General features: G+C 44.8%; 2 protein-coding genes and 2 non-coding genes across 4 annotated transcripts in view; 2 read left to right on the top strand and 2 right to left on the bottom strand.

The window, feature by feature from the left end:
- The first annotated feature begins 38,796 nt into the window (after window positions 1–38,796).
- Window positions 38,797–38,868, top strand: trnae-cuc (transfer RNA glutamic acid (anticodon CUC)). The gene has a single exon. It is a non-coding gene; the product is annotated as a tRNA-Glu (tRNA).
- An 8,274-nt stretch (window positions 38,869–47,142) lies between these two features.
- Window positions 47,143–47,215, top strand: trnav-uac (transfer RNA valine (anticodon UAC)). The gene has a single exon. It is a non-coding gene; the product is annotated as a tRNA-Val (tRNA).
- Window positions 47,216–66,172: 18,957 nt separating this feature from the next.
- On the bottom strand, window positions 66,173–102,533 carry LOC140724376 (NLR family member X1-like). Its single transcript, XM_073038822.1, has 10 exons — window positions 102,443–102,533; window positions 87,211–87,379; window positions 84,837–84,919; window positions 79,931–80,097; window positions 69,886–70,057; window positions 69,722–69,787; window positions 68,110–68,374; window positions 66,805–66,891; window positions 66,482–66,649; window positions 66,173–66,317 (listed from the first exon to the last, which is right to left on the bottom strand). The coding sequence occupies exons 3-10, from the start codon at window positions 84,844–84,846 to the stop codon at window positions 66,230–66,232; spliced, it is 1,023 nt and encodes a 340-aa protein (XP_072894923.1). The 5' UTR covers window positions 84,847–84,919; window positions 87,211–87,379; window positions 102,443–102,533; the 3' UTR covers window positions 66,173–66,229.
- A 31,756-nt stretch (window positions 102,534–134,289) lies between these two features.
- LOC140724378 (uncharacterized) overlaps window positions 134,290–144,179 on the bottom strand; it is a 24,693-nt gene continuing 14,803 nt past the window's right edge. Inside the window, exons 6-10 of the mRNA XM_073038824.1 lie at window positions 143,042–143,447; window positions 141,692–141,793; window positions 140,647–140,733; window positions 140,321–140,491; window positions 134,290–134,401 (exon numbers count right to left, since the gene is read on the bottom strand). Coding sequence (XP_072894925.1) covers window positions 134,290–134,401; window positions 140,321–140,491; window positions 140,647–140,733; window positions 141,692–141,793; window positions 143,042–143,447 — 878 coding nt within the window. The remainder of the gene's footprint in view (window positions 134,402–140,320; window positions 140,492–140,646; window positions 140,734–141,691; window positions 141,794–143,041; window positions 143,448–144,179) is intronic.

The following is a 144,179-nucleotide window of genomic DNA, read 5'->3' as shown; positions in this document are numbered from 1 at the left end:
AAAAAAAAGAAAATTGATGGGCAGCCGAAGAAAACGTGTGTGTGTGTGTGTGTGTGTGTGTGTGTGTGTGTGTATGTGTGTGTGTGTTTGTGTGTGTGTGAGTGTGTACGTGTGTGTGTATGAGTGTGTGTGAGTGTGTGTGTATGTGTGTGTGTTTGTGTGTGTGTGTCTGTGTGTGTGAGTGTGTATCTGTGTGTGTGTGTCTGTGTGTGTGAGTGTGTATGTGTGTGTGTGCGTGAGTGAGTGTGTGTGTGTGTGTATGTGTGTGTGTCTGTGTGAGTGTACTTCTTGTAATTTTTATGTATAAAATTTCTTACCCGTACTGTGGATTTTGAAAGTGTAAAGTGACGGAAAAGCCGCTGTTAATCCACCTGAGGAACAGTTAGATGCTGAAATACTGTGGTGTAGGAATATAATGGGCTGATAAATCTGTCATTCACTGTCCCGTGGGTTACGGGCACAACCATCAACACGTTTTTTTCTGGTGAGTATACCGACATGAGTTAACAAAATACCTTCTGCCGTGTATAGATTCCATTCCAATTTCATGTCATGGTTTAACATAAGAATACCCGTGACTTTGGCATTACCTCCTCAATGCCTTTGAATAAATAAATGCAGCACCACCAAATAAGGTCACACCATCGCATAAAACCATGTTAGAAACCATTATTAGCGCTCTCTCTCTCTCTCTCTCTCTCTCTCTCTCTCTCTCTCTCTCTCTCTCTCTCTCTCTCTCTCTCTCTCTCTCTCTCTCTCTCTCACTCACTCTCTCTCACGCGCACACATTCACACACGCACAGATACTATCCCTCTCACATACACATATAAACAAGCACAGAAACATAAACCCAGAACGTTCCCTCTCTCTCACACACACACAAACCTAAATGCAGACACGCTCCCTCTCTCTCTCCCCATCCCCAACACACAGGCAAGTAAACGCCCGTGCATGTATGAAATCCTTTGCCGATCTCACTGCCCATGACTTTCCCTTCCCACTCCAGACGCGTTAAAGAATGCACTGTGTGGTTGAGTCAGCATGAAAAAATAAACAGAAGCGACACTGAAACAGCCGCAGGGGAGTCTCAAGATGGCGCTCATGGAGTAAACCGCATCTAGGCTTTGCTCCAAACCTTTTACGTTTTTTTTAACCTACAAACACCCCTTAAACTTATTTTAAAGGGGTCTAAACATATAGAATTTTCTTAAAAACTATTTGAATTACTCTTAACCCGCTGAAATGTCTAGAGCAAAAGAACCGAAACAGACGAAAGAACCGTTAACTTTAGAAGTTGTTGTGAAGTTTATAGACGCTAGATTTGATGAATTGGAGAAAAAATTACTTGGAAGATTTGCACAGTATGACAATCGTTTGAGATCACTCGAAGAAAAGTTCCTGACCTTTTCACGGGAATCAAATGAACAACAAGCAAGCATTTTGGCTCTTGAAGAAGCTGCTCGTAAGAAGGATCGTATAATCGAAAAAATGCAAGAAGAGCAAACTTCGACGACCCAACAGATGGATCGCTATAAAGCTAAAATTACTGATTTGGAAAATCGTTCTCGAAGACAAAATCTTCGGTTAATTGGAATCCCGGAAAAATTTGAAAGCGGTGATCTGACCGTTTTCTTCTCCAAATTTCTAGTGGATGTCCTGGATAACCCCCCATTAATCGATCGGGCTCACAGAGTCTCTAGATATCGGGCAGATTCAAGTCTGAAACCACGGCACATAATTCTCAGGATCCATTATCCTCACATCAAAGAACGACTGATTCGTGCGGCTCGTAAAAAAGGTATGATAACCTATCAAAATTTTAATTTTCGCATTCTGGAGGACTATAGCCCCGAAGTACTACGGGCTAGGCTGGCTTTCAGATCGGTTATGTCGAATTTTCACCAGAAAGGCTACAAGCAAGCGTTGCTGTTTCCAGCACACCTGAGAGTCACCCTTCAAGATGGATCTTTTCGGCTGTTTAAATCGCCAGCGGATGCTCAAGGTTTCCTGGAACAATGACATTTGATCGGGCTGATCAATGTAATCTAGCCTATAGATTTGGATCTGGTATAGATTGACGTTTGGGTTCTTTTTTGATACGGTTCATATATATTTCTTATATACGATTAAAGCTCTCTTTTTTCTACCGGGTTTATTCCGATTTCATATTTTTATATATTACTAACCGATTAATGTTGAAGATGACCTATTAGGGTTATTTTTTTTTCTTTTTTTTAATCGATATACGCTCTTTTTTTTATATTTTTAGCATTTGAATATTAAGATTTGGAAGAATAAAATGGCGTTTCTTCTTCCCGACAGACTCCAGTGTCTGTAGCGTCATAACTGTTTTGATCTGTTCGAAAGTGTTAAATCTTCATTTATTGTTTTAATTTTTTTAACCCTTTTGATAATATACATTTATAACACTAATTTTATATTTTAATTTTTCCTATATCAACCCTTTTTTTATAATGTGGGTTGTTTGTATTTTTTTTAACTTTGTTACGTCTGAGTTGCCGTCTTGAGACAAGGGGGTAATTTTAGTATTAGATCGCTCGCTTGCCTCTGTTTGGCTTTTTTCCTGGGGTTTTGAGGGTGGTGGGAGGGAGATTTTTCTTTTTTTTCTTTTTTCTGCTTGCTTTTTGCTTAGTTTTACTTCATGGGCTTATATGAAACTACTAAAATGGCTGCGGTGCTGTGACTTCCGGCTTCCCTTTGAACTTACTTTCCCCTTCCGAGTTCATGAGTTCACTTTTCTTTTAAACCTATATGTTAACTGTAATATATATTGTCAATATGGATAAGACTATTAACTTTGTTTCTTGGAATACTAATGGTTTAAATCATCCGATTAAACGGAAAAAAGTATTCAAAGTATTCCATAGAATGAATGCGAATGTTATTTTTGTACAAGAGACTCATGTTAGGAAGGTGGATAGTCAGAGGTTGTTTAGGTTTTGGAAGGGTCAACAGTATCACTCAAATTCGCAAGCTAAAGTGAGAGGTGTTTCTATTTTTATAGACTCATCAACTGCTTTTATACATTATGAAACAATTTCAGACCCGCAAGGTAGATTTTTGCTTATTACTGGGTTGCTTTTTAATCAAAAAGTTGTTTTAGTTAATGTTTATGCTCCAAATACTGACTGTCCTGAATTTTTTAAATGTTTATTTACATCCTTTCCTAATTTGAATCAATACAGATTGATAATGGGCGGGGATTTCAATTGTTGTTTAAACCCTTTGATGGATAGATCCAAACCCATTCAAACTTTTCCGAACAAATCGGCTTCTCTTATTAATTCTTTTATGATTGATTCAGCTATCTGTGAAATCTGGCGTTTTCTACACCCTAATGATAAAGAGTTCTCATACTTTTCCCATGTGCATCATAATTACTCAAGGATTGACTACTTTTTCATTGATCAGCACTTCCTTACAGATGTCATGGATTGCAAATACGACTCTATTGTTATATCTGATCATGCACCTTTGAAGTTATCTATTAAGGTGACGGATTCACATATTAGTACTAAAAGTTGGAGGTTTAATTCTGTTTTACTGCAGGACTCTGACTTTATTAACTTTATTAAACAGCAAATTGATTTGTTTTTCTCAATAAATTCCACAGCAGACATCTCTAGTGGAACTCTCTGGGATACTTTTAAGGCATATATTCGTGGACAGATTATTTCATATTCTGCCGGAGTTAGGAAACGAACTAACTCTAAAATATCAACATTAGTTGATAAAATTAAGGCAATTGATAAGATTTATGCATTGACCCCTAGTAAAGAACTTTATAAAGAAAGGGTGGAACTTCAAATGGAGCATAGTTTATTGTTAACCTCTTCGATTGAAAGTCAGTTAATTAAATCGAAAGCTCAATTTTATACATATGGAGATAAGTCTGGTAAATTACTAGCTAACCAATTGAAAATTGTTTCGGATAAGCGACAAATTACTAAGATTCGTAAACAAGATGGTACTCTGACGATTGATCACAAAGAGATAAATACAGCCTTTCAAGATTTTTATAATTCTTTATATCAATCAGAATGTACTAAAGACTCTTCTATAATGAGTGAATTTTTAAGGAAATTGAATATTCCAAAAGTAACTGCTGAGGATAGTGTAATTTTGGATACACCTATTACGGAGTCTGAAATAGAAAAGGCCATTTTCTTAATGAACTCTGGTAAAGCTTCGGGCCCAGATGGTTTTTCTGCAGAATTTTTTAAATCCTTTTCTTCTATACTTTCTCCTTGGCTTTGTAAAATTTTTAAAGATGCATTAAGTATAGGTAAACTACCACAATCTTTTTATGAAGCTTCTATTTCTTTAATTCTTAAAAAAGATAAAGATCCCACTGAATGTGCATCTTATCGGCCTATATCTTTGCTGAATATGGACTTTAAGATTTTTAGTAAAATCCTGGCTGTTAGATTAGAAAATATATTGCCTCGGATTATTTCTGAGGATCAGACTGGATTTATTAAAAATCGTTATTCATCTTTTAATATTAGAAAATTAATTAATATTGCTTATACTTCTTCATCTAAAATCCCAGAATGTGTCATCTCCTTAGATGCCGAAAAAGCATTTGATAGAGTCGAATGGTCATATTTATTTAATACTTTGCAACATTTTAATTTTAGTTCAAAATTTATATCATGGATTAAATTAATATATCAGAAACCTTTAGCTTCGGTTTTCACTAATAATCAAAGATCCCCTTTTTTTCAACTATTTCGGGGTACAAGGCAAGGTTGTCCTTTAAGCCCTTTATTATTTGACATTGCTTTGGAACCCTTGGCTATAGCTATTCGTGAATCACCCAATATTTTAGGTATTACCCGCGGGGAGACGATGTATAAGGTATCATTATATGCCGATGATTTGTTATTATATATATCTGATCCTGAAAGATCTATTCCTGCTATTTCTTCTTTGCTTGCTCAATTTAGTAACTTCTCTGGGTATAAATTGAATTTTAATAAGAGTGAACTTTTTCCATTAAATATGCATACTCCAATTTATAATCGGGTACCATATAGAATTGTTACAGACTATTTTACTTATTTAGGTATTAAAATTACTAAAAAACAAAGATTTATTTAAAACTAATTTTTTGCCTTTAATAGATCAAATTAAGCAACTTGCTAATAGGTGGTCCCCACTATCTATGTCTTTGGTAGGTAGAATTAATGCCATTAAGATGATGATACTACCTAAATTTTTATACCTATTTCAAGCATTACCAATTTTTATTCCTAAATCTTTTTTTGATACAGTTGATTCTAAAATATCGTCGTATTTGTGGCAGAACAAAAATCCTAGGTTAGCTAAAAAATATTTACAGAAGCCTAAGAAGGAGGGCGGTTTGGCTCTACCAAACTTAAGATTTTACTATTGGGCAGTTAATATACGGTATTTGATATTTTGGACACAAGAATCGACTATAGTTGCTGGCCCACAATGGGTAAATTTGGAATGTAAATCTGTGCAAGATTTCTCATTGATTTCAATCTTAGGATCTTCACTTCCCTTTTCGTTATTTAAAATGAATAAACAGATAACTAATCCTATAGTCAAGTATACATTACGAATCTGGTTTCAATTTCGTAAATTTTTTGGTTTGAATAAGTTTATACTGTCAAGCCCTATAACAGCTAATTACTTTTTTCGACCATCTTCCATAGATCAAGCCTTTTATTTATGGAAAACAAAAGGTATAACATGTTTTCGTGATCTGTTTTTGGATGATAACATTATGTCCTTCGAACAATTATCTAATAAATATAATTTATCTAAAACCCATTTTTTTAGATATCTACAAATTAGAAATTTTTTATATAATGAACTAAAGTCTTTTTCGAAAGAATGTCCATTGGACATTACAGAAAGAATTTTAGCTCTTAATCCTTGTCAAAAGGGTCTTGTTGCTATCATTTATAATATGATTATGAATCTACAACCAGATATATCTGAAAAAATTAAGAAGGAATGGCAGGAAGAACTGCATTGCCCTATTTCTACTGAGCAATGGGAAAAAATTTTATTATTGGTAAACTCATCCTCTATATGTGCTAAACATACTCTAATACAATTTAAGGTCGTACACAGAGCTCATATGTCTAAAGATAAACTTGCTCGATTTTACTCGTATGTTAATCCAACCTGTGATAGATGTCATTCTGATATAGCTTCATTGACTCATATGTTTTGGTCCTGTCCTTGCTTGCATAACTATTGGAAAGATATTTTTAATATTATTTCAAGAGTTTTAAATATTAATCTCCAACCACACCCTTTTACTGCAATTTTTGGCCTACCAATGATGGATAATAAGTGTTTATCCGCTTCATTCCAACGAATGATTGCATTTATTACACTAATGGCTAGAAGATCCATTTTACTGAATTGGAAAGAAGCCAATCCTCCAACAGTATCTCAGTGGTTTTCCCAAACTATTTCCTGTTTAAGTTTAGAAAAAATTAGAAGTGTGGTTTTCGATCCTTCAGTTAAATTTGAGGAAACTTGGAGACCATTTATTCAGCATTTTCATATGAATTATACGGTCTGATCCTGAACCTTATTGTCACTATCCTGAATTGTGTGGATGGAGGTTGGGAGTCATAGGCACTACTGTATATATATAACATTATGCGATTGCCCATGTTGGTTAGTTTTTTTTTCTATTTAGTTGTTGTTTTTTTTTGTTTTGGGGGGGGTTTTCTTAATCATTTATATTATTATATGAGTTTGAGAGATTCTATGTATGGATCAATATATATTTGAATGTTTATCAATCTATTATGTACTCTCAAATGTCTTGTAACAATATTTTTCTTCTGTTTTTTTTCAAAAAACTAATAAAAAGATTTGAAAAGAAAAGAAAGAAACAGCCGCAGGACCATGTTGTAGAAACTAAGGATACTCATAGCAGAATGACACACAAACAGTAAACTGAGAGAGCAGAGAGCTATAGCCCAGGCTGCCAGAGAGCAAAGGATTCATGATTCAGTAGGTCTCTAGCTGAAAATGAAGAGATGGTTGATAAGTAGTTCACATAAAATGTAGAATTAGTGAGATAGAACGACAGCAGTGCAAAGACAATCAACAAAGGGGAGACATTCAGATGGATAATATAAGGATGTGTGTTTCATTTTCTCCTGCTTATCGCCGGTATAAAGTGAAAAGGGTGCTTCATTCTGTACCCACCTGTCTCGGGTGCAATGTGAGAATGGGGGGCGGATTCATTTTGTGGGTAACAGTCCATACTATACACTGGGAGTGTGGGGTTCTGTAGGTGTCACTCTCTGGTTCGGTGTCAGTATGTGAATTTTATTCTGTACAGGCCAGTCTCTGTTACAGTGTGAGAGTGTGGGTTTCATTCTGTATCTGTTAGTCTGTGCTACAGTGTGAGAGTGTGGGTTTCATTCTGTATCTGTCAGTCTCTGCTACAGTGTGAGAGTGTGGGTTTCATTCTGTATCTGTCAGTCGCTGCTACAGTGTGAGAGTGTGGGTTTCATTTTGTATCTGTCAGTCTCTGTTACAGTGTGAGAGTGTGGGTTTCATTCTGTATCTGTCAGTCTCTGCTACAGTGTGAGCGTGTGGGTTTCATTCTGTATCGGTCAGTCTCTGTTACAGTGTGAGAGAGTGGGTTTCAGTCTGTATCTGTCAATCTCTGTAAAAAGTGTGAGAGTGTGGGTTTCATTCGGTATCTGTCAGTCTCTGCTACAGTGTGAGAGGGTGGGTTTCATTCGGTATCTGTCAGTCTCTGCTACAGTGTGAGAGTGTGGGTTTCATTCTGTATCTGTCAGTCTCTGTTACAGTGTGAGAGTGTGGGTTTCATTCAGTATCGGTCAGTCTCTGCAACAGTGTGAGAGAGTGGGTTTCATTCAGTATCTGTCAGTCTCTGCTACAGTGTGAGAGTGTGCGTTTCATTCTGTATCTGTTAGTCTGTGCTACAGTGTGAGAGTGTGGGTTTCATTCTGTATCTGTCAGTCCCTATTACAGTGTGAGAGTGTGGGTTTCATTCTCTATCTGTCAGTCTCTGTTACAGTGTGAGAGTGTGGGTTTCATTCTGTATCTGTCAGTCTCTGTTACAGTGTGAGAGTGTGGGTTTCATTCTGTATCTGTCTGTCTCTGTTACATTGTGAGAGTGTGGGGTTCATTCTGTATCTGTCAGTCTCTGCTACAGTGTGAGAGTGGGGGTTTCATTCTCTATCTGTCAGTCTCTGTTACAGTGTGAGAGTGTGGGTTTCATTCTGTATCTGTCAGTCTCTGTTACAGTGTGAGAGTGCGGGTTTCATTCTGTATCTGTCAGTCTGTGCTACAGTGTGAGAGTGTGGGTTTCATTCTGTATCTGTCAGTCTCTGTTACAGTGTGAGAGTGTGGGTTTCATTCTGTATCTGTCAGTCTCTGTTACAGTGTGAGAGAGTGGGTTTCATTCTGTATCTGTCAGTCTCTACTATCATGTAAGTGTGGGGTTCGTTCTGTATCTGTCTGCTCCAGCGTTACCGGTGTTGTCTCAGTCCCGTACCTGTGAATATCTGACTCAGTGTGAGCCGGTGGGTTTTTTTCTCCTTCTTTCCCACCGTTCCACCAATCTAGTGAATACTCTTAAAATATAATCTGTATTCACTGAGCTATTCTTAGAACAAGAGTCTTCTACAGTTGGATTATGTTAAAATTATGAGGGACTGTGAACTGATGAATAATGACGGTTGTGTTGAGCAGCACATTCAGCGTCATAGGGTCATATGACAAACAGACCACTCGGCCCGGCATAATTCTGCATGCTATTCACTGCTAAACCACGCAGCGCCAATTGAGCAGCGTCTGATCCGTAAACCTCTGTGGTTCGGCAACACAACTTCTGAAACGTTGAATGAAAAAAAATATATATATATGAATTTATTTTAAATAAATAAGTGCGTAATTAATTTCATAAATTGATCGAAATAAAACCCACTAAGGCAGCTTGTTTCATGTACTAGCATTATTTATATGAATATATTTCCCTCAGCAATTCTAAATTGCTGCCTTCACCGTGTATCTCGGCACTCTTACATTTGCAGATTCCGTCACATATTCCTCAATGTGAACCGGAGCGTGAATTTATTCGAGTTATGTCCCACTCATAAATAATATAAGAATAATTTCGATTTCCTTATGACAGTTTCGGACTCGTCTGCAATATGCCATGCATTTTGATTGAGAAAATTGTAACTACGTTGTTCGGTGCAGCACTGAGAGAGTTTGCCAGTAGGAAATCGAGGGAAGCTCAGGTCTGACATTTGGAATCATGTAAAGGTCCGCATTGCAGCAGGAGGTTGATTGATGAACTCTGAGAATTTGCTGTCACTACTACGTCACTGCACAGCCGGGAACGTCCCGCTCGTCAGGGACATGGCTGGCGGGAGATCTTGTTCCGGTGATGCAATACACCGTGGCCTATGTTACCCACGTCAGTGCAGAAGAACGAGATGAAAGTGGGTGAATGGACAGAAGATGATGAACAGACTGATATTACAATGTGAACACATCACCTGGACATGTTGGGATCATGGAACAGCAGAGAACAGGAACAAGCCCTGTGACTCACTACTCCTGCGCTGAACACGATACCGAAGGAGACTAAACTCGGATGACTGTACATGACCCGTCTCCCTTCATTCACTGGATGCTCATGTGCTTTGACTGAATATTTACCGTTATGGGAATCTAGAGGTTATATCCCATTAGAAGGCAAACCTTTGTCATCAGCTCCCTTGTTGAAGTAAATATTTGAGAAGTCAAGAGAAAACACTGATCGATTAAAAAGGTGGAGGTTCACTTAAAGGCATCCCCAGAAAGGAGCAGGAAGGCTGGTGAGTTATTCATAACTGAAATCAACTTGGGTGATGAAAGTGAGTGCAAATGTATGGGTAGGGATGACAGCAAAACCAGCAAACTCTACACATATAGACTTAGTCACGACACCGCAACAGGATCAGGACTGAGCAAAGGTACAAACAGGAGAGGATTCTGAAGAGTTTGGAAAATTCGATTGGATACAGGCACAAATCTGGATTATACTTGATAGTGGTAAATTTGAGGAGCGGGATTGTGAAAGAAACCAGATGATGTAATTGCACCGTGACATTTGTGGGCATCAAGGATCAGATAGAACTATGGAACAGTTGAAGAATCTGTGTTGGTTGCCAAAACGGCGAGGAGATGTATATTATTGTAAGAATTTTTTTGATTTGTGCCAAGTGAGAACCCAGATAAATCGGCTAAGAAAGCCGTTTCAGGATACGCTCCATAGAGGAACCATGTGTTAATTTACTGGTTAATTCTGTTCGATCTTCACCTCCACCCTCTGGAGGACTGAATTATGTCTTGGAGATAGTGGATGCGTTCACTAAATGGAGAGAGTCTTTCCCAACTAGATAATGAAAACCGCTGATGTTACAGCCAGGATTTTGTTGGACAGAGTTTCTACCCGTTGGGGATTGCAAAGCGCTCTAGAATCAGTCATGGTCCCCGCTATATCCACATGTGAGACTGTTTGGGGTAAAACGCAAGTTGGTATCCCTTATCGACCACAATAGAGTGCATTTGCTGAACGGATGAACAGAGCTTTAAAGACAATGTTATCTAAAATGAAATGGTTAGAATCCCTCTTTTGACTAGATTTGTTACACACCGTGTATGATGTTATTGGAAAAGACAAATGCAAGCAGCAATTAATTGGCTCTATTAAGGAGGTTCATTATGATGCCGCCCATTATAAGGGACGGAATTAACAGCAAAGCAAAGCTGATTTCGAGGGGTGAACAAAACAGCGGGTGTCTGAAATTGGACAGAGGGTTAGGAACTCACTACATCAGCCAAGGCCCTTTAAAGCTTCGCGATTTGCAGGGACATATGATGTCTCTGACAAAGCAAGTCCATCGGTATATTGAATCCAGACCGCTCCAAACAAGTTGGGGTGATATATTAACCAACACAAACCCATTGGAGCTAGTCAAAGTCCTCTAGTAGCTGAGTTCCAGAAAACATATTGTCAATGGGATGTCCTGGACAAGATGAGATGATCCTCTTGGATTTACATTTCAGGCAATCGACTGTGATGTAGATGAAGGAGTTGGGTAACCACTTCCGGATTGCCCCCGGAGGATGAGGATAATTCACATATTTACACTTGCCCGAGCGAAGTCGGAGTCAACGAAAGAGAGAAACAGATGGGAGAACGGGTTTGTTGCGTGGTCTTCAGGAAATAAAGTGGGGATAATTGATCTGATATGAATGGATTTTAACATGGCGTTAAGGTTAGCCATGATAGGACCATTCATAACGTCAGAATGTTTGATATCCAGGGAAAGTTGGCTGGTGGATTCGGGAATGACGCCCACAGAAGGCAGAAGATAGTTGTGGATGAAGCGTTTTCTCCCTGGATTTTGGTGACAGGACACAGGACAGCGCCGAAAAGTTACAGACGCAGTTCAACCCGGAAAGTTACGGAGTGATTCACTTTGCAAGGATGAATCTGAAGGCAGAGGTGATACTTTCTCGAGTCAACCGAGGGCCGCACATTAGTAAGAGTTCCACAATGGAAACAGAGTGATGAGGCTCTCTCCAATAAGCCGAGGGCCGCGCATCGGTACGAGAGCCACAATCGGCACGGAGCGGTGCACTGCAGGAGCAGAAGGAAGTGTGATTGACAGGTGAGCTTGAACACATCCGCTGTTCTGCACATACTTACAGTGACGCTCGAAAAGCAATATACCTGACAGTAAATCAGGAGAAAGAAAATACAACTCCCTGGCAAATAATAAAACAGCCTGGGAATCTACGGATTTTGATCACAGGTGTCTGGAATATCGTTGTGAATCTTTTTCAGTGTTTGCAGAAATACTTGCAGTGTATTTTATTTTAACATATGTCAGCTGTCACTGTGATTCCTATCACTCAAACCGCCCCGAATGACTGAAACGAACGAACGAAAAGAAAGAGCGAATGTTCCCCTTTAATAAAGAAGTGTTTTCCATTTCACCCGCCTGAACAAACTCCTTCCCTCAATTTCAGAAGCGATGCTCCGTCAAATGTTACAAAATAAATCGACTTCAAGATGAATGCCCAGTTTAAAAGCAACACATATTTTAAAAATATCCTATCTAAATAGCTGAAGCCAGGTATCATGGAAAATAACATGAAAAATTCACATCATATTTTGCTTTAAAGTAAATAGATTGCAATATCCCTTGAGGAGTCAAGTAAATGACACGGGAACAGTGAATAAAAATAGTTTAACGTAAGTGTTAGTGCAGTTGGTTGTCACTAGTCCCTGACGTGATACGCACGCTAATTGCCTCAGTGGAATTGCTCTCACCTCAATAAAAGTCTGCTAAACCGATCACCAGTCCATCTGAGCAGCTGAAACGCCCCGCACAACTGAACGCTGCTTCTGACGGAATATGGAATATTCGACGATTTACTACATTGCGGCCATTTTCTATCCCACACTTGTAGCGGTTGGTGTCCCCGGTAAGATGCCGGAGCTGGTCACTTTATGTATGGTGCCGTCGTCTTGCCGTTACTCTGCTGCGGTGTCCGCACTGTTACTGAGCACAGATGCTGCCGTCGGCTGAAACGTGTTTCCGGAATGGAGGATTCAGGCATCTAATGGTTTTATTTCCATTTTCCATATCTCGATCGCAGTGTTTTCTTCTTTTGTCAATTAAGTTGGTGCCAATATCGTCACTGTTTCATAATTTCACCTCGCTAGGCTTTCTGAAGTGATGCCGGTCTTTGCTTTTCTAGGTCCGAGTCTCTATGAGTGCAGACACTTCCACCTTATGACAATGTGGCAGCTTGTTTAAATGACGGTCCAGTCAATTTTCGACAAGTAGATGTGTTCTTACATAAGTCAGTAAATGATAAATTGTGTTTTGTATCTTTTGATTCCACTCTCTCACCGCTGCAAACAATCCCTTCAAATGTTTCTCCCCTAATAATGGGAATGGTGTTGTTTACAATCTTCCATTCACCGGTCCGTGAGTCGTTGAACTCGGATGCCTCGCTTTAAACTGTGGGAAGGTCGCCAATCCACTGACACTCACATCCGTCATTGTCCTCCAGCCGGAGTTCAGCGACGGGTACCACACGCACTGGAGTTCCACTTTCCACTTCCAAACAGACCATACTCTGCATAGCATCGGTAAAATGGGGACATTCAGGGAACTGACCATATTTCTACTATGTTTCCAAATTTCTTGCAGTTAATTTAACGGCGATTTTGATCCTATCTCGTGGAAAATGCGGACTCTCCAAATGCATCACCCGTTACCTGGTTGGAATGGCAACAGCGGATCTGATGGTGGTTATTGTTGCTGTTTTAGTGGAACAGACCAACAATATCTACATTTATTCTAGATTCCTGCTTATCACTCCTGTATGCGCTCTGACACTTGTATTTAAGGTTGTGACGCAGGACTGTTCTGTTTGGTTCACGGTCAGTTTTACCTTCGATCGCTTCATCGCAATATGTTGCCGAAAGTTGCGGGAGCGATATTGCACCGAGAGAACAGCAACGGTTGTTATCGTGATAGTGGTTATAGTGAGCTGCGGGAAATGCGTCCCGTATTACTTTGCCCTTGAACCTTACGTCATCATTGACAACACGCCGTGGCGTTGCATCCGCACACATGAATACGCTACTTCACCCGTGTGGAGAGGGTACACATTACTGGACAGTATTTTAACTCCATTGATACCAATCGGCTTAATCCTGGTGTTTAACGGGTTAACCGTAAGGCATATCGTTGTGGCAAATAGAGTCCGCAGAAAGCTTCGGCACAACAGCGACAATCAGAAAGATGCCGAGGTGGAAAAACGCAGAAAATCGATGATTTTGCTGTTTTCTATATCAGCTAATTTCATATTATTTTGGATGCCCTCTGTAGCCCATTCCCTGAAATGGCAAACACAAAATTATTTTTACCAGGACAGATATTTGAGTTCCCCGGTATACATCCTCCAACAACTTGGGTTCATGTTGCAATTTCTCAGCATTTGTACCAATACTTGTATCTATACACTGACACAGAGGAAATTCAGAGAAGAGCTGAGGAATGGAATGAAGTATGTGTTTACATTAAATGGCCATCTGTGTAGATAACGCCTGCGTCTAATGTCAATTCAGCGGAGTTTTCAAATAAAGTCCTTTTACAATGAACAGATTTGGCAAATTTGTCATAAATTCATCCGGAATTCATCCTGGTCTTCCGGAAATTGCAAAATTAGTGGAAGATTGTTTGCCTCATACAGTTCAGGTAGGTAGCAATACAAACGCTCAATTCTGCTGGCGTGATTGTTACATTGGTTAAAGTATGTTCCAAACTATCACAGACACTCGACTGTCACTAGGACAGAGATTGCTTCAGGGCTTTCTGGGTTTTACATGTTTCAAAATGGACAGAGTTGAGTAACAGATTGTAAAGGGAGTGCGATGGGAAACCAGGGATAGTATCGCAGCTGCAGAAAGGGAGGACAACGTGGAGCGTTCGTTTGTTAATAGACTGGGAGACGAACACTGTTTCTGTTCTCCCTTTTGAAATGGGCGCAATCTCCCCATTCGGAGTATTCTGTACAGCCGCCCACAAGATTAACAAAAAAGAGCGCAACGGGAACAGTGAGGAACCGACCGGAAAGCGGAAACTGGACATGAGCCATGTTATTGGCACAGGCGACTGCAACTTCCCTAATATTCTTTGGCACCTACCCAAGGTAAAATGTTTAGAAATGGCATAAATTCTCAGTTGTGTTCAGGAAAGATTCATGTCTCTATAGAGGGGTGTCAAACTCATTTTAGGTCACGGGCCGGATTGAGGAAAATGCAGCTTCATGCGGGCCGGATCAGTCGGACGCGTGCGAACGCAGCTTTCGTTGCCTCCGTTTTTTCAGGCTGTTCTCATGTGTCTCAGTCTCTGCTATAACTACAAAGTGTTTCACTTTACAAATTCTGTTTCTTATGAAGAAGACTGCCGAATAAACACTAAAAACCCTGAAAACGTGGTACCGGAATAAACTCAGCATTAGCCATATCATACGCCATAGGCGCTTCGATTACTGGGGCCAGCTTTAATAGTAATTAGATATTATCTCGCGGGCCAAAGATAATTCAAACGCGGGCCGGATTTGGCCCGCGGGTCTTGAGTTGGACATATATGCTCTATAAGAAGAAAGGCTGACTGGCGAACTTTCCATACCAGATCTGATATTAGAAAAGGAAACGGGTCGTGACAGATCTTTCCGCGGGTCCGCTTTTCAGAACAACAGGGAGAACTTCCCGACATGTACCTTGCACAGAGTTAGGACCAGGGAGCATGGGATCTATTTAATTGGGGGTCAGCGATTTGTGGTGCTGCCTGACAGGAGCTTAGGATCGTACATTGGGAAATGATGTACTCGGGGTATTGCGCAACAGATATGTGGGGATTGTTTACGGAGCACTTACACAGGGTTCAGTATAGGCTTGTCTCAGTGACACAGGGAAAGGATGACAGTGTAAAGTAACCCTGGGAGACAAGAAAGTTGGAACAACACGTCAAGAGGAAGAAAGAACGATACTAACAGAAAAGGAAGAAAGGATCAGGGCAGGCTATAGCGAGTCACAATGTAGACAGGAAGGAATTTAACAATGGACTTAAAAGACTTATAGGGCGATTTGAGAAATCCTTGACGAGTTACACTGTGAAGAACAGGAGGAGACTGGGGAGAGGTAAAAGAGGAAAACTTGTGTCTGGAGTCCAAGGAGGCGGTGAAGCTCCTCACTGAATACATTGATCAATCTGAACACAGCGGCAAAAGGCAGGTATGCCAGAACATGCCGACGCAGAGAAAGAGGATGCGCTGCAAACTTGGAAAAAATTATGATAGATGTTTCCCGATGCCGGAAGGGATATAGTCCAGGTAATTTTGGAAGGCGATCTCGGATATTGCTGCGCTTTTGGACAGGATATTTGTGTCTTCGCTGGCCACGGAAGTAGAAATAGATGATTGGAGGGTGGAAATTGTTGATCATTTGTTGACGAAAGATAATAGTGATAGTTTTTGGAATTATAGACCAGGGAGTCTTACATCGGTAGTAGGTAAAGGACTGTAGAGGATTATTGAAGAAGGAACTTGTGAGTATTTAGAGAAACGTAGTCTGGCTACGGAGAGAAAACATGGCATGTTGCCTTAATGAGTCAGATTGAATTATTTGAAAGTGAAAATAAAACAAACAGAAGAATCCGAACAGTCGATGTGGGTGCCTTAATTCTGGTCAGGAGTTTGATCAGTTCCCCATAGTGGACTCATTCAGAAAGTCGGGAGACATGGGATCGAGGGAAACCTGGCTACGTTGATTCAGTATTGGCTTCCTAACAGAAGGCAGATGATGCAGTAGACAGAGTGAATTCTGGTTGGAAGACAGAGCGCAGCCGTGTTCCTCAAGCAGAGTCGAAATTCTGCTGCACTTTACAACTCTATTGCGAGTCTGCAGTTACCAGTGCTCTCAGAAATGGGGCTGAGGAAATAATCGATTTAATCGGATCACACGGCAGCACCTGAATAATTAATGGAATTAGGGCTGACGACGTCAGCAAATCGCTGAGTGATTGACTGCATCAGCGCGTTTTCTAATCTGCACTGTCATTTACATATTACAGGGAAAATGATACAATGACTTCAAAGCATCTTTTCCAATGGAGTCCTACAACTAGAAAGCAGAATTTCAAAGTATTCAGCAGCAGCTACAGGTGCTCACTAAAAGAACCAGCCGTCCAAAATGGCAATCCGAATTCCCAATTCAAATACACACCAATTTATCCAAATGCCAATTTACCTCTGAATTGTTGTTTTATCATATCGGGTGTACATACGCTCATACTTCGATCCATTTAACCCTGAATCCACATGGCCGGTGTGGAATGCGTATCTCCCCCTGAAATCAATAATAAATGAAACACACAAAACTACACAAACTAAAACCGCAGCGAAGGCAAAGCAAATAATCAGGCTCACACTTGTCTCCCTTCAAAACCATCGCAGGCAATTGGAGAATACAGAATAACCATCCAAATTACTTCTGTGTTGCACGGACAGAAGGATCGAACAGTACCAACGACTTTGTAGATTGGTCGGTGCTGTGTGACACTGAAGTTCTAACCCAGATACACAGTCAGACAGCCATAGGGAACCACTGCACAGAAACGGGGTCTCCAGCCCGTCTGGTCAGTGAGGAATTATTTAAACTGCCTACTGCCATCGACCTCACCCGGACCGTGCCCATCCATATCCCTCTCATCCGTGTACTTCTCCAATCATCTCTTAAACATTGGCATCGGAATCTCAATTACCATTTGTGTTGGCAGCTCTGTCTACACTCTGACCACCCTCTGAAAGAAGAGGTTTCCCCTCATGTTTCACTTAAACATTTCACATTTCACACTCACCCATGATCGTCAGTTGTATTCTCGCCCGATATCAGTGGAGAAGGCCCGCTTGCATTTACACTCTCTATAAGCCTCATAATGTTGTATACCTCAATCAAATCTCCCCTCAGTCTTCTACCCGCTCGGGAATAAACTGCTAACATGTGTAATCTTTCCTTTTTATTAAAAACATTCATGCCGTCCCGGCAATAGCCGTGTATTTTTTCTGCATTATTTTAATAATATGTTCATCTTTCTTGCACACAATATTCCAAATTAGGTCCCAATAAAGCCTTAAACAACAGCAAGGTAACGTTCCAACTCCTGCACTCAGTACTTTGGTCTAGGAAGGCCAATGTGCGAAAAGCTGTTTTTACGACCCTGTCTAACTGTGCCGCAACTTTCATTGAATTATGGACCTGCATTCCCAGATTCGTTTGTTCTATCGTACTCCTCAGTGCCCTATTTCTCATTGTGTCAGACCAACCCTGGCTGGTCCGCCCAAAAGGCAACATCTAACACTTGTCTGTGTTAAATCCGATCTGCCATTTGCAGCCCATTGTTCCAGCTGGTCCAGATCCTGCTTCATGCTCCGGTACTCTTCCCGGCTGTCGACTACACCCGTAATGTTGTTGACATTTGCAAATTATACGTCGTTAAAGTTCACAACATTATTATCCAGATCGTTGATATAGATAACAAATAACAACGGGCACAGCCACGATCCCTGGGACACTCCACTCATCACAGGTCCCCAGTCAGAGAGACAACCATCCATTACCACACTCTAGCTTCCGCAGCATAGCCAATGGCGAATCCAATTTACTACCTCATCATGAAAGCCAAACGACTGAACCTTCTCGAGCATCCTCCCCTACGAAACCTTGAGAAATTCCTTGCTGAAGTTCCTGTTAGACGGCATCCACGGCCTTGCCTTCCACACCATTCCTGGTAACTACTTCGTAAAGCTCTGTGAGATTGGTTAGACAAGACCTACTACGCACTGGCCCATACTGACTATCGCTAATGTTCCTGTTTGTCCAGATACTTCACTTCATACCCTATGACCAGAGTAGTCTGAACACCGAGGACAATTCATCATTACATAATACTTGGCGAGTCCCTTCGAGCAAAGTTATCGAGATCATCCAGCGGTCGGTACTGACATTTATGGCCTATTGTTTTTTTTTAAAAAATTCTCCTGCACTTTATTATCCAACGCATTGAGAGTAGTCTGGAAAAGCAAGGCGTCAAAGCTGTAAATAATTAATCGACTTACTTGACAATAGGAAGAAACGGTATGCTCAATCCAGCACAGAACATAAAATATTACAGCACGATACACGAGGATCTGATAGGCTTTCAATTAATGTAAATTGGATCTAACACACGACCCCGCATCTGAATCTGAATCAAAGGTTTCAAAAGTACATTTAAAGAATCAGAACCAGATTTAATAACACAGACATACGTCATGAAATTGTTAACTTTACGGTAGCAGAACAATAAAATACAGGATAAATAAATATAGAGAAAATAAAACTGAGAAACAGGTGGCAGCGGGGAGAAAATCTGTTCCTGAAACGCTGAGCCTGAGCTTTCCGGCTTCTGTATCTCCTTCCCGATGGTACCACTGTGTAGAGGGCACGTCCTGTTAGTGGGCAATGTTAATGATGGGCGCCACTGTGACAGGAATCATCCCTTGTAACAATGATCAATGAGATACAGAGAATTTGTATTTACCAACACGTATCTTTTATTATTTCTGCTAAAACCACGTAGATTTACACACTACCTACCTGTGTGCACCCTACTGGAAACCCTGACACTCCATGAACAGTCAATGAAGGGAAAAGGTATTACCCGGGAAAAGAGTCTACGCTGGCAAGACATTCCATAGAAACATAGAAAACATAGAAAATCTACAGCACGATACGGGGCCTTCGGCCTACAAAGTTGTGCCGAAGATGTCCCCACCTTAGAAATGACGAGGCTTACCTAGAGCCCTCAATTTCCTAACCTCCATGTACCTATCCAAAAGTCCGTTAAAAAGACCCAATCGTATCCGCCTCCACCACTGTTACCGGCAGCCTATTCCACGCACTCACCCCTCTCTGAGTAAAAAAAAAAATAACCCCAGACTTCTCCGATGTACCGACTCCCCAGCACCTTCAACCTGTGTCCTCTTGTGGCAACCATTTCAGCCCTGGGAAAAAGCCTCTGACTATCCACACGGTCAATGCCTCTCATCATCTTCCGATCCTCATGTTACCGATCTCCACGTGTCCGTGTGGTCATACTTTTCGGCAATGGTTGGTCTCTGGCCGCTGAGGAGTTATCACCCCTGCATATCTGAAGCTCCGGAATCTTATATTGTTCCTCATCAATTGAACCACTGGATCTCCAAACCATTGGCTCAAGGTCAACTGACCTAGCTGGGTCACTTGGTTACTGATCATTGTACAGAGCTGCGACCAACATATTTCACGTGGCTCTGCCCACCCCAGCCTTGTGTATTCGTATCTTTGCACCCTGACTGGTCCAAACCAGTTAAATGAGGCAACCCAGACAGAGTCTAACGAGACTACAGATTGCTTCTTTGATATGTCTGGCATTTCACATAACAAGTAGCTGCTCCTCTGAGCATGGTCTCAGGTTTATTGCTCTGAATAGATTGTCCCAGAGTCAAGAAACAGTTCAGAGCCCACGCCCTTCACATAACAAATGGCGACTTGTTTGAGAATGGTCTCAGGTTTAGCAGATCATTACCTGAAGCTTCCTGTGTCCACATTCAGTTCCTCTAATTAAATTATTAGACAATAGACAATAGACAATAGGTGCAGAAGTAGACCATTTGGCCCTTTGAGCCTGCACCGCCATTTTGAGATCATGGCTGATCATCTACTATCAAAACCCGGTTCCTTCCTTGCCCCCATATCCCTTGATTCCCCTATCCATAAGATACCTATCTAGCCCCTTCTTGAAAGCATCCAGAAAATTGGCCTCCACTGCCTTCCGACGCAGTGCATTCCAGACCCCCACAAATCTCTGGGAGAAGAAGTTTTTCCTTAACTCTGTCCTAAATGACCTACCCCTTATTCTCAAACCATGCCCTCTGGTACTGGACTCTCCCAGCATCTGGAACATATTTCCTGCCTCTATCTTGTCCAATCCCTTCATAATCTTATATGTTTCAATCAGATCCACTCTCAATCTCCTTAATTCCAGCGTGTACAAGCCCAGTTTCTCTAACCTCTGTGCGTTAGATAGTCCGGACATCCCAGGAATTAACCTTGGGAATCTACGCTGCACTTCCTCTACAGCCAGGATGTCCTTCCTTAACCCTGGAGACCAAAACTGTACACAATACTCCAGGTGTGGTCTCACCAGTGCCCTGTACAAATGCCAGAGGATTTCCTTGCTCTTATACTCAATTCCCTTTGTAATAAATGCCAACATTCCATTAGCCATCTTCACTGCCTGCTGCACTTGCTCATTCACCTTCAGTGACTGATGAACAAGGACTCTTAGATCTCTTTGTATTTCTCCCTTACGTAACTTTACACCGTTCAGATAATAGTCTGTCTTCCAGTTCTTACTCCCAAAGTGGATAACCTCACACTTATTCACATTACCCGTCATCTGCCAAGTATCTGTCCACTCACCCAGCCTATCCAAGTCACCCTGAATTTTCCTAACATCCTCATCACATGTCACACTGCCACCCAGCTTAGTATCATCAGCAAACTTGCTGATGTTATTCTCAATGCCTTCATCTAAATCGTTGCCGTAAATCGTAAACAGCTGTGGTCCCAATACCAAGCCCTGTGGCACCCCACGAGTTACCTCCTGCCATTCCGAGAAACACCCACTCCCCGCTACCCTTTGCTTTCTATCTGCCAACCAGTTTTCTATCCATGACAATGTCTTCCCCCCAATGCCATGAGCTTTGATTTTACCCATCAATCTCCTATGTGGGACCTTATAAAATGCCTTCTGAAAATCGAGGTACACTGCATCCACGGGATCTCCCTTATCTAACTTCGTGGTTACATCCTCGAAAAATTCCAATAGATTAGTCAAGCATGATTTACCCTTGGTAAATCCATGCTGGCTCGGCCCAATCCTATCACTGCTATCTAAATATGCCACTATTTCATTTTTAATACTGGACTCTAGCATCTTCTCCACTACTGATGTTAGGCTGACAGGTCGATAGTTCTCTGTTTTCTCCCTCCATCCTTAGCCATTCTCCATTCCTCGGGAACTGATCCTGAATCTAAGGAACATTGGAAAATAATTACCAATGCATCCTCAATTTCCAGGGCCACCTTCTTTAGTACCCTAGGATGTAGACCATCTGGACCTGGGAAATTGTCAGCCTTCAGTCCCATCAGTCTACTCATCACCGTTTTCTTCCTAATGTCAATCTGTTTCATTTCCTCTGTTACCCGATGTCCTTGGCCCATCCATACATCTGGGAGATTGTTTGTGTCTTCCTTAGTGAAGACAGATCTAAAGTACTTATTAAATTCTTCTGCCATTTCTCTGTTTCCCATAACAATTTCACCCAATTCATTCTTCAAGGGCCCAACTTTGTTCTTAATTATCTTCTTTCTCTTCACATACCTAAAAAAGCGTTTGCTATCTTCCTTTATATTCCTGGCTAGCTTGCGTTCGTACCTCATTTTTTCTCCCCGTATTGCCTTTCTAGTTAAGTTCTGCTGTTCCTTAAAAATTTCCCAATCATCTGTCCTCCCACTCACCTAAGTTCTGTCATACTTCCTTTTTTTTAATGCTATGCAATCTCTGACTTCCTTTGTCAAGCACTGTGGCCCCTTTCCCCCCTTTGAATCCTTCCTTCTCCGGGGGATGAACTTGTGCATTATTCCCAAGAATACCTGCCATTGCTATCCCACTGTCTTTTCTGCTAGGATATCCGTCCAGTTAACTTTGGCCAGCTCCTCCCTCATGGCTCCATAGTCTCCTTTGTTAAACTGCAACACTGACACCTCCGAGCTGCCCTTATCCTTCTCAAATTGCAGATAAAAACTATTCTAATGAAAGATCAGTTCATAGTCCACAAAATGGGACGAAACAGGGAGAACTGGTTTGTCTGCTTCCCCTGTCCTTAATCAGACTGTAGTTTCTTCTGGCCGACAGTGTTTTATGAGCCATTCAATCTGACACGACGGTATCTTTCTCGGATCTGCTGTCGTCTGAATGCACCAGGGTGGATGGTGGAGGTTTTGCTGAGATGCCGAGTGCTGTAGGGGTCGAAGGGGTTTACAGAAATGCGGTGTGATGTAGGGGTTGGAACGGTTTTGCTACGGGCTGCGTAACGGGTTAATAGAACCAGCAGAAATGGAACAGACCTGGAGTCTGGTATTGTTACAAATAAAACACTACTTATTAGTATCTACGTAATATTGTATTATAAAACCAGATAAATCAAACAGGTTAGCAGAGTTTATGCATATATAAATGTGTAAATGTAAAACCCCAAACTCCTTCAAGCTTACATAGTAAATGATGCAGTCTTATGATGGTATAGTTATCGACTGTGAGCACACAAAAGGATACCTTGTTTACCTGGTAAAGCTTTCAACCCAGTCAAGGGTTAAACACACCGATAACATTCCACCGGTCACTCCATTTCCACACTGCGAGTAAAACCCACCCTTTCGTGGGCAGTGAAAGCTCATCCAGTGTCTATTTCTTCTGTATTTCTGTCCGTGTCTTCCGTGTGTCTGTGTGTCTGTCAGAAAATCCAGCTGACCTTGTATATAATTCTCTAACATGCTGAACGCCAGCTGTACATTATAGAGCCGCGCCCTTCCGTAACCATGGAGACTCACGAGCTGTTCTGTGCTCTCTCTCTCTGATTTAATGTACACCCACTCCCTCTCTTTTTCAAGGCACATTCCATATTAAATAATGCTTAGGATCTCGTCAAATCTCTCGCTTGTTGGGAAAAAAGTTTGCTCAAGGAGCAAAATTCTTGTCTAACTGTAGATTACAGAATATAAAACAATACATATCTGACTAGAATACATATCTGCTACATGTAGCTGACTAGAGAAGCGTATAAAAATACTAGTTTCTATTTCATTCTTAAACTTAACAGCCAGACAATCAATCCAACATGTTATTGTCTTTACCTTTCACATACTTAGTTATAAAACCAAATCCTGTTACCTTCAAAATGGCGTTTGATCACCCATTTTCTCTTTTCCACTTCACCTCAGAACAATTAACCATCACGTGATCAGATCCAGCAGCGGTTTCAAGGACGGCCTGAACTTTATCTTGCACAGGTGCTAACTCCTCACTCATGTTTTCTAAACCAAGTCCATTCGTTTAATTTCCAAATAACTCCTTTATTCCAAACAAGACATTAATTCTGTCTCCAAGATCTTTAGTTCTGTATGTTTCCATAAGAACATCTGCAGATGGCCTCTCTTGGACAAAACAGCACTTCCCTTTGTTTTGAGAAGTCTCCGAACCCTGACTCTCCAATTCACAAACTTGAACAACATTACCAAGTTGTTTATCTTTAAGTTCCAAAATATAGTTAAACAAATCAACGTGTACTGTCTCAGCACCTGAGATAGCTGTTTCTGCCAACAAGGTCAAAGATACCAATCCAGACGTCACAGGTACTTTATTCAAAAGTCCAGAGACAGCAACCTTCTCAATATCTTCAATAACATTCACCTCACCAGTTTTCATCTCATCACCAACTTTTAGAACACTGTCTAACTCAAGTGATCGAGAATCCTCAATTTCCGCTGGTACCAAGGCTAACCCATTATTCACAGATCCAAGACTATCTGACACAAAAGGACTGCATTCTGTTTCAACCGAGTCAGACACCTCAGACCTTAACTGAGTTTCAACACAAAGTTCAGTATCCTGTGAATTCACAGGTGCTTCAACAACCTGAACACAGGCAATCGGGCCATCTGCCTCTTCTACGCTTTAATTACTAGTGCCGATTTCAAATTCCAGTTCACCATGATTATTCCAGCTACTCTCTTGGAAGCTCTTATTCAGGAAAAACTTAACCTCATAGGTTAAAGCAAACTCGTCTTCTGACTTAGCAGACCCTGAAAGGGTCTCAGCCACTTTCTCATCCTCCCTCTTTAATTTTTATAACCGAAGCTGAACCGAAGCCTCAGTAGGTTTACTTTCAACAACATTTCCCAACATCCTCTTCAAACGTCCCCTTGGATATATAATACTCCGCTATTAACTCCTGTATTATCGACTTCCTCATTCTAGTGCTCACCTTAAGTTTTTATGAGTAATTTGCAACAGCGCATCCCTCAAGCATCAACTAATGATTCAGGGGATGATCCAACGTAACAAAATGAAACCCGTATTGTGTCGGAGCGTTTTGAAAATAATGTTCGTGCAACATTACGCTGAGTGAACCTGAGTACCTGACTGCAGACCGCAGTCCCTACACTGTATTCCATCTGCCACTTCATTGTCTGTTCTTCAAACCGGTCTGAGTCCTTCTGCAGACACCCACTTTGCTCTAAGCTGCCTATCCGGCACCTACCTTCGTAGCAACTTCAAAGTCGGTCACCAAGCCACTGTCATCCAAATCGTTAACTTTAACATGAACAGACGCAATCTCATTACCGACTCCAGGGGAACGCCATTGGTTACCGGTAGCAAACAGAATAGGCTCGCATTGTTCTAACTCTTTGTCTCATGCCAGTGAACCAATCTTCGATTCGTGCCAGTAGCTTTCCTGTAATACCATGAGTTGTGATCTTGTTTGGCAGGCTCATGTGCAGCAAGTCGTTAAAACCATCTGGAAATCCAAGAGAACAACATCCATCGCCTCACCGCCTCAACATTTCAGAAAAGTTCGGATGAGTATATGGATAGGAGGGAATGGATGACTCTTGTCCCGTTAGAAGTTGCTGGAACTAGGCAGATTGATGGCTTGGCACAGCCTAGACTGGCCGAATGGCATTTTCCTGTGTTGTAATGTTCCATGACTCTAATGCCTTCACAAACTCTTCAACTACCTCTTTCTGGACAATGGGGTGTACATCATCTGGTCCAGGAGTCATATCTACCTCCAGGCGTGCCAGCTTCCAAAGCACATTTTCTCATTAGTAATGGCATCTACACTCACTTCTGTCCACAGTACTCTTGGACTATTGGCTTTTTTGAAAAAAAGATGATAAGTCAGAGTAAGAAGAGTAGTGGGACAGGTGAGGAAGAATAACAAGGAGGTATTTCATCGGTGAAACTGGGAGATGGGCAGTGTTGTTAATTAAAAAAAAATCCTCCTCAGGATATTTTTTTCTTAACGAAACCAGAATTGAGCACTGCATGCCGGCCTGTTTAAAACTAATACAAAATACTCACCACTAAACTTAAATGAGAGCACAATCCAAAAACATGAAGAAATGGTCACTACCGAACATCAAGTGAACCACTCATGTCTGTTCATAGAAGACACCCCAGCGATTTGAGTACACAATTTCCTGGCAAACTGAGACATGAGTGTGTTATACCAGCTTGAGCTAAGAAACAAGGAAAATATAATCATAATTATTAAAGGTTGACAAACCCTGTATAGACAGTCGATCGCTCCTTCACCATCAAAGGTAGAAGAATTAATTAAACAGTAGAACTATATTCTGAAGATATAAACATTAACTTTAGACAAGATAAGTGCAGAGCAAAATTATGAAAATTGCAATAGAGCTGGTAGGAAATGTCACAGATCAGCAAGAAAAAGCTGTTCACCCTCTCAACTCCAGATCCATTGATGTTAATAGGTGTTAGCCCGTCTCCATTCCTCCTGTAATCAACAGCCAGCTCCTTTGTTTTTGCGACATTGAGGGATAGATTGTTTACTTGACGACATTGTGTCAGAGAGATAACTTTTTCCCTGTCGGCCACTTCGTTATTTTTTAAGATTAGTCCAATCAATATAGTATCATCGGCAAATTTAATTAACAGATTGGAGCTGTGGGTGGCGATACAGTCATCGGTATGCAGGGAGTAAGGAGGGGACTCAGTACATGGCCCTGAGTGGCTCCTGTGTTGAAAGTCAGAGGCGTGGATCTGAGGGAGCCCATTCTTACAACCTGCTGGCGATCTGAAGGACAGGGTCAAGGACGAGATCTCTGAGCTTCCTGTCGAGACTGGAGGGGATTATGGTGTTGAATACTGAACTGTAGTCCAATAATAGCATTCTCACATGAGCATCCTTCTTCTCCAGATGTGTAAGGACGGTGTGTAGAGCAGTGGCTATTGCACTGTCTGGTCTGTGGATCGGTTGTGTCGGTAGACAAATCATAAGGGGTTCAGCACCCTCCTTTCGTAAAAGGGTTACATGCACTAATCACACAGGCCCGTGGCATTCACCAAGTAATCTCAATGCCCCGCTGTGTCCCCGCAACCTCGTGTCATTCCCCATAACCATCCCATTGCCCCACTCTCTGCCCACAACCCGTGTCAGTTCCCAAATTTATTAACAGTGTAAGTGGAGTTACGATGATATTAAGCTGGAACATCAAAGCATGAATCAGGAAAGTATATGTCCTGGAAAATACACACCGGAAATGTGAATATATTTAAGGCTGTATTTACATGGGGTTCTGGATACGCTTGCCCCATTCAGACAGGGGAAGGACTGCAGGGTGAAGGAACCATGGTTGAGAAGAGATGTGAAACATCTGGTCAAGAGGAAGAAAGAAGCTTTAGGAAGCTGACCTCATGATTAGAAAGCAAGGTTCAGACGTGACTGTAGATTTACAAAGTAGCCGAGGACAAACTGAAGAATGGAATTAGTACCACTAGAAACGTCTACAGAAGGTCTGTAGTAACTTTAAGGAAAACACTAAGCCTTTCTAGATGTATGTGAAGAAAAAGATGACTAGTGTGATTGTAGGACCGGTCGGGGACAGAAAGTGAAACAAGCCCCTTAAGTCAGGGGAAGAAGAGCAGGTCCTTAATGAAGTCTTCAGTTCAGTGTTCTCCAGTGAGAGGGACATTTGTGAGGAGAGCGTTAAACAGGCCGATATGCGACAGCATATCGATGTTAAGAGAGAGAATGCACTGTAACTTTTGGGGGGGGGGGGGGGAAATCATTAGGATAGGTAAGTCCTCTTGTGTATTCGGGAGAAACCCTGGGTGACTGCGGGAAGCGGTGAGTCCTACTTCAGTGACGGGCAAATTATTGGAGAACATTCTTAGAAACAGAATTTACGAGAATTTCCAGAAGCAATAACTGATTTGGTAGAATCAGTGTGGCTTTGTGAGGAGCAGATCATCTCTCATGACCCTGGAGCAATTCTATGAAGACGTGAAGGTCATCCTTCGGTTAAACATGGTTGGACCTTTCAGAAAGTTAGAAAACTTGGTACCCTGGAAAAGTTGGCTTGTGGATTCAGGACTGACACCCAAGAAGGCAAAGGATAATTGTAGGTCGAGCGTTTTCTCCCTGGATGTTGGTGCCAGTGGTGTCCTGTGAGATCTGTTCTGAGACCCCAGGATATTTGTGCTTTAAAAATGATGTGAATAAGGAAGTGAAAAGGTGAGTGATTGTATTTTCAATGATGTGGAAGTTGGTGGAATTATGGATAGTATAGAAGATAGTCAGAGTTTACAACAGGACAGTGACAGGACGCAGAGCAGCGCTGAGAAGTTACAGTTGGTGCTCAACCCGGAACGTTACGGAGTGATTCATTTTGGCAGGATGAATTTGAAGGCAGAGGTGATACTTTCTCGAGTCAACCGAGGGCCGCTCATCGGTACGAGAACCACAATCGGCACGGAGCGGTGCACTGCAGGAGCAGAAGGAAGTGTGATTGACAGGTTCTGCACATACTTATAGTGACTCTCGAAAGGCAATATACCTGACAGTAAATCAGGAGAAAAAAAGACAACTTCGTGGCAAAAAAAATAACAGCCTAACAACCTGCGGATAGTTCATAGATTTTACTTACTATATTTGTTCAAACAGAGAATGGCTGGATAAATAGTGGTAGAATTGTAGCAGGTCTGAGAATATCTTTAAAGTTAAACAGACTGCATCGCAGGTCACGGGTATGGGGTGGTCAAGTCACTCACTGGCAGAGGTCAGGTTCCTGCCAAACGCCCCATGTGTGCGCTGGAAAACATGCTCTTCAAACTGTCCGCAGCCCTCGCTAATTTCCCGAGTACTCGTTCCCTTTTTGACCACAGGTCTCTGGAATATCGCTGTGGATCTTTCAAAGTGTTTGGAGGAATATGTGCAGTGTATTTTATTGTAACACATGTCAGCTGTCACTGTGATTCCCATCACTCTAATCGCCCGGAATGACTGGAACGAACGAAAAGATGAACGGAAGTTTCCCTTTAATAAAGAAGTGTTCTTCATTTCACCTGACAGAACAAACTCCTTCTCTCAATTTCAGAAGAGAATGTGCACGGTCAAATATAACAAAATAAATCGACTTCAGGATGAATGCCTGTTTTAAAGCAACAATCATATAAAAATATGCTGCTTAAATAGCTGAAGCCAGGTGTCATGGAAAATAACAGGGAAAAAATATATCATATTTTGCTTGAAAGTAATAGACTCCCTTGAGGAGTCAAATTCATGACACGTGGACAGCGTGAGTATAAATAGTTTAATGTAAGTGTTTGTGCAGTTGGTTGTCACTAATGTCCCTGACGTGATCGCCACGCTAATTGCCTCAGTGGAATTGCTCTCACCTCAATAAAAGTCTGCTAAACCGTTCCCCAGTCCATCAGAGCAGCTGAAACACTCCGTACAACTGACCGCTGCTTCTGACGGAATATGGGATATGCAGCGATTTACTACATCGCGGCCATTTTCTATCCCACACTTGTAGCGGTTGGTGTCCCCGGTAAGATGCCGGAGCTGGTTACTTTATGTATGGTGCCGTCGTTACTCTGCTGCGGATTCCGCACTGTTACTGAGCACAGATGCTACCGTCGGCTGAAACGTGTTTCCGGAGTGGAGGATTCAAGCATGCAATGGTTTTAATTTCTCTTTTTTATAATTCGATCTCACAGTTTTCTTCTTTTCTCAATTAAGTTGGTGTCGATATTGACATTGTTTCATAATTTCACCTCGCTAGGCTTTCTGAAGTGATGCCGGTCTCTGCTTTTCTAGGTCCGAGTCTCTATCATTGCAGACACATCGACCTTATAAGAATGTGACAGTTTATTTAAATGACGGTCCAGTCTATTTCGACACGTGGGTCTGTTCTTCTGTAAGAGTAAATGAGAACTCGTGCTTTGCATCTCCTTGATTCCACTTTGTCACCACTACAAATAATACCGTCTGTTCTTTCTCCTCTAATAAAGGAAATGGTGTTGTTTACTGTGGCGATCGACTGTTCTCCCGGGCATCTGGTTGTTTTATTTCATTTGCATACTTTGATCGATGAGATTTTTCTTTTGTCAATTACGTTCGTGCCGATATTGGCATTGTTTCATAATTTCACCTCGCTAGGCTTTCTTAAGTGAAGCTGGTCTCTGCTTTTCTGGGTCCCAGTTTCTATCAGTGCCGACACTTCGACCTTATAACAACATGGCAGCTTATTTAAATAATGGTCCAGTCTACTTTCAACACGTAGATCTGTTCTTACATAAGTCAGTAAATGATAAATTGTGTTTTCTATCTCTTGATTCCACTTTGTCACCGCTGCAAACAATCCCTTCAACTGTTTCGCCCCTTATAATGGAAATGATATTGTTCACTAGGACGATGGTCCGTTCTCCGGAACGTGAGTCGTGAACCTCTGATGCCTCGCTCTAAACTGTCGGTAGGTCGCCAATCCACTGACACTCACATCCGTCATTGTCCTCCAGCCGGAGTGCAGCGACCGAGACCGCACACACTGGACTCCCGTTTTCCACTTCCAAACAGACATGGGGGCATTCAGAGAGTTGCTACTGACGATATTTCTATTTTGCTTTTAAATTTATTGTAGTTAATTTAACGGCGATTGTGATCCTATCTCGGGGAAAATGCGGACTCTCCAAATGCATCACCCGTTACCTGGTTGGAATGGCGACAGCGGATCTACTGGTGGTTGTCTTTGCTGCTTTAGTGGAACAGACCAACAATATCTACATTTATTCCAGATCCCTGCTCATCACTCCTGTATGCACTCTAACACTTATATTTCGGGCTGTAACGACGGACTGTTCTGTTTGGTTTACGGTCAGTTTTACCTTCGATCGCTTCATCGCAATATGTTGCCGAAAGCTGCGGGAGCGATACTGCACCGAGAGAACAGCAACGGGGGTTATCGTGACCGTGGTTATATTGAGCTGCGGGAGAAGCGCCCCGTTATACTTTGCCATTGAACCTTACGTCATCATTGACAACATGCCGTGGCGGTGCACCGGCTCATATGAATACGCCACTTCACCCGTGTGGAGAGGATACGCATTACTGGACAGTATTTTAACACCATTGATACCAATCGGTTTAACCCTGGTGTTTAACGGATTAACCGTAAGGCATATCGAGTCCGCAGAAAGCTTCGGCACAGCAGCGACAATCAGAAAGATGCCGAGGTGGAAAAACGCAGAAAATCGATGATTTTGTTGTTTTCTATTTCAGCTAATTTCATATTATTGTGGATGCCCAGTGTAGCCCATTCCCTGAAATGGCAAGTGCAAAACTATTTTTACCAGGACAGATATTTGAATTCCCCGGTATATATCCTACAACAATTTGGGTTGATGTTACAGTTTCTCAGCATGTGCACCAATACCTGTATCTATACACTGACACAGAGGAAATTCAGAGAAGAGCTGAGGAATGGAATGAAGTATGTGTTTACATTAAATGGTCATCTGTGTAGATAACGCTCGTGTCTAATGACAATTCAGCGGAGTTTTCAAATAAAGCCGTTTTACAATTAGCAGGTTTGTCAAATATGTCATTAATTCAAACAATCATATGTCTGGTCACCCGAAATTGCAGAATTGGCGGAAGATTGCTGACTTCATACAGTTCAGGTAGGTAGCAATACAAACAGTCATTGCTGCTGGTCTGATTGTCACTTTGGTTGAAGTATGTTCCAAACTATCACAGACACTCGACTGTCAGAAGGGCAGGGATGGCTTCAGGGTTTTCCGGGTTTTAGATGTGGAAAAATAGACAGGGTCGGGTAAGAGAGTGTAAAGGGAGTGCGATGGGAAAACAGGGATAGTATCACAGCTGCAGAAAGGGAGGAAAACATGGAGCTTTCGTTTGTTAATAGACTGGGAGACGAATACAAAAACATGATCACTCCATTTGGAGTATTCTATGCAGCCGCCCATCTAACAACAAAAAACCTGCAACGGGAACAGTGAGGAACCGATCGGGAAGCGGGACTTGGACATTTGCCATGTTATTGTCACGAGTAAATTAAACTTCCATAATATTCGTTGGCATCTCCCCCGTGTAAAATGTTTAGGTATGGCATAATTTCTCAGTTGTGTCCAGGAAGGATTCATGTCACTATATGTAGACAGGCGAACTAACGACCAGTCCGTACCGGATCTAATATAAGAAAAGGAAACGGGTCAGGTGACAGACCTCTTGCTGGGTCAGCATTTCAGAACGATAGGACAGAACTCCCCTCCATTTACCTTGCCCAGGGATAGGACCAGAAAGTATGGTATGTGTTTAATTGGCGGTCAACTCCAGCTGCCTGGCTGGAGTTTAGGAAAGTACATTGGGAAATGATGCACTCAGGGCATTCCGCAACAGGCATGTGGGGATTGCTTAGGGAGTACTTCATGTTGTGCCAACCCACGTATTCCTTAAAAACAGTACTAAACCCACATTACCCCATAACCATTTTTCTTTCATCTATATGCCTGTCCAAGAGGATCTTAAATACCCCTAATGTTTTAGCCTCCACCACCATCGCTGGCAAGTCATTCCAGGCACTCACAACCCTGTGGGTAAAAAACTTACCCCTGATGTCTCCCCAAACCTCCCTCCCTTAATTTTGTACATATGCCCTCTGATGTTTGCTATTGGTGCCCTGGGAAACAGGTACTGAGTATCCACCCTATCTATGCCTCTCATAATCTTGTAGACCTCTATCAAGTACCCTCTCGTTCTTCTATGCTCCAAAGAGAAAAGTCCCAGCTCTGCTAACCTTGCTTCATATGACTTGTTCTCCAAACTGGGCAACATCCTGGTAAATCTCCTCTGCACCCTCTCCATAGCTTCCACATCCTTCCTATAAAGAGGTGACCAGAATTGAACACAATGCTCTAAGTGCGGTCTCACCAGAGATTTGTACAGTTGCAACATGACCTCTCTACTCTTGAACTCAATCCCATTGTTAATGAAGTCTAGCATCCCATAGACCTTCTTAACCACCCTATCAATCTGTGCAGCGACCTTGAAGGATGTATGGATTTGAATCCCAAGGTTTCCATTGTTCATCCACACTCTTAAGTAACTGACCATTAATCCTGTACTCAGTCTTCTGGTTTGTCCTTCCAAAAGGCATCATCTCACTCTTCTCCGAACTGAACTCCATCTGCCATTTTTCTGCACAACTCTGCAGCCTGTCTATATCCTCTTGTAACCTTCGACAACCTACAGCTCCATCCACAACTCCTCCAAACTTCCTGTCATCCGCAAACTTACTCACCCATCCTTCCGCCTCTACCTCCAGGTCATTTATAAAAATCACAAATAGCTGGGGTCCCAGGACAGATCCCTGCGACACTCCACTAGTCACCGACCTCCAGGCAGAATACTTTCCTTCCACAACTACCCTATGCTTTCTTCCTTTAAGCCAATTTTTAAAAAATCCAAATAACCAAGTTTCCACTGATCCCATGCCTCATGACTTTCCGGATGAGTCTCTCATGAGGATGCGGGGATTGTTTAGGGAGCACTGACACGGGGTTCAGTGACCCAGGGAAAGGACGACGGTGTAAAGTAACCCTGGGAGACAAGAAAGTTGGAACAACACGTCAAGAGGAAGAAAGAACGATACATACAGAACAGAAAGAAAGGATCAGGTAAGGCTACGGCGAGTCACAATGTAGACAGGAAGGAACTTAACAATTGACTTAAAAGAGTGATAGGGGGATTTGAGAAGTCCTTGACGATTTGCACTGTGAAGAACAGGAGGAGACTGGGGAGAGTGTGGGCAGATCAGAGGTAAAAGTCGAAAACCTGTGTCTGGAGTCCAAGGAGGAGGTGGAGCTCCTCACTGAATACATTGATCAATGTGAACACAGTGTAAAAAGGCAGATATGCTCGAACAAGCCGACGCTGAGAAAGAGGATGCGCTGGAAACTTGGAAAACATTGTGATAGATGATTCCCCTATAACGGAAGGGTTATAGTCCAGGTAATAGTTGATTCCCCGATGCTGGAAGGGATATACTCCAGGTAATTTTGAAAGGCGAGCTCAGATATTGCTGTGCTTTTGGACGTGATATGTGTGTCTTCGCTGGTCACACAAGTAGAACTAGATGATTGGAGGGTGGAAAATGTTATTCATTTGTTGACGAAAGATAGCAAGGATAGTATTTGAAATGATAGACCCGGGAGTCTTACATCAGTAGTGGGTAAATTTCTGGAGAGGATTATTGACGAAGGAACTTATGAGTATTTAGAGAAATGTAGCCTGGCTACGGGGAGACAACATGGCATGTTGCCCTTTATGAGCCATATTGAATTATTTGAAAAAGTGAAAATAAAACAAACAGAAGAATCAGAACAGTCGATGTGCATTAATCATGGTCAGGCGTTTGATCAGTTCCCCGAAGTAGACTCATTCAGAAAGTCAGGAGGCATGGGATCCAGGGCAACCGGGCTGCCTTGATTCAGAATTGGTTTCCTAACAGAAGGCAGATGATGTAGTAGACCATATATGTCAAAGTCAAGGCCCGGGGGCCAAATCCGGCCCGCGGTGGAATTATCTTTGGCCCGCGAGATAATATCTAATTACTATTAAAGCTGGCCCCAGTAATCGAAGCGCCTATGACGTATGATATGGCTAATGCTGAGTTTATTCAGGTACCAGGTTTTCAGGGTTTTTAGTGTTTATTCGGCAGTTTTCCTCGGCAGTCTTCTTCGTAAGAAACGGAATTTGTAAAGTGAAACACTTTGTAGTTATAGCAGAGACTGAGACACATGAGAGCAGGCTGAAAAAACGGAGGCAACAAAAGCTGCGTTCGCACGCGTCCGACTGATCCGGCCCGCATGAAGCTGCATTTTGCTCAATCCGGCCCGTGACCTAAAATGAGTTTGACACACCTGAAGGCAGACAGTCAGACAGCCTTAGGAAACCATTGTACAGAAACAGCGTCTTCAGCCCGTCCAGTCAGTGAGGAATTATTTACATTGCCACCTCCCATCGACCTCACCAGGACCGTGGCCATCCATATCCCTCACATCCATGTACTTCTGCAATCATCACTTAAACGTTGACATCGGAATCTCAATTACCATTTGCGTTGTTCGCACTGCCTAGACTCTGTCGACCCTCTGAGTGAAGAAGTTTCCCCTCATGTTTCCCTTAAACATTTCACATTTCACCCTTTACGCATGATCTCCAGTTTTATTCTCGCTTAACATCAGTGCAGAAAGCCCGCTTGCATTTACACTCTCTATACACCTCATAATGTTGTATACCTCCATCAAATCTCCCCTCAGTCCACTACCCGCTCGGGAATAAAGTGTTGACAAATGTGATCTTACCTTTTAATTCAAAACATTCTTTCCCTTCAATAGCCGTATAGATTTTTTTCTGCATTCTTTCAATCTTACTTGCAGCTTTCCTGCAAGCAGATGAGCCCAACCGCACACAATATTCCAAATTCGGCCCCACAGCAACATAACATCCCAACTCCTGTACTCAGTGCTTTGGTCCAGGAGAGCCGACGTGCGAAAAGCTGTTTTTACCACCCTGTGTAACTTTGCCGCAACCTTCATTGAATTACGGACCTGCGTTCCCAGATTCGTCGGTTCTATCGTACTCCTCAGTGCCCTATTTCTCATTGTGTCAGACCAACCCTGGCTCGCCCCCCAGAGTTGTGTATGTTAAATGCGATCTGACATTTTCCGACCCATTTTTCCAGCTGTCCCAGATACCGTTTCATATTCCGGTACTCTTCCTCGCTGTCGACTACACCCAGCAATGTTGTTGTCATCAGCAAAGCTAACGACATTATTACCAAGATCGTTGATATGGATTTACAAACAACTACGGGCACAGCGACGATCCCTGGGGCACTCCACTCATCACAGGTGCCCAGTCAGAGAGACAACCATGCATTACCACACTCTAGCTTCCTCAAAATAGCCAAGCGAATCCAATTTACTACCTCATCATGAAAGCCAAACGACTGAACCTCCTCGAGCATCCTCCCCTACGGAACCTTGAGAAATTCCTTGTTGAAGTCCCTATTAGACGGCATCCACTGCCTTGCCTTCCACACCATTCCTGGTAACTACCTCGTAAAGCTCTGAGAGATTGGTTAGACATGACCTACCACGCACTGGTCCATGCTGACTATCGCTAATATTCCTGTCTGTCCAGATACTTCCCTTCATACCCCATGACCAGCGTAGTCCAAACACCGAGGACAATTCCTCATTACGTAGTACGTGACGTGTCCCTTCCAAGCAAAACCATTAATATCACCCAGCGGTCGGCACTCACATTTCTGGCCTCTTGTTGTTAAATTCTCCTGCAGTATTATCAGACGCATTGAGAGTAGTCTGGAAAAGGAAGGCGTCGTAGCTTTAAATAATTAATCGTTTGGACTTAAATAGTGAGATACTGTACCTAGATAGAGCATAGAACATAGAATGATTCATACGAGAGGACATGATTTGAGAGTTAGGGGGCAAATGTTTAAGGGAAACACGAGGGGATAATTATTTGCTCAGAGAGTGATAGCTGTGTGGAATGAGCTTCCTGTAGAAGTAGTAGAGGCCAGTTCAGTTGTGTCATTTAAGGTAAAATTGGATAGGTATATGGACAGGAAAGGAGTGGAGGGAGAATGGGCTGAGTGCGGGTAGGTGGGACTAGGTGAGATTAAGAGTTCGGCACGGACTAGGAGGGCCGGAATGGCCTGTTTCCGTGCTGTGATTGTTATATGGTTATATGGTTATGAATGTGTATTACAGCACACTACAGCCCATCGTCTCACGAGGTTCTGATAACTTTTCAACTAATTTAAGTTCAAACTAACACATCTCCCTTCATCTGAATCAGGATCAGAACCAGATTTAATATCATCGGGATATGTGTTGAAATTTGTTAACTTTACAGTGCAATTAAATAAATTTAGAGGAAAAAAAAACCTGAGTTGCTGGCGGCGGCGGGGAAGAAGCTGTTCCTGATTCACTGAGCGTGAGCTTTCACGCTTCTGTATCTCCATCCCGATGGTAACACCGTGCAGAGGGTGGGACTTGTTGGTGGACAGCTTTAATGATGGACGCCACCGTTACAAGAATCACCCCTTGTAATAATGGTCAGCGAGGTACAGAGAATCCGTACTTACCAACAAGTAACTTTTATTATTTCAATTATAAAACACGTAGGTTCAGACGTCATCTTCACTCCAAGACACTCCATGAACAGTCAATGAAGAGAAAAGGTAATACCCGGGAAAGGAGTCGACTCTGGCCAGAGAGAAGAGAGAGAGGGACAAGGGAGAAAGTGACTGGGACAGAGACTGGTGAGGTAGCGAGAGGAAGAGGAAGGTAGATAAAGACCGGGGAGGGAGGGCGAGGAAGTCGAGGGAACTGGTGTGACGAGAGATCGGGGATTCGTGAAAGATTTTCGATGGGGAGAGAGATCGGAGTCGGGTGTTTGGTGTCGGTAGAAAGCGGGAGGGGGATAGACGGGAGAGAGATGACGTGCGAGGTGATGCATTTTTTAGGCTCAAGTAAGAGCGGGATGTCTACATTATTGATAAGGATTTAGGAAAGTTGAGATTTGTTTATAAATCCAAAGGTCCACGATGGCACTGGCGATACACGCGACGTATTGCCGACAGCTCGCAAAATGTCTAGATTTATATCTGCTGAACCATTGTCGCTGCAATGTGAAACCCCTAATTTCCCTTTAAGAAACGTACATTTGAGCTGTCTAAATTAATCGGCAGTTTAACGAGCTGCTGAAGGACCAGGTGGACTTGACTCTCGGGAATGCAGGTGCGGCACCTTTCAGCGATCAGCGAAGGTCAGCCATTACCATTGCCGGAAAAGAGGTCGGTTCGGATCACTTCAAGCCAGACTAAATCGATGGGCTACGAAGAGTCCTTTACCCAGCATCTTCTTAGCCAAAGGCGAATTACTTGAAAACACAATACATTACGTAAGCACAACATTGCAGTTTCGGAGGAAAATGAGGGACTGCTGTCTTCTCTGTTTCATGGAGACATGGCTCAGTTCGGTGGAACAGCCGGAAGGCTTCTCAATCCACCGTTCGGACAAGATAGGAAGGTATTATTGTCGTGCTGGTGGGTGGGCGGGGGGTGGAACGGCGATGTTGTTTTGTGATAAATTCTTCATGCTCTCTGTATATAGCGGTCTTGCCGCACCCTTGTTCTCCCAATCACAACATCCAATGATTGAGTTCTGTCGGTGCTGCTTACCGAGAGGGTTCTCCTCATTGATCCGGACGGCGCTTCACATACCGCCAGAGCAGATGTTAAGCAAGAATACCATGTACTGAGTGCCGCGAACAGCAAACAAGGAACTGCCTAAGCTGAGGACTTTCAAATCATTGCAGGGGTTTCTATCAGTCTTATTTAATGAATTCTAAGCTCATTTGTCATCAGCGCGTCATCCTCAGTACCGGGGCTCCCACACACTCGACCACTGCTAGAGTACGATCAGGAAAGCCTACCATTCTACCCTCAGAACATATTTCGGGCATTATGAACGTCTGGTTTTCTTTCTCCTACCTCCACCCAGGCGGAGGATAAGGAACAAGACAACAGATGTATCGGCAACAATGTCGCGGGAATCGGAGGGCCGACTACTGAACTGCTTCGAGGAGATAGACGGAAACAAGAATGACCGAGGGCTCATAGGAGAAAATGAATGTCACCATCTTCATAAAGACACCGGAGAACGAGTGTTTCCCAGTGATTAATTCAGAGTCCAGAGTGTTCCTTAACCTGAAGCACTGGGTAAAGAAGAGATCTGCAAAGTGCTGAGCAGTAGATAGGTGGCAATATTTATCACATTTATTCATTATTATTATTTATCTGCAAGTTTTGTTTTACATTTTGCTGGGTTTGATAGTTGTCTATTGCTGTAGGCAGTGTTTCGTCAGATTCCCTGATGGTCTAGTGGTTAGGATTCGGCGCTCTCACCGCCGCGGCCCGGGTTCGATTCCCGGTCAGGGAATTCAAATATTGCCTGCTGTAATTTAATCAGACACAAATACTTTATTGATCCCGAAGGAAATTTGGTTTCGTTGCAGTCGCACCAACCAAGAATAGTGTAGAAATATAGCAATATAAATCCATGAATGATTAAATAATAATAGGTAAATTATGCCAAGTGGAAATTAGTCCAGGACCAGACTATTGGCTCAGGGTGTTTGACATTCCGAGGGAGGAGCTGTAAAGTCTGACGGCCACAGTCAGGGATGACTTCCTATGACGCTCGGTGTTGCATCTTGGTGGAATGAGTCTCTGGCTGAATGTACTCCTGTGCATAACCAGTACATTATGGATTGGATGGGAGACATTGTCCAAGATGGCATGCATCCTCTTTTCAGACACCACCGTCAGAGAGTTCATTTCCACCCCCACGACATCACTGGCCTTACGAATGAGTTTGCTGATTCAGTTGGTGTCAGCTACCCTCAGCCTGCTGCCCCTGCACACAACAGCAAACATGATAGCCGTGGCCACCACAGCCTCGTAGAACATCCTCAGCATCGTCCAGCAGATGTTAAAGGACCTCAGTCTGCTCAGGAAATAGAGACAGATCTGACCCTTCGTGTAGACAGCCTCAGTGTTCTTTGACCAGTCCAGTCTGTTGTCATTTCGTATCCCCAGGTATTTGCAATCCTCCATCATGTCCACACTGACCCCTTGGGTGGAAACAGAGGTCACCGGTGCCTTAGCCCTCCTCTGGTCCACCACCAGCTCCTTAGTCTTTTTCACATGAAGCTGCAAATGATTCAGCTGACACCATGTGACAAAGTTTCCCACCGTAGCCCTGTACTCAACCTCATCTCCCTTGATGATGCATCCAACTATGGCAGAGTCATCAGAAAACTTCTGAAGATGGCAAGACTCTGTGTTGTAGTTGAAGGCCGAGGTGTAGATGGTGAAGAGAAAGGGAGGCAGGACAGTCACCTGTGGAGCCCTAGTGCTGCTGACCATTCTGTCTGACAAACAGTGTTGCAAGTGGACGAACTGTGGTCTGCCAGTCAGGTAATGAATAATCCATGACACCAAGGAAGCATCCAGCTGCATCACTGTCAGATTCTCACCCAGTAGAGCAGGGCGGATGGTGTTGAACGCACTGGAGAAGTCAAAAAACATGACCCTTCCTCACCGTGCTCGCCGGCTTGTCCAGATGGGCGTAGACACGGTTCAGTAAGTAGACGATGGCATCCTCAACACCGAGTTGGGGCTGGTAGGCGAACTAGATAATGTGTTTATTTTGAATTATCGTGTGTATTAACTTGCTGCCACAACAACCCCATTCCTGTCTGTGCTTCACCTGCATCCGCCTGATTCAGCAACGTAAGACCACAAAGTATAGGAAAGAATTAGGCCTTTTGGCCCATCGGGTTTGCTTCGACATTTCCTCTCAGCCCCATTCTCCTGCTTTCTACTGGTATAATTTCATGCCCTGATCAATCAAGAATCTATCGATCTCTGACAAATATACAAAGAGACTCGGACTCCACAGGGGCCTGTGGCAACGAATCCGACAGATTCGCCACTCGCTGGCTGAACAACCCACTCCTCATCTCTCTTCTAAAAGGATGCTCCTCTATCTCGCGGCTGCGTCCTTTGGTCTTAGATTCTCCCACCATAGGAAACATCCTCTCAACATCCGCCCTGTCAAGGCCTTTCACCATTCGATAGCTTCCAATGAGGTCCCGCGCATCCAGTGAATGCAGGCCCGGCGCCATCAAACGCTCTTCATATCACTAGCCATTCAATCCCAGCATCATTCCTTTGAATCTCCTTTAAACCCTCTCCAGCTTCAGCCATACACTCTCAGGTAAGGGAACTAAACCTGCTCACATTACTCCAAGCGAGGCCTCGCCAGTTCTTTATAAAGTCTCTGAATCACATCCTTGCTTTATATTCCAGTCCTCTTGAAATGAATGCGAGCATCGCACTTGCCTTCCTCATCACAGACTCAACCTGCAAATTAACCTTTGGTCATTATGGTGCCGGTGTGTACGTCACAATGGGAGGCCTGTACACGGTCTCCCGAGGCTCAGCGTCTCAGTCTTCTTGTTAGCATTTTCTCTCCTCTTAGAAATTCTGCTTCTTCATTGCTGATATCAAAGTGTGTGACGAAATATTTCCATGCACTGCATTCAATCTGCCACTTCTTTGCCCATTCACCAACCTTCTGTAGCCTCTCTAACTCCGAGAAGGACTTCCTGCTCTTTTCGCTCTGAAAAATCTGCATATTTGCGGTGTGATACCAAAAGTCGCCCATATCGAGCTGACTACCACACATCCTCACTTGCACCCGCCCAACTCTTGCCCATTTCTTAACTCCCCATACTGGTCATCTGCTCTCCACGTTTAGCTCAGCGTCAGTGTGTGGATCGGAAATGTGTACTATCTCTCTCCGCCCGCAAATGCTGCCTGACCCGCTGTCCACTGTTCCTGCAGCGATTCGGTATTTGTTCTGTATGATACTTGTTAGACAAGGAGAACATGACTTTGAGAAAAATATCGCAGGTGCAGTCTCAATAAAGCTGGAAATAACTGTGCGAGGTCTTACAGACAATAACTTGCAATCGATACGATGTAGATTTGATCTTCTTCACTCCTCACTGCACCTCAATCCACTCAGAGATGCTGTCTCTCTGTAGAAGAGGGTGAACATACATTTCCCATATTGGACTCTGGTCCTACTCACTCAGTTTGCCTACATCAGCTTGACTCATCTGCCCGGGGTCATCACTGCTCAAATCTCAGTGAGTATTGTCAGGTCCAGTCGGGTTTATTGCCGTGTGCACAGGGACGGTGAGGGACAGGTACAATGAAACACTTGCAACGTCATTGCAGGCTCGAAAAGACAGACAGTACGCAGAACATAAACTGTACAATTCTGCATCATTAACAAACGGTAGATATAAATCTTGTGTCAGTTTCAGACTTGGAAATGATTCCTCAGGCAAACTGATGACATAGATTGCGAACTATTATATCCACGGGGGAGCATGCTGGCCCAAGAAAGGCTGTTTATTCATTTTCTTTAAACAGACAGACAACAGAAAGAAGGGCAAGTCTCTGGTCCTCTTCAGCCAGCCCCGGCATTCAATAAGATCAGGCTGCCCAGACTTTTTCTCAATCCTCCCCCACCCCAACCATACAGTAGTTGCCGGACAAAGGTCGGCCGGTGTCCTCCAGCAAATCTTCTACCGTCTCCCCAGGTGAGAGGAGATAAACTTCTGTCGCCCGCCTTTATTTCGACGCCCTGACAGCGCCCCCAGCTTCGATCAGAAGCATATGGATATGAATGTTATATAATGGGACATTGTTCTGAGTTTTGCTCAGTATTGACGGGACTTTGGGGAGACAGAAGCAGTCAGAATCTGTGGGAGGGAACAGCTCTTGGGTAAAACCCTTTCCGCAATTGGATAACATATTGGATTGACATCTGAATACACGAATGGGAGCGAGGTAGGTTGCACGCCGTTTGACGAGATTGGTTGATGTCGGACCATGACACCGCGTCAGTGACAATTGGCGAGGTTGATTTGACGGAAGGTCAGCGAACCGATTTGCCCATGGCAATAGGCGGGGTCGCTCGGTAGACAAGAGAACAATGGGGAGTCTGTACAGTGAGTGATATGAAACGGCGAAAGCTTTTCACGTTCAGAGACCGTGTTACCCACTAATGCGAAAGGACGAAGTCCACTTCTTTACACTGACGCTGAAATATCCGTTCTCTGTATTTGATTCTTTTAGTTTTACATAGATCCAAACTACAGAGAGTTTAAGCTGCCCAAAGGGGATTGATCAGAGTTGTAATAGAAATGACATTTGCCCAATGGGTGTAAAAATCTAAAAATCTGCCGGCTGGTACGTAGTTGTCAGCAGCCAGGGTGTTAATTTTTTATTGGCAGCGAGGTTTCTATTCCCTGGTGCCTATAGTGTGAGCGCTGCGAGCAGGGTTCGAGCCTTCGCGGGGAATCCCCATTGGATTTCAAGTCCAACGCCTTAACCACTCGGCCATTGCAGCTCCATCAATACCCAGCGCCCACCGTAGCACTGCACCTGAAGCGAGGGTTGTACTTGATTTATTTCTAGTAACGGAAAAGGTGATTCATCATTCCGATACAAATAGAAAAATTGGACAGCTTTGGAATTTGTTTCAACACCGTTAGGTCAGAACGGGAGGGTGGAGGGATAACACTGGCGTCAGTCTCGTAAATGAAGGAGATTTCAACTGTTGGGGATAAAGGTCAGGATCAGAATCAGGTTTATAATGACGGACATATGTCAACATTACATTGTTGTTTTATATTCTACTCCTCCTGAACCGAATGTTAAAATTGCATTTGCCTTCCTTTACCGCTGACTCAGCCTGGAAGTAAACATTTAGGGAATATTGCACAAGGTCTCTTTGACCTCTGATTTCTGAAAACCATCCCCTTTCAGAGACTTTTTTATCCTTTATTCCAAGGTGCATCACCATACCACACGCTGATCTATTTGACAAATCTTCTCTCTTTCTCCTCAACTGTCTTTGATCTTCAATGTACTTTGAATCTTTTTAATTATTTAACACGTTAAAGTCAGACTATCTTTCTTATATTCTCCTTTCTTCAGCCTAACTTCCTTCTTTCGGAGTGAAGTGACACATCGCAATTTTCCAACCATCAGGATCTATTCCAGAATATCAAGTCAAGTCACTTTTATTGTCATTTCGACCATAACGACTGGGGCAGTACATAGTAAAAATGAGACAACGTTTCTTTTCAGGACCATGGTGTTACATGATACAGTACAAAACCGAGACTGAACCACGTAAAAAGCAACACAGAAAAAAACCCACAGAGAAACTAAAGTAGATTACAGACCTACACAGGACTGCATGAAGTACACAAAACAGTACAGGCATTACAATAAATAATAAATAAGCAATAGGGCAGTAAGATGTCAGTCCAGGTTCTGGGTATTGAGGAGACTGATAGCATGGGGGAGGAAACTGTTACATTGTCTGGTCGTGAGAGCCCGAATGCTCCGGTACCTTTTTCCCTGAAGGCAGGAGGGAGAAGAGATTGTATGAGGGGTGCATGGTGTCCTTCATAATGCTGTTTGCTTTGCGGATGCAGCGTGTAGTGTAAATGTCCATGATGGCGGGAAGAGTGACCCCGATGATCTTCTCAGCTGACCTCACTATCCGCTGCAGGGTCTTGCAATCCGAGATGGTGCAATTTCCGAACCATGCAGTGATGCAGCTGCTCAGGATGCTCTCAATACAACCCCTGTAGAATGTGATGAGGATGGGGGGTGGGAGATGGACTTTCCTCAGCCTTCGCAGAAAGTAGAGACGCTGCTGGGCTTTCTTTGCTATGGCGCTGTTGTGCATATAATGATACGTGAAGGAGTGCCTACAGAATCTCTTCAGTTACCACTTTCAGAACCCTGGGGTGAAGTCCAACTGGTCCCGATGACATCTAACTTCAGACCTTTCAGCTTCACAGGCACCTTCTCCAGGTCACAGCATCCACTCTCACTGATGCCCTCTGACACGTGTTTCTCGCTGCCATTATGCTGGTGTCTTTCACAGAGCAGTCTGGCGCAAAATATTCATTCAGTTCGTCCCTTTTCTTTTTCCCCCATTACTGCTTCTTCCGCGTCATTTCCAGGTTTCTGATACCCACTTTCGCATCCCTTTTAATCTTCATATGTCTGAAAAAAGGTATTTTCTCCAGTGTTAGCCATTTTTGAAAGGGCCCCAAACCCCCGGCTTCCCTCTAATGCTTCCTTCTAAGCCCTCACTTTTGCCTTTATGCTGTCTTTACTTTCCACTGTCAGCCATGGTTGCCTCATCCTCCCTTTCGAATATTTATTCTTCTTTGGGATGCACCTTTCCAATTGCCCCCAACAAACACCAGCCATTGTGGATTTTCCGTCAGTCATGCTGGTGCCCCTTTCCAATCCACCTGGCCCGCTCCAGACTGAGGTCGCTGTTCTTTTCTGCCAGTAACGGGTCGAGGACTATTATCGTCCCTGTTTTTATTTCCGCGAGTGACGGGGTCGAGGACAGTTATGGTCCCTGATTTCTTTATTCTGCGAGTGTGTCTGATCATAAGACCCTGGGGTATATTCAGACCGCCAAATGATTGAACTCCCGCCAGGCCCGTTGGGCATTGTTTTTTTTTGGACGGTTCAAGTTTAACCTCACGTACTGTCCAGGATCCAAGAACGGGAAGCCGTACGCGCTATCCCGCTAGCATGACTCCAAGGATGACACCTCCATTCCCGAGACGATCCTGCGAGGAGGTCGCCCTCACTTGGGAGATCGAGGCTAAGGTAAACAAAGCCTAGCGGGACGAATCCGCCCCAGGGAATGCACCCGGCTATCGCCTGTACGTGCGATCTCCGTCAGGCCTCAGGTTCTCCAATGGGGGCGCACATCCAGGTTCACCTGCCACCCCGGGAGTGATCGGACCCTGGTTCTCCTGAGGAAGCACTTTTGGTGGCCGTCCACGGAGGGGACACCCGTTCTTATGTCTCGGCTTGTTCCATCTGTGCCCGGGGAAAGGACTCTCATCTACCGCCTGTGGGTCTTCTTCGTCCTCTACCTCACCTGGTCGTCGCTGGTCACACATCGCCCTAGACCTCGTCACCGGTCTACCCCTTCCCGCGGAAAACCCACTGCTCTCACCGTGGTAGACCTATTCACCAAGGCGGTGCACTTTGTGGCTCTCCCTAAACTCACTTCCTCTCAAGAAACCGCAGATCTTCTCGTCCTCCACGACTTCCGCCTCCACGGAAGACGGAGAATGCCATAGTATCAGATCGAGGTCCCCGGTTCGTCTCGCAGCTATGGAAGGCTTTCTGTCGAGTCTTAGGTGCATCGGCCAGCCTGTCATCCGGCTTCCACCGCCAGACGAACGGGCAGACGGAACGGGTCAACCAAGACCTGGAGGCGACGTTACGTTGTGTAACAGCAAACAACCCGTCGACCTGGAGCGACCACCTCCCGTGGGTTGAGTACGCCCACAACTCCCTGGTGAGCTCGGCCATTGGGGGGTCTCCGTTCGAGTTCTCCCATGGGTACCAACCCCGCTGTTCCCCGCGCAAGAAGGGGAGATTGCGATACCGTCAATTCGGGACCATATTGATCGGTGCCGTAAGATTTGAGAGGAAACACGCACGGCCCTACTCAGATCAACAAATGGAAATACGAAGAGAGCCGACTGACACCGGACTCCGGCACCGGAGTACCAACCTGGGCATAGGGTGTGGCTTTCCTCCAAAGACATCCCGCTCAAAAACGAACATAGGAAACTCGCCCCTCGCTTCCTGGGACCATTCAAGGTTGAAAGGATTATCAACCTTCGAACCTGGGAATGATTGGGAATCCCACAGCGGTCCGCCTAATGCTGCCAAGGTCCATGCGCATTCACCCAACTTTTCATGTGTCTCAGTTATAGCCAGTCTCCGTCAGCTCCTTGTGTCCCCCAGCTGAGACTCCCCCACCTGCCCGTCTCATCGACAACCATCCGGCATTCACCGTCCGAAGACTACTGGATGTGTGCGGTCGGGGCTGGGGTCTCCAATACCTGGTGGACTGGGAGGGGTACGGTCCTGAAGAGTGTTCCTGGGTCCCCCGCTCCTTCATCTTCCACCGTTCCCTCATCCAGGACTTTCATCGGGACCATCCAGACAGGCCTGGAGGATCGCCGGGAGTCTGCTGTTGGGGGGGGGGGGGGGGGGGGGGGATACTGTCTCGATCCCTTCTGACAATCGCCTACCTGGCTATGTTCCTCAGGAATTATGCCTCAATCACCTCGTTTAGTTCCCAATCATTCCCAGGTTCCAATAACTACGAACACCTGCATTCCAACAACCAAAGTAGTATAAGAATCCTGTGACCACAACTAGAAGGTGCCAGTTCGTTGGTCGTGCCATGGTTCTTAGGACTATCAGTTCTAAGTCTGGCATCGTTCCTGAATTCTCTACTAAAACCAAGACTCCGGGTAAACACTCCCTTGGCACCCATTCCACGCCCGTGTTCAGCACTTGGGTTCGTTCCACCGCCACGTCCTTGTAACACTCTACCTATACCCATATTCCAGGGAATAAAGTCCAAACTATTTAATACTTGGTACTGAAAACGGAAAGGGACGGTGGGCAATGTTTTGTACTTATTGCTGTGCTTCAGAGCAGGGCGGGGAGGGGCAGCCTCGGGTCATTGCTCAGGAGCGCAAAGCATTGAGCGATTCACACGGTTTCTGTGGTGTAATGGTTATCACATTCGCTTTACACGCGAAAGGTCCCCAGTTCCATCCCGGGCAGAAACATTGTTTGGGCTTCAGTGCTTCAAATGAACTTGAGACACAACTTTTCAGTTTGTGTTCAAGTTTACTGTCATGGGCATCCAGGTGTAAATATAATGAACATTCGCGTTTCTCGCAATAGCGCATTTTATTTCAAACCTGACAAAGGTAAATTAAAGAAAGAAGAATTAATAGAAATTATATATAATTTCCAGGAGAACATAAACGGATTTAAACCTAAGGAGGTTCGTAGATAACGTACACTGCAACGAACACGGGAGAATCAGCCTTCAAACCTATTGCCATGTATTGTCGCATGAGGATGCATTGTGGTTTCAACGGAGCTCGCATCTGAAATGTTCCCATTCAGACAAACATCAGGAAGAATAACCGTGTGCTGCAAAATTTCAAACCTACTTTAAAATGTTAAATCGCTTTCTTTTTCCTCCTCCTGTGTTCCACTCCTTCCTAGTCCCACCATACAGACTCTCTGTTCAATTTCTCCGCCAGAGTCTTCTAGGTTCCACCTTTTCCGTCTCTCTCTCTCTCTCTCTCTCTCTCTCCTCTCTCTCTCTCTCTCTCTCTCTCTCTCTCTCTCTCTCTCTCTCTCTCTCTCTCTCTCTCTCTCTCTCTCTCTCTCACACACACACACACACACACACACACACGCATTCAATCTCTCTGCTTCTCTTTGTTTTCTCTGTCGCGATCAGCACCACAGCCACCCCACGTCAGCCGCGCAAATATGTGTGCTTCGTACAGTTTAAACGCCGGTGGAAACAGTTGGTAACATCAACACCTAATATTTTCTGGTCTCGAACCAGCGATCTTCCGATGATATTGCTGCGCAGACAGAAGCCAACTATCTTACCATTGGTGTCGCACATTCCATTCCTGTTAAAGGACCAGGGAGAAAGGACTGATCTCAACGCTGACATCGTGGTTCTGCAGGAATGTGGAAAAGTATGGTTAAAACCTTCCTGTGTAATGACGGTAATGTAGAACAGGAAAACTGGGTACTGTTTAGTTTTGAAACGAGGTGACGGTGGGAGATCGCATATCGCTATAGAGTTGGGATCACGATCCTTTTCAATATATCGAATTTGTTGTGACTCCATGTAAAATTAAAATTTGGGCGAAATATCCCGCGCCTGCATAAGGGTCAGTAACTGGCCGTGGAGCTTCTTCCGCAATGTGAACATCAGCAATTAATACTTATCTCGGAATACGCTCTGCCCCTGATTCAACGTTTAGAATTACACCGAAATAACTCCCGATCTTTCCCCGGTTACACTCTTAACTCTATCACCTTATTAAAACCTTACGGCCGGTCATTCTGATCAAACCGGCCACAATTATATTGTTTAACTTTTCGGCAATGTAATGACCAGTGATGCTTTACTCCAGGATCCCCACAGTGGATGTGAAATGTTTGAAATGTATGCCACTGAAAAGTGACCAATGAAAATGTATCCAGGGATATCAGTGGAGTACAGTTGAAAAATAACACCTCGCCATTGGACATTAAGGAACAGATGGATGGTATATTGACAGTGGTAATTTGCCCTGCTCAGCAGTCGCGAGTTTGCATGTAAACTTCCATGGCAACATTTGGCGTTTTGTGCTTCTTCAGTCCGGATCTTGTGCCGCTTTTCCACCGCCTCATGTACAGTGGCACGCAAATGTTCGGGCAGCCCTGGACAAAGATTCTGTTACTGTGAATAGTTCAGTGAGTAGAAGCTGAACTCATCTCCAAAGTCATAAAGTGAAAGATGAAACATTCTTTTTCTGCATTTTAAGCAAGATTAGTGTATTATTTTTGTTTTGAACAATTTTAGAGTGAAAGAAAATAAAACGAGCACCAAGCAAAAGCTTGGGCACCCCAAGAGATTTGAGGTCTCAGATAACCTTTACCAGTGTCTCAGACCTTTATGAGCTTGTGAGGGCTCTGGCGTGTTTACTGTCGTCGTTAGGAAAGGCCAGGGGATGGAAATTTCAAAGCTTCATAAATACCCAGACTCCTCAAACCTTGTCCCAACAATCAGCAGCCATGGGCTCCTCCTGGCAGCTGATAAGAAAATAAATAAATGATGCCCCAAAACAAGAGAAGGCTATAAGAAGATAGCAAAGAGTTTTCAGGTAGCCGTTTCCTCAGTTCGTAATGTAATTAATAAATGTCAGTTAACAGGAGCGGTCTGGAAGACCAAGAAAACTTTCCGAGAGAACTGCTCGTAGGATTGCTACAAAGGCAAAACAAAACCCCCGTTTGACTACAAGAGACCTTCAGGAAGATGGAGCAGCCTCTGGAGTGGTGGTGTACTGTTCTACTCTGCAGCGACACCTGCACAAATATAACCGTCATGGAAGAGTCATCAGAAGAAAACTTTTCCTGCGTCCTCACCACAAAATTCAGCGTCAGACGTTTCAAAAGGAACATCTAAACAAGCCTGATGCATTTTGCAATCAAGTCCTACGGACTGATGAATTTAAAATAGAACATTTCTTAGGTGTTCTATATGCATAGAAAGGTAAAATATGTATTATATACTAAAACAAACGTTTGACTAACTGACGCTAAATAAACCGATATGCCTGTTCCGACTTCAAATCCGTTTTAAAAAACGGTCTCAAGAACGGAACTCCCTCATAACCCAGGAACTGCCTGTACTTTGAAATCCTCTCTAGATTACTTTTCATACCTAATACAATGTAAATAGTTGGTATACTGCATTGCTTAGGGAATAATGACAAGAAAAATAGTCTGTACATGCTCAAACAACGAGTGCTGGAGAGAGAACTTCAGGGTTTTCTTGATCCACGGTTGGTTGAATCCGCGCATGCGGAATCCGCGGATAAGAAGGTCCGAGTGTACACTTTGTTGAAGGCGTAGACAAGATTATAAATGGGAAATAAATTCAAATATCGAAGGCACAAAGACAACTGGGAGGCTGAAAGGATTGCCGAAAGGGTAAACACAGGCTGAGTTGGTAGTAAGGACGACAAATGTAATGCCAACATTCATTTGGAGAGAACCAGAGTACAAGAGTGAGGCTGTAATGTTGAGTCTCTATAATGCATTGGTCAGACCGCGCCGGGAACAAGATGAACAGTCTGTGTCCCTTATTTAAGAACTGATGCCCTGACATTGGAAAGGGTCCAGAGGACGGTGACGAGAATGATCCCGGAACGAAAGCTTTAATGTATGAGGATCGTTTTATGACTCTGTCCCTGTACTCGTTGGAGATTAGAAGAAGGAGTTAGGGTTTTCTTTGAAAAATATCAAATACTGAAAGGCCCAGGTAGACTGGACATGGAAAGGACGATTCCAATTGTGGGTGAGTTTAGAGTCAACAGAGCTCAACCTCAGAATATTGAGACGCCCTTTAGGACAGGGATGAGGAGGAAGTTGTGTCACCAGAAGGCTATCGATATGTGGATTTCATTGCGGGGATATCTGTGGAGTCAACTCAGTTGGTAATATTTTAGAAACATAGAAATCCTACAGCATTATACAGGCCCATCGGCCCACACAATTGAGCCGAACATGTGTATAATTTAGAAATTACCTGTGGCTATATATAGCCCTCTATTTTTCTAAGCTTCAAGTACCTGTCCAGGAGGCTGTTAAAATATCCTTTTATATCCACCCCCACCATCGTCGCCGGCAACCCATTCCACGTACTCACCACTCTCTGCGAAAAAAAAAAACCCTAAACCTGACATCTCCTCTGTACCTACTCCCAAGCACCTGAAAACTGTGCCCTGTCGTGCTCGCCATTTCAGCCCTGGAAAAGAGGCTCTGACTATCCATATGATCAATGCCTCTCATCCTCTTATACACCTCTATCAGGTCACCTGTCATGCTCCATCGCTCCAAGGAGAAATTGCCGAGTTCACTCAACCTATTCTCATAAGGCATACACTCCCATTCAGGCAACGTCCTTCTAAATCTCCTCTGCACCCTTTCAATAGTTTCAGCATCCTTCGTGTAGTGAGGTGACCAGAACTGTGTACAGAACTCCAAGTGGGGTCAGACCAGGGTCTTATAAAGCTGTAACATTACCTCTCGAATCCTATTCTTAAGCGGAGATAGACAAGTATTTGATTATGAGGCGTGTCAGAGGTGACGGCGAGAAGGCAGGAGAATGGCATTGAGAGAAAATATATCAGCCATGATGGAACGGACGGAATGGCTGAATTCTGCATCTATATCGTCTGGTATTATGGCCAAATTATTAACAAACGTTAATAGAAAAACGTTGATTTTCATGATTCCCAGCCAAACACTCTATGTGACAAAAGGTGAAGGCTCGGAATTCTAATAAGTGATAACTTCAATATTTCATCCCCCAGATAAACCTGCCTCGACTAGGATTGGATTCGAACCCACGCGTGCAAAACACAACGGATTAGCAGTTCATCGCCTTAACTTTGCGGCCACCTCGTCAGCTCTTCAACCATTTGTGTTTTATTGCTATGAGTTTCTTTCCGATCACTTGCAACCCCTGCTTATGATTCACACGTTTGTTTTCATATTCCAGTTCTAATTTCCTTGGCTGGCATGGTTACCAGAATTCCTGGGCATGGGTAAGGAAGGCCTCGGGCGATATGCCCCAACCACAGGAGAATGGAACTATCTTTTGTAGGGAACTCAGACACTCTGATCGTGCTGAGTTAAAAGTATTGATCCCGTGCAGTTTAAACCCGAGAACTTGTGAGTATTTTCAGTTGTGCAATGAGCGGTGGGCAGGTGTGCAAATCTCCTGGTCCAGTTTTAACTACTTTATATCCAAACACAACTACATTGTAAAATATGACAAATTTCCCATGAATCAAGCATTTTCAAACAGAGGTATAAAATTAAATATTCTTTATTAGACTGACTTAACTTTATTACACTCTTCACATACACAAGGAGCAACAATCCTTACGTTATATCTCAGTCTAAATGTACAATGCGCAACCTTATAGTAAGTTATAATAAATATATGTACAACTCTATAGTTAATATAACATAGATATACAGTTGTGTTAGCGTAAACTAACAGTCAGATGTCCTGGTGGAAGAAGCTGTCCTGGAGCCCGTTCGTCCTGGCTTTTATGCTGCTGTACCGTTTCCCGGATGGTAGAAGCTGGATCAGTTTGTGATTGGGTTGACTCGGGTCTGGAATGGTCTTTCGGACGCTTTATACACACTTGTCTCTGTAAGTGTCCTAAATAGTGAGAAGTACACATCTACACATGTGCTGGACTGTCCGCAGAGCTCTCTGCAGTGTCCTGCGATTGAGGGAAGTACAGTTCCCAAAAGTGCCAGTGATGCAGCCAGTCTGGATGCTCTCAAATGTGCCTCTAATGAAAGTTCTTAGGATCTGGGGCCCACGCCAAATTTCTCCAACCGTCTGAGGTGAAAGAGGCGCACAGCCGGTATGTACAGACCACGTGAGTTCCCCGGTGATGTTTATGCCGAGCAACTTAAAGCCGTTCAACCCCTCAACCCAGGTACATTGAGGCATACAATAGGGAAGAGCCTGTCATTTGCTTAGTACAGCTGAAAATACATTTATTGACGTGTTTCGTTTTAATTCAGTTGTGGCACGTTAGTAAATTATTTCAACCGAAACATTTAAAATTCCCCTGATTGCAAAAACGTGTCTTCGCACTTAATACAGCGTAATTGCAGCTAATAATAATAATAATAATAATAATAATAATAATAATAATAATAATAATAATAATTTAGTGATCCCGCGTGGCCTAGTGGACAAGGCATCGGACTAGCAACCTGAAGGTCACTGGTTCGAGCCTCAGCTGAGGCAGCATGTTTGTGTCCTTGAGCAAGGCACTTAACAACACATTGCTCTGTGACGACACCGGTGCCAAGCTGCTTGCGTCCTAGTGCCCTTCGTTTGGACAACATCGGTGGCGTGGAGAATGGAAGGCTTGCAGCCTGGGTAACTTGCAGCGCCGGGTGGAATGCAGCCAAAATATTGTGATCTAGGTCTACGTTCAAAGTCAAGCAATGTTCTTGTTAAATGTTTTTAGTTACATACTCTGTGTCTATATAATGAAGCGTGTCTACAAGCTAAGCAAAGCCCCTACACACCACTCTCAGGTGCAGAGGCTCTCTGTGATATCATGTATAATAAAGTCCTTTAGTCTGAAACATTTCTCTGAGTCTGCCTGATTTGTTCTCTCTGCTGCTCCAGAGATTTATCTGCAACAGATTGGCGACGTGGGTGGGATCCTCAATTTAGTCTCCTGGCTGAAAGGGGGAGGCTGGAAGAGCGGGATCCAGAAAAGGAACCCGAAGCAGAAAAGGAAAAGCAAGACTAAAAGGCGCCGACCAAGTTGGGAAGGGAAATCTGTCTTCTAGCTGAAAGGGGGAGACTGGTGCCCTGAGTCATAGCCGAAAGGGGGACGGCAAGGGGTGCTCGTATTGGTACCAAGGTAGCTCCGATCAATTCCATAACCGAACTCAAAGATCCGTGGAAAGACAGAGGAAACACACTGGTGAGCGCTCTCGGTAAGATTCCGTGTGGCATAATACGAACGCTCGGTATAGCTACTCTCTTTTGCATAAAACTGGAAGTGCCAGCAGTCGAGCGACTTCTGCTGCTCCTGCGGCGAAACCTCGACGGCTGGGAACGCCAGGAAAGACCTTGAAAGCAAGAAAGAAGACCGAAAATGAAGACTGTGAAAAAGACCCGGCAGAAGGTAATAAACCTCTGGTGCCCCCATGGTCGCCAGCGGACACCGTAGTAAGAGGAACTGGGGATAACCGGTAGGCTGTAACCTTTAGCAGTGATCTCTACGGTTGGTCTCAAGGAGGCTGGCCCTATGGGGCAGATTTAAGATCCCCCTGATTCAGACTTGGAGGGACGTAGTAGCTAACGGGAATGGGGACCCTAAATCGGATTTTGAGCATGATAGGATGTTTTAAAAAATAGATGGAGGTGGCCAAGAAGCACCAACTCACCCAAACTCAAAGAGAAGGAGGAGCAGGGGCAGGAGCTGTAGGGGGACGGGACTTTTTGCTTGATTCACTCTTAGTTATACTTCATGGGCTGACTCGAAACTACAAAAATGTTTGCAGTGTCAGAACTTCCGGTTCCTCCTTGAACTTACTTCCCTCTTCCGGATTCATGAGTTCATCATTTTTTTAACCTTATGTGTTAATTGTAATACATATTGGCAATATGGATAAGATTATTAATTTTGTTTCTGGGAATACTAATGGTTTAAATCATCCAATCAAACGGAAAAAATATTCAAAGTATTCTACAGAATGAATGCTAATATTGTCTTTGTACAAGAGACTCATGTGAGGAAGGTGGATCGTCAACGTTTTTTTTAGGTTTTGGAAGGGTAAACAGTATCACTCGAATTCCCAAGCCAAAGTAAGAGGCGTTTCCATTTTTATAGATTCTTCAACCTCCATTATACACTATGAAACAATTTCGGACCCACAAGGTAGATTTTTGCTTATTACTGGTTTACTTTTTAATCAAAAAGTTGTTCTAGTTAATGTTAATGCTCCAAACACTGATTGTCCTGAATTTTTAAGTGTCTATTTACATCCTTTCCTAATTTGAATCAGTACATGCTGATGATGGGTGGGGATTTTAACTGCTGCTTAAACACTTCGATAGATAGATCTAAGCCCACCCAACCTCTTCCGAATAAATCGGCCTCTCTTATTAATTCCTTTATAATTGATTCTGCAATTTCCGAAATTTGGCGTTTTTTACACCCCAATAACAAAGGATTTTCATACTTTTCTCATGTTTATTATAATTATTCAAGAATTGACTACTTCTTTATTGATCATCGTTTACTTACAGATGTTATTGATTGTAAATATGATTCGATTGCCATTTCTGACCATGCCCCTTTGAAGCTATCTATTAAGACAATGGATTCATCTTCTAACGCTAAATCTTGGATGTTCAACTCCATTTTATCGCAGGACTCAGACTTTCTTAATTTTATTAAACAACAAATTGATTTGTGTTTCTCAACAAATTCTACTGCAGAGATCTCTAGTGGAACTTTATGGGACACTTTTAATGCATTTATTCGTGGACAGATCATTTCATACTCTGCTGGAGTTAGAAAACGAACTAATCTTGAAATATCAACATTGGTTGATAAAATTAAAGCAATTGATAAGATTTATTCAGTGACCCCCAGCAAAGAACTTTATAAAGAAAGAGTGGAGCTTTAAATGGAGCATAGTTAGTTATTATCCTCTTCGATTGAAAATCTGTTAATTAAATCTAGAAACCAGTTTTATGTACACGGAGATAAGTCTGGCAAATTATTGGCTAATCAATTGAAAACTGCTTCGGTTAAACGACAGATTACTAGGATTCGTAAACAAGATGGCACTCTGACGATCGACCATAAAGAGATAAATAGAGCCTTTCAAGATTTTTATATTTATTTATATAAATCAGAATTTGTTGAGGATTCTTCCATAATAGATGAATTTTTAAGAAAATTGAATATCCCAAAATTAACAACAGAGGATAGTGTATTCCTAGATGCACCTATTACGGAAACTGAAATAAAAATGACTACTTTTTCAATGAATTCCGGTAAAGCTCCTGGTCCGGATGGTTATAATGTAGAATTTTTAAAATCCTTTTCCTCTATACTTTCTCCTTGGCTTTGTAAAACTTTTAAAGATGCGTTAACTATGGTAAGTTGCCACAATCTTTTTATGAAGCCACTATTTCTTTAATTCATAAAAATGATAAAGACCCCACTGAATGTGCATCCTATCGGCTTATATCCTTGCTGAATACGGATTTTAAGATTTTTAGTAAAATTTTGGCCACTAGATTAGAAAATATATTACCTCGAATTATTTCAGAAGATCAGACTGGATTTATTAAAAACCGTTACTCATCTTTTAACTTTAGAAAATTAATTAATATTATTTATACTCCTTCACCCAAAATACCAGAATGTGTCATTTCTTTAGATGCTGAAAAAGCATTTGATAGAGTTGAATGGCCATATTTATTTAATACGTTGCAGCATTTTAATTTTAGTTCGAAATTTATATCATGGATTAAATTAATATACTACAAACCCTTGGCTTCGGTCTTTACCAATAATCAAAAATCTCATTTTTTTCAGCTATTCCGTGGTACAAGGCAAGGCTGTCCTTTAAGTCCTTTACTATTTGACATTGTTTTGGAACCTTTAGCTATAGACATTCGTGAATCACCTAATATTTTGGGTATTACTTGTGGGGAAGGGACGTATAAGTTATCATTATATGCTGATGATTTGTTACTTACATATCCGACCCTGAGAGATCTATTCCTGCTATTTCGTTCTTGCTTGCTCAGTTTAGTAACTTTTCTGGTTACAAATTGAATTTTAATAAGAGCGAATTATTTCCATTAAATATGCAAGTTCCAATTTATAAACATTTACCATTTAAAGTTGTCACAGATTATTTTACTTATTTGGGTATTAAAATTACCAAAAAACATAAAGATTTATTTAGTGTTAATTTCTTACCTTTAATTGACCAAATTAACCAACTTGTTACCAGGTGGTCTCCATTATCTTTGTCATTGGTTGGTCGAATTAATTCTATTAAGATGATGGTATTACCCAATTTCTTATATTTATTTCAAGCATTACCAATTTTTATTCCGAAATCTTTTTTTGATATTATTGTCTCCAAAATATCTTCTTATCTGTGGCAGAATAAAAATCCTAGACTAAGCAAAACATATTTACAAAAGCCTAAGAAGGAGGATGGTTTGGCTTTGCGAAACTTGAGATTTTGCAATTGGGCAGTTAATATACGGTATTTAATATTTTGGACACAAGAATCGACTATAGCAGCTTGTCCACAATGGGTAAATTTGGAATGTAAATCTGTACAAGACTTTTCATTGTTTTCAATTTTAGGATTTTCACTTCCTTTTTCTTTATATAAATTGAATAAACAAATAACTAATCCTATAGTTAAACATACATTGCGAATATGGTTTCAATTTCGAAAATGTTTTCGCTTGAATATGTTCATCTTATCAAGCCCTATAATATCTAACTTTCTTTTTCGGCCCTCTTTTATGGACCAAGCCTTTGTTTCATGGAAAACAAAAGGCATAACATGTTTTTGTGATATATTTTTAGATATTAATTTTGTCCTTTGAACTGTTATCTAATAAAAATAATTTACCTAAAACTCATTTTTTTTAGATATTTGTAAGTTAGAAATTGTTTGAATAATGAGTTACAGTCTTTTCCGAAACTATGCCCATCGGATATTACGGAAAATATTTTAACTCTGAATCCTTGTCAGAAGGGTTTAGTAGCTATCACTTATAATATGATCATGAAAATACAGCCAGAAGTATCAGAAAAAATTAAGAAGGAATGGGAAAAAGAAATTCATTGTATTATACCCACTGAGCAGTGGGAGAAAATTTTACAATTACTCAATTCTTCTTCTATTTGTGCTAAACATGCCCTAATGCAATTTAAGGTTGTACATAGAGCTCATATGTCTAAGGATAATATTGCTCGATTTTATTCTTATGTTAATCCAACCTGTGACAGATGTCATTCTGAAGTTGCTTCATTGACCCACATGTTTTGGTCTTGCCCTTGTTTGCAAAGTTACTGGAAAGATATTTTCGCTATTATTTCAACAGTTCCGAATATCAATTTCCAACCGCATCCTATTACTGCAATTTTCGGTTTACCAATGGTGGATAATAGTCGTTTATCCCCCTTATCTCGACGGATGATTGCATTTGTTACATTAATGGCTAGAAGATCTATTTTATTGGATTGGAAAGAAATTAATCCTCCAACTATACGTCAGTGGTTTTCTTAAACTATCTCTTGTTTGAGCTTAGAAAAAATTAGAAGTGTTGTCTTTGATCCTTCAGTTAAATTTGAAGAAACTTGGAGACCATTTATTCAACATTTTCATATGAGTTAATTTGTCTTTTCCTAAAGCTCACTTTTATTATCCTTAATTATTTGGATGGAGGTACGGAGTTATTGGCACTACTGTACATATATGACGTAATTCTTTTCTCTCTTTTTTTGTTTTTTTTTACTTCCTTTGTTCGCAATTACCATGAGTTTGGGAGTTTATTGTATATTGATTATCATCTATTTGAATGTTTATTTAAACAATTAACTATATACTCTCAAACTCTCTGTATTCATGTTTCATTTATGTTTGTTTAAAAATTAATAAAAAAATTAAAAAGAAAGAAAGATTGTGTTTACAGTCACTGGGTGTCTGACTCTGAACATTAATGTGATCAGTAATTGTGTTATTGATATACTCTGGGGATTTGTACCGTCTCCTGTCTCTCTGTATCCTTCACCCTCACTCTCCCTCATCTCCAGGCTGAGGGGCGTCGGTCTCAAAGATTCTGGTGCCGCGGATTTCGTCTCCCCTCTCAGTACAAACCGATCACTGACGGAGCTGGACTTGAATGTTAATGAACTAGGAGATTCCGGAGTGAAACTGCTGTCCGCTGCTCTGAGGAATGCTAGGTGTAAAATACAGAAACTGGAGTAAGTACCAGACTGTGGGAGATTGTGTTTACAGTCACTGGGTGTCTGACACTGAACGTTAATGTGATCAGTAATTGTGTTACTGATAAACACTGGGGATTTGTACCGTCTCCTGTCTCTCTGTGTCCTTCACCCTCACTCTCTCTCATCTCCAGGCTGATGTAGGTTGGTCTCACAGATTCTGGTGTTGAGGATCTCGTCTCCGCTCTCAGTACAAACCCATCACTGACAGAGCTGGACCTGGGATACAACTCGCTGACAGACCGATCTGTCCCCGCTCTCCGCCGCCTCCCGCGTCTGGAGCTGATCGGGTGAGTGTTTGTGCTAATGTTTAATGTTATAAAATGTCAGCTTATCCGCGGATTTCCTGATGGTATATGTCTGTGAGTGTTGTTGAAGCATTAACCACAGTCCCCTGTTACTGACACTGTTGTGTAATCTGTTTATTTCATCTTTATTTTTCCATCTGTGTAGCCTGTGGAACAATCAGTTCAGTGAGACCGGGAGGAAGGAACTGAGATCTCTGCAGGAACCCAGACACGGATTGGCAGTGAAAGTGTGAACATCTGAATGTGTGAACATCCCCGCCCGGCATTTTGCCCGATTCCCCCGCCCTGCCCTTCAAGCTCCGGGCTTAACTCCCAACGGTATTACCGGACCCCGGCTTCCCTCGAACGTCCTGTGATGTCAAAAGCGGCACCGCAGAGACGTATATTTGACTCCTATCCAGCGGCGCTGCTTCCGCTGCATATTCGGATTCCCCCAAATGGAACACCGGGGAATTATACGGAAAGGCCCGGGTAGCGGTGTGGAGTCGGGACTCGGCGGAGCTTACGAGAGTTAATGGCTCCTAACGACGACTCCTTTGCTTGCATCTTCGGAAACAGCTCGATTTCCACCTTTAATATCTTTATTATTCCCTTTCAGGGCTCTTTCGAAGACCCTGACCTGGAGTTACATACGGACTACGGTTTTCGGCGTTCCAGGACGGGCCGTTATTCGACATGCCATGGGTTTTTGGCCTGAGAGTCTCGTTCGTCTTTGGAAGCCTAAGATCGCGGGGCTCTGGAGCGGGCGGATCGAGGGTCGGTGTCATATGTATTGATATGTCTCCCGCTCGCTGTGAAAATCGGGGACACCTCCCTCTCCCTTATTAGGAAGAGAGAGAACCTGTGGTTTGTCGAAAGTCCGACGAAAATGCAAAGCCTTTTGGGAAACTTTGGTCTGTGGCTTTACTATTGCTTAGCACACGGTTGGGCTCGGTGACTCTACCGATGCGCTATTTTTGCTCGGGGGGGGGGGGGGGTTGAGAGGGCGATCGTTGCTCGCTGCCACTTACGCGAGGCAGGAGACTTTGGGGTTCTCACATTTAACTGTCGTTCATTCATTGGGACACTTTTCTGTTTTCGTGGATGTTTGCGAAGAAAAAGCATTTCAGGATGTTTATTCTATACAGTTCTCTGACATTAAATTGGATCTTTGCTCCTTTGACCCCACTGTCAAAGGGGACGGGACTTAGTCTGGGACACAGGTGTTCTGGGTGGGATTATCCCGGGAGGGAATCCTTTTGCTCCCTTTGCTGAGGACAGTGCATTCTCCAGTCTGGCCGATATAATGATGTTAAATTGACAAATCCCTCGGCAGTGACCCTGGATCTGCAGCGATCTCGGACACGGCCCTGAAGTGTGTTTTTATAATCATCGGTTCCCCGATGCAGAGTGACGGTGAGAAACGGGACTGATTATTCAACCGGTCACTCGTTGTCGCCGGTCAGTTAATTGTGTGTGACTGTGAGTGAGTCGGGAGCAGCTTATTTATTCCCGCACGTCAGCAGCTCACACATTGTTTAATTTACATTTGTCATGATGAAATCAATAAACCGCTGTAACTTCCTGTCCTGGTGTCGGAATCGAGTCTCATTAGAGGAGAATGAGTGACCTGGGGTTGCTGCTGCTCCCCCCCTCCCCCCGCACCCGGTGAACTGCAATAACGGGTCGGAGCTCCTCACACTGGTACAGCAGTGTCTCAGCTCCAGGCTGAGGGATGTCAGCCTGATAGTGTCTGGTTCCCAGGACCTCTTCACTAACCATCCCCATGCAGGCTGACCACCGCTTCATCGCGCCCCAGATACGCGTATTAAACTGACCCCAACTTTCCTGTGCGCTCTCCTGCTTCCGAGACATTGGAAGCTCATATATTGTATAAAATCTGAACTGCATCCACAAAGGTCACGAACAACAGAATGGAAGCAAACAAAATGGGATGTCAGGTATAGAGTTAATCTCTCTCCACAACGTCACATCGCACATTAACATTGACTGAATCTCCCAGCACAAGACCTTACCTCACAGTCACCGGATCAGACACAGAGTGAAGCTCCCTCCACACAGTCCCATCACATACAACCCCGCTCAGACGCAGAGTGAAGCTCCCTCCACACAGTCCCATCACAACCTCCCAGGTGAGACACACAGTGGAAGCTCCATCGACGGAGACTTATCACACACTCCCAGATCAGCCACAGAGTGAAGCACCCTGAAAACCGTCCCGTCACACATATCCTGAATCAGACACAGAGTGAAGCACCCTGAAAACCGTTGCTTCGCTCAATCACAGGGCGAGAGACAGAGAATACCCTCCACACCATCCCCAATACAGTCCCAGCGTCAGACCGTGAGAAAATCCCACTCCGCGCCGTCCCGTTACAAATTACTTGTGTCAGACGCTGAGTTTGGATCTCTCCACAGCGTCACATCACACACTCACAGGGTCAATCATTGAGATAATTTCCCTCCGCACCATCCCATCCCGTGTGGTCTGCTCCTGTTCCTCTTTGTGTGTTTTAAGAGAAGGAATAATCAGACCCTTCTTGGGTCTGCAGGATGTCCCAGTGCGTGTTGTAGGGACCGGTGGTTGGAGCCCAGTTGTTCCTAAAACTATGTCAACCATTTAGCTGAGGGACCAAATTCAACATTTCCAAGTCTGTTATTGACACAAAATGTATATCGATATCTTGTTAATAACAGAAAATAAATATTTATATATTATGCATAAATGTTTATTTATATATTGACAATGATATAAAACTTATATTTCTATATTATTACTGACAGAGATTTGTATAATTTATGTTCCGTATGTTATCTGAATGTACTTGCCTGTGATGCTGCTGCAAGTCAGTGTTTCTCTGTACCTTTACCATGTAACCATATAACAATTACAGCACGGAAACAGGCCATCTCGGCCATTCTAGTCCGTGCCAAACGCTTACTCTCACTTAAACCCACCGACCTGCACTCAGCCCATAACCCCCCATTCATTTCCTGTCCATATACCTATCCAATTTTACTTTAAATGACAATATCAAACCTGCCTCTACCACTTCTACTGGAAGCTCGTTCCACACAGCTACCACTCTCTGAGAAAAGAAGCTCCCCCTCGTGTTACCCCTAAACTGAGGGGAACTGAGATCTCTGCAAGGATTCAGACCTGGACTGAATGTCAGTCTGTGAACATCTGAATGTGCGGAATGGCGATATTTTGGCCGATATCTCCCCCTCCCCTTTAATGGTCGTGCTCCAAGTTTAATTCTCAACGGCTTGAACGAAATTGGAACCAGTCTCGCGCTCTGTTACGTCCGAAGCGGTCCAGTAGTGATGTCATTCCACCTCATGTCCCCCCACTACTTTCAAATCTCTTACTATCTTTCCTTTCAGTTAGTCCTGACGAAGGGTCTCGTCCCGAAACGTCGACAGTGCTTCTCCCTATAGATGCTGCCTGGCCTGCTGTGTTCCACCAGCATTTTGTGTGTGTTCGCTGTAACTCCTGTTTATTTCTGCCTCTGCCTCATGAATGGTCCCGAGTTCATCCAGCTCCAGCTCCAGTTCCCTAACACGGTTTGTCAGGAGCTGCAGCTGGATGCACCTTTTGCAGGTGTAGTCATCAGTGACAGCTGTGCTCGCCCTGACTTCCCACATACTGCAAACGGAGCACTCGACTGCCCTAACTGCTGCCTGCATTACCTACTCCTAAGCTAATTAAATTAATTAAAGGAGCTTACCCGGCCTTACCTCACTTGGAGTGAAGCTCGAACTCAGCCTCTGCTCGCTTTTTAATTTTCCCCGTTGATCTCAGAGGCCGACATTCACGTGCTTGCGCAGTCGTGCCCTGTTCAAACCTCGCCTCTGCCTGATTGAGCCAAAGCCGTCCCACTCTGCCTTAGTCCGCTCCGACGATGCCCGCTGTATATGGCGGTCTTTCTTTTAAACCTTTGGCGCGCTACGTCACGCGCCTGCGCAGTCCAGCCTCTTTGCCCCGATCAGTTAAAGAAAACTTCTCTAAAAGCTGCTTTTCTTCTTCCCTCTCTGCCTCATGCTTCGATTTAAAAGACCGTTGAAAAATCCCTTTCCTGTTTTAAACCTTTGGCGCGCTACGTCACACGCCTGCTCAGTCCAGCTTCTTTGTCCCAATCAGTTAAAAAAAAAACGGCTTCTCTCTGAGTTGTTTTTCTTCTTCCCTGTCCTCCTCCTGCTTTGATTTAAAAAAGCTGGTTGGGGATGGAAGTCTGGTCGCGACCGAGAACGATTCGTTGCATGGGAGCTGTGACTAGCTCCATCTGTAAAAGGATCTCTTCGACCGTGATCCCCCCACTGCGAGCCCGGTGCAATAACTCATCATTCCCCGGATAAAACACTGCCTTCCGGAACTCCTTCTTGGTGGTCAAAATACCGCCTTTCGCAACCAAATGCTCCATGCCCTCCACTCATTGTTCCATACTGATACCAGAATGCAAAATACATTGCACCCCGCGTTCATCTAAAGGCTGATTTATACTTGTACGAACGGGCCACGCCACATGCTACGCCATGGCCCTGATTTTCACTGCTGCGTAGCTCTACGCCGTAGCCAGCATGCGTTGGTGTGCGCCAAAACGCTAGATGGCGGTGGGGTTTCTATGCCACTGTGCTGAGTTTCGTCATGAGAGACTTGGACGAGGAAATGCATTTCAGACATTTTCTCATGTCGGCAGGTAGATTTGACGATTTGGTTCATCTATTTCGTATCGGTGTACGCACAGCCTACAAACATGGCGGAAGAGTAGCAACCCGAAATGCGATGATACCAAGCTGACCAATCACAGTTCTTGCGCTCTGCGTATCCACGACGCGTGAGTAGCTTTTCTGGAGAGGTGTCGCCACCCTACTGCGTAGGGTACGTGACGCCTACGGCGTTTTTGCGACGCACAAGTATGAAGAGCCTTTAAACCGATCAAAACAGGGCATCGGCCAAGGTTGGAAAGACAGCCGCCTTTGCATAACTCCACAGAGGCGTGCGACTCCCTGGAGACCGGTCCGGCATGCTGGCACTATGTCCAGCAGCGAGTAGAGCAAGGACGGAAAAGGTTGTACCCGACACTACCCAGAAATTCCAAAGCCAGGTAAGGCTCCGTCCGTCCTGAAGATCTCCCAGGCCGTGAGAGTTTGAGACGTCTCAGAAATATGCTCTGACTCCTTACCGAACGAGAATCAAGACGGTAAAGGAAGAGGGAAGTTGTCCCTCTGTTAGTGGGGGAACAACGGTGTTCGTCTCCCTTTCCTTTTTGAGAAAAAAATGGCTCCCTGGCTTCCTTGCCAGTTGGCACAGCTGGGAGATACGCAATTTGCACCCGGCAACAAAACCAGACCAAACTGGCAGAAAAAATCCAAACGAAGCTTTCACATTAAAACAGCCATTCACTCAGATGTCCAAGAGATATTTTGAACTATCTGCAAAGTATATCACGAAATTAATACAGCAGTTTTTCCTCGGTTTCTCCCAGCTGCGCGCTGTGTCTGAACCGGAGAGTGCGTGATGGGATGGTGTGGGTCAGAGCTTCACTACGGGTTGGAATCCGGGTGTGTGCGGAGTGAGCAGCTGCGTGTGTCTGTCCCCGGGATTTTGTGATGGGACGCCGTGGAGTGACCTTCACTCTGTGTCTGACCCTGTCAGCATGTGATTGATTGGTGCGGAGGGAGTTTCACTCAGAACCAGATTGTGGGTGTGTGTGATGGAACGTTGTGGAGTGACCTTCACTCTGTGTCTGACCCTGTCAGCATGTGATTGATTGGTGCGGAGGGAGTTTCACTCAGAACCAGATTGTGGGTGTGTGTGATGGAACGTTATGGAGGGAGCTTCACTCTGTGCCTGACCCGGTAAGTGTTTCATGGGATGGTGCAGAGGGAGCTTCACTGTGTGTCTGACGCAGGAATTTTGAAATGGGACAGCCTGGGGGGATATTCTCACAGTGTGTGACACTAGGATTGTGTGATGGGATCGAGTGGAGGGAACATCACTCTGTGCCTGGCCCCAGGATTGTGGGTTGGGAAAATGCATACGGATCTTTAGTCTTTTCATGACCCCGGGATTGTCTGATGGGATGGTGCGGAGTGAGCTTCACTGTGTCTGACGCTGGCATTGCGTGAATGAACTCTGTGGCTGGAGTCCCCATCCCTCTCCTGTTCGCGGCCTTCGAGGACACAGCTTAGATATGTCACGGTGCATGGGCTTCCAATCTCTTTTGTCATTTATATCTGCGGAAGCAAGGAGAGCAAGCAGGAAGGTGGGAGTCCGGATAGTGCGTCTATCTGGGGTGCAAGGAAGCGGTGGTCAGCGTGGATGTGGGATGGGGTGTGAGGAGTTCCTGGGAACCAAACACTATCAGATTGACGTCCCTCAGCCTGGAGCTGAGACGCTGCTGTACCAGTGTGAGTACCTCAAACCCATTATTGCAGTTCACTAGGTGCAGGGAGCAGAAGTAACCCCAGGTCACTGATTCTCCTCTAATGAGACTCGAGACCGACACCAAGACAGGAAGTTACAGCGGTTTATTGATTTCGTCATGACAAATGCAAATGAAACAATGTGTGAGCTGCTGACGCGCGGGGATAAATAAGCTGCTCCTGACTCATTCACAGTCGCACACAATTAACTAACCGGCGAGAACCAGTGACAGTATGAATTCCGTTTCTCACCGTCACTCTGAATCGGGGAACCGATAATTACAAAATCACACTTCAGCGGCGTAAAGATCGCTGCAGATGCAGGTACAGGGACGAGGCGTTTGTTAACATCACTATATATCGGCCAGACTGCGGAATGACCCGTCCTCAGTAAAGCGAGGAGAAGGATTCTCTTCTCGGATAATCCCACCCCGGGACACTCTTGTCCCTGACTGAACCCCGGCTCCCGGGCTGTTTCTGTGTGTGTAATTTTCCGGGGTCTCACGTGGGTGAGCTCTCGAACTCGGACACCTCCGCAAGCAGCGGCGCTGGACATGAGGAGGAATGACGTCACTACGGGACCTCTTCGGACGTAACAGTGCGCGAGACTGGAGCCAATTTCGTTAAAGCCTTTGGAAATTAAACTTGGAGAGTGGCCATTAAAGGGGAGGGCGAGGAATCAGCCAAAGTATCGCCATTCCGCACATTCAGATGTTCACAGACTGATATTCAGTCCAGGCCTGAATCCTTCCAGAGATCTCAGTTCCATCTCGTTGAACTTACTGAAATCATTGTACCACAGGCTGAAACAGATAGAAGAATAACGATGAAATAAACAGATTACACAACAGTGTCAGTAACAGGGGACTTGGGTTAATATTTCAACAACACTCACAGACAAATATCACCAGAAAGCCCACGGATCCGCTGATAATTTATCACATTGAACATTAACACAAAAACTCACTGGATCCACTCCAGACTCGGATGCGTCCGTATGAGGTGATGCAGAGCGGGGACAGATTGGTCTGTCAGCGAGTTTGCTTGCAGGTCCAGCTCCTTCAGTGATCGGTTTGGACCGAGAGAGGAGACGAGATTCTTGGCACCAGAATCCGTGAGACCGACATTGATCAGCCTGGAGATGAGAGAGAGTGAGTGTGAAGGACACAGAGAGACAGGAGACGGTACAAATCCCCAATGTTTATCAGTAACACAATTACTGATCACATTAATGTTCAGTTGCAGACACCCAGTGACTGTAAACACAATCTCCCACAGTCTGGTACTTACAAAAGTTGCTGTATTTTACACTCCGGGTTCCTCAGAGCCGCAGACAGCAGTTTCACTCCTGAATCTCCCAGTTTATTCTCCCCAAGTCTAAACACAAACAGACAGATTGAGGAACAAAGTGATTCAAACCGTGTGTTTGAGCGCATTTCTGTCACTCGGATATTTCAGGAAACATTAAACTCTTCAGTAAATCACTGATCGGAGTTCCCATCACTGTCAATGTCCCTCACTGCCCAGCTCCAGGGTATTTGCCGAATATCAGTAATTTAGTCTGTGTGACCCTGAAACCGCCACATATTGTGTCTTATTACCCAACTGATAAGTGCTCCTGACGTCAGGGTCGGATGGGACGGGGCCGAAGGGTGGCAGAAAGCGAAAGTGAGGAAGATTTGTGAATCAGAAAGTGTCGATGGGAGATGGTAGAAGTGAAGCCACCTGAGGAAAGGGGATGGGGAAGAGAGAAACTGCAGTAGGAAGAGAGATGTCACGGGTGGAAGGGGATCAGGAAGAGAGTTCCCACGGGAGGATGGGGGATGGGGAAGAGAGATCCCACGTGACGGAGGGGCATCAGCATGAGAGATCCCACAGGAGGAAGGCGATGGGAAAAAGGGATCCCACGGGCGGAAGGGTTTGGGATGAGAGATCCCACGGGAGGAAGGTGGATGAGGATGACAGGTCCCACTGGAGGATACCGATGCGAAGGGATATCCCCCCAAGATGAGGTGATCCAGAAATAGATTGTACGGGAAGGGTGTGGCTGATCTGACGCCCACAATCGGAGGAGGAGATGCGCCCAAAGGGTCTGTGTATCTGGTAGTGAGCACAAGTCACACGGAAGAATTGATGGTGATAGTCACACATCGGGAAGGGCAGGTGAGGACAATCTCACAATGGTATTTCTTTCCGTCTCACTGGGACAGTCTGCTGACGGTCTCTTGTCCTTCACCGGGAAGGGGGTGTGAATCTCTGACCCACCTGCTGCAGTCAGTGTCGGTCTGGGTGTCAGTAGCAGTGAGAAGGAACATTGACAATGGACGTGTCACAGGCAGCGAGAAACACGGCCATTCCTGTGATTTACTACCTTTAAAGCAATGGCCGTTGTTCACTGATCTGATGAAGTCTCCAACATCCCTTCACAAGGAACTACAGAACCCTCCCTTCCATGGGGAGTTACTGACTGATCCCCTGGGCATATGTCACAGTTCTCCACAATCTGATTTACAACAGTTTTACCCAAATTCCTTTTCATTGAAACAACACAATTGAACAGTTTCACAGTTCAGAGTGAGAGATAAATCAAGTTACTGCAACTCCTGGCACTTGTGCAGCACGGGATCCAGCCACTGGATTCCTTTACACTGAATGTCGCAGGCAGTAAGGTCGAGGTGTTTTATTGTATCACAGAGTCCGATGACACGAGATAGGACCGCGCAGTCAGTCGGGGTCAGTGTCATTCCACTGAATGAAAGTTTTTCCACAGATTCCAGTGCGGCCTGAGCCAGTCCACGATTCTGAGACTCAGACAGGTAGCGCAATGCTTTCAGGAGTCTCCTTTTCTCATCTTCAACATCTGTGGTAAAGAGGGCAAATGCAATGTTGGCATTTATTTCAAGGGGAATCGAATGTAAAATCAAGGAAGTAATACTGAGCCTTTACAAGACATTCGTCAGGTCGCAGTTGGAGAATTGTCAACAGTTTTGGGTCCCATATTTAAAAACATAGAACATAGAACATAGAACAGTACAGCTCATTACAGGCCCTTCGGCCCACAATGTTGTGCCGACTTTCAAACCCTGCCTCCCATATAACCCCCCACCTTAAATTCATCCATATATCTGTCTAGTAGTCTCTTAAACGTCACTAGTGTATCTGCCTCCACCACTGACTCCGGCAGTGCATTCCACGCACCAACCACTCTCTGAGTGAAAAAACCTTCCTCTAATATCCCCCTTGAACTTCCCTCCTCTTACCTTAAAGTCATGTCCTCTTGTACTGAGCAGTGGTGCCCTGCGGAAGAGGCGCTGGCTGTCCACTCTGTCTATTCCTCTTAATATCTTGTACACCTCTATCATGTCTCCTATCATCCTCCTTCTCTTAGAAAGGAAGTGTTGCCATTGGAGAGTGTCCAGAGAAGGTTCACGTGGATGATTCCGGGTGTGAAGAGGTTAACATATGAGGAGCGTTCAGCAGCTTTGGGCCTGTACTCAGTGGAATTTAAAAGAATGCATGGGGATCTCCATGAAACCTACCGAATGTTGAAAGGACAAGATAGGGTAGATGTGGAGAGGACGTTTTCTATGCTGGGGGTATCCAGAATTAGAGGGCACAGCCGCAAAATTGTTGGGCGACCCTTTAGAACAGAGGAAGGAAGGAATTGTTTTAGCCAGCGAGTAGTAATTCCGTAAAGATGGCGGCGGAGGCCAAGTCCGTGAATGTATTTAAGGCGGAACGTGATCAGTCATGGCATCAAAGGGTAGGCGAGAAGGCTAGTGGATGGGGTTGAGTGGGATCCAATTCAGCCATGATGGAATGGCGGAAGAAACTCGGAGGGCTGAATGGCCTGATTCTGAATCCGAGCTGTGTGAGACTTCCTTTGCTGGGGCTCGATATTCGAAATGTAAAGGCTTGCTTTCAGTTTTGTCAACTCTCCAGATATTCGGCGCGAGGGAAATATTCGGCTTTCTCTCTGACCGACGGGAGTGTTTGTTTATAAATCTCATAGAGGCCTCTAGGTGCACACCCCGTGGCCCGGAAGGTGCCAGGTGTTGTGCAAAATGCAAATTGATTCCTGTCCTCCAGCTACAGCAACAAAACCCTGTCTCCCAGACTCTAACAGTCTCTAAACAGGCCTCTAATCACACGTATTCAGACTCCTAAAGTGAAAGAAAGACTTTGAGGTTTCCGTTCCATCGCTTACCTTTCAGATGCGCGGGCACTTCAGATAATCCCCGCTCAGTGTCCATGTAGGCGAACTGGCCGTCACCTGTTCAAACAGATTAACCTGCATGAAGTCTGTTCCGTGTAATACTGTAAATTCATCTGTATTTACATCTGTAACACACAATGTATTGTTCACCGTACCACGTTCCCGTATTTCATTCAATATTCTGCTCAGCTCCGGTAAATGATGATGTAGTTTCACAAAGGATTGCCACATCATTCTCTGGGCCCCGGAGCCCTTCTCCATCACCAGATCCAGGAGGAGTCTGGAAGCACCCGCTCGGTTTCCCTTCTCCGCGAGCTCAGTCACCCTCTGTAATGAACAATGGGGAATATATTGAGGAGCGGAAGGATGGGTACAAATCTACCCTGGACATGGACTGACCCAACACGTTCTGCTCGCCACAGATCACTAACAGCCATTGAAGAGTTCATAGTGTGAGAAAATTTTTAAAAGAAGCAAGAGGGGGCAGTGGGGAGTTCCTATACGCCATAGATTGCGGGGTAATTATCTACGGCAAGTTTTAAGTGGAGCACACATAGCATGAATGAGCCAGAAATAGATTGGGGAGTTTAAACATTCTGCCAGAGATGGTTCAGTGAGGAGAGGTGGAGGTTTTAGGTAGATTTTGAGTAGTATTTTACCTCTCCATTTCACGGTTAGATCAGTGGGAAAGCCTGGCAGAACAGTGGAATGCTCTTCCTACATAATGTGGCAAGACACGGAGACCTCTAGTGTCCCTGACAACTGAACCTTCAGGAACTGCGCTGAGGAAATGGAGCTGCAGCTGGATGAACCCAGGATCACTCGGGAGGCTGAGAGGTTGACTGACAGTTTATACAGATAGTGAACGAAATACAAAGGGCAGGACACGGGTAACTGGGTGACAGTCAGAGAGGGGAAAGGGGATGGAGAGACACTGCAGGAAACTCCTCTATACAGGTGTACAGCGATCTGTTTCGGGGTGTGACCAGCAGGAGAAAGCCACAGCAATTATGCCTCCGGCACTGAGATTGGTATTGTGACTCATAAGGATTGAGAAGAGTGAGCTGCATTAATAGGGGAATTCAATGGTTAGAAGAAGAGGACGGATATTCTGTTGACGAGAACACGATTTCTGGATGGCGTGTTACCAAGGTCAGTATATCTAACATCAAGTCTGAAACTTTTTTAAGTGCAGGGTGAGCAGCCGCCGGTCGTGGTTCACATTGGTAACAATGACAAGAGCAGGAAGTGTGAAGAGGTCCTGCAAAGTCAGTTCATGGAGTTAAATGCTGTGCTAAAGGGCAGGACCCCCAGGGTTGAGTTCTCAGACCGCTACCCGTACCGCGTGCTAGTGAGGCCTGAAATAGGACGATGATAGAGTCTGAGTGTGACTGATGAGATGGTGCATGACCGAGGGCTTCTAAAGTTTGAATGATTGGGATCTCATCCAAGCAAGGCGGGACCTGGACAGAGAGGGTTGATTTGCACCCGAACTAAAGGGAGACTGATATTTTTGAAGGAAGGTTTGTTAGCGCTGAGGGTTGCGGGGTTGGGATGGTGCGGGGTGTTAAGCTTGATTTGCAGGATTTGAAGAAACAGAACGGATAGTGGAGTGGTTGTGTGGGAAATACGTTGTTAAGCCGATATACAAAGTCAGGAAATTAAATGTTGAACATAGTGAAACTAATGTTCGGAAATATATATTATTTGAATGCAGGGAGTATTGTAGGAAAGGCAAATCCGCTTGGAGCATTGATCAGCACATTGAATTACAGCACCGTAACCATCAAGGAGGTGGCGTGGGACTAGCAGCTCAGCATTCGTGGATCCATTTGCGTAAGACACGATTCAATAGAGTGAGAGGGATGAAAGAAGGCGGGGGGACATAACTAGTCATGAAAAATGAAACTCAGACAGGGCAAACTAGAGAGCTTGTCTACTGAGGCTACACGGCAGAAACTGAGCAGTAAGAGACGGACGGGATTATGTTAAAGAGCACCCAATAGCCAGTGGGATATCTGAGAAGATCAAATGTGCAGAGAAGTCGCGAGACAGTTCCAAGAAACACAATATAATTCAAACTTTCCATTTAGTAATTGGACACTCATAATTCAAAGATCTAGATAGTATGGTGTTGGTCAAATATGTCCAGGGAAGTTTCTGTAATCAATATTTTGAGGTCATAACTATAGACGGTGCCTACTGGAATTCTATTCGGGAACAGGACAGGGCAGTTGACAGAGGTCACTTTGCATCTGGTGATCACAGTCCTATTAGTTTGAAGATCATTATGAAAAGGGTAGGTCTGGTCCTCAGGTTAAGATTCTATATTGGAGAAAAGCCAGTTTTAAGGGTATCAGAAAGGATCTGAGGAAAGTACATGGTGACCGGATGTTTCCTGGTACAGATATGTTTGATAAACGTGAGGCCTCTGAAACTGAAATTCTGAGAACAATGATTTCGAAAGTATAAATGACCATAAGTAGAGTCTGAATGCCCCTGACAAAATAAAAGGCAAGTGTAAGATGTTTAGGGAAACTTGTTTTTTGGCATATACTGAGGCCCTGGTGAAAAGGAAGGAGCCCATTGCAATTATAGGCAGGAAGAAACAAATGAGGTACTTGATGAGTATAATAAATGCAGGAGTTATGGAAGGAGGAAATCAGGAGGACTAAGGTACGGCATGAGTTTCCTCTAGCAGACAAGGAAAAAACAGAATCTCAAACTCTTCATCAAACAAATTCTGAAGAAAAGTAGACCAACGAACGAAATTGGACCTCTTGAAGTTCATAGTGCTGAAAAATGTGGGGGAGGCTTTAAATCGGTTTTTTGTTGCATTTATATTTTCTCAGGGAGCATGCAGAGTACAGTATTTGGAGTGAGGCGAAACAACAGTGAGATCATGGACTCTATAGTGATTACAGAGAAGGAGGTGTTTGCTGTCTTGAGACAGATTAGGAAGGTTAAATCCCCAGGGTTTTCCTTAATAACTTGTTTGAGGCTAGTGCAGAAATTACAGGAGCTATATACGGAAGATAACTATGCTTCTTCTTCTGTTTGAAAAGGCTTCAAGACTAAGCCAGTGATTTACAGGTTGGTGAGCATAACAGGTTGGTAAAGCTATTGACAGGTATTCTAAGGAAATGGATATGAGTATTTGGATAGACAAGGATTGATTAGGGGTAGTCAACACTAATTTGTACCTGGTAAATCCTGTCTAACCAGTCTGATAGTTTCTCGAGGAAGTTAATAAGAAGGTACTGAAGGCCAGGCAGTGGATGTTTTTTACATGGACTTCAGCAAGTCCCACATGGGACCTTGGTCAAAAAGATTCATTCGCGTGGCATTCATGACACGGTAAGTAGATAGTTTTTACACTGAATTCATGACAGAACCTTGGAGAGGTAGTGGATGTTTTACTATCTGACTGGACGCCTATGACGAGTTGTGTGCTGCAGGTATGACGTTGCTTGTCATATATATAAACCCTCTGGATGATAATGCGGTAAACTCGTCCAGCAAATTTATGGATGACACCAAGTGCATAACGAGGAAAGTTATCAACGCTTGCAGTGAGACCTGTACCAGTGGGGGAAAAAATGGACTGAAAAAGTGACAGGTAGAAGTTAATGAAGATGAAGTGTTCTATTTTGGAGGACAAATCAGAAAAAGACAGATGGTGAGTGGTAGGGCATCGAACAGTACGATAAAACTAAAATATTGGGGCGTACAGATACATTATTCATTGAAAGTGTTGAAAGTACTACTACTACATCGACTCAAGCCTAGGGGGTCGGCTTCGGGCAGAATGCCGGACTCTCCACTCCTCCCTCTCCCTCATCAGTGTGTTCAGTTCATCTACAAGAAGTGCTGCTGTCTTCTACGAGTGTGTTTACCATAGTCTTGGGAGGGCGCCCAGGGCTCATCCTCCCGTGCTTGGGCTCCCATGTGATGACTAGGCTGGCAGGTAGCTCGGATAGCGAAAACAGTGCCCGGCTAGTTACCGTCTTCTCGCCACGATTTTAGTAGTGAACATCGGTAGTTCGTCATAGAACTCGACGTTTGTCATTGACTGTTGCCGACTCACGTCAAGAGCCATCCGGAGCATTCGTGTATAGCATCCATCCAGTGACTTTCGCATGGTCTTGGTGAGTGCCCACGTCTCGCATCAGTACGTGAGAATGGACTCTGTGACTGCTATGAAGATCCTCTTTTCAAGCCCTCTGGTCAGGTTCGACTTCCAGATTTCCTTCATGTTGTTCACAGCCCTCCACGCCAGCGCCTTCCATATCTTTCCGAGTTCTTCTCCGAACACATCATTCTTGACCCGAGCAACCTGAAGCCAAAGACATTCTTAATGGTATCATTCCTTACGGTCTTGAGAGTACCTTCAGCACAGTTAAACGCCATGTACTGTGCCTTTTTAGCTTTTAGGTGAAGTCCAACTTTACTGCACTCAATTTCCACTTCTGTCAGTAGCTGCTGTGTTTTCTCCATCTGGTCAGAGAACAGGACTATGTCATCTGAAAAATCGAGATCTGTGAGCGTAACTGGTCTGACCCTTTTGGTTCGTCCTGTTTTACGGTAAAACGAAGCTTGTCATGATCTTTGGTAGCTTGACGTAGAGCAACGAGCCGGGCACTGTTTTCGCCACCCAAGCTACCTGCCAGCCTAGTCAAAGGACAATTATAAAGATGTAGGGTGCCAGAGAGTCTCCTTGCAGCACACCAGCTAGTAGCTCGCACTCTGCTGTTTCTCCGTCTGCTGATACAACTTTCGCCATGTTTTTGGTATAGCTGGACTCTATTACTCTTAGTAGACGGTGTGGCACTCCGTAAGCTTTCAGGATCTTCATCATTTTACCTCGGTGAATGGAGTCAAAAGAGTTGTGAAAATCGATGAAAGTATGCACGTCTGGTAGGCTGTGCCTCTTGACTTCCTCGATGATTCGACGGAGAGCAAGTTGTGCACTTCTGCCGAAAACCATTCTTATTGAATCTTAGCTTAGGGCCAATGGCGGTGCGAATCCTGTTCAAGATCATCCGATTGTACAGCTTTGCAGGTCAAGCTGACACCGCGATATTTATCTGTCTTCTTGAGGGATCCAGACTTGGGGACTGGGATAATGTTTGACCGTGACCACTGTTGTTGTTTGTCGCCTTTCAAAAGTGCCGTATTACATATGTCCAGCAAGATGTCACCCAGGTCGCAGTTCTTCAGGACATCTGGTGGTATCCCGTCTGGTCCAGCGCACCTGCCCTGTGTCAGTGTACAATATACTTTGCTTTCTTCAGTTGCTCAATGGTGAATGGGCCGTCATCGATGTCAACTTGCGTTAGTATCGTGGGTATGTCCTCTTCTTCTTCCGTGATCGTTTGAGGGCTTCCCAGCAGGTTCTTAAAGTGGGTGAACCATGTCTGGACACCTAGCACTGCTGTTTTACCATTTATTTGACATGATGGGGACTTCTTCCGTCTGCTGATCTCGTTGACTAATCGCCATGCTTCTCCATGCTGCTTGTCTTCATCAGCAGCCTTTACCTCTCTAACTCTCTCAGCTAGTTCCTCTTCCTTCAGTTGGTCGTAGGTGGCAAAGGTAGATTGGGCTGTATGGAGAGATGTTAGGACAAAGGACTTCATATATAAAAGTACTGAATGCAGAAATTGGGATATTATGTTGAAATTGAATAAAGTGTTGCTGTGGTCTATCTCGGAGTACTGTGTGCACAGACCTATACAGTAGATAAGATTGAAAGAGTGCAGAACCCTATGCTCTACACACTCTTCACACATGACTACACCCGCATCTACACCTCCAACTCCATAATTAAATTTGCGGACGATACCACAGTGGTTGGCCTGATCTCAAACGGGGATGAAACAGCGTACAGACTCGAGGTGGATCATCTGACGGAGTGGAGTAAGGACAACGACCTGGTCCTTAACAGTTCTAAAACAAAAGAGATGATCATTGACTTCAAGAGATCAAAGGACAGAGTACACACCCCGCTCCATATACATGTAGAGGTAGTAGAAAGTGTGGAAAACCTAAAGTTCCTTGAAGTTATTTTGTCAAAACAGCCGACATGGAGCACCAACACTTCGCTGCTTGTAAAAAAAAGTGGCACAACAAAGGCTCTTCTTCCTCAGAAAGCTGAGACAGGCCAAACACCCAGAAAATTTGTTGCTTAACTTCTACAGAAGCACAATTGAAACCACCCTGAACGACAGCGCCACAGTGTGGTATGCCAGCTGCACAGCTGCTGAGCAACAAGACCTGCATCACGTGGCGAAGGCGGCCCAGCGAATTGTCAGGATGAAGCACTCAGGACTGGACACCATCTGTTCCAACAGACTCAGGAGGAAAGCTTACCCCGGCCACTCCATGATTGACCCACTGCCGTCCAGCAAAAGGTTCAGGACACTAAAAGCCAGAACAAATAGATTGAGGAACAACTTCTACCCCAGAGCTGTGGCCTCCATCACAACATTCCCACAGAACAATGACTGACACTGTGAGCACGCACAAAGACTCAAATACTTGCACTAATGGCACTTTGTGCATTACTGTGATATTCTGGTGCTGCTGCAAATTATTTTCTGCTTCTTATCTATTTAATACTGTTTTTCAATTACAGTCTTGTTTTTATCTACCGCTTTGTCTGATTGCCTGAGAGGAAGCCAAACAGAGTTTCATTGTACCTATGTATAATGACAATAAAGATCATTCAATTCAATTCAATTCAGTTCAAATCAATTCAACTTCAATTCAGAGTAAATTTACAAGGATCTGGCCAGGATCTGCGGACATGAGAGATATAGGAAGTCTGAATAGGTTAGGACATTATTACCTAGAGTGTCGGAGAATCAGGGGCCATGTGATAAGAGGTATACAAGTTTATAAAAAAAAGTATAGATAGGGTAAACGCAAAAAGGACTTACAAATGTCACAGTCCAGTGCGTGAACCAGTATTCCAGTTCACGGTCCGGGCCGTGAACTCCGTACTCCGATTATCCCTTGTTTCCGTTGGGTGCCATAATAGAGGCACCTGATTCTCGTTTTAAATACCTCTGGGTTCCAGTAATACCTTGCTGGACCGTTCCTGTTAATACTCTGGTCAGTAGCCTCGTCAGTAACCTAGTCCGTAACCATGCCAGTAACCTCGTCAGTAACCTCGTTAGTAACCTCGTCAAATTAACCCGACAGAATGAGACCAGAACCGCTGTATGTTGACCGCTTCGAGGGTTTGCCGCTCTCCTGAGTGGGGAGCGCTATCCGCGTTCCGTGTCCCGTGGCTAAGACGAATCCCGGCTCTGGGTCCTGTATCCAAGGATGAGCCCCGACTCAGTGTTCCGTGTTCTGTGTCTAAGAAGAGTCTTGGCTTTATGTCCTGTGTCCATGAAGGAGCCCCGCTTCAGTTTTCTGTGTCCCGTGTCTAAGGAGAGTCCGAGCCAAGCCAAGCCGACAGCCGAGCCAAGAGCCGGGCCAAGAGCCGAGCCAAGACAAGTCCAAAAGCCAAGCCAGGACAAGCCCAAGAGCCACGCCCAGTCAAGTACAAGAGGCAAGACAGAGTCAAGTCCAAGCCAAGTCCGAGTTAAGTCAAGTCCCTAGCCCAAGTCTAGGTTTTCCGGTTTGTCTCTCTTCATCTCTCTTAATGTTATCATTTTCTCCTCGCGCCTCGGTTTACCTAGCATCCTTAATAAATATAGTCCAGTTCCCAGTAAATTCAGTGTCTGTCTCTTGCGTTTTGACCCGCTACCTCCTCCACTTCCCCCCCCCCCCCCAGCAACAGAACGGTCCTGCCAGACATGGACCCAGCGACACAAGCACTGTCGTTAAACTCTCGCCGTTCAATGCCCATTTGGTTGAAACCATTTCAACCCCTCACCCCACCGGTCCGGGTCGCCGATGATCCGTGCAAGACTGTTGGATCGCCAGAAGGCTCCCATGGGGGGCGGGGCGGGGGGTGGTACAGTCATAATACGGTGGGGTCCGTATTCCGGTTCACGATCAGGGCTGTGGATGCCTTACTCCGGTTATTCCGTCTTTCCCTTGTTTCCGTTCGGTGCCGTAATTGAGGCACCTGATTCTCGTTTGGGGTTGGGAATATAAATAGTTCTGAGTTCCAGTGATTCCGTGCTGGATCGTTCTTGTTAGTACCCTGGTCAGTTACCTCGCCAACATCCTTGACAGTAACTTCGCCAGTATTCTCGTCAGTAAACTCGTCAAGTTAACCCTCCGGAGTGAGACTAGAGCTGTTGTCTTTTGTCCTGTGTCGCCTCGAGGGATTGCCGCTTTCCTAAGTGGGGAACTGTCTCCGTGTTTCGTGTCCAGTGTCTGAGAAAAATTCCGGCTCTGGGTCCTGTATCCATGGAGGAGCCCCGGCTTAGTGTTCTGTGTCCCGTGTCGAAGCAAGAGTCCGAGCCAAGCCAAGTCCAAGAGACGAAAATACACAATGCTGGCAGAACTCAGCAGGCCAGACAGCATCCATTGGAGGAGGTAGCGGTGAAGGGTTTCGGCCCGAAGCGTCGTCGCTACCTCCTCCCTTAGATGCTGTCTGGCCTGCTGGGTTCTGCCAGCATTTTGTATTTGTATTTATTTTCAGCATCTGCAGATTCAATCGTGTTGTCCAAGGGACGAGCCCGAGTCAAGTCGAAGTCAAGTCCGAGTCAAGTCGGAGCCAAGCCCGAGTCAAGTCCGAGCCATGCCCGTGTTCTGGTCAAGAACCAGGTCTATACCCAGGTACCGAGTCCCGACCAAGACCCGAGTTCCACGTCATGACCCGAGTTCCCTGTCCAGTTCAAGTTCCAAGCCCAGGTCTAGGTTTTCCGGTTTGTCGCTCTTCGACTATCTTCGTGTTATCATTTTGTCCTCGTTCCTTGGTTTACCTAGCGTCGTGATAAAACATAGTCCAGTTCCTAGTACTTTCTGTGTCCGTGTCTTGTGTTTGAGTCCACTACCAACGCCCCTTGTAACAACTACTGAGGTTGGGTGGAAGTAGAATTAGAATTAGAGGTCATGGGTTAAAGATGAAAGGTGAAAGGCAATATGAGGGCCTACATCTTCGCTCAGAGGTTGGTGAGAGTTTGCAACGTGCTGCCATCGGAAGTGGTTGGTGTGCATTCGATTTCAAAATTTAAAAGCAATTTGGATAATTTGGACCCACGGGAGGGGTGGGTGCAGATCAATGGGGCTAAGCAAGTTATTAGGTCAATGTGCACTACATTGGCCGAAGAACCCATTGTTATACTGTGGAGTTCAACTGCTATGACTGGGTCGGACTGTAACAGGGTCACTGCCGATTTTTTTCAGAGGTAAATCGCTGGTGAAAAGGTTAACAATTCACTGCCAGGATCCATGAAGGTCCAATGACAGCCTGCAGCTGGGAACTGGCAGTGAGGAGCAGGTGGCAATCACAGGGCTTTTGTGCATGTGTGTGAGACCAAAGCCTACTGTTAGTAACGCAGAGAAGGAATTTTGGAATGGAACTGTCAGCTGTCTTATAAGAAATGTTATGGTCAGGTACAGTTTATAGCTCTTCGTTAAAATTCAGTTTGGGTGGCAACAGATGAATGTGCCTGGGTAATTCTGTGTTATCTATGGATGTTTGGAATATTTTCAATGATTCTAATTTTTGCAATTCTCAGTGCTAACATTACATGCTGTGGTAATTATAACCGCTACACGGAACTGTCACAAGGAGCAGAAGGTACCTGAGCCACAAGGCACGACTGGATATTTGAACAAATGAAAGAGATTCATTCGGTCAAACTAGAGATAATAGTCAAGTGCTGTCTGTTCGAGTTATTCTGTGGGATCCAATGACAGGAGAAAGAAGACAATCTCTATGGATTGTGTGATCCCAGGAGTCTTCAAGGCAACACTGTTGCATGGTCGCTGAGGAGAAGCATTGGAAACATGTTGGGAAGTTGGACAGAGTAAAATAAAGCCTTTCTCTGTCCACTGCCAGTACCCATCACATGTCACATGACTAACAATCACCTTTCAATCGCTGACTATATCCTAACCCGACTAAAAATGAATGTGTTCAGATAATGGGAGAGACTCCTGTCACATCTTGTACCTGCCAAATGGCGGCAGGCCTGGTCTGTCTCGTTGACCCACACAGACCTGTTGCCTTACATCTGTTCAATCAGTCTGTCGAATAATCTGCTTTCAATTACTGTCTTTTTCACTTACGTGATACATTCGCCCAGTGAAGTGATCCTTGCCGGTTAACATGAGGCCAAGTCCTTCCACACCCTCTTCAATCGCCTGCTCCAGTTGCTCCATGTAGAATCTCGTCAACCGGAGCAGTTGGTGGTCGTCACAAATTGACAGGAAGGCGGAGAAAGCGGAACTCAGATCTGTGAACAGACACAGAACATAGAACAGTACAGCACAGGATCAGCCCTTTTGTGTCACCATGTCTGTATCGACCGAGATGTCAACATGAAACATCTACATGCTCGTGGTTTATATACCACCAGTCCCTGCCTGTCCATGTGCCTATCATGTGCCTTTGTAATTCATACAGCATTGTCCTGAACCTTGTCAGGAGACTCCACATTGTTCATGTAACGGACAAACCAGAACTACACACAAACTGCAACTGGGCACTGATCAAACTTCCCTATCGCTGAGGCATGACTTTCTATATTAGTACTCCAATGCTGTAGATCGTCTTTACGGTCCGACTATATGCACGATATGCACTTGTACATCTCCCCATACATCAATTCTCCTCAGTCTTGCGCTTTACTGTCATGAAATTTCCTCTTACATTTCACTTCTCAATAGGCACCTCCTCACACTATCCCCCATTAAAGTCTAGTTGGCATCTCTCTGCCCATGCTTTTAGCGGATCAATATTCTAATGTATACTTTGACCAACAACCTTGATTTTCACAACTCCGCCTCGTTCTCTATCGCCTGTAAATTTGTGAATCAGCGAAATCAGAGTTTTCCCAAGTCATGGATAGTTATCACTGAAAACAGAGAGTTCATTACGGAACCTTGCGGAGCACGACTGCTCACAGAACTCCAGGCAGAAGAATGCCTCGCCACCAATACCTGTTTTGTATGGTCAAGACAACTTTGAATTAAATTTTCTATCAGACTATTGCAAGGAACCATTTTGCAAGTTTCTCTAACATCCATGCCTTCAAAATTCACTGTTTTCCCTTCATCATTCCAACACGAAAATATTAGTCAAGTTTTCAGAACATAGCCCAGTGCGCTGAGCCCATGCTGACCATCTCTAGTAAATCTATCCTATTACAGATACAAGTAGAATGTCCCGCTAGGACGTTTCAACACGAATCCCTCTGTTACTGATACAAGGTTAACCAGCCAAAGATATATTAGATTACCTTTATGGTTCTTCTTAATCTGACAATTAGCACTGACTATTCCAGTGACGGCGGAGGGATGTTTTCTTCAGTCTCCCGACCCTCCCCCTTGATAGAAACAACGAATCCTCAATGACAGAGAAGGTCTTCTTTTGGTATCGCTTTTTGAGGCTGACTCAATACTGGAGAAGTATCTCCATTATGGAAATGACTGAGTCTGCAAATTTCTGCAATTTTTCCCTGATTCTATGCAGTGGTCCCTCCATAACAGATGTTGATGCAGAAAATTTGCAGGCTGTCTATGGTACTCTGTAGAAATTTGCAAATAACGTTTCTTTGTTGTTTTATATATATATATATATATATATATATATATATATATATATATATATATATATATATACACATATAGATATAGATATAGATAGAAACACACAATAACCATTGTACATAGAATACTTACACAACCTAAAAACTGGGTGGTACTTGAAATGTTTGGTAATATGCTTACTATGAATATGTAGAATGAGTATTTTAAAATCATATGTCTGATTTTATTTATTAACAGAAGATTAGAATAACAAACGCCGAATGTTTTAATAAGATGGCGTCGGCGTACAGCGGCAGGCACGGTCAGACACCCAGTTTTTTGAGCTCCAAGAGGTAGGTTGCGCGCCTGAAGAACAGGAGATTGTCTAACGATTAGTAATGCTCATTCAAGAATCACTTGATTCCGGCATAGTTCTGGAAGACTGGAAATCTGCACTCTTTCAAAAGGGAGGGAAGCAGAAGAAAGGAACATAAGAACGTAAGAACATAAGCGATAAAAGCAGGAGTAGGTCAATCGGCCCCTCAAGCCTGCTCCGCCATTCAACAAGATCATGGCTGATCCAATCTTAACTCTAGTTTTCACCGAATCCCACAAGGCAACAGTGCCAATCAACAGGGCACCATGCCGCCCATTTTATTTTATTTTATTATTCATCCCGCCCAAACCCATGTGATCACCTGGGGGAAAAAAAAACGAGTTGCCAATTGAGGAGAAAAAATCTGGAAAATTCCTCTCCGACCCAGCCAGGCTATCGAAAACTGGTTCAGGAGATCACATGTCTGATCTAAACCTAGCCTCATGTCCACTTACCTGCTCGCTCACCGTATCCCCTAATGCCATTTTTATCCAGGAAAATGTCTATCTCCGTTTTGAATTTATTGAGTGTAGTAGCTTCCACAGCTCTCTGGGGCAGTAAATTCCACAGCCCCACTACCCTCTGAGTGAAGAAATTTCTCCGCATCTCAGTCCTGGAACGGCATCCCTTTATTTTAAGATTATGCCCCCTAGTCCTAGTTTCACCCATCGTTGGGAACATTCTCCCCGCATCCACCCGATAAAGCCCCTTCACAATCTTATATGTTTCAATAAGATCGCCTCTCATTCTTCGGAACTCCAATGAGTAGAGTCCCAATCTACTCAACCTCTCATCATACATCAACCCACCCATCCCCGGAATTAACCTAGTGAACCTTCTCTGCACTGCCTCTAGAGCCAGTATGTCCTTTCTTAAATATGGACACCAGAACTGCACGCAGTACTCCAGGTGTGGTCTCACCAATACCCGGTACAACTGCAGTAAGACCTCCCTGTTCTTATACTCTATCCCCCGAGCAATAAAAGCCAGCATTCCATTGGCCTTCTTGATCACCTGCTGCACTTGCATACTAACTTTTTGTGTTTCCTGCACCAGCACCCCCAGATCCCTTTGCACAGAAGCACTTTACAGTTTTTCTCCATTTAGATAATAACTTGCTCTATTATTTTTCCTGCCAAAGTGCAAGACCTCACACTTGTCAGTATTATATTTCATCTGCCAAATGGCTGCCCAATCACTCAGCCTATCTATGTCCCCCTGCAGGGTTTCAATGTCCTCCGCACTCATTACACTCCCTCCTATCTTTGTGACATCAGCAAACTTCGATACGTTGCACTTAGTCCCTTTCTCCAAATCATTAATATAGATTGTAAAGTGTTAGGGTCCCAACACCGACCCCTGCGGAACACCACTAGTCACCAAGGAAAATACAGGCCAGTTAGCCTGACCTGGGAAGATGTTAGAATCGATTGTTGAGGATGTGGTTTCCATGTGTCTGGAAACGCCTGAGAATATAGGCTGAAGTCAGCATGGTTTCCTGCAGGGGAAATCTTACGTTGCAAATTTGTTGGAATTCTTTGAATAAATAACAAGCAGGATAGACAAAGGAGAATCGGTGGATGTTGCGTACTTGGATTTTCAGAAGATCTTTGACAAAGTGTAGCACATGAGGCTGCTAAACAAGGTAAGTCCCATAGTGTTATAGGAAGGATATTAACAGGCCTAGAGGACAGGCTGACTGGCAGGAGGCACAGAGTAGGAACAAAGGAAGCCTTTTCCTGTTGGCTGCCGGTGTTGCACAGGGATCTGTGTTGGAACTTCTTTTGTTTACGTTATATGTCAATGATGGAATTGATGGATCTGTGGCCAAGTTCTCAGACGATATGAAGATAGGTAAGGGGACGGGTAGCGTTGAGGAAGCGGGGAGGCAGCAGATGGACGTACTGTGGAGAGATTCGGAGAACAGGCAAAGAAATGGCAGATGGAATACAGAGTTGGGGAAGTGCATGATCATCCACTTAGTCAGAAGGAACACAAGCATGGACTATTTTCTAAACGTGCCAGAATTTAACAACGTTTATATCCCCTGGTTAATCCACCGTTTTTGATTTTCGTATTTATGAAATGTTCTCGAAGGCAAGCATTCTTCCACACAGGTCTTAATGAAGTCGGTGGTCCATTCATTCAGATTCAAAGATTCCTGAACATTATCCAGTCCGCCTACTCACCCCTCCACCTTCCTTGATCATACCGTCTTGTTCCTCTCACTTGCGCTGTGTTCTTTTGTCTGTGACTATGCACCAGGAGTCGATGTACAGCCAGTTAAACGGAGTTTCTAAAGTGGCCGAGACCGTTCATGAGAGCTGACCTTCCTCGGCTAGCCCAGAAGAAGGATCTTGTCCCCACAGGTACACTGTTTGACCTGCTGAATTCTTCCAGAATTTTGTGTGTGTGTGTTAGTCTGGAGTTGTAGCACCAGCAGAACTTATATTCATTACTGCATTAAAATGTTATAAGACGGTAAAACTGTAAGAGTGATTTATTTACAAAGAGATGTTCCCTAGACCTTTCCACCTATTGGAAACATTCTCCAACTCAGCCACAGGCAACAGACTCCAGTAAGCTCCGAACATCTCTATATGAAAATACAAAATACAGGCAATTGTCTTTCCAAAACCTGAACCGTAAACATATCGTTCAATCCCAGAACATCTTGGAAATGCTCCAGTCATCTGGCATCAAATTTTAAAAAACAGAAAATTAAAGTTGGAAGCATCAGCACCTGTCTGGAGGTGAAACAGACCCTGATTATTCCCTACACTGTTACATCAACCACAAGACCACTGTTGCATTCCTGACTGTGCTTCACTCACAACCACATTATTCAAGACTTCCTGCTCCTTTCATTCAGGTGAAACTTTTGATGGTGAGCAGAGTGATTCAACAATTACCGGTGCCTTGGAACTATTGGATTGGCCGCTTTACCAGTGGGATCAGTGATCCTGTTTGATGAAACGTCTGTGTTCCTTTAGCGCCTGTGTAACTATTTCATCTGAACTATTCTGCATCAACAGGACAGAAGTTTAATTAAGATCCAAGTGAACATACCTGTAGCCATTCTAATTTTGTCTGAAGATTGTTGATAGTCGTATTCTTGTTTACACTTCGGTCGCAGTGCAGGAGAGCGCCACCTGCTGGTGAATTACGAACAAGCAGACAATGAGTCAGAGAGAGTACGATTACTTTGCAAATATGACAGTATCTGCATCTCCTGGATCAGAACAGCAGTTGGCTTAGAGACCTAACATTTCACGTTAACATCATGTTCCACAGCATGTCTATTGTCTATGCAGTGATATCTGTTGCACCTATAGATAAAGTCACAGAGCAATAGAGCACAAATACACACCCTTCAGCCCAACGAGACCCTGCCAGCCACAATGCCCACCTGGATGGTCCCAATTTCCTGAGATGAGCCCAAATTTTCCTCCTACCTTCTTCACTCCATCAAACTATACCAATTGCTTCTGTAATCATACAATTATGACTGCCTCATCCACTTCCTCTGGCTGCCCCCTCCACAGAATCACCAACCTCTGCATGAAACCGTTGCTGCTTGTGTTTGTTTTGCAATCTATTTACCACCCCTGCCCATTTCGTTCTCGTACGATATTCTTCTCTATGAACACCAACTACTAATTTTGTGTCATCCATGAACTTACTGGTCAAGCCATCTGCATTCGCATCCAAATCATTGCAATAAAACAACGAATATCAAAGGTGCCAACTTGTAGCCTTGCGTTCTGAATACTGCGAGTCAGTTGCTTGCTACCTACAAGTTAATTTAGAATCCATCTAACCTTCCCTCTGGACTGCATGGGATCTAGTCTTCCAGACTAACCTGCCATGTGGCAGCTTGTCAAAAACTTTGCTGAAATACAATGTACTACCCTACCATCATGTACATTCACTTTAAAAAAATCTTACATAGTGATGTTAAACACTATATTCCATGCACGCCGCCATGCGGTCTCCTAATCAGACACTGTTGATCCAAATGTTGGTAGATACTGTGTGCGTTGCTGCTACATATTCTGTGTGCGGCTGGTACATATTGTGGAAAATTATCTCTATCATTCTCTCCACTCACCATCAAAAATCCATGATGACAACCCCTAATAATATTATGCTTCTGTAAATGCTCAAAGTCCCTGTCTCTTATTAACCTTTCGAAGAGTTTTCCCAATGCAACACTCATTGGTCTGTAATCCCCCGACTTATTGCTTTAAGACGTATTGAATTATTGAACAATATATGCCACCCTCCTATCCTGTGTTACTACTCCTGTGGACACAGACAACACCAAGATCATTGTCTATGCCTTTGTAAGCTCCTACCTCACTTCCTGTAGTAACTTTGTGTATAATGGAAGCTCCAGCAACACCTCTTTCTTAATATTCTCATTCTGCAATCCTAACGTTACATTCAAAGTCCATCTGCTTGGTAACTCTGCAGCACAAATTTCTTTAAGTACCTCGCCTATCACCTCATCCTCCATGCATTTTTCCAGCTTTGCTCATGAGAAGTCCTACCCTCCTCCTTTTCTTCACCTATGTGCAGAACGCGTTGGGGCTTTCCTTCATCTTACTCCCCAGGACTTTAAATCTTTTCATAATCTCCTTCATGGCTACTTATTAATTCTCCAGATCATTGCTTCTTGCCTAAAAGTCCTCACCTCTTGTGAACCATGGTTCGTTTATATGAACATCTTTTCCATGTCTGTGGTGCAAATCTATCTAGAACCCATATAACTGTTCCTGAAACAACCGCCACAGTTGTGCATTTCCCTGTGATTTTTTTTTTCACAATTTACGCTCCCAAGTTGCTCCGAATTCCATTGTAATTATTCATCCGCTAATTAAATACTGCCTCGTATCGTCTGCTACTATCCTTGTCCATGACCATGATAAAAGTTGGGGTGCTGTGGCCACTATCTGGAAAAGGTCACCCATTGAGACGTCTGTCATCTGCCGAGTTTCGTTTCCTAGTACCAGACATAATCTGGCATCTCCTCCAGTTGACCGATCCACAGACTATGTCAACAATTCTTCCTGGACACACAAAGCATTCTTCCCCATTGACACATTTTGGAATAAGGAAATGGGAACCAAGATTAGGCAAATTGAAGTCATCAATGATAACAAGCTTTCCCAAAGCTGCCAACGTATCTGCTCCTCGCGGTCCCGGTGGACACTGGGAGAGGCCTTTGGACTACTTGCAGAATGATGGCTCCCTTCCTGCTTCTGACTTTCACCCACACTGAGTCTGTACATGGTCCCACCATGATACCTCTATTTCAGTAGTGATTGCAACCTGCATAACTGGCACATCCAGGATTATTCAGTCTCACTTCGGATATTTCCTACCTTCTTTGGCACAGAAATGTAATGTCTAAAACACTGTTTGAGTAAATAAGACTCACCAAACTTCCTCCTGACCGTATCAATGAAATTTCCGACTCAGAGGGGATCTCTCGAATTGGTGCTCTCAGTCCCTGAACAGGTTCACTTGTTGCTGTTCCCTTGCCTTCAGTTGTGGTCCTCTTCCAGTCGTGGGCTTTCCTTCCAGTAAATCTCTCGGCGCAGGGCTAACTTTAATCAGAGGAATAATGAAGCATGTTAACAATATAAAGGAAAACAAAGCATTAAACTGATTGAAATTTTAATTTTAATCCTGAACGCATATATAATGATCCGAGTGAAGAAATGTGTAACTGTCCCTCACAAAGCCTGACGTGGGATACAAAATAACACGCTTAAAATGCTGAAGGAACCCTCAGATCAGGCAGCATCTGTACGCCGACTTTACTCTCTTCCATAGATGATGCCTGACCTGCTGAGTTCCTCCAGCATTTTGTGTGTGTTCCTTGGATTTCCAGCATCTGAAGATTTTCTTCTGTTTGTGATGGGATACAAAAACTTCATCGCTCAATCATGGTATAAGATAAAGGTCATAATATATATGAGTGGAATTAGGTGATTCAATCATTCTAGTTTGCTCTATAATAAATACTGGAGGTTTTCTTTCACACCACCGTATTCTTCTTTCCCTGCTATAATACTCAACCTACTTAGCAATACAGAACATGAATGTACTCAACGATAACCTCCACCACCCTTTGTGGTAACAGATTCCACATATCACCCAACCTTTGGCTAAAAATTTCTCTTATCTCAGTTTTAAAGTGAAGCTTCTTTATTCTGAGGCTGCATTCTCAGACCCCAGACTCTCTGTCTGATCGACGCACCCTCGGCATTCCCATTATATCCAGGCCTGTCGTTATTCAGTTGGTGAATCAACCGCCCCACCACCACCACCCCCCCCCCCCCAAACCACCATCCCTCTGACCTCCACTGAACACAGGCCCAAGGCCATCATCATGTTCCTCATGCATAAAGCTTATCATTCATCAGATTACTCTTGTGAACCTTGTTGGCAACAACTGCACTGAACATTTTTTCCAGGAATAACAGGCAAATTGGTCCCAGGGTAATTTACTGGTAAAAGCTGTGTTGTTTTTCACTCTTCTACTAACTATCCCAAAACGAGCGCTGGTGCGCCGTTCCATTTTCAGGAGATTCAAAATGTTCCAGTGTGAATGTAATAAAGAGAAACGGGAATTACAAAAACGCTCAGCAGGAACTGTCTTAGGGAGAGGAGCAAAGTTAGCGATTCTCTTTCCTAACCTTTCATCAAAATCGCAGTGGACTGTCATGGCTTGTTGTCTTTAGAGCGGTGGTTACTGTAGGAAGATCTGATAGAGGGTTCTAAGATTATGACAAACAGAGTAGACAGTGAGTATCTTTTCACTGGTTAGAAATGTCCAATACCAGAGGACATGCAATGAAGGTGTGAGGGAGTAGTTGCAAAGGAAATGTGAGAGTAAATTGTTTTACTCAGGGAGGAAGTGGTGAATGCCTGGAATGAGCTGTCTGTTATGGTGGTGGAAGACAATACATCGGAGTCTTTGAAGACACGTTTAGATAGGCACTAAGGTGTGAGGAATATTGAGAGGATATGGACACTGTGTAAGAAGGACGGATAATTTTTTTGCTGGGGGGGTGTTTGATTTACTTTTCAGCTGGTTTGGCACACCATTGTGGCCGCAGGGCCTGTTCCCGAGATGTACTGTTCCATGTTCTGTTCTATCTTCAGTATCTTGAGTTTCTGTTTGACTCTCACTGGCAGATAGACAGGTGACAGTGAGGGGGGATTTCCAAATGTGAATTGAATTCTGAAACCCCGGTCTATTTCTACTGGTGCAAATACAAAACAGCTTCTTTAATCACAGCCTCTTACTGCGAAGGATGGAATGGGAACTCGTTCTCTGCTTTGCTTCCAAAGGAACTTCAGAATCAAATATCTGAAGCATTTTAAATCGAAGCAAGAGGCGAAGAGGGAAAAGGTAAAAGAAGATCGGAGAGAAGCTGTTTTTTTTTTTAACTGATCGGGGCAAAGAGGCTAGACTTCGCAGGCGCTTGACGTAGCGCGCCAAAGGTTTAAAAAACTGACCACCATATACAGCGGCCATCGTCGGAGTGGACGGAGGCAGAGTGTGTCGGCTTTGGCTCAATCAGGCTTCAGTGAGAACAGGCAGAGGCGAGGTTTGAACGGAGCACGACTGCGTAAGCGCGTGAAAGTAGGCCTTTGAGATCAGCGGGGGAATTTAAAAAGCGAGCAGAGGCTGAGTACGAGCTTCACTCCAGGTGTGGTAAGGCCGGGTAAGCTCCCTTAAATTAATCTAATTAGCTTAGGAGTAGGTAATAGAGGAAGCAGTTAGGGCAGTTGAGTGCTCCGTTTTCAGTATGAGGGAAGTCAAGGCGAGCACTGTTTTCCCTGATGACTACATCTGCAAAAGGTGCATCCAGTTGCAGCTCCTGACAAAATGTGTTAAGGAACTGGAGCTGGAGCTGGATGAACTCCGGATCATTCAGGAGGCAGAGGCAGAAATAAACAGGAGTTTCAGGGAGATAGTCACCCCTAGAAATCAGGGTGGCTGGGTGACTGTCAGGAGAGCGAAGAGGAATAGGCAGGAAGAGCAGAGCATCCCTGTGGCCGTTCCCATCAACAATAATTATACCGTTTTGTATACTGTTGGGGCCGACCTACCAGGGACAGGTTGCAGTTGTCGCGTCTCTGGCACCGAGACTAAACCCTCAGCTCAGAAAGGAAGGAGGGAAAAGAGGAGAGCAGTAGTGATAGGGGATTCAATAGTTAGGGCGACAGATAGGAGGTTCTGTGGAAGAGATCGAGAAACCCAAATGGTCTGTTGCCTCCCTGTTGCCAGGGTCCGAGATATCTCTAATCGAGTTCTCAGTATTCTCAAGAGGAAGGGTGAGCATCTGGATGTCGTGGTCTATGTAGGGACGAATGACGTGGGTAGGAAGAGTGAGGAGGTCCTGAAAGGTGAGTTTAGGGAGCTACGTGCCAGGTTAAAGGACAGGACCTCCAGGATAGCGATCTCAGGATTGCTACCAGTGCCACGTTCAGGTGGGTTTAGAAATAGTAAGATAGTGCAGATCAACACGTGGCTGAAGACATGGTGCAGGACGGAGGGCTTCAGATTTATAGATAATTGGGCTGTTTTCCAGGGAAGGTGGAACCTGTTCCAGCGGGATGGTTTACATCTGAGCTGGAGAGGGACAAATATTCTTGCAGGTAGGTTTGCTAGAGAGGCTCCAGTGGATTTAAACTAGGTACAAGGGGGGAGGGAAAACAGGGTGTTTCAACAGATGTATGAGAGAAGGAAGAAAAAGAAGACAGCAAAGTTCTTTGTACTATTAGAGATAAACAGAGAGGAAGAAGTGGAGATTTTCTTAAATCCATTTATTCTAATGCCAGGAGCATTGTACGAAAGGTGGATGAGCTTAGAGCATGGATTGATACGAGTAAAAATGCTGTTGTAGCTGTTAGTGAAGCATGGTTGCAGGAGGGGTGAGTTTGGCAACTAAATACTCCTGGTTTTTGTTGCCTTAGGTATGACAGAATCGGAGAGACAAGAGGGGTCCGTGTTGCGTTGCTTGTCAGAGAAAATATTACTGCGGAGCTCTGGCAGGAGTAGAATACAGGGCTCGTCTAGGGAGCCTATTTGGGTGGAATTGAGGAATAGGGAAGGTGTAGTAACACTTATGTATTATAGACCACCTAATAGGAGCGCGAATTGGAGGAGCAAATTTGCAAGGAGATAACAGATATTTGTAGTAAGCACAGTGATTGTGGGAGATTTTAATTTTCCACACATAGACTGGGAAGCCCATACTGTAAAAAGGAAGGATGGTTTGGAGTTTGTAAAATGTGTGCAGGATAGTTTTTTGCAGCAGTACATAGTGGCACCAACTAGAGAAGGGGCAGTGTTGGATCTTCCGTTAGGGGATGAAATAGGTCACGTGACGGAGATATGTGTTGGGGAGCACAATTGGGTCCAGTGATCACAATGCCATTAGTTTCAATATAATTTTGGAGAAGTATAGAACTGAACCCAGGGTTGAGAGTTTTGATTGGAGAAAGGCTAACTTTGAGGCGATGCGAAAGGATTTAGAAGGAGTGGATTGGGACAATTTGTTTTATGGGAAGGATGCAATAGAGACATGGAGGTCATTTACAGGTGAAATTTTGAGGGTACAGAAACTTTATGTTCCTGTTAGATTGAAAGGAAAGGTTAAAAGTTTGAGAAAGCCATGGTTTTCAAGGGATATTGGAAACTTGATTAGGAAAAAGAGAGAGATCTAAAATAAATATAGGCATAGAAAATATAGAAAATGAGCTGCTGGTGGGATATAAAGAATTTAAGAAGAATCTTAAGAAAGAAATTAGAAAAGCTAAAAGAAGATACGAGGTTGCTTTGGCAAGTAAGGTGAAAATAAATCCGAAGGATTTCTACTGTTATATTAATACCAAAAGGATAGTGAGGGATAAAATTGGTCCCTTAGAGAATCAAAGTGGACAGCTATGTGTGGAGCCGAATTAGATGGGGGATATTTTGAACAATTTATTTTCTTTGGTATTCACTAAGGAGAAGGATATTGAATTCTGCAAGGTAAGGGAAACAAGTAGGGAAGTTATGGAAACGATGACGATTAAAGAGGAGGAAGTACTGGCGCTTTTAAGATTATAAAACTGGATAAATCTCCGGGTCCTGACAGAATATTCCCTAGGACCTTGAGAGAAGTTAGTGTAGAAATAGCAGGAGCTCTGACAGAAATATTCCAAATGTCACTAGAAACGGGGATGGTGCCGGAGGATTGGCATATTGCTCATGTGGTTCCCTTGTTTAAGAAGGGTTCTAAGAGTAAACCTAGCAATTATAGGCCTGTCAGTTTGACATCAGTGGTGGGTAAATGAATGGAAAATATTCTTAGAGATGGTATATATAAAATTATCTGGATCGATAGGGTCTTATTAGGAACAGTCAGCTTGGATCTGTGCGTTGAAGGTCATGTTTGACAAATCTTATTGAACTATTTGAAGAGGTTACGAGGGAAGGTGACGAGGGTAAAGCAGTGGATGTTGTCTAAATGGTTTCAGTAAGTCCTTTGACAAGGTTCCGCACGGAAGGTTAGTTCGGAAGGTTCAATCGTTAGGTATTAATATTGAAATAGTAAAATGGATTCAACAGTGGCTGGATGGGAGATGCCAGAGAGTAGTGGTGGATAACTGTTTGTCAGGTTGGAGGCCAGTGACAAGTGGTGTGCCTCAGGGATCTGTACTGGGTCCAACGTTGTTTGTCATATACATTAATGATCTGGATGATGGGGTGGTAAATTGGATTAGTAAGTATACATATGATACTAAGTTAGGTGGCGTTGTGGATAATGAAGTAGGTTTTCAAAGCTTGCAGAAAGATTTAGGCCAGTTAGAAGAGTGGGCTGAGCGAAGGCAAATGGAGTTTAATGCTGATAAGTGTGAGGTGCTACATTTTGGTATGAATAATCCAAATAGGACATACATGGAAATGGTTGGGCATTGAAACATGGAGTAGAACAGAGTGATCTAGGAATAATGGTGCATAGTTCCCTGAAAGTGGAATCTCATGTGGATAGGGTGGTGAAGAAAGCTTTTGGTATGCTAGCCTTTATAAATCAGAGCATTGAGTATAGGAGTTGGGATGTAATATTAAAATTGTACAAGGCATTGGTAAGGCCGAATTTAGAGTATTGTGTACAGTTTTGGTCACCAAATTATAAGAAAGATGTCAACAAAATAGAGAGACTACAGAGAAGATTTACTAGAATGTTACCTGAGTTTTAGCACCTAAGTTACAGGGAAAGGTTGAACAAGTTAGGCCTTCATTCTTTGGAGCATAGAATGTGGTGGGGGGTTTGATAGAGGTATTTAAAATTATGAGAGGTATAGATAGAGTTGATGTGGATAGGCTTTTTCCTTTGAGAGTAGGGGAGATTCAAACAAGAGGACATGAGTTGAGAGATAGGCGGGAAATGTTTAGGGGTAACACGAGGGGGAATGTCTTTACTCAGAGAGTGGTAGCTCTGTGGAACGAGCTTCCAGTAGAAGTGGTAGAGGCAGGTTCGGTATTGTCATTTAAAGTAAAATTGGATAGGTATTTGGATTAGAAATGAATGGAGGGTTATGGGCTGAGTGCGGGTCAGTGGGAGTAGGTGAGAGTAAGCGTTCGGCACGGACTAGAAGGGCCCGGATGGCCTGTTTCCGTGCTGTAGTTGTTATATGGTTATCTGGACAGAGAACTGAAATATTAACTCACCGCCTCTTAAACCTGGGCAAATTGACCCCCGGATTCATTTTACCTGGATCAAAACATGTGAGGTATCCCAGGGTTCAACCTCACGCGGTCACAAACCTCACCGAGAGTTTTGCACATCTTTTCCACATCTCACACTGGGTGTTCCCACATCTCACACTGAGAGATTGCCGCTTCCAATATCCAACCACCGGAGACGTCTGCTTAATTACGGAAGGAGGAACATCCAGACGCATCTGTAAATGCACCAACGTAGACCGAAGCCCAAACACTGCCAGTTCCATATTCCTGGAGCCCCCATCCCAAGATTGTATCTCAAGCACCAACTCTCCCAGGGCTCTTTGCTGCCGGTAATATGCGGCAGTGTCTCAGCTAATCCCAGTTCAAAAACTTACACTCCCACACCAACCCATGGTAGAACTGGAGCCCGATGATCCTTTGTCTGGACGGGGATCCGACGGGAAACATGGGCATTGGGTCACGAAGAGGGTGCTGATACATTTCCACTTGCCTCCACAGTTGCATTGAGCACACTTGCTCATTATTTTGTTGTTGAGTGCAAAGTAGCCCAGGCCAATGAGCCGGCACTTTCCCCGTCGTGTAACACGAAAAAAATGTTCAGAATACAAAATTGAAAATATAGCACTGGAAATGAAGTACAGGATATTTTATTTGTTCTTTCGATGCACAAAACACTGATTGACTACAAGATGTTTGACACACTGAACAGAATCGCATAAATGCAATCCCTACAATCATTAGTTGTTTCTTCATTCCAACACAGACAACATACATCCCGGACAGGAAATGCTCAGAGCATCCTCGTATCTGAGGCCACTCTCTCTCCACTGAGTCAGCAACCAGTGAGCGATAAACATGCTCAACACTCTCTGCAACTCTGGTGAGCTGTTTCCCTGCTGACGGAGGAAGTGACTCGCAAATATAACGAGCGGGGAAATAACAAACTCAGTGTGACACGTTCTCGGTTTCATTGTGACAAAAATGAACTTAACATTCAGCCATTTTGTAATGGGGATACTAAAATTCCAGCGGTTGTTTTTCTTTTTCAATATGTTTATTAAGGTATACAAGAATATATAACAAATACAGAGTATATATACTAAAAAAATTACTAACAGAATACAGACAATAGAAAAATTGAACTGTATAGGACTGAGTGACATATGTGTATATAGTACTCCGGTAATGATTACTAATACTAATATTACTAATACTAATATATATAAAATCCAGCCCCTATCAAGAAAGCCAATGAGTAAGAACAAGGAAAAAATATTTTAAAATTTAAAGTGTCGCTAAGTTAACAAAGAATAACATAATTAATAACATCTATGTAGAAAAAAAACTTTCACAAGTTAGAGTAGTGATTCATAAAAGGACCCCATGTCGTATAAAAGTCCTGTACTGAATTAGAAATAGAACACCGAATCTTCTCCAAACTAAGATGAGTTATAATGTCTTCTAACTACTGCATATGAGTAGGAGAGACTGCTTCTTTCCATTTAAGCAAAATCCGTCTTCTCGCTATAAGTCAGATAAAAGCTAGAACATACAAGTCTGAGGGAGTTAAAGTTATGTCTTGAGTTCCGAGGATAACAAAGAGAGCAGTAAGAGGATTAGGTTCAAAGTTAGTGTTTAAAAGTTGAGAAAAAAAATAGAATATACATCTTTCCAAAATTTTTCTAAACTGGGACGTAACCGAAACATATGAATTAATGAAGCATTGGCTGAATTACATTTATCACAAGTTGGAGAAATATCAGAATAAAAACGGGATAATTTCCCTTTAGATAAATAAGCTCTATGTACCACTTTAAATTGTACCAAAGAATGGCGAGCGCAAAAAGATGACTTATTCACTAATTTCAAAATGGCTTTCCAATCTTCATCAGAGATTTGTATATGCAGATCATGCTCCCAAGCTTGTCTAATATTATGTAAAGAAAGCTGCTTAAAGATAAGCAGTTTATTATATATAATAGAGATTGATCCATCAAAAAAAGGTTTCAAATTTAAAACATCATCTAAGAGATCCTTATCTGAACTTGAAGGGAAGGTAGCCAATTGAGAACGCAGAAAATTTCTAATTAGAAGGTAACCATAAAAATGAGTTTGGGGTAAACCAAATTTGATGGACAACTGTTCAAATGACGCTAAGTTCCCATCAACAAATATATCCAAAAATTGTCAAATACCCAATCTATTCCATTCTATAAAAACGTTATCAGCAGTAGAGGGTAGAAAAAAATAATTACAAAGAATGGGACTAGAAAGGGACAAGAGAGACAAACCAAAAAACTTCTTAAATTGCGAACAGATTCTCAAAGTACGTTTAAGAACTGTATTATCAGTAATTTTACCGAAGGGTAAAGGAAGAGAAGATCCAAGAAGAGAAATAAATGAGGCATTTTTAACCGATTGAGCTTCTAGTAAAGTCCATCGTGGGCAGACATCCCTATTGATATAATATGACCAGAATGTGATATTCCTTATATTAGTTGCCCAGTAATAGAATCTGAAATTAGGTAAAGCTAGACTACCATCTTTATTTTTCGTTTGAAGAAAGATTTTGTTCATCCGGGGTTGTTTATTATTCCATATGTAAGAAGAGAGAATTGAGTCCAAAGAGTCGAAAAAAATCTTCGGAATAAAAATAGGCAATTCTTGGAAAAGATATAAGAATTTAGGTAACACATTCACTTTAATAGAATTAATACGGCCTAACAAGGATAAAAAAAAAAAAAGAGGAGAACATTTACTAAATAGCCTTTTAAGGTAACTCAGTAGTGGAATAAAATTTGCTTTATACAAATGTTTAAAATTTTTAGTAATAGCTATTCCAAGATAAGTAAACTGATCAGTCAGAATTTTAAACGGAAGATTAATGTTTATTGGTATCCGGATATTTAAAGGAAATAATTCGCTTTGATATAAATTCAATTGAGAATTGAGAACCTGAGAATCGACTAAATTGAGAGAATAAAGAATGTGTGGAAGCTAAGGAGTCATTCACATTAAAAATAAAAAGTAAAATATCGTCTGCATATAAAGAAATTTTATGAATTCTCTTATCCTCGGGTGATACCTGTAATATCCTTGGAATTACGGAGTGTTATGGCTAGAGGTTCTAGAGCCAAAGCAAACAACAGAGGACTAAGGGGGCAACTTTGTCTATTACCTCGATATAGGTTAAATGTTTAGAGAGCTGAGAATTAGTAAGAACCTGAGCTGTAGGTGAGAGATATAATAGTTTAACCCAACGAATAAAATTAGGTCCAAATTTAAATTTTTCTAAGGTCTTGAATAGATAATTCTATTCCACTCTATCGAAGGCTTTCTCTGAGTCTAAAGATGATATACATTCTGAGACCTTGTTAGAGGGGGAATACATCACATTTAATAAACGCCGAAAGTTAAAATAGAAATAGCGGTTTTTAATAAATTCAGTCTGATCCTCTCGTATAATGAACGGTAAAATATTTTCAAGCCTGCAGGCTAAAATTTTAGACAGAATTTTAGCATCTACATTAAGTAAGGAGATTGGTCTATAGGAGGAACATTCAGCAGGATTTTTACCTTTCGTCAAAATAAGCGAAATAGTTGCTTGATAAAAGGATTGCGGAAGTTTACCTAATATAAAAGATTCAGAAAAAACAGCGGATAATTGAGGTATAAGTAGTTTAGAAAAGGTTTTATAAAATTCACAAGGAAAGCCGTCTTTCCTGGAGTTTTATGCCAGAGTGAAGAGCCGCAATAGCTTCGGCAATTTCGGCACATGAAATGGGTTGATCAAGTTGGGACAAGGTTGGATCAGAAAGTACTGGAATATCAATTTTACTAAAGAATCTATGCATTTCTGTGTCATCCAAAAAGGAATCAGAACTATAAAGCCTTGAATAAAATTCTCTAAAAGTATTATTAATTTCAGAGAGATCCGAAGTCTTGAAGCCGTCAATCTTAACAATCTCTCTAATTATTAGCCAATCAATTAAAGTCTTCAATAGTTAGCAGACAAATTCTAGTGGTTGTTTTTAACCTTTCGATGTGCATTTAGTAAATCTCATGGTAGTTCCGGCTCTACAGAACTCTCAGCAGTGCAGACGCTGGTCCAAAATAAAAACACATTGTTGGATACAACCCGTCTGCAATAAATGTCGATTATGTGTAGAAATGTCAATGTAGATTCACAGAGCCCTTAGAGCACAGACACAGGACTGTTAGCCCATCCAGTCCGTGACATGTTCGGTGTGGTCCCATCCCCCTGCACCCAGACCATAGCCCTCTATACCTCCCTCATTCATACACCTACCAATCATCTCTCAAATACCACAATCAAACCTTCATCTCTTACTTCTGCGGGGAACTGGTTCCGCATTTGCACCACCCTCCGAGTGAATTAGTTCCCCCTCAGATTCCCCATAAATATGTCACTTCTTGCCCTAAATCATTTATCTTAACCAACCTGAGGGGAAAATGCCCACCTGCGTTCACCCTATTTATACCATCATTGATTTCTACATCTCTAGCAGGGCTTCACAACCTGGGTCCATGGACCCTTCATTTAACACTGTTAAATGGCATTGAAAAGTTGGAAACCTGCTGGGATATACCCTCATTCCCCTCTATTCCAGGCAATCAAGTTCTAACCTGTTTAACCTATCGCTATAATTATTTCCTGAAACACCAGCAATGTCCGTGTAATTTTCCCGGCACGCTTTCACGCTTATCGATATCTTTCCTCCCAGTAGCTGAACAGGACTGCACACAATTCTGCACATTTGGAATCACGGTGTCTTTTACAACTCTGGAATTAATATCCCAGACCCTGGTCTTAATAGCCTGCGTTATAAAGGTCAATATGCCCAAAACTCTCTTTACGACTCTGGTGCTACCTTAAATGAATTGTGGATCTGTAACATCCATGGCAGGACAATTAGGTTCAATCAATGTCACGTGTCCAGACACTCCTGTGCCTAACGTCACTTTATGGACATACATTCAATATCAGTCTCCGTATGTCCAGACTCTCCTGTGCCTGACGTCACTTTATGGACATACAATCAATATCAGTCTCCGTATGTCCAGACACTCCTGTACCTGACGTCACTTTATGGACATACAATCAATATCAGTCTCCGTATGTCCAGACTCTCCTGTGCCTGACGTCACTTTATGGACATACGATCAATGTTTTTAAACGACCATACTTTAAGTATTGTGTTTTGATTATTACAAAAGCGCCTCTTTCACCTCAGACGGTTGAGGAAGTTCGGTATCGGCCCCCAAATCCTAAGAACCTTCTACAGGGGCACAAATGAAGCATCCTGACTGGCTGCATCACTGCCTGGTAGGGGAACTGCACTTCCCTTAATCGAAGAACTCTGCAGAGAGTGATGCGAACAGCCCAGTACATCTGCAGTTGTGAACTTCCCATTATTCAGGACATTTACAAGGATATGTATGTAAAAAGGGCTCGGAGGATCATTGTGGACCACAGTCACCCGAGCAACACTCTATTCCAGCTGCTACCATTCGAGAAACTGTACCGTAGCATTAAAGCCAGGACCAACAGGCTCCGGGACAGCTTCTTCCACCAGGCCATCAGACTATTTAACACGCTGATTTAAGTGTACTTTATAACATATGGACTGTTCAGTTTATTATAAATTATTTCAAATTACTTTGTTTGCATATTGCACATTTAGACTGAGACGTAACGTAAATATTTTTACTCCTCATATTTGTGAAGGATGTAAGAAATCAATTCAATTTAATTCAATTCAATTTAAACTTGCTCATCGTGCCTTATACATCCCTATACAAATCAATGGCATGAATAGTGAACTACAGAGGTCTCGACACTGACACACACATCCCACTCGTCACAGGCTTCCATTCGCTAAAACCATCTTCAATCATCTCCCCCTGCTTCTTATTGTCGAGCCCGGTGTGAATCCACCTCGCCAGCTCCCCGTGAATCCCACGTGACCGAAACTTCCCGATCAGCGACCATGTGGGATCTTGTTACAGAATTTACCAAAGTTCAGTTGAACAACATCACTGCCCAACTTCACCGAAATCCCTAGCTAACTCTTATATAATCTCCAAAATACTTGACAGATATGATGTCCTATTGGACAGTGTAGACGGTGATTTCCCCATAACCAACGCCCAACCGCCCGAAACTTCAGCTTCACTGCAGACTGAGAAAATTCTGATCCCAGCTGTAGAATTACCAACCTGGACTGAATCCCGTAAACTGCCAGTTCCATATCATCAGAGTCACCAGCCCAATATTATCACCCATACAAAGACGCCTTGGTGCCGGCAATTTGCCGTGGAGTTCCTGCCAGTTCCGATTCACAAACTAAAGTGGAATTGGAAGCTAATGACCCTCTGCCGAAGCTGGTGCTCAGGCCGTTTCCCCGGTCTGAAAAGAGGATACAATTCAGCCTGACCCCAGCAGCTAAACCGAGCACATTTGATCTCTATGTCATCGCTGTGTGGGATCTTCCCCAGCAGAGCTACTGCCATGTTTCCTGCAGCGTAGCAGGAACAAAATGTAAAATTATAAAGTAGTAAATGTTGTGAACTCAGTACATCAGACTACATCTCTGAAAGGACAAATGGTGGAAGACCCAGTTCCAGAACTGAGACTGTCCAAGATGCTGCCGATCTGCTGAGCGTTTCCAGTATTTTCTCCGACTTACTTTAAATTTCCTGCAACTGTGGTATGTTCTCCCTCTTAATTTTAATGCACAGATAGTAACTGATTGCCACCCTGAACTGTAAATTCTACCCCACCTCAACCAATTTGTTAGTTCTGAGTTCATTCTGACCCTGGTGTAGTACATCCCACACAGTCAATGCTCACAGCATCCTTTCCTCCCACTATCACTCTGTTACATTTGCTCCGAGGCCACTGTCTCTACGCTGAGAGGCGGTGACCACAGAGCGATAAAAATGTGCGACACCTCTTGCAGCTCTGGCGAGCAGTTACCCTGGAAACGGAGGAAATGTCTCACCGAATTTAACCGAAAAAGGAAATAACAAACTCAACATCAAATACTATGACAAAGATTAACACTGCAGCCATTATGTAACGGGGAAACTAAAATTGTAATGGCTGCTTGTCCAATTAAATCGCTGGTATTTCTAGTTAAAAGAAAAAAAAATCCTGGAAAAGTTGCAAAACAGAACTTCTCAATGAAGACAAAATTTGAAAGAGAGATTGCTGAAATATATCATTGCGGCAATGGGATACAGGCTGGGTAGAGGTTTGAACAAGATGGTTGATAGATATCATTGAGGTGGTGGGATACAGACTGGACAGAGGTTGAACAAGATGGTTGATAGATATCATTGAGGTGGTGGGATACAGGCCGGACAGAGAAGGAACAAGATAGTTGATATATATCATTGAGGTGGTGAGATACAGACTGGACCGAAGTTGAAAAAAAGATGTGCAAGGGATGAGCAGATTGACCAAGTGGGAGAAAGAATCAAGTGCCTTCTCTGATGGTACTCTAGCAATAAACATATTGAAATAATAGTACACACTACTAGATAACAGATTCAAATATAACAAAGCTAGAACAAACAATAAGAACTTTGGTATATGTCCTTTTCTACTCTACACACTTTATCAATGCTCCGCAGAAAGTACCCCATCCCATTACTTCACATCTTCACTGCTCTTCCTTTAACTGAATGAAATAGCGGAGAACTGTGGACACAGCTGAGCACATCATAGAAACCAACCTCCCCTCCATGGACTCTGTCTACACTTCCCACTGACTCAGTAACGCAAACAACATAATGAAAGATCCCCACAACCCTGAACATTCTCACTTCTTACCCTCCCATCGGGTTGAAGATAAAATAAAACAGAAACATGCCACCGGGCTCAAGGACGGTGTCCATTCTGCTGTTATAAGCGAAAAGCGTGATGAGTGGACTCCTGACCTCACAGTCTAAATCGATGTGACCTTGCACCACATATCTACCTGCACTGCACTTTCTCTGTAAACAGAATGATTTGTTTTTCCTCAATGTACTGCTGTAATGTACTGATCTGTGTGGAGAATACCGGAGACACGATTTTCACTCAACCTCTGTACATGGAAAACAAAATAAAGATTCCCCATTTCAATCGTGTGGGAATATTAGACAGCCTGGGTTGCGCCTTTGGAAATTCCGGAGGGAGTGTACACATTTCCGAGAAACCCAGATAAATGAATTAATAGATTAAAATAAATGATTAATGAGATAAATTAATTCTCGCATTAATAGGGCCAGATATCGGGAAACGCTGTCAGCATTTCGGCAAGTCGTAGCAATGGAAAGAAGATGGAATTTAACTTCCTAGTCCCCCGAGAGGACGTGAAAGATCTGGAGCTCACTGTCCTGTCTGAACGGGGAAAGATGGAACTACTCATACACGTGGAAGAGTCTGCCGAGGGCGCGATTACTCTGTTTAACCCTCGAGTCTGCAAGAACACAACGGACCGAACGGCCGCTCACATTGTGCTGCAAATAAGTAAAACTATTATCGACCCCAGGCGTCGATCCAGGTGAAGTTTGGATCCTATAAAGGGCCGGGTGATGGAGGTAAAGTTCACTAGGAACATCTTAATGGATAGGTTCAGTCTCGGCATCACCACCTCATCCCGCTCCTGGGACCAGAACACCAGGGGCTAAGCGGATGCTCTTCTCAGGCGATTCGGTGAGAAGGTCCCATAACCCGGAACGACCACGACTGGCTGTGTCCAGGAAGCGGGACGAGGCCGCCAGTTTGAGGAAGTTAACGGGACTCTCTGCCCAACATCAGGCTCCCCTCTCACGGGATCGGCTTCAGTACTCACCGATGGAAAAATGTCGGTCGCGTTTACCCCTAGTGACCGGCCTCAAAACTGACCTATGAGAACTTGATCAATTTGTCCCGCAGACAGTGATCGGTCCACCTGCTCCCCGCCGACGACCCGCTTCAGCAGTGAACGGAAAGAAAGCCACCGCCCATCCGGAGACTGTGAGAGCGGGGGCGGGGCCTCGGAAGCGAAAACCTGAGATGCTGCAGATCTGCGTTTGAAATGGGAGAGAGAAAAGAGATCACGTGACTGGTGGAGGGTTTCCCACCTGAACCGGTGTCTCTACTCCTCGCCCCTCACACACTGCCCGACCTACCTGCCGCAATTTACACGTTATTTCATATTTACACCAGCTACATTTTTAATTTTTTCCTCTGTATCTTCCCCGTCGTCATCGCTCCACCTCCCGATTCTCAGAGTATGGGTTCGATTCCCATCGCGGTCCGATACACAATTCCCATCTGAAAAGGAATTGTGCAGGTTTCATTAGAAATCACTTCTATGTTTATAAACGCTTTTATTCTATTCACATTCCTCTGCTCTCACTGGACAGGAACACTGAAACATCAAGTGAGAAACAGCAGGAGGTGTACGGGTAGGTGTAGCACTCACGCAGTATGGAGGGATAAGTATCTGGAGGAAGATTAGTGAGGAGGGATGAATGAACAAGGGAATTGTGGAGGAAGTGATCCCTGTTGACCCCTGTTTGTGACATCCTAAAGAGATTTGCATGAATGCAATCCCTACATTCATTAGTTATCTCATTATTTGAACATAAACATCATATATTCCATACAGTGAATGCTCAAGGCATCCGGGCCTCCACACCGGCTCCTGAGGCCACTGAGGGGCGGTGACCAGAGAGTGATAAATATGTTCAACACTCTGCAGCTCTGGTGGGCTGTTACCCTGGTGATGGAGGAAGTGGCTCAACAGAACTAATTGAAAATAGGAATTAAGGAATTCAACCTTTCTTTACTGCCCTGTTAACGGTCACAAAATATCTTCCGATGTTCAGTGTGCCGAGCTATGCATGGAGCCGAAAAAGATGGAAGAGATTTTCAACAAATTCTCTATGCCTGTGTTGCCTTGGGAGACAGGAAGAGGCAGTAGAAATGACGAAAGCCAGTCAAGTCGTGGATTGTGCACGGATTACACAACAGGTGCTTGCTGTCCTGAGGTGAATTAGGATGGATAAATCCCCAGGAACAGGGTAGAGACTGCTGGAGACCTATCGGACACGGATGTTGCTGGTATTTAAGGAGTGGAGTCACAGGGGTAGGTTGAACAGGTGAGAAAGTTCAACCAGTTTCCCTTAAGCACAGGAAAATGAGGGGAGATGCTAGCAGGGGTTCTCGAACTTTTTTGTCATGGACCCCAACCATTAACGGGAGGGTTTTTGTGGACCGCCGGTTGGGAATCCCTGCTGGAGTTATCATGTTAGAAATAGGAGCATTTTGGATGGGTACACGGATGAGGGAGGCACTGAGGAATATGGTCTGCGTGCATGTGGATGTGTCCAGGCAGAAAACAGAACAGACTAGATGGGCCGAAAGCTCTGTTTCTGTGTTGTAAGAAACGAACTTAAATTGAATGTCCCTGGGGAACAATCCTTGGTATATTTGACGGCATCAACAGCGTTGCAGACTACGTTTGGAAAAATACCTTTGACTGTACCAGTGATGCCCCCCCCCCCCGTGCTCTGAACAATGTTTCGAGACACCCAACACAAACCAGCCACGAAAGCTACCCCTCCTACGTTTGAATAGATTGCAATAGACACATTTAATATCCGAGAGATGGATACGATATACATCCTGAAATTATTTTTCTTCGCAAACGTCCATGAAAACAGAGGAGTGCACTAAGGAATGAATGACGGTTAAATGTTAGAACCCCAAATCCCCCCAAGCTCCCCCTCCCATACATAACCAGCAGGAGAGCAACAACACCCCGCCCCCACCAGCAAAGTAGCATCGGGAACTCCAACAGAACACTCAAGCGTGCAGCAAAGCATCAATAAAAATACAGACTTGCAGAACCACAAAGACTACTCGGTCACCCTGTAATTCGACATAACTCTCTCTCTCTCTCTCTCTCTCTCTCTCTCTCTCTCTCTCTCTCTCTCTCTCTCTCTCTCTCTCTCTCTCTCTCTCTCTCTCTCTCTCTCTCTCTCTCTCTCTCTCTCTCTTTCTCCCCTCCCCCCCAAGAAGGAGAAAAGGTGTCAGAATTTCACAGGTGAGAGCCACTCTCTGTAACAACAGTGAAAGGACTCTGCAGAGGTTCAACTCCTGAGCGGCTGCCGGGCCAGAAATCATCCCAGGCCGAGTGATCCGGCAGTGTGCACACCAACTCACTGATCACTTCACGGCCATTGTCAACACTTCACTAATGCAGGCTTCACATCGGCCAGCATCATCACTGCACCAGGAACTCTACACCTTCAGAACCAAACGACTACCACCCAGTGGAAATGACAACAATCATCACGAAGAGCATGAAACGGCCGGTAATGGCACATATCAAAACTCCAATCCTGCCACACTGGTTACGCACCAATATTCATACTGACAGAACCGCTCTGCAACAAACTCCAACTCACCCATCTAAATACAGCCCTGTGCAACTGGGTGTTGGACAACTGAACCATCCGGCTTCAGAAAGTCAGGTTGTAGAACTGCTCCTCACTTCCAATCATCCTCAACACAGGCTGTGTGCTGAGCCCATTGCTGTACACTCTGTTCACACATGACCGCACGGCCAAACACCCGGGGAATCACATTGTCAAGTCCGCCAGCGTTACGACAGTTGTGGGGTTCATCAGATATCAATGAGATGACATATAGAGAGAAGGGCTAAAGGCCTGGCACACCTCTACCCACAAACTCACCCCACCACACCCTCATTACCACGAGTTTAACATTTCCTGGCACTCACCATATGAACAGACACACCTGTGCCTAACGTCACTCTATGGGCATATTACCAATGTTTTAAGCTATGATGTGTGTGTTTTTATATAATTCTGATATTTATCTCTCTGTGATTTTTGTTCCTGCATGTGATCTAGAGCAACAATTACTTCGTTCCCCTTTACAACAGTTTACTGGATTGACATTAACCAATACTGAATCTTCAACTTTGGGGAAAATACCACGACCAACCACATTGTCTATACACCCTCCTGATTTTATAAACTCTGACAAAGTTACCCCCATTCTCCTGTGGAATGAAGATCCAGCTCGGCCAACCACTCCCTATAACTCGGCCCTCTAGTCCAGGCAGCATCTTAACCAATCTCTTCTGCGCCATCTCCAGCTTGATGATGGCTTTCCTACAACAGCATGGAAAAGAAAACTGTACATAATTCTCGGTGTAGTCTTACCAACAATTTATACAACTACAATATAATGCCCATAATCGAGAACTCAATGCCCTAACTGATGAAGGCCAGCATGACTAAAGCCTTCTTTTCCACCCTCTGTACATGCCCGTCCACTTTCAGTGAACTGTACACTTGTACTCCCAGATCGCTCTGTTCCACAACACTCCATGCCCTCCCATTCATTATACCAGTCCCACCATGGTCTGACTGCCCAAAATCACTATCTCTCACTTGTCCAAGTTGAAATAATTTGCCATTTCTCAGCCCATCTCTATAATTGACCCAAGGTCCCCTTGAAATTCATTACAACCTGTTGCAATATGAAAGAGACTTGAAAATTTAGTATCAAACTTGATAACGGTGCCAGGTAAATTTATGTCTAATCAATGGCATGAATAATGAATTATAGAGATCTCAACACTGACACGCACATCCCACTCGTCACAGGACTCCATCTGCAAAATCCAACTTCAGTCATCATCCTCTGCTTCCTGTCATCGAGCCCGGTGTGAATCCGCCTCGCAAGCTCCCCGTGAATCTCACTTGACCTAACCTTCCAGATGAGCTGCCATGCAGGATCTTGTTCGATGTTTTACCAAAGTCCATTTAGACAAAGTCACTGTCCTACTTCATCTATAATATTTGAGAGATATGATGTCCCTCTGGTGAGGTTGTTCGGGATTTCCCCGAAAAAGTAGGAGGCATGGGATCCAAGGAGACCTAGCTTTGTGGATCCAGAACTGGCTTGCCCAGAAAAGGAAAAGAGTGGTTGTAGACGGGTTATATTCTGCATGGAGGTCGCTGGCCAGAGCTGTGAATGAGGGATCTGTTCTGGCACAACTTCTCTTCGTAATTTTTATAAACGAATGAGGCAGTGGAGGGATAGGTTAGTACATTTGCTGATGAAACAAAGTTTGGGAGTATTGTGAATAGTGTGGAGGGCTGTCAAGGCTGTCGAGGTTACAGCGGGACCTTGATTGGATGCAAAGCTGGGCTGAGAAGTGGCAGATGGAGTTCAACCCACATAAGAGTGAGGTAGTTCACTTTGGTAGGTCAAATATGATGGCAGAATATAGTATTAATGGCAAGACTCTTGGCAGTGTGGTGAATCAGAGGGATCTTAGAGTCTGAGTCGATAGGACACTCAAAGCCGCTGCGCAGGATGACTGTGTGATTCAGAAAGCATATGGTGTACTGGCCTTCATCAACCGTGGATTGTGTCCAAGAGCCAAGCGGTAATGTTACAGCTATAGAGAATCCTGGTCAGACCCAACTTGGAGTACTGTGCTCCGTTCTGGTCATCTCACTACAGGAAGGATGTGGAATCTATACAAAGTTTGTAGAGGAGATTGAGAAGATTTTTCGGGATTGGGGAGCAAGCCTTATGAGAATAGGTTGAGTGAACTTGGCCTTTTCTCCTTGGACAGATGGAGGATGAGATGTGACCTGATAGAGTTGTACAAGATGATGAGAGGCATTGATCGTGTGGATAGTCAGAGGCTTTTTCTTAGGGGTGAAATGGCTAACACGAGAGGGCACAGTTTTAAGCTGCATGGAAGTGGGTAGAAAGGCGATGTCTGGGGTAAGGTTTTTGTACGCAGACAGTGGTGAATGCGTGGAATGGGCTGCCGGCGACGATGGTAGAGATGGGTAGAGTAGGGGTGTTTTAGGACACGTTTGGATGCGTATATAGAGCGTAGAAGAATAGAAGGCTGATAACCCTAGGAAATTTCTAAAGTAAGTTCGTGTTTGGGGTAGCACTGTTGGCCGAAGGCCTGTGCACTCTGCTGTAGGATCTCTATGTTTCTATGTTCTCAGTTCATTCCATACAGTAAATGCTCACAGCATCCTTTCCTCCCACTATCACACTGTTTCATTTGCTCCTGAGGCCACTGTCTCTACCCTGAGAGGCGGCTAACACAGAGCGATAAAAATGTGCAACTTTTCTTGCAGCTCTGCTGGGCTGTTACCCTGGAAACGGAGGAAGTGGCTCACCAAAAATAACCGAAAAGGGAAATCACAAGCTCAACATCGTATGCTGAGTTTCATTATGACAAACGTTAACACTGTAGCTATTTTGAAATGAAGAATCTAAAATTGTAAAATCTGCTTTTAACGTTCAATTAATCCTCGAGTAGTTCTAGCTAACAAAACATGATCAATGCTTAGCCAACAATAATATATTAACCGCTGCCGGAAATATACCCAGTGACAGCCTCAATCACCATCTGTGGCAAGAAACTCCACAGATCGACCACTCTTTGACTGAAGAAGCTTGTTTCATCTCAGTTTTAAAGGGAAGCTTGTTTATTCCGAGGCTGTCCTCTCAGACCTGTGACGAGATCATAAGGTTTATTCAATATGGACTGTGCAATTAAAAAGAGAGCGGATGTGTGTCCATAGATAGATAGATAGAGAGGGAGAGAGAGAGAGAGAGAGAGAGAGGAGAGAGAGAGAGAGGAGAGAGAGAGAGAGAGAGAGAGAGATGAGAGAGAGAGAGGAGAGAGAGAGAGAGAGAGAGAGAGAGAGAGAGAGAGAGAGATGAGAGAGAGAGAGAGAGAGAGAGAGAGAGAGAGAGAGAGAGAGAGAGAGAGAGAGAGAACCGAGCAGCTCGTGAGTTTCAATGGTTACGGAAGGGCGGAGCTATATAACAGACAGCAGGCGTTCGGAATGTGCGGGATATGTACAAGGTCAGCTGGGTTTTCAGACAGACACACGGAAGACACAGATGGATATACAGAGAATATAGAAGAAATAGATACTGCATGAACTTTGAATGCCCACGAAAGGGTGGGTTTTGCTCGCAGTGTGATAAAGGGGTGACCAGTGGAAAGCTATCGGTGTGTTTAATCCTCGCCTGGATTGACAGCTTTACTACGTGAAGACGGTACCCCTTTTGTGCGGTCACAGTCGGTGACTTTAACAGAACTTCAGAGGACAACTCGACGGTATCGGCTTACTGGGAAAACAATTCACCTCTCTTTCTCTCCCCTCAATTCTACTCAACTCAATATCACGAACTGAACTGAATTCATTCCTATGCCATCCAGCATTTTGTGTGTGTTGCTTGAATTTCCAGCATTTACAGATTTCCTCGTATTTGTGAATGTGGACATAGGAAGCTACTTTACATAACAAGTAGCTACTTGTTGTGTAAAATGCCAGACATATCAAAGAAGCAATCTGTAGTCTCGTTAGACTCTGTCTGGGTTGCCTCATTTAACTGGTTTGGACCAGTCAGGGTGTAAAGATACGAATACACAAGGCTGGGGTGGGCAGAGCCATGAAACAAATGTTATTCCTATACCACAGTAAGACTGTATCATTTACCACCTAAGCTTGAAGAAGTTTGGGGTTTTATATTTACACAGTTATATATGCATAAACTCTGCTAACCTGTTTGATTTATTTGGCTTTATTACTATATTACGTAGATACTAATAAATAGTGTTATGTTTGTAGCAATACGAGACTCCAGGAGTGTTCCATTTCTGATGGTTCTTTTAACCCGTTACGTGACAGATCACAGACTCTCCGTCTGATGGAAACATCCTCCCTATATTCTCTGTATCCTGGCTGTTCAGCATTCTGTTGGTTTAAATATGATCCCGTCCACCTCTGTACTTCTGAAATCCATAGAGTACAGGCCCAGAGTCATCAAATGTTTGTCAGACAGAAACCACCTCATTCCTGAGATTACTCTTGTGAACCACGTGAGCAACAGTTGTACTGAACACATTTCCAGGAACAACAGGAAATGTGTAACCAGGATAACTTACCGGGAAAAAGTTGCGGTTTCTTTACTGTTCCACTAAATATCACCAAACATGCGCATGTGCACAGGTCCATTTCCAGAGGAACAAAGTTAGCAATTTGGGTTCACAACTTTTCGCCAGAATGGCTTCAACTATTTTCCATTTTTGGTGCAGATTTCCAGCATCTTCAGATTCTGCCTGATTTTCACCGATTGACAGACAGGTGACAGTGGAGGGCGGGGTGGATTTCCAATCGTAGATTGAACACCAAACTCACGGGTCTATTGCTACTGTTACAAACACGGAACAGCCCGTACTCACAGCTTCTTATTGTAAGGGATGGGATGGAAACTTATCCTCGCCTCAGTATTGTAGTCATTACTTCCAAAGGAACTCCAGAAACAAACATCTGGGCCCAGACCAGAAATACTCGCTCAACACCTCAGAACCATATTTGATCCCCAAGTCTATTGTACTTGGATCTAAAACTGTGATATCTCAGGACCCAACCTCACAGCGTCACAGAGCTGAATCTGCCACTCACCGACCCCCGAATCCTCACACATCGTCCCCACATCTCACAGTGTGTGGTGTAATCAGAAATTTCCCCACAGCCAATGCCCAGCGCCCCGAGGCTTTTGATTCATTCTGGAAGGAGGAACATCCAGCCCCCATCTGTGGATGTACTCACCTGGGTCAAATCCCCGATACTGACAGCTACATAGGCCCAGTGTTTCCCAGGATTACAGCTCAAGCAGCAACTCGCAATGGACTCCTTGTTGTCAGTAATATGCTGCAGTGTCTCGGCCATTCAGAGTTCAAACACGAACACTCCGACATCAACTTGCGTCAGAATGGGAACCTGATGAACCTCTGACTGGGCCAGAGATCGGGCTGGAAAACCTGGGCGCGGGGCAACAGCAGGCGTGTATAATGTTTCACATTGTCTCCACCAGATAAACTGAACACATTTTATCATTATCCTATTGTTAAATGAGATCTTGCCCAGCACAGTTGCCCGTCACATTTCCTGTAGGCTAATAGGAATAAAACGTTTTAAATGTAACATTGAAAGTAAAGTACTGGAAACTCTGCACATCAGATTCGATGTCTGGAAAGAGAAACTGTAGGAAACCCAATGTCGGAACTGGTATTGTCCAAGATGCTGCCCGATCTGCTGAACGATTTTTTTTAACTTTAAACAATGCACAACTATTAGCTAATTACAACATATTTATGACGGCCTGAACAAAGTTGCACAAATGTAATGCCAATATTCATTCGATTTATCTTCAATCCAATACAGGGACAATGCAGTCAATGCAAACAACATCCTTCCCACCCCACTGTTAATCTTCTGTTTCTGCTACCAAGCCTCCTTCCGACAAAGATTAAGATGGTTGATATATATGATTGAGGTGATGTAATACAGTCTGGACAGAGGTTGAACAAGATGGCTGATATATATCATTGAGGTGGTGGGATACAGGCTGGACTGTGGTTGAACAAGATGGTTGATATATATCACTGAGGTGGTGGGATAAAGACTGGACAGAGGTTGAACAAGATGGCTGATATATATCATTGAGCTGGTGGGATACAGGCTGGACTGTGGTTGAACAAGATGGTTGATATATATCACTGAGGTGGTGGGATAAAGACTGGACAGAGGTTGAACAAGATGGTTGATATATATATGATTGAGCTGGTGGATGCAGGTTGGACAGTGATTATCCCAGATGGGCAGGGAATTGAGTTGATTTTATTACTTACATCCTTCATATACATGAGTAAAAATCTTTACTTTACGTTTCCGTTTAAATGTGCAATGTGCAATTTATAGTAATTCATAATAAATAGTATGTTCAATAATAGAACACAGAAATACGATTTTGTCAGCATGAATTAATCATTCTCATAGCTTGGTGGAAGAAGCTGTCCCGGATCCTGTTGGCGTCCTGGCTTTTAAGTTGCGGTACCGTTTCCCACATGGTAACAGCTGGAACAGTTTGTGGTTGGGGGTGACTCGGGTCCCCAGTGGTCCAAGGTGAAAGAGGCTCGGCTGTGCCTTTTTCACCACACAGCTGGTATGTACAGAACACGTGAGGTCCTCGGTGATGTGTATGCCGAGGAACTTGAAGCTGTTCACCCTCTCAAACCCAGATCCACTGTTATCAATAGGGGCTACCCTGTCTCCGTTCCTCCTTTAGTCCACAAACAGCTCCTTTGCTTTTGCGACATTGAGGGAGAGATTGTTTTCTTGACTCCAGTGTGTCAGGGTGATGTCCTCTTTTCTGTAAGTTGTCTTATTGTTATTTGAGATTAGGCCAATTAGTGTACTATCGTCAGCAAATTTGATTAGCTGTTTGGAGCTGTGGCTGGCAACACAGTCATGGGTGCACAGAGAGTAAAGGGGGGGGGGGGCCGAGGAGACAACCCTGAGGGGTATCTGTGCTAAGGATAAGAGAGACAGAGGCGAGGGTGCTCACTCTTACCACCTGCCGGCGGTCTGACAGTAAGTCCAGGATCCAGCTACACAAGGCAGGGTGAAGGCCGAGGTCTCTGAGCTTCTTGTCGATACTTCACGCCTTCGTATGTCTACTGCTCTGCCCATGTCTGCAAGGAACTGCAGAGAAACAAGCCTCCCCTCCGTGTAATCTTCCTACTCTTCCCCTTGTATCTGAAAAGCAGTCCATGCACTCAAGGATCCCACAATCTGGAATATTATTACTGCAAACCAATGCCTAAAGGCGTGTACCACCAGGCTTAAGGACGGCTTCCTGTCTGTGGTTATAAGCCAAATGAATGATAAAATTTACCCGACCTCACAATGTAACTCGACGTGACCCTGCACCATATGTCTATCTGCACTGCACTTTCTCTGCAGCCATAGTGCTTTGTTACAGTTATTGTTTTGTCGTATATCAGCTCAATGTACTGTTGTAATGTATCGACCTGTGTGGATGGTACGTCAGGGAAGATTTTCACTGTATCTCAGTACTTGATAAGAATAAAAAAACTCCCAATTTTAATTGTGTGGAAATATTAGACAGACTGCGCTTCTGCTGTAGAACCACAGAAGGAAACTGAACTGTTGTCACTTCTGAGGAATGCAAATAAATAGAAAAGGCTTCAAACTCGCATTCCGATCTGCGGTAACTGGGATCAGGTGACCGGTGGTGGGTCTCCCATATCAATATCAGAATCAGGTTTAATAGCACCGGCATATGTCATGAAATTTGTTGTCTCTACGGCAGCAGTAGAACCTAATTCATAACAATAGATTTTAACAATAGTGATTTAATGTAAGAATATACAGATTACATACTAGAATTATATGATTATTACAATTTTTTAATGTAATAAACTATTTTAGTTGTGTGGAGTGTTTGACTGACCTGGTTGTTGCTTTGGAAATTGTGGAGTGAAGCTCAACGAACTATACACATTTATGAGAAGCTCAGAGAAATAGAAAAGGCTAAATTCTCACATAAATGGGTCAGACACCCAGAAACATTTACTGCACCACAGCACGACAAAACAGTGGAATGAAACATGCTGAAAATATTGCAGAAAAAAACATATTGTCCACCACAACGACAGGACGTGACAGATCCGGATCTCACTGCCTTGTCTGAACGGGGAAAGATGAAGCTACACGTACACGTAGAACAATGATCCGCAGATGCAGCAGATCTGCAGAAAAACGTGAACAGGAAACGGGATCAGGTGACGGGTGGAGGGTCTCCCACCTGAACCTGTGACTCTGCTCCTCGCCCCTCACACGCTGCCCGACCCATCCGCCACATTTCCCACATTATTCTATATTTACAACAGAACACTTTTACTTTTCTCTCTCCAAATTTTGCCCGATCCCTTTCCTTCCACCGCCAGGTCAGAGTCACGGACTCGATTCCCATCCCGGTCCGACTCAAAATTCATACCCAAACCAGAAATGTGCACTCTTATAAGGACTAATTTCGAATCACATTCCTCTGGCCTCACTGGACAGGAACACTGAAATCAAGTGAGAAACAGCAGCAGGAGACCATTCAGACCCTCTATCCATCAACAAGATGGCGGCTGCTCTCGCATCTCAGCCACAAGTTGCTGCTCGATTCTCATTTCCACGATTCCTTCGGCCTCCACACATCTGCCGGCCTCTGTTTTATGTGAGGACGATCACCGAGTCTTCACCGCAGTCTGTGGTGGGGATTTACAGACATTCCCTACACTCGGAGTGGAGACATTTCCCCTCATCTCAGTCCCGGACAGTCCACCCCCTTTTTCAGAGACTGGGATCCCTGGTTCAACCGGTAATGATGTTGTGCATTTCAATCTGTTCACCTCTCAGTCCTCGATTCTCTAAAGGAAAGGGTTATCACATTTGATCTTTCTTCATATGATGACCCCACCACTCCAGGGACCAGTCTGGCGAATCTTCATTGCTTCTCTATAACAAATACTCTCTAACCTCTTTGTTCATCCTCTGTGGAATTAATTTCCATCTTCTGCAGCCCCGTGTTGCCCCAACCACTCACCTCCCACCGCTGTCACTATTTCCACCTTCCCACCACCCCCCTCTCCTGGATCCACCTCTCACTCCCCAGCTCTTGCCCCATCCCCGCCCCTCACCTCTTTTCTCTGACTATTTCCCTTCCACTCTCAGACCAGAGGGAGGGTCTCGGCCCGAAATGTTGACGGTCCATTTCCCTCCACAGATGCTGCCCGACCCACTGAGTTCCTCCGGCAGTTGGTTCTTGGGTCTCTATAACCCTTGTTTGTATGGGGAACGGGATTTTACATCATAGTCCACGTATAATCTCAACAAAGCACAAATAATTGTCACTTTGCCCGGACCATCGGCCCCCCTTGCAGGTCAACAGTCTGCCGGTGTTTGCCCCCAATGTGGTGAATCCCTCTGCTCGACACCACCGTGGGCTCACACATTTCCACAGATGAGACCGTCCTGTCCCTGAAATACCCCCTCCCTCCTTCTTCTGCCGGAATCCCTCCACTGGGAAGTCATCAAGCGATGGGCCGAGCGGTCTCCTCCTTCCTCTCAGCGATACATAAGACTCCGACCGCTGGAGACGCTTCACAATCGTTCCCTACTTCCTTCGGAGGGAAATAGAAACAAATAAAAAATCGAGACATTTTCTTTGAGATTTGTTCCAATTTAACGGACAGTTCGAGCTGCAGCAGGCGACGGCCTGAGTGGCGGTAACGCCTTCTCGGCTGGTCCGCCTCCGCTATTTGGTGTAACCAGTGATTGACATCGCTACGCACCAATGGGAATAGCGCAGCCCGGCAATCAATTCAATTCCTCTATGGACTGTTGGGGGAGGGGGCGTCGGCTCGTGCTTGGTAGCTCAGCAGTTAAACCGGAAAAGGTCATCACAGCAGCGCGTGTGTGTCACGTAAGTTACCGTGCTCGTGACAGCAGATGCTGATCCGGGGAGACCGTGCGTGACGTCAGGCGCGTGGGGACTGCTGTGTGATGTCACGTCAGGGGGAGCGCTTCTATTTATTTATATTTATTTTGTTTCGTACGATTTGAAACAACAGTGTTAAATTAGGGTTTTACGGCTGAGTCCCCTGCTGTGCGATGTGAAGTCCTGTGCCCGGCTGTGCCGTGTTGTTGGTGGAGTGGGCAGCGTGGTGTTTGTCTCGAGTTGGGTCACAAAACCACCAGTGTTTCTAGGCAACACACACAAAATGCTGGAGGAACTCAGCGGTCCGGGCAGCATCCTGTCGAAAGGTTTCCGCCCGAAACGTCCACTGCAGTATCTTCCGTAGATGCTGCCATTGGATTTCCAGCATCTGCAGATTTTCTCTTGCGCGTGAAATGTTTCAGGGGAGGACTTTCCAGGCTGATCTGGTTTAGTTCAGTGCAGAATCTTGTGTTTTTTTTCATAAACAAAGTTTTTTTAAAAAACAATAATGCGAACCAGGGTTGCCAGGGGGGGTCTACACAGTTTCATAGTTAACGGAAGGCCTCTATTCCTAATGCGAGGTCCTACTATCTTTCCTTTCAGTTAGTCCTGACGAAGGGTCTCGACCCGAAACGTCGACAGCGCTTCTCTTGTTACGTACCCCGTAACTGCGTTGTCAAACCAGTAGAAATGGAATCTGTTTGTCGGGGTCCAGTCCGGTCCGGAATCCGCGTTCCGGGTCTTGATCCGGTCCGAGGGCTCCGGACTCCGGGTCCTGCAGTTGTCCCTCCCGTCACCCGTGAAATAGTTAGGACCCTTCTGGCTCAAGGAGGCACACTTGTGACTCATTGAGCTGCAGGTGTTTATAAGGGGCCTTGGGACTGGGACCAGGCGGGTGGTCGTGTTGTTCTGTTTCTCCGCCGGCTCCAAGCTCTTCTCTGCATTCTGTTATCCTGCCCGGCCTCAGATCCACTCCTCATCATGCTTCTCTGCCCCGTACCAGTACCGCCAGGTTGGTCCGCTCCCTCACCTTTCTTCCCATGCGCTGGTCCCGCTTCTCCGCTCGTTTGTTTTGTTCGCGCGGTCCCGCTGTCTGCCGGCCGTTCCCGATTTTCCTGCTATCATGGCTGTTGTGTTGGTCACCTTAGACCTATGCCGGTTCGTACCCTTTGCCTCCGTCGGGCAGGCCCGGCCGGTCTGCCGCTGCCCGGCGTAAGGTTCTGTCCCGTCCTCCTGTTCCGCCCGGACCCTGGGATTGTGCCCCGCACTCGCCTAGGGGTCCGCGTCGTGCCCAGTCCTCCGGTGTTTCCGCCTGGGAGGCGGCCCTACCCGGGACATATGCGGCCCGGCAAGGGAGCGCTCTCCTCTGCCCCGTCCTGCTTTTCCGCCCGAACCTTGGGATTGTGCCCCGCACCCGTTCCGCTCTGCCTGCCTGAACTCCGGGAGCCCGCTCCGCTCTGCCTGCCTGCCTGAATTCCGGGAGCCCACTCCGCTCTGCCTGCCTGAACTCCGAGAGCCCGCTCCGCTCTGCCTGCCTGAACTCCGAGAGCCCGCTCCGCTCTGCCTGCCTGAAACCCGGGAGCCCGCTCCGCTCTGCCTGCCTGAAACCCGGGAGCCCGCTCCGCTCTGTCTGCCTGAAACCCGGGAGCCCGCTCCGCTCTGCCTGCCTGAACCCCGGGAGCCCGCTCCGCTCTGCCTGCCTGAAACCCGGGAGCCCGCTTCGCTCTGCCTGCCTGAACCCAGGGAGCCCGCTCCGCTCTGCCTGCCTGTACTCCGGGAGCCCGCTTCGCTCTGCCTGCCTGAACTCCGGGAGCCCGCTCCGCTCTGCCTGCCTAACACTCTATCTACCTGAACCCCAGCTCTACCCTTTAATGCCATGGCATCCCCATCCTGTCCTCCCCCTAGTACTTCAGTGTCTGCGTCCTGCGTTTGGGTCCATCCGGCCCCGTTCCTGACACTGTTGGAGTCTGTAATTACTAGAAACTAATAAAGTTTATTAGTAAATTAAGTAATACAGTACACTAAATGCAAGGATATAAGTGTAACAGGTTAGCAGTGATAATATACACATATACACAGAAATGTGGGGATCGGAATCAGCCAAGCTCTATCGAAGTCCAGGGGTAAATGATCAGTCTTCAAGTGAAGCAGAGTTCAGTTCAGTTTAGTGTAGTTCGAGGTAGTTGTTGTGGTACCGTTTGAGAGAGAGAGAGAGATACAGCTGAAATTTCAGGCTAACCTTCCGTTGTCTTCTTGTCCCGTTGTGGTCACCGACTGTGACCCCTTCGTTCCAGATGCCACCTTTCTTCCGTGGTGAACCCGTCACCCAGCCAAGGGTGGGCCCACAACAGGTCCCCACCGGTCGTACCTTTACACCCTGTGAGCCTCTGGCCGATTCCCGCGAATCTGTCCTCCAAACTCCCACCGACTTGTGGGGGCACAATGCTCTCATCAGGGTCTCGTGGCGTGTCTCCTGTGTCTTAGCAAACCCACTACTTTATCCCCCCCCCCCCCACGATGGGGTATCAGCTGTCCATCAAACTTCACCACTTCCTTTTGTCTCAGCAGGAGTGTCACCGAGCAGTTCATGTTCAAAGCGAAAGGTCCGCGGCAGTATCAGTGCAGACGCCAAAATACTGAATCATGTCTCTCTCTCTCGTTATCTGTCTCTTATTAGCATTTTGGATGGCTCTCCCTTATCTCTCTCGTTAGCAGCATCCGTTCTGCAGCTCTGCTTGACTTCACACATAACACCCCCACCCTTAAATGTTTTTTTTTACCGGGGTTAAAAATTAAGGACATGACTGCACATTACAAAATACAGGCAGCCATCAGCTATTTGGCTAATACAGAGAACTTTAAACTTAACACCTGGATAGACAATCAGCAATCACATTTTCGGTTCCTTTTGCATGTTTTATCTTTATATCAGATTCCTGGTATCAGACTCCAACTTAACAAGCGTTTGTTTTTATCCTTCATGGTGGTCAAAAACACGAATGGATTGTGATCAGTGTAAACTATCAGTGGCTTCGTGCCGGACAAATACAAACAGAATGATTGACAGCAATTCCTTTCCCACAGTAGAATAATTTCTCAGATAGACATTGAACTTCTTAGAGAAATAAGCCACCGGGTGTTCAACTCCATCCTTGTCTGTCTGCAACAGCCCCGCCCCTGCCGCTTTGTCGCTAGCATCTGTTGCAAGGGAGAAGTGTTTTGAAAAGTCAGGCGCTTTCAATACAGGGTTGGTGACACAGTATCGTCTTCAGACTCTCGAAGGCTTGTTGACAAGGGTCATTCCACACAAACTTCTCGCTCCTCGGCAAGAGCTTAGTAAGAGGGAGGGCAATATCCGCAAAGTTTTTACAAAATTTCCGATAGTACCCCACCATCCACAAAAACTTTCTCAGAGCCCTCTTGTCCGTCGGGATGGGAACTTCAGAGATAGCCTGCACCGGTGAAAGCTGCCCCTGTCCTACCACATACCCCAGATATGTGACCGGAGCGTGGCCGAGCTCAGTTGTCGCGAGGTTTACTGTCAGATTGGCCTCAGAAGGTCGTTTAAACAGTTCCTCTACCGCCACAATGTGCTCATCCCATGTGTAACTCCAGACCACCAAATTGTCAATATACGCTTCTGTGTTCTTCAATCCTTTTATCACTGAATTAATCATCCTTTGGAAGGTCCCTGGGGCATTCTTCATGCCAAAAGGTAAGACATTATACTCCTATAACCCTGATGGAGTGACAAAGACTGAGATTTCTCTAGCCCTGTCAGTTAAAGGAACACACCAGTACTCTTTCAACAAATCGATCTTTGTGATGTACTCAGCACTCCCCACTTTATCGATGAAATCGTCCACCCTTGGGATGGGGTAAGCATCGTTTTTTGTGATGGCGTTCACCTTTCTGTAATCCGTACAGAATCGTATGCTCCCATCAGGTTTCGGGACAACCACACAGGGAGAGGCACATTCCGAGTGGGATGGTCTAATAATACCTGTAGCTAGCATGTGATCAAGTTCTTTTTCCACGAGCTTGCTCTTTTCCAAGTTCATCTTAAAGGGGTGTTGCTTAATAGGCTGGTCTGCAGTAACAATAACATCATGTACCGTCCCCTTGCAACGCTGCGGGACGTCCGGACATACATCTGCATGCCGGTTAATTAGCTTTATCAGCGGCTCGCTCTGTTCAGGGGTTAAGTGAGAGACCTTATCAGCAAGGTTGTTCAGAACAACAGAGTTCTCCAATCTGGTCGGCACCATGATTATCTTTTCAAGACGGGTTTTCCCCTTATCATTTGGCACCATAGCCTCATTTGCTTTTGTGACAGCACCGACCGTATCTGCCTTTTCATCGTGGTAAGCTTTTAGCATATTGATATGCACTAATTGATTTGGCTTACGTCTGTCCGGAGTTTCAATAACGTCATTCAAAGGGCCTATCTTTTTAATCACTTTGTACGGACCGTGGAATCTCGCCTGGAGGGTGTTGGTTATCACTGGAAACAGAACTAAGACCCCATCGCCCACCTGAAACATATGATCTCGTTCTCGTCTATCATACTACTGCTTCATTTTTGTTTGGGAGTCTCTTAGATTTTCCCTGGCAAGGTCACAGATCCTGCTAAGCCTATCGCGGAATTTTAAAACATAGTCAATCACATTGGCCTGTACTGCCGGGCTGGTCCATTGTTCTTTAAGTAAGGTCAGAGGTCCTCTGGGCCTATGACCGAAGGCGAGCTCGAATGGGCGGAACCCAATGACTCCTGAACCGTATCACTTACTGCGAACAGCAGGAGAGGCAGTGCATCATCCCAGTCTCTAGCGTTCTCCTGACAGTAAGTTCTGAACACGGTCTTTAAGGTTGCGTGGAATCTCTCCAACGCCCCTTGAGACTCCGGGTGGTCTGCAGAAGCCAAAATCTGTTTAGCTCCCATCTCATCCAACACCGGTCGGGATGTGCGAGATGTGAAGGTACTCCCCCGATCTGACTGAATTCCCTTTGGCAACCCCTTTACAAGCGCCTTTACCACTGCGGGAGCTTTGATGCTTGCCAGGGGCACGGCCTCCGGAAATCAGGTGGCCGCACACATCATAGTCATCACATACTCTCGCCCACTCGCAGTTCTGGGCAGGGGACCGACAAAATCCACTATTATTCGGGGGATAAAAAGGTTCCTCGAAAGCGGGTATCGGTCGAAGGAGCGCTTTATGCAGGACCTGGTTCGGCATACCTACCACCTGACATGAGTAACACCGTCTACAGTACTCAATAATATCTTTCCTCATGCTCGGCCAGTAAAACACTTTCATAATTCTATCGACTGCTTTCCTCACTCCAAAATGTCCGCCAAGGGGTATCTTGTGGGCCAGGTAAAAATCTCGTCCCTATAAACTTTTGGCACTACCACCTGGTGTACCACCGCCCAATCCTCATCTGCGGGTACGGTACTTGGTCTCCACTTCCTCATCTGTACTCTCTTTTTCATATAATAGCCCACTGGTCCCTTTTTTATTTCTGCTTCAGAGAGAGCTGTCTCCTTCAAAACCATCAGCTCCTCGTCTCGTTTCTGTTCCTGTATAAATTACTTCCTCGCTAATGACAAATCTACCTCAACTCCCACACTTCCTTCAGGTCCACTGCCCTCCTTTTTCTCACTTTCTAACCCCTCCTGGTACAAGACTGATAAAAACGTCTCAGCTAAATCCACATTCGCTTCGGCAGCCTTTCTCGACAAGCTTCGAGTTACTGCGCAAGCGGGGTAAACCTGGGAATCTATGGGCGGGTCCTCAGTCCTGGCAGGCTTGCTCGTCAGCTTCACTGCTGAGTACACATCCCCACCTGCAAGGTCGTTACCGAGTGAGACCTCCACGTCGTCCATCGGTAATTCAGACCTCACCCCTATCGTGACCGGTCGGGATACCAAGTCACTTTTCAGGAATATCTGTTGCAAAGGTACTGCCTCAGTCCCTTTTCCAGTGCCTTTTATCACACTGACGTCACCAGTGTCTATCTCACTATTGAATTCCAACACTCTGTTTAGGATTAAGGACTGAAAAGCTCCAGTGTCTCTCCAGATTCTAACTGGCGCTGTGGGTGACCCCTCCCTCACAAATACCAACCCGGTTGAAAAGAATTTCTCACATCCCTCCTGAATTCGGTTTAGTTCCTCCTCTTTTAACGGCATTTCAACCGGCTTAACACAGCCCGTCGGCGCGGTCGCCTTTCCTTTCCCTGTCTCCTTCTTTGGGGCAAAACATCTGGACGCAATGTGGCCGGCATTCCCACAATTAAAGCATACGAGACCAGGAGACTTCCTACCAGACTGCTTCCGGTCTTCCTTACCCGTCTCACTAGTCCCCGGCTTACTCTCTGGCTCAGCCAGCGGATTTTCTCTGCCCTCTCTACTACCCTTCTGGTAGCTCTTACTCGGGGTAAACTTTGCTTTGTGTGTTAACGCGTACTCATCCGTTAACTTAGCAGGCGTGGCTAAGGTTTCTGCCTCTTTCTCATCTAGATCGGTCCGCATACCTTCAGGGACACAACCTTTCAACTGCTCATTCAGCAGTAGCTGTAGCAGTTGGTTATAATCCCCAGTGACCCCTTTCGAGGCGCACCAACGCTCACAATACATTTGCATCTCACGGGCAAACTCTAAATACGTGCAGTCCCACTGCTTCCTCACATTCCGGAACCTTTGCCGGTATGCCTCCGGGACCAACTCATAGATCCTGAGTGTAGCCTCTTTTACCACATCATACTTCTTTGCATCTTCTGCTGACAACGCTGAGTAAGCTTGCTGAGCCTTCCCCTTAAGCACACTCTGGAGTAAAGCAGCCCACTTATCCCTCGGCCAGTCCTGACTTACAGCGACCTTTTCGAAGTGTAGAAAGTACCGATTAATATCGGTCTCCTCAAATGGGGGAACCAACCTTACCTCCTGGGTTGCCTTGAACCCTCCACCTAGGTCCGGCATTCTCGCATTATCTTTAACTTCTCCAGCTCAAACTCCCTTTCTCGAGCCTTCTCTCTCTCCTCCCTTTCTCGCGCCTTCTCTCTCACTCTCTCTGTCCTCACTTTCTTGCTCCTTCACTCTCTCCTCCCTTTCTAGCTGTTTTACTCGTAACTCATGCTCGAGCCTTAATCTTTCCATCAGCAGCTGAATCGTAGCCCCACCAGGTTTGCTCTCAGACACCACCTCCAGGTCCCCTTCGGGAAACACATCCTTAGACACATAATACTTTGGTTCTTTGTGTCTCTGATCTCCTCATTGCCTGCTTCCCCTTCAAAAGATTCAACCGTTTTGCAACATTGACCAAGTCTGATTTCCTGGCATCCTCTAATCCCTCCAAGGTTGGTGTCTTTAAAGAATCCTCAATCTCCATTCCTGCGTTTTGCCCTTTTTCTTCGATATGGGAATTTAAGCCAACCAATTCAACCAGTCCCAATTTTGGCGTTCAAAATCCCGGACAGAGGCCCCACTTAAGTTATGTACCCCGTTACTGCGTTGTGAAACCAGTGGAAATGGAACACTCGTTGGAGTCTGTAATTACTAGAAACTAATAAAGTTTATTAGCAAATTAAATAATACAGTACACTAAATGCAAGGATATAAATGTAACAGGTTAGCAGTGATAATATACACGTATGCACAGAAATATGGGAATAGGAATCAGCCAAGCTCTATCGAAGTCTCGGGGTAAATGATCAGTCTGCCAGTGAAGCAGAGTTCAGTTCAGCTTAGTGTAGTTCGAGATAGTTGTTGTGGTACCGTGGGGGCGAGGGAGGGAGAGAGAGAGAGAGAGAGAGAGAGAGAGAGAGAGAGAGAGAGAGAGAGAGAGAGAGAGAGAGAGAGAGAGAGAGAGAGAGAGAGAGAGAGAGAGAGAGAGAGAGAGAGAGAGAGAGATACAGCTGAAATTTCAGGCAAACCTTCCGTTGTCTTCTTGTCCCGTTGTGGTCACCGACTGTGACCCCTTCGTTCCAGATGCGACCTTTCTTCCGTGGTGAACCCGTCACCCAGCCAAGGGTGGACCCACAACAGGACCCCACCGGTCGTACCTTTACACCCTGTGAGCCTCTGGCCGATTCCCGCGAATCTGTCCTCCAAACTCCCACCGACTTGTGGGGGCACAATGCTCTCATCAGGGTCTCGTGGCGTGTCTCCTGTGTCTTAGCAAACTCACTACTTTATCCCCACCCCCCACGATGGAGTATCACCTGTCCATCAAACTTCACCACTTCCTTTTGTCTCAGCAGAGGTGTTAACGAGCAATTTATGTTCAAAGCGAAATATCCGCGGTAGTATCACTGCAGACGCCAGACATGTCTCTCTCTCTCTCTCCCGTTATCTCTCTCTTATGAATTATGTGTCTCTCTCTCGTTATATCTCTCTTATTAGCATTTTGAATGGCTCTCCCTTATCTCTCTCTCGTGATCTCTTTCTCATTTGTACTTTGGATGGCTCTCTTTTATCTCTCTCTTATTTAGCAACATCCGTTCTGCAGCTCTGCTTGGCTTCACACATAACAACCTATTGATGCAAGTACTTCTCTGACAATAGATGTGTAACAGCCTAATGTAACATTGTATGGAAATACAAGATAACACTGATGCAGACATGTTTTATACATTTAACAAAGTGCTTTATTAATGCAACAGGGTTAGTCAGTTTTTCAATGTTCGTCGTCAGCCGGGTCAATCTGCCCGTGAACTTCCTGTCGGTTGCCCCCGTACGCTCCAGTATTTGTGTTTTTTTTTTTACCTTTTAAGTTCTCCTGCTCGAGAGCCAACAGCTGCCCGTCGTTTTAAGTTTTTTCTAGACTGTAACTGAACAAACACGCATTTTTACGGCGAGATTCGACACCAAACACGTCGCTTGTTTTCGGTAGATGTGTCCTGCGCATGCCCAGTAGGAGGAGATTCGCCGAAATCTCCGTTTCAGTGTGGATAGAGATATTTTCAAAAACGCATAGTGTGGAAGTCTATCGTTTTTACGGAAACCGGCGTTTCAAAATTATCCGGTCCAGTGTGGATGTAGCCTCAGTTGCTCTGATTAGATTATTCAAGAGTAGACAAACTGGGGGGGGTGGGGGGGTACAGAGAGAACTGCTTTGTCTGCTTCCCTTGTCCTTGATACGATTGTAGTTTCTCCTGGCCAACAGGGTGTTTTCTGAGCACTGCCACCTGCCACCGACAGTGTCTTTCTCGGGTCAGCTGTCGTTAAATGCTCCAGGGTGGATGGTGGAGGGTTTTGCAGAGATCGCGATTGTTTTGTGGGTCGGAGGGGGTTTACAGAAATCGGGAGTGGTGTCGGGGTTGAAACGGTTTTTTACAGATGGCGAGGAGTGTCTGTGCCCTTTTCCACTACTGTGGAAATGTACTTTACTTGTAGTACCAAAATGGGATTTTTGTCGGAAACAAAATTAAAACTGTATTGTGTCGGAGTGTTTTGCTGAAAATGTTCGTGCAACATTATTCTGAGAGAACCTGAGTACCTGACTGCAGACCGCAGTCCCTTACACTGTATTCCATCTGCCACTTCATTGTCTGTTCTTCAAACTGGTCTGAGTCCTTCTGCAGACACCCACTTTACTCTGAGCTACCTGGCCGGCAACTACCTTGGTATCAACTGCAAAGGTGGTCACCAAGCCATCAATTCTCTCATCCAGATTGTTGATATCTAACATGAAATGAAACGGTCTCAATAATGACCACATAAAACGCCATGAGTTACTCGCAGCAAACAGAACAGGCTCACATTGTTCTGACTCTTTGCCTCCTGCCAGTAAACCAATCTTCGATCGATGCCAGTTTTTTTCCCTGTAACACCATGAGCTGTGATCTTGTTAGGAAGTCTCGTGCAAGATCTTGTGAAAGAACATCTGAAAATCCAAACAAACAACGTCCACATTCTCTCCTTTGTCCATCCTGCCTATTATTTCATCATATAATTCCAATGGAATTCTCAAACAAGTTTTCCCCTGACTTAAGGCTATTATATCATGCGCCTCCAACTATCCTGAAAAATCATCCTGAATGGACTCCAACCACTGAGGTCAGACTAACTGTGCGAAAGTTTCCTTTCTTCTGTCTCCCTCCCTTCTTAAAGCGTGAAATGACATTTGCAACTTTCTAGTCTGCCAGAAACATTCCAAAATCAAGAGACACTTAAAAGTTCATTACTCAGTCTTTAAGAGAAAAATGAGGGGGAACCTTTTCACTCAGAGGCAGTGAGAATATGGAATGAGCTGCCAGAGCAAGTGGCAGGGTCGATTTTCAACATTTCAAATTAGGTTTGGATGGCCGCATGGATGAGAGGGGTATGGATGTCTATATGAATGGTATGGTCCCGGTGGGGATTGTTGGAACGAGGCAGATTAATGCTCTGGGACAGACTGGATTGGCCGAATGGCATTGTTCTGCGCTGTAGTGTTCTATGACTCTAATGCCTTCACAGTCTCTTCAGCTACCTCTTTCTGCATCCTGGGGTGTGCACCATCTGGCCCAGGAGTCTTATCTACCTCCAGGCCTTTCAGCTTCCATAGTAAATTTTCTCCTTAGTAATAGCATCTATGCTCACTTCTGCCCTGATACTCTCGAAGTATTGGCATTCTGGGGGGAAGAAAGTTGAGAAGTCAGAGTAAGAAATGTAAGCGGACGGGGAGGATGAAGTAAGATATCTCCTAACGATGTATTTTCCTTTACGAAACCAGGATTCAGCACTCCATGCCGACATGTATAAAACTAATAAGAAGTACACATCACTACACTGAAATGAAAACACAATTAAGAAAATGAAGAGATGGTCACAATAGAAGATCAAGTTAACCATTCATGTCCCGCCACATAAGACATCCCCGCGATTCGAGCAGACAAGTCCCTAGCAAACTCAGAAATGAGTGTGCTTCGCCATGTCTATACCTCGTTAATTCAGCTGGAGCTGAGAAACAAGAAAAATATAATAAACATTATTATCAGTTAACAAACCCTCTGTAGACGGACCTTAATAATTTCTAAAGATGTAAACATCAACTTTGGACAGGATCAGTGCAGAGCAATAAAACATGACAGTTGCAATAGAGCTGGTATTATACAAAACAGATCAGTAAAGTCCAATACAACCGAGCGATGGATATGAAACACCAGACCAAAAGATGCAGGGGCAGAATTAGGTTATTTGACCCATCGAGTCTGCTCCACCATTTAATCACGGCTGCTCCAGTTTTCTTCTGAGGCCTAATCTTTGCCTTTTCCCTGTATCCCGTCATGCCCTGACCAATGTAGAATCTATCACCCCCGCTCCTGACCAGAAACTTACAAGTACATGGGACACAAGGCGCACTGCAGATGCTGGGAGTATAGAGAAATACACGCAATGTGCTGGAGGACATCAGCAGGTCAAGCACCATCTATAGTTGGGAATAAATGTTTCAGGCCAAGACCCCTCATCAGGGCTGTCGATACCCAGGTATCTGGAATATCACCAAGCAAGAAAATAGGAAACAGTGTCAAATAGTGAAAGCATTGGACAAAATTTACTTCGTCTTATGAAAACCTGACAAGCAGAGCTCAATAGTACAACAAATACAAAAACGACAATAAACGTTTTCATTATCCCATATTAATGTATTCTTTAGGAAAAAAATATCCTGGTCCCGTTCCGATCTGGATCTTTACAAAGAAAAAATAATCGCTGAAATGACAAATTTAGAAAACAGTATTTACACTGAAACACAGTTAGGTCAACACTACTTAGGACAGATGGAGGACGAGGAATATAGGACTTTAAAAACTGACACAACAGTCAGACAAAAGTCCTAAATATATATTTTGTTCATAAGGGCAGGAATCAGCACTCCATGTGAGCATATGCAATTGTGATGTGAAGTACACACCAGAAAACTTAAGTGAGAGACCAACTCAGAAAAATAAATCATCACGATGGAAGAAAACATTAACCACTGGAATGAGTATAACCCTACATGGGAGACATCCCAAAGATCTGAGCAGACCAGATGTTGACAAAGAAGTATCGAACACCCAACTCAAAGTTGGAGACCTCTTCGCAGAAAGAAAAGTTCCTTATGAAATCAGGACATGGTGGTTAATATTTAAAATAATCAAAACTACATAAAAGAGAACCAAACATGGTGATAAATGCAGAAAATTCCAAGAGAAACCAGACTCAATCCAACACATTCCGTGATCCTGCAGCAGTTTAACTGAATCTGATTACTTACACAGGTACAATCAAGTGGCAAATGTCATTCACCAAAATATTGCTTTAAAATAAAAAAACTCATGAAAGACCATCGACCATAAATTCAAGCCTGGTCCATTTTTAGAGTCAAAATCTTACAAAATTATGTGATAATCAATACATTATTTCAGATAGGACAATCCATAATAACCATACGGATATAGTATTACCGAATAAACAAGCAGGAGCAAATTTCTCAATAGATAAAACCATTCCCAACACACAGTTGTTCCCCGACCAGCGGGACATCTCGCCACTGGTATCGTTTGTGTCATCAGTCAGCCAACCGAATTATTTTCTCTGTCAATCAGCTTCTAAATGTTGCTATTCTGTCATTTGTTGCCGCGCCCTGCTGCTGATTCCGTTCTCCTCATCATAGGTTCTTACCTCGACCATCGTCTAGAGCCCCAAACTCTGCCCTGCGCAGACCCCCCTCGGGGTTTCTGACCCTGCTTCGTTGAACATCCAACTGATGGTTTCCCATTCTGCTTTCAGTCTTTAGAGGACAGTGGTGTTTTCTAACAACACTTTAGAAGCAGGAACGGTGACCCATAAGGTGGACATGAGTCGTGATTAAGGCGGTTAACATCCAATATAATTTTTCCTCAGCAAGAGATTAGAGGGGCGAAAAACATCTGAGACAGACCTGTAATCAGCTCGACTTCTTAAGTCTGCAGGAAATTCAAGGGAAACCTCTTCACCCACAGAGTGGTGATTGTTTGGAAGCTATCACCACAGGGAGAGAGATAAATGAACAACAGGGGAGGATTTTAAAGGAATGTCATGGAACAGAACCACTAACAGGGTCCTGCCGGCCTGAGTTGACTCTTTACTGTACACTAGGTGTGTTATAAATTCACAAAGTACCGAAGACAGAGTTAAAACAGAACTAAGTTATTTATCTCAGATCCAGAATATTAAGCTCCAGTCCCATTAAAGGTGAATGTACAGCAGAATAAACTCCTCCCATGCCCAATGACCAGGGTGCAGAACTGGGTGTGGTTAGCGGCAGCAATAATTGCAGAGTTCAGCACCGACCGTCAGTCTCGAAATTGCATTCAGCAACGGTGATGTACAAATATCCAGCATGTGGCTCATTGAAACTTTCTCCCAGTGTGAACCGGTACTGTGTCACAAGGTTAGATTACTGATTGAATCCCTTCCCACATTCACAACAGGTGAACGGCCTCTCCGCAGTGTGAACTCAGTGATGCACATTTGGTAGAGATGTCTGACAGAAACTCTTCCCAATGTTGAGCAGGTGATCGGCCTATCCCCAGTGTGAACTGACTGGTGTTTCAGTAGATGAGATGACCATGTGAATCCTTCCCACATTCGAAGCAGGTGAACGGCTTTTCTCCCGTGTGAACTGACTGGTGAGCCATTAGGTTGGATTAGACAACCGGGTGACTGTTTGGGCACCCTTTGAGAGAAAGGTAGTGCAGTCTGTTGTGACCAGAATGAACATTAAATTTCCCTGACTGCTATTGCTATCGCTTTGCTTTGGAATTCAAAGAAGAAAAACTCAGTTTACTGAAGAAGAAAGACGTGTAGCAAGAGAAATATAGCTCTGCCTCGTTTACCGAAGGACAGTTTTTATGACAACATGTCTGGTTGATCTTCCACCCTTCAAGAATACTCTAATGTTTTCGTTTATTTTTCCCGAACACTCTCGCAATTAGATCCGGCCGATCGTTTGGTTGCTGATGCAAAAAAAAAAAGATGCTGTCGGATTTCGGGCCAGTTTGGATTGCAAGTCATTGTAATGAACAATGAAGCATTACCATACTTCCGTATGTACATCATGGCGTCCTGACATCGTTCCATGTATCTCGGTCCACTGACAAATGTTGAGGAGAGGATGATGCGCCTTCCAATATTTCGGAAATCATCGTCATCATTCAATGCATCACTCAGGCCGCTGTATGTTGTTCATCTCAAGGTTGCGTGATTCATTCGGATATAGCTCAGCCTCTCGCTTTCAATCTTATCGACAACGTGTTGTTGGAATAGACGTCCTCCTCTGAGAAGGTTATTAATCTCATTCTCATGGTTCACTATTCGATACGCATAATGTCGCAATGCCGTCAGTTTCTTGTTCATCATTTGGAATTGACGATGCCAGCCATCGTCTCCAAGTGGAAAGATAAACACGTATTGGAAGCTGTCACATGTGCGATGGGACTCTGAAATTATTTGCGAATCACCTCCTCGTTCTTTCAACACAATGTACCGTGATCGTGCTTCAGATTCGGTGCTGTTCGGTATAATGACAGCGACTTCGTTGGCAATTTGTGCATTAAATCATCTCTCATGTTCAAATGCCGGTCTGCGGTCAGGATCAATGACAATGCACGCCTCTGGCATGCCTTCAATTTGTTCTTTAGCAAGTCGAAGGGACGCAATGTACGGGTTTCGTTGCCGTAGCAGGTTTTCCAATCATTCAACAATCTCACGTTGAATTCCATTATTCTGTAGTGTCCCCATTCTCAACACTACGCTGTCTTGTGGATCCATAAAGTAAATTTGAAGGAATTGGGCTTGCTGGTCTGGCATTAATTGTCCGATGTAATGATAGATTTGGTCTTGAATAATCACAGAAGGATTCCATCCATTCCTCTTTGGGAGGACTTCTTTGGCACCAAAGGATGTCATTTGGAAGAGGCAATTGTATTGTCTGTTCTCTCTGAACTCGTTTGCAATAGGTTCACCATTGCTGTATAAATTGAGGAGTTCATTGGGTAGAGGCTGCAAATTGCCTATCCTGACCTTTCCCTTCATACAGCAGGAATTACCGGTTTTTCCAGTGAATTTTAAGGCACGGCAGTAAGGGCATACTCTGGTAATCCTATGAACATCAGCAGAAATGTTACGGCGTGCGAGTCGTGCAATTTGCCTTGCTCTTTCTCTGTCGAGGTATTATCGTTGAAAGCGGGCATTGTCTTCTTCAGTAACTCTCGCAATAATTAATCTTTTGCCGCATATTCTCGAGTCGATCTTTCCTTTTCTCCTCTGTCTCTTCCTCTCTCCTCCTTCTGTACCTGTTTCTGTCATTCTGGAGACGCGCAGCCCCTTTCATCCTCCGTCTCTTCATCTCTTCTGCCATTTGTCCTTTGTTTTTGATCCTGGAGTCGTGCTGCCCTGGCCCGATCCGATTCTTGTTCTCTCCTCTTTCTATGTCTGTTGGTGTCATTTTGGAGATACGCAGCCCTTTCATCCCCCGTCTCTTCATCTCTTCTCCTCCTCTGTCTCTTCTTCTCTCATCTTTTTTTGCCCTGACCTCTTTGATCCTGGAGACGTGCGGCCTTGGCCTCACCCGATTATTTTTCTCTTCCTATCCTTGCCGCTTCCCGACGATGTTTGGCGTCATCTCTTGACCATAACTTCCCCCTTCTCTTTCCAAGCGGCATAATTAGGCTGACTGTGTATATATATATATAACCTTAATGCTGGATAGAAGATACGAAGCAGTAACGCTAAAGCCTCCAGGATGCTGATTTCCCTTGATATGGTTGGCGGTCTCCTAAATAGACGTGATATAGTCACCACTGTCCTTTGACTGCAGCAAAGGGTTTGATGGGTGTTTGGAAATACGTCATTACAATAAGGTTTAATTATCTCTTCTTGATGCGTCGTAGTTCAATCTGTTCCAATCCTGCACGTGCTGATGGTGATTAGCAGAATGTGACAGCTCCAAATAGAGCTGCCCTGCCCTTTTGCTCCCGTTGGTGTCGCTGCTGTGAGCATCGTGAGGCGCTGCTGAGGCTAGACAGGCAGAGAAACAGAATGAGCATTTTAGTAAGATACTTAGATAGATGATACTCGGAAATTTACAAGGATGTTGCCGTCTGGAGTTCATGCTCTTCCATTGGTTAACAGTTTCTACTGTACTGATACTTCCTTCATTTATCATCCTTGTGTTTTCATTTAATTTTAGTTTCGTGTACTGCGTATCAGAATAGTATATGTTTGTTGGAGTGGCTAATCATGTTTCCATTAATGTAAAATATCTTAGAAGTTGTATCTGACTGTTTCCTGAAGTATTTATGTCTTATTCTGTTCATCCTTCTTTCCTAGATGGCGTTAATATAGATGAGTTCCAGTGTGCATGGTATTTTCAAACTTCCTCATTCCCCTAACTTCCCCTATTTTCTTTTGTAAGATTTCCAGATCGGTTCCAGACCAAGATATTATGCGATATATGTGTGGTACACGTCAGTATGTATTATTTTGTTTTTCTCGGCTAAAGCTGATAAAACCAGAGGTACGGACACACACATTTTTCAATCGCTCAGAACTTCCCGACCATTCTAATAGTGGTTAGTATTGTGCTTTTCTGGAGATTTAATGAGGAAAGTCCATCTCCTAACCCCCATGCTCATCACATTCTACAGGGGTTGTATTGAGAGCATCCTGAGGAGCTGCATCACTGCCTGGTTCGGAAATTGCACCATCTCGGATCGCAAGACCTTGCAGCGGATAGTGAGGTTAGCTGAGAAGATCATCGAGGTCTCTCTTCCCGCCGTCACGGATATTTACACCACACGCTGCATCCGCAAAGCTAACAGCTTTGTGAAGGACCCCATGCACCCCTCATACAAACCCTTCCTGCCATCTGGCAAAAGGCACCGAAGCATTCTGGCTCTCATGACCAGACAGTATAACAGTTTCTGTCCCCAACCATCAGACTCCTCAATACCCAGAGTCTAGACTGACACCAACCTACTGCCCTCTACTGTGTCCATTGTCTTTATTGTACTGCCTATTATTTATTGTTCTGCTTGCACTGTTTTGTGCACTTTATCCTGTGTAGGTCTGCAGAGTTGTTTTTACGTAGTTCAGTGTAGTTTTGTATTGTTTCATTTAGCACCACTATCCTAAAAACGTGGTCTCGTTTTTACTGTGTACTGGACCAGCAGTTATGGTCGAAATGACAATAAAAAGTGAGACGACTTGACTTGACTTGACATACTGCTGTGTGGGGATGGTGACGGGTGAGGAGGATGGGGAGATGGAGGAGGTGAGGCGTGTGGACAGAGGAGAGAAGCTGGTGAGGGAGCTACACACACTTAGAAAGGGGATTGGGATGTTCCATTCTCTCTGACCCCGAACACAGTAACCAAGACAGCACAAGGGGAGGGTCTGAGGTTTCCCATTCTCGCTCCGTTCGCCAGTTCCTCCTGTTCCCGAGCTGCGGTGCGAGTTTCTGCTGCTCTGAATGGAGCCTTTCACGCGTCGCTGATCCGTCCACATCTCGTCTCCGATTGACACTCATCCTGACACTCACTGTCTCTCTCTGCATCTCTCCCCTCTCTCTTTAACTATCACACTCCTTACTCTCACTGTCTGCCCCTCTCTCCTCTCTCTCTCTCTCTCTCTCTCTCTCTCTCTCTCTCTCTCTCTCTCCTCTCTCTCTCTCTCTCTCTCTCTCTCTCTCTCTCTCCTCTCTCTCTCTCTCTCTCTCTCTCTTCATTCATTCACTTGATTTCTCTGTCTCTCTATCTCTCACTGTCCCGGTTTTACTCATTGCTTTCTCAGACTTACTCTCTCAGTCTCTCCCTTTCTCTCTCTCTCTCCTCACACATACGCACACATTCACTTGATTTCTTTGAGTATCTCTCCTCTCTCTCTCTCTCTCTCTCCTCTCTCTCTCTCTCTCTCTCATCTCTCTCTCTCTCTCTCTTCTCTCTCTCTCTCTCCCTCTCTCTCTCTCTCTCTCTCTCTCTCTCTCTCTCTCTCTCTCTCACTCTCGCTCTCTCTCTCTCACTCTCTCGGTTTCACTGATTGCTCTCTCGGACTTACTCTCTCACTCTCTCCCTCGGGTTTGCTTTCTGTGTTTTTTCTGTCTCTCCCGTATTTGTCTGCCTGTCTGACTGTCACTCTTTTTTTTAACTCACTGCCTCGAAATCCTTCTCTATAACAATCCTTCTCTCTCTCCTCGCACATCCTCCCGTGGGAGAGTCTGGGGTTTGGGATTGAGAGAAAGGGACTGGCGGCATCGGGGAGAAAGGGGGCGGGGGGGGAGAGAGAGAGAGAGACAGACAGACAGAGAAAGAGAGAGAGAGAGAGAGACAGACAGACAGAGAAAGAGAGAGAGAGAGAGATTTACCCCCACCACACTTCTCACACTCCACGTCACGGTCGATGGGATGAAAGAGAGGGAGACAGCAGTGAGAGAGAGAGACGGGAGAGAAAGAGCTCTAGGTTAGAGAGTCCGGAGAGGGACTGAGAGTCTGAAGCAGACAGACGGGGGTAAGGGGAGAGTTGAGAAGGACCCTGGCGGAAGAAAACCCTGCCTAATTACCATCAGAAGATATGTTTCATTTATTCTATTATCGTTATTATTTTATATTGCTTTTGGTGTATGCCTGCAAGGAAATGACATGCTTGGCACAGCTTTGTGGGCCGAAGGGCCTGTATTGTGCTCTAGTTTTTCTGTGTTCCTATGTTCTCTGTTTCTAAACTGAATTTCAGAGCTGTATATGGTGGCGGTAGATGTACTTTCATAATAGATTTACTTTTAACTTTGAAAGAGAATGTTGGAGAGAGGGAATCTGGGAGAGAGAGAATCTGGGAGGGCGGAGAGAGAGCGACTGGGGTGATTAGGGAGTGAGACGGAGAGAAAGGCCAGTGTGGGAGAAGGGGAGACCAAGACGGGAGATTGACCAGTAGGAGAGGGAGAGAAATCGTAGATGAGAGAACAGCCGGGATGAGGGAGAGCTTTGGGATGAGACCGGGGATATAGAGACGGGGCGAGGCAGCGTGGGGGAGGATAGAGAAAGAGATGGTGATGGGGGAGGACGGAAACAAAGGGTGGTGAGAGGGGCTGGAGGATAGGGTGGGGGAGAGAGAGGAGGGGGAAATAGATGGAGAGGGAAAAGGGGACAGAGGGGGAAGAGAGGGAGTGTGGGAGAGAGAGGCTGAGAGCGTGGGTAATGGACGACGCTCAGACACTCCTCTCGTCTCCTCTCCTCAACTTTCTTTCTCCCCTCCCCTCCTCAATCTGATCACTCCCCTCTCACCCCCGCCCGCACCTAACCAGCCGGCACCGATAGACCTAGCCTCCATCTTCTCCAGTAAGCCCGCGCCCACTCCTGCCTTTCACGGGCCTCAGTGACAACGCGTCCACCCAATCCACGGGACAGACTGAAGTATTCGGGGCAGGCGACCTGAGGAAGGGAGGAAAAAAATCAAGGCGGTATTTAGGAGATGGGAGGGGTGGTAACGGTGCCCAAACTATATATATTCCTCCCCATGGGTACCCCTCAGTGTTCCCGCTCCCTTGTTACGAGCCGCCCCCTCCCACCCTCACCCCATCCCGTCACTCCTGAAACACTCCGCTCCCTGTCCCCTCGCTCTCCCCTCTATCACCGCCCATCTCACGCTGGCTGGCAGCCATTTTGTGATGGTTAATATTGGTAACTACGTTCCTAGTATCATAGAATGAGGCACACCCTTACCCTCACCTTCTACTCACTTCCCTCCCTGTTTATTCAATATCAACTCCTCATCCCTGCTCTCCATTCCCTCCCTCCTCGGTCTCCCAACTCTCCATTGAACCTTCTGCGACAGACATTTTGTGACAGTGTGTAATCCTCCCTCTCATTTCCTCCACCACGAAGTGTGTCACTCCCTCACACTCTCCATCTTGACACCTTCCTTCCCATCGCATCATTCGCAAACCCCTTCCCTCCCTCCCCTCGCTTTCCTATCCCCGCCATCTCGATGCTCTACATCTTATGCTGGTTGGCTGCCATTTCGCGATGCCAATTTTCACCTTTCCTCATCGCCTTCCCTCCCTCTGTTACCCAGTGAGTCAAACCCCTACACACCCCGTCACTCTTGACACCCTCCCCTCTCTGACCCCTTGCCCTTTCTCCCGCCATCCCACCACATCCTGGGTGGCGAACATTTTCTGATGGGAAATTTCGCTCCCCCACGCATTCCCTTCCTTCAGTTGTTGAATGAGTCGCTCCCCTCTCCCTCCGTTGAGACACTCAACTCTCCGTCCTATCAGCCCTGACGGCGTCCCCGACCCCTCGCTCCCCCTTTCCCCAGAACACGCCCCCTTTCTTGCAGCGCGTCTTATTTGCGAAGGAAATGTCATCACCCATTCATCCTCCACTATTGAAAAAGTCATTCCCCAATCGTTCATACTGTTCTCTCAGACCTGTCCTCTCAGATCATTCCCCCCCCCGTCCCATTACTTCCCCCTCTTCCATGCCCCATCACTTCCCTTCCCTCTACGTCCCATTACATCCCCTCCATCACCATCCCCATCACCCCCGCTCCCTTCCTGTCGTTTCACTCCTCCTCACCCCGTCTCTATCTTCTCCATGTCGGGCACCAGTTTGTGACAGGAACTTTCGCCCCTCCCCTTTTCGTCCCTTATTGAGTCAGTGACTTCGCCACGCTCACCATCTCCTCAGTCCACTCCTCGTCCCATCACTCCTCTTCCTCCCAAACCCCCTCAGCACTCCTCCCCAAAACCCACATGTATATGTGTATGTGTAAATATCTGAGATATATTACATTAGTTTATTCAATGACAACATTATTAGAATTAAAACATATATACAATATGCAAGACTATATAAAACACAAATTTAAATACTGTTATTACAATCAATAACACACTCGATCCTGGTATTGTATCCATGGGCACAGCATGTTCCTTCGCCATAGATTCTGAGTGTGACAGTGGCCATTGTAGGTCAGTGTCTCACTCCATCCCTGGCGGCCACATTAACCAAGGATTCGCCCATTTTAAATCAGCGCGTCCCTCCCTCTCTTGTGCTCACTGCCGAACGGGGTCTCCTTCAGTCACCCACACCTCTCCCTCCTTGGTCCCGTTTCAACCCGGCCGAGCGGGGTCTCCTTCAGTCACCACATCTCTCCCTCCTTGGTCCCGTTTCAACCCGGCCGAACGGGGTCTCCTTCAGTCACCACATCTCTCCCTCCTTGGTCCCGTTTTCAACCCGGCCCGAGCGGGTCTCCTTCAGTCACACCACATCTCTCCCTCCTTGGTCGCGTTTCAACCCGGCCGAACGGGGTCTCCTTCCGTCACTACATCTCTCCCCTCCTTGGTCCCGTTTCAACCCGGCCGAACGGGTCTCCTTCAGTCACCACATCTCTCCCTATTTCTCAACAAAATTAACGATGGTGACAGCAGTTTTCAATCGGAGTCTCACAACATCCCTTCCCGGCGCTCACTTTAAACAATTGTATCACTAACCCTAAATTGCCCCGTCAGACATCTTAAGCGAAGCAGCGACCATTTTTTGTCAGAGCGTCACTCTCTCCCAATAGATTGTTTTACATCGACCTATTACCCCCTCTCTCTTCTCAATGTGCCATTGTCTCCATTTAGGCCATTTTACCCTGTGCGTCTCTCCCTCCCTGTTGGCCATTTGAGTTCCGTCCATCATTCTCTCCTTGTCGGCCATTGTAACAAAGGAATCAGGGACTATTTCAGGTCGGGCCGCCATTTCCTCCGGGTTGTCAGTGTGTTACTCCCTTCCTGGCGTCCATTTTCTCTCAGTGCATCCCTCCCTCACGGATCATTTTCAATTCGCGCGTCACTCCCTCCCTGGTGACAATGTTATCTCGGGGCGTCACTCTCTCCCTGGTGATAATTTTATATCCTGGCTTTTAATCCAGAATCTTATTTTTAATCAGCACATAACTCCCCCTCCCCCCACCCCGTGATAATTTTCAGTCTGTGCACAATACCAACCCTGACGGTCACTCCCACTCTCTTGTCAGTGTATCACTCCCTCCCTGCCGGCCATGAGAAACAAGCTGACCACGGCCATCTTAATTCCGCCCATCTTCCCCTCCCTGGCGCCCATTGTCACTCAGCCCCTCATTCTCTCCCCGGAGTCCATTTTCAGTCAACCTTTCACTCACTCCCTAGTGACCATTCTAAATCCTTCTGTCGTTCCCTCCCGATTCACCATTTTTCAATCAGGAGCCCCTCGCAGGACAGACACTCTCGACCACCCTCCACTCGATTGCGCAGACTATTTATCACAAATAATAAATATATCGCAAACAATAGAGACCGATCCGACATCCTCATCTCCGGATCCTGTGCGTCATCACTCTCCGAGTGTCGTGGAGAGAGGAGGATACAGACACCAGGAAACGTGTGCGGTAATATTCCCGGTGTCGATACAGAGAACCGATACGGTGCGCGGTAAAACTCCCAGTTTCGGATATGGAGACCGGGAACCGTGCCCTGTATAACTTCCTGTGTGCTATGTGGACACCGGGAACCGGGCGCAATGAATCTCCCGGCGTGGGGACACGGAAACCATAAACCTCTCTCACACGCACCCCCCACCCCCCCCCCACCATCTTCAGGAAGGCGTGCCGAATGTCCATCAGTCCGATCATCTGCACCCGTGTACACCAAAAGTTAGAACCTCGTCAGTTTTTACAAAGTCGTCAACATCCACACGATCCTCGACTTTCCTTGTAACTAATAAACCATCGGCGTTCTCGTCAACTTTCCTAAACGCCACTTCGAGTTCTGTCAAACACAGAATTCGGGCCTCCCCAGCCAATTTCCAGGTTCACAGACCCATTAGAATGAACTGGAAGGAGTCCCATTGGGAGGCAGATGGTGGTAGTGAATAGGAGGTTTGGGTCCCATTGGGAGTGAATGGGAATGTACGGATTGGAAGTTCGGACGATTGGCGTGAATGGGAAGCGGTACAGAGGGTGGGAGTAAATGGGAAGGGCCGTGTCCCCACTGGCAGGCAAAGAGTGGGAGTGAATGTGAAGGGGTAGGGTCCATTGGTAATGCGAATCTTGGGAATAAAATGGGAAAGAATGGCATTTAATTGGGATCGCGGTCCGTGTGAGTAGAAGGGAAGGGACAGCGTCCTGTGAGGAGTGCGGACCGTATTAGAGGACGAAGGGGTGGAGTCCCGCTTTGCAAAACTATCCTCAACTTTGACTTCAGCCTGGGCGATCTCTCAACTCTAGAATTCAAATGTGATTGTTAGCTGCTTTGTTTATGAATTTCATCTGTACTCCCTTGCCCGTTTGTACTCCCTCCCACCCTCCCCTGGTCTGTGCAAATTGCATCCCTCCTAGTCTCTGTGAGCACTTCTACATATATTCAACGTGTGAGTTTGTGCGTTTGTGTGCGTGTGCGTGTGCGTGTGCGTGTGCGTTTGTGTGCGTGTGCGTGTGCGTGTGCGTGTGCGTGTGCGTGTGCGTGTGCGTGTGTGTGTGTGTGTGTGTGTGTGTGTGTGTGTGTGTCCCCTGCACAATGACAGTGTCCTCTGTAATCTGATTCAACTCAGTTGATATATCTCACACGAGAGACCCTTTTTTTCCCAAGTCTGTCCCTCGGAGTGTGTGTTGGGACAGTGTGGAGGGAGATCCACTCTGTGTCTGATCCCGTGAGTGTGTGATGGGACGGTGTGGAGGGAGATTCACTCTGTGTCTGACCCCGGGAGTGTGTGATGGGACGGTGTGGAGGGAGATTCACTCTGTGTCTGACCCCGGGAATGTGTGATTCCGATGGTGTGGTGGGAGATTCACTCTCTGTCTGACACCGGGGAGTGTGTGACGGGACGATTTGGTGGGCCCTCTCGTACTCTGGACCTCAGAGTACTCATGTCTGTTATTGCAGTCGATTTTAACTATCTGCGGAGGACAGAAGGGGATCATTTAGCCAGAATTGATGATGGGTGGAGATGAGATCCTGGGCACCCAGACTCTGCCGGTCCACCCTCCCTCAGCCTGGAGCTGAGACGCGACTGTGTCAGTGTGAGGAGCTCCGACCCACTGTTGCAGTGCACAGGGTGCGGGGGGCAGCAGAAACCACAAATAAAACTCGAGTCCGGCACCAGGATAGGAAGTTACAGCGGTTTATTGATTTCATCATGACAAATGTAAATTAAACAACGTGTGAGCTGCTGACGTGTGGGAATAAATAAGCTGCTTCCGACTCACTCACAGTCACACACAATTAACTGACCGGCGACAACGAGTGACAGTCTGAATAATCAGTCCCGTTTCTCACCGTCACTCTGCATCGGGGAACCGATGATTATAAAATCACACTTCAGGGCCGTGTCCGGGATCGCTGCAGATCCAGGGTCACTGCCGAGGGATTTGTCAATTTAACATCATTATATCGGCCAGGCTGCCGAATGCACCGTCCTCAGCAAAGGGAGTAAAAAGATTATTATCCCGGGATAATCCCACACCGGGACACCAGTGTCCCAGCCCGCCATCCCGGGCTCTTCCTAACTGTCTGATTGCCAGGGGAAGTCTAGAACTAGCACATCCAGCGGAAGCTAGGCCGCTGGACAATAGGCGGAAATAAGTCACTGCGGGATCACTTTCGACGTCGCGAGACTGGAGCCAGTTCCGTTGGAACGGTTGGGAATTAAAGGACGCGCGGCCATTAAAGGTAAAGTGGGAGTTAAAGGGGAGGTCAGGGAATCAGCCAAATGCCACCATCCCGCGAACGGGGATGTTCACACATTCAGTTGTTTACACGGTCACTGTCAGTCCGGGTCTGGGTTCCTGCAGAGATCTCAGTTCCTTCTCCCCGGTCTCACTGAACCGACTCCCCCACAGCCTGAATCAGATGGAGGAATAAAGACAAAATAAACAGATTACCCAACAGTGTCAGTAACAGGGGACTGAGGTTAATGTTTCAGCACTCACAGACAAATATCACCAGAAAACCCGCGGATCGGCTGATATTTTATCACATTGAACATTAACACAAACACTCGCCGGATCCGCTCCAGACTCGGACGGGTCAGTATGAGGCGGCGGAGAGCGGGGACAGATCGGTCTGTGAGCGAGTTTAATCCCAGGTTCAGATCCGTCAGTGATGGGTTTGTACTGAGATCGGAGGCGAGATCTTCGGCACCAGAATCTGTCAGGCCGACATTCAACAGCCTGGAGATGAGACAGAGTGAGGGTGAAGGACACAGAGAGACAGGAGACGGTACAAATCGCCAGTGTTTATCAGTAACACAATTACTGATCACATTAATGTTCAGTGTCAGACACACAGTGACTGTAAACACAATCTCTCACAGTCTGGTACTTACCCCAGTTTCTGTATTTTACACTCCGGGTTCCTCAGAGCCGCGGACACCAGTTTCACTCCGGAATCTCCCAGTTTATTACCATTCAGATCCAGCTCCATCAGTGATGGGTTTGTACTGAGAGCGGAGCCGAGATCTTCGGCACCAGAATCTGTGAGACCGACATCCCCCAGCCTGGAGATGAGGGAGATTGAGGATGAAGGACACAGAGAGACAGGAGACGGTACAAATCCCCAGTGTTTAGCAGTAGCATAATTACTCATCACATTACTGGTCAGTGTCAGACACCCAGTAACTGGAAACATAATCTGCCACAGTCTGCTACTTACCACAGTTTCTGTATTTTACACTCCGAGTTCTTCAGAGCCGCAGACACCAGTTTCACTCCTGAATCTCCCAATTCATTCACCCCGAGTCTGAACACAAACAGACAAGTTGAGGAACAAAGTGATTCAAACCGTCGGTCTGAGGGAATTTCTCTCACTTGGATATTTCAGGAAACATTAAACCCTTCAGTAAATCACTGATCGGAGTTCCCATCACTGTCAATGTCCCTCACTGACCAGCTCCAGCGTATTCACAGAATGTCAGGAATTTAGTCTGTCGGTGTGACCCTGTAAACTCCACATATTCTGTCTCATTCCCCAATGGTTAGAAAAGTGTACCTGATGTGAGACAGTAGGAAGGAGCAGGGTTGGAGAACGTCTCACAGTGAGGAAAAGGACGGAACTTGAAGGAGGAAGTGGGATGGGGAATAGAGATCCCACATAAGGATACTGATGTGAAAACACAATCCCACAAGACAAATGGATACACGGAAGGGGTTGGTCTGAACTGAGTCCCACAATCGGGAGAGAAGATTCACCCATGGGGTAGGTGTATCTGGTAGTGAGCACAGTCTCACCGGTGGACTGATGGTGATAGTCACACGGGGAAGGGCAGGGGAGGACAATCTCAAAATGGTATTTCTTTCCTTCTCACTGGGGCAGTTTGCTGACGGTCTCTTGTCCCTCATCGGGAAGGGGGTGTGAATCTCTGACCCACCTGCTGCAGTCAGTGTCGGTCTGGGTGTCAGTAACAACAAGAAGGAACATAGTCAATGGACGTGTCACAGGCAGCGAGAAACACGGCCACTCCTGTGATTTAGTACCATTAAACTAATGGCCGTTGTTCACTGATCTGATGAAGTCTCCGACATCCCTTCACAAGGAGCCACAGAACCCTCCTGTCCTTGGGGAATTACTGACCGATCCCCTGGGTATTTGTCACAATTCTTCACAATCTGTTTCATCACAGTTTAACCCAAATCCCTTTACATTGAAATGACACAATAGAACAGTTTCACAGTTCCGAGTGAGAGATAAATCAATTTACCTCAACTCCTGGCACTTGTGCAGCCCGGGTCCCAGCCGCTGGATTCCTTCACACTGACTGCTGCAGTTCTCTAGGTCGAGGTGTTTTATTGTATCACAGTGTCTGATGACATGAGACAGGACCGCGCAGTCAATCGGGGTCAGTGTCATTCCACTGAATGAAAGTGTTTCCACAGATCCAAGTGCGGCCTGAGCCAGTCCACGATTCTGAGACTCAAACAGGTAGTGCAATGTGTTCAGGAGGCTCCTTTTACCAGATTCACTCTCTGTGTTTCCACTCTGGCGTTTAACCTCCTCCTTCACCCAGTCAATCACCCGGCAGGTTGTTTGATGAGGAAATGGACCCAGAATCTCCTCCAGGCCCCGAGCTGTCATTGGGGAGGAGAGACCAGCAACAAAACGGAGAAATACCTCAAATCGCCCATCTGTCGTGTTGTGGGCTTCAGAGAGGAATATCAGGATATCCCCGGGATGTGGATTCAGGAATTGTGCGACTGCAGCTACAAACTCTTGGATGGTGAGGTATGGGAATGTGTACACCACGCTCCGGGCAGAATCCTCTCTCTCCAAAAGCTCCATCAGGAAACCGGACAGGAACTGGGAAGGCTGCAGATTGTACTTGATCAAATCTCCATCTGTAAACACAATCTTCTTCCTGGACACTCCTCTGAAGGCCATCTGACCAACCCTGAGTAACACATCACGGGGGCTCTCAATCTCACGGCCGTGGTTTTTCAGCATGTTGTAAATATAGTAGGAGTACAGTTGGGTGATGGTCTTGGGAACTCGCTGCGGGTCCCTGACTCTTTGTGTGAAGAAGGGGCCCAGTGCCAGAGCAAGGATCCAGCAGTAGGAGGGGTTGTAGCTCATGGTGTACAGGATCTCGTTCTCCTTCACGTGTTTGAAAACAGCTTCCGCCACCGTCTGAACTACAAAATGTCTGGTGAAATATTCCTTCCTTTCCTCGCCAACAAATCCCAGGATTTCGGCCCGGACACTGATCTCTGCCTTTTCCAATAAATGTAACGCATTGGGGCGGGTGGTCACCAGCACTGAACACCCTGGGAGCAGCTTGCCCTGGATTAAACTGTACACAATGTCCGACACTTCACACCACCACTCGGGATCTGGGCACTGGTGCTTGGGTTCTGTATCTCTCTGACTGTCAGCAAAATCGATTATATGTTTGAATTCATCCAAACCATCGAATATAAACAGCAATCCCTCTGGGTTTTTCCAGACCTCTCTCAGTAAATTCCCAAAGTAAGGATACTGATCCAGAATCAGTTCTCTCAGGTTTATTCTGCAGTTAATGGAGTTTAACTCTCGGAATTTGAAACTGAAGACAAACTGGAATCGTTGGAATATCTTCCCCGTGGCCCAGTCGTAAACAATCTTTTGTACCAGTGTTGTTTTCCCGATCCCCGGGACTCCGGCCACTGCTGCAGACATCCCAAATTTGTTTCCAGAGAGAGACCTTTTCAATTTTTGAACAAAACTCCTCCTGAATAACTGATCAGTCCGTATTTTTTCCAGCTTCTCCCGGAGATGTTTCTCTCTCCACTCCTCGTGGTCTCTGCCTCTTGCCAGCAGCTCATGTTCCACCAGTCTCCGATCTCGAACGGTAGTAATGACCGTGAGCTCAGCGTATCGATCAACCAACTGGGAAACCTTCACCTTCTCCGCCATCAGGATCGTGTTCACACTCAGTTTTTCAGTCTGTGCCCGCAGAGTCTCCATGTGTTTTCTTCGAACATCTTAGGACGGACAGAAGTAGATTGTCAGTGCTTGAACTGATGAACATGGAGCACACAACATATTTTCCTGAGTAAAAATACTTGTTAAAGACCGTGTTTGTGTGAAATCGGGAGATCAGAGACAAGAGTGTCTGAAAATGAACGATGGTCCAGAAACATTTCTGATCTGTTTGAGATTCGCTGTTACAGGTTCCACATGTGGAGAGAGGCAAAATTCAAAAGGGTGCAGATGCAGGACTGAAGGTGTTGAAGGTGTTGTATTTAAATGTGCTCAGAATTTGGAATAAGGTCCATAAACTCTGGGCACAGTTAGAGATTGGTCGGTATAACATTGTGGGCATCACAGAGTCATGGATGAAAGAAGGCCATAGTTGGGAGCTCAACAAAGGATACACTTTGTACCGAATAGACCGGCAGGTCGACATAGACAGTGGTGTAGCTCTGTTGGCTAGAGATGGAATTACATCTCTAGAAAGAGGTGAGATGGGGTCAGAGAATGTTGAATCCTTGTGGGTGGAGCTAAGAAATTGCAAGGGTAATAAAGCCATTATTGGAATCATATATGGGCTTCAAAATAGTAGCAAAGAAGAAGGGTTGAGATGGTAAAGTGAGGTGGAAAAGGTATGTAATAAAGGTAATGAAACATTTGAAATGGGGGACTTCAATATACAAGAGGAATAGGACAATCAAGCATACTTTGGAGTATCTCATCGCAATAGAGGGAAGTTATTG

The sequence above is a fragment of the Hemitrygon akajei genome, unplaced genomic scaffold (assembly GCF_048418815.1).
Source record: "Hemitrygon akajei unplaced genomic scaffold, sHemAka1.3 Scf000199, whole genome shotgun sequence".
In the NCBI taxonomy this organism is placed as follows: domain Eukaryota; kingdom Metazoa; phylum Chordata; class Chondrichthyes; order Myliobatiformes; family Dasyatidae; genus Hemitrygon; species Hemitrygon akajei.
The sequence above is the reverse complement of the archived record's forward strand: the minus strand, read 5'-3'. Positions and strand labels throughout refer to the sequence as shown.

What these genes read in the sequence shown, in the direction of transcription:
- LOC140724376 (XM_073038822.1), bottom strand. An exon ending in AGTGCCCGCGCATCTGAAAG is followed by an intron (nt 68,375 to 69,721) that starts GTAAGCGATGGA and finishes TCTTTACCACAG; the next exon opens with ATGTTGAAGATGAGAAAAGG. An exon ending in TGTAAAATACAGCAACTTTT is followed by an intron (nt 66,650 to 66,804) that starts GTAAGTACCAGA and finishes TCTCATCTCCAG; the next exon opens with GCTGATCAATGTCGGTCTCA.